General features: G+C 47.2%; 5 protein-coding genes across 7 annotated transcripts in view; 1 reads left to right on the top strand and 4 right to left on the bottom strand.

Annotated features, from left to right (window-relative positions):
* Positions 1–26,280: 26,280 nt before the first annotated feature.
* Positions 26,281–53,293, top strand: LOC148812642 (uncharacterized). The gene is made up of 10 exons (XM_088908535.1): positions 26,281–42,732; positions 43,366–43,430; positions 43,517–43,659; positions 44,451–47,797; positions 48,394–48,458; positions 48,559–48,701; positions 49,113–49,897; positions 51,019–51,083; positions 51,182–51,336; positions 52,195–53,293. The coding sequence occupies exons 1-10, from the start codon at positions 26,341–26,343 to the stop codon at positions 52,377–52,379; spliced, it is 21,345 nt and encodes a 7,114-aa protein (XP_088764661.1). The 5' UTR covers positions 26,281–26,340; the 3' UTR covers positions 52,380–53,293.
* Positions 53,294–55,755: 2,462 nt separating this feature from the next.
* On the bottom strand, positions 55,756–75,995 carry LOC148812641 (uncharacterized). The gene is made up of 13 exons (XM_088908530.1): positions 75,957–75,995; positions 71,684–72,091; positions 71,371–71,528; positions 70,028–70,080; positions 66,068–66,088; positions 65,326–65,598; positions 63,758–64,042; positions 61,828–62,124; positions 59,125–59,388; positions 58,503–58,639; positions 57,869–57,967; positions 57,631–57,714; positions 55,756–57,205 (listed from the first exon to the last, which is right to left on the bottom strand). Exons 1-13 carry the CDS (start codon positions 75,993–75,995, stop codon positions 57,101–57,103), a joined length of 2,223 nt encoding a protein of 740 aa, XP_088764656.1. The 3' UTR covers positions 55,756–57,100.
* Positions 75,566–83,708, bottom strand: LOC148812640 (uncharacterized). Of its 2 annotated transcripts, none has more exons than XM_088908583.1 (7): positions 83,561–83,708; positions 80,515–80,566; positions 80,027–80,191; positions 78,798–79,285; positions 78,301–78,365; positions 77,901–78,049; positions 75,566–76,729 (listed from the first exon to the last, which is right to left on the bottom strand). In XM_088908583.1, the coding sequence occupies exons 2-7, from the start codon at positions 80,555–80,557 to the stop codon at positions 76,557–76,559; spliced, it is 1,083 nt and encodes a 360-aa protein (XP_088764709.1). In that variant the 5' UTR covers positions 80,558–80,566; positions 83,561–83,708; the 3' UTR covers positions 75,566–76,556. The 2 variants fall into 2 exon arrangements, with proteins under 2 accessions (XP_088764709.1, XP_088764710.1); XM_088908584.1 differs by having other exon boundaries at positions 80,027–80,188; positions 83,561–83,697.
* Positions 83,709–95,121: 11,413 nt separating this feature from the next.
* Positions 95,122–107,136, bottom strand: LOC148812639 (interferon-induced very large GTPase 1-like). Of its 2 annotated transcripts, none has more exons than XM_088908540.1 (3): positions 107,054–107,136; positions 104,312–104,388; positions 95,122–101,897 (listed from the first exon to the last, which is right to left on the bottom strand). In XM_088908540.1, exons 2-3 carry the CDS (start codon positions 104,351–104,353, stop codon positions 96,474–96,476), a joined length of 5,466 nt encoding a protein of 1,821 aa, XP_088764666.1. In that variant the 5' UTR covers positions 104,354–104,388; positions 107,054–107,136; the 3' UTR covers positions 95,122–96,473. The 2 variants fall into 2 exon arrangements, with proteins under 2 accessions (XP_088764666.1, XP_088764667.1); XM_088908541.1 differs by having other exon boundaries at positions 104,312–104,391; positions 107,054–107,134.
* Positions 107,137–139,183: 32,047 nt separating this feature from the next.
* LOC148812638 (interferon-induced very large GTPase 1-like) overlaps positions 139,184–144,179 on the bottom strand; it is a 5,098-nt gene continuing 102 nt past the window's right edge. The window contains exon 1 of the mRNA XM_088908548.1: positions 139,184–144,179. This exon is cut by the window's right edge and continues 102 nt beyond it. Coding sequence (XP_088764674.1) covers positions 139,479–144,179 — 4,701 coding nt within the window. The 3' untranslated portion in view covers positions 139,184–139,478.

Raw genomic sequence — 144,179 nt, 5'->3', positions numbered from 1 at the left:
ATTCACTGTGGTATAAAGTGAGATATTCAGTGTGGTATAAAGTGAGATATTCAGTGTGGTATAAAGTGAGATACTGAGATATTCACTGTGGTATAAAGTGAGATATTCACTGTGGTATAAAGTGAGATATTCACTGTGGTATAAAGTGAGATACTGAGATATTCAGTGTGGTATAAAGTGAGATATTCAGTGTGGTATAAAGTGAGATACTAAGATATTCACTGTGGTATAAAGTGAGATATTCAGTGTGGTATAAAGTGAGATATTCACTGTGGTATAAAGTGAGATATTCAGTGTGGTATAAAGTGAGATATTGAGATATTCAGTGTGGTATAAAGTGAGATATTCAGTGTGGTATAAAGTGAGATATTCACTGTGGTATAAAGTGAGATATTGAGATATTCAGTGTGGTATAAAGTGAGATATTCACTGTGGTATAAAGTGAGATATTGAGATATTCACTGTGGTATAAAGTGAGATATTCAGTGTGGTATAAAGTGAGATATTGAGATATTCAGTGTGGTATAAAGTGAGATATTCAGTGTGGTATAAAGTGAGATATTCACTGTGGTATAAAGTGAGATATTGAGATATTCAGTGTGGTATAAAGTGAGATATTCACTGTGGTATAAAGTGAAATATTCAGTGTGGTATAAAGTGAGATACTGAGATATTCACTGTGGTATAAAGTGAGATATTCAGTGTGGTATAAAGTGAGATATTCAGTGTGGTATAAAGTGAGATATTGAGATATTCAGTGTGGTATAAAGTGAGATATTCAGTGTGGTATAAAGTGAGATATTCAGTGTGGTATAAAGTGAGATATTGAGATATTCAGTGTGGTATAAAGTGAGATATTCAGTGTGGTATAAAGTGAGATATTGAGATATGCAGTGTGGTAAAAAGTGAGATATTCAGTGTGGTATAAAGTGAGATATTGAGATATTCAGTGTGGTATAAAGTGAGATACTGAGATATTCAGTGTGGTATAAAGTGAGATACTCAGTGTGGTATAAAGTGAGATATTGAGATATTCAGTGTGGTATAAAGTGAGATATTCACTGTGGTATAAAGTGAGATATTGAGATATTCAGTGTGGTATAAAGTGAGATATTCAGTGTGGTATAAAGTGAGATATTGAGATATTCAGTGTGGTATAAAGTGAGATATTCAGTGTGGTATAAAGTGAGATACTGAGATATTCACTGTGGTATAAAGTGAGATATTTACTGTGGTATAAAGTGAGATATTCAGTGTGGTATAAAGTGAGATATTGAGATATTCAGTGTGGTATAAAGTGAGATATTCAGTGTGGTATAAAGTGAGATATTGAGATATTCAGTGTGGTATAAAGTGATATATTCACTGTGGTATAAAGTGAGATATTCAGTGTGGTATAAAGTGAGATATTGAGATATTCAGTGTGGTATAAAGTGAGATATTGAGATATTCAGTGTGGTATAAAGTGAGATATTCAGTGTGGTATAAAGTGAGATATTGAGATATTCAGTGTGGTATATTCAGTGTGGTATAAAGTGAGATACTGAGATATTCAGCGTGGTATAAAGTGAGATATTCAGCGTGGTATAAAGTGAGATATTGAGATATTCAGTGTGGTATAAAGTGAGATATTGAGATATTCACTGTGGTATAAAGTGAGATATTCAGTGTGGTATAAAGTGAGATATTGAGGTATTCACTGTGGTATAAAGTGAGATATTGAGATATTCACTGTGGTATAAAGTGAGATATTCAGTGTGGTATAAAGTGAGATATTCAGTGTGGTATAAAGTGAGATATTGAGGTATTCACTGTGGTATAAAGTGAGATATTGAGATATTCACTGTGGTATAAAGTGAGATATTCAGTGTGGTATAAAGTGAGATATTGAGATATTCAGTGTGGTATAAAGTGAGATATTGAGATATTCACTGTGGTATAAAGTGAGATATTCAGTGTGGTATAAAGTGAGATATTCACTGTGGTATAAAGTGAGATATTCAGTGTGGTTTAAATTGAGATATTCAGTGTGGTATAAAGTGAGATACTGAGATATTCAGCGTGGTATAAAGTGAGATATTGAGATATTCACTGTGGTATAAAGTGAAATATTCAGTGTGGTATAAAGTGAGATATTGAGATATTCACTGTGGTATAAAGTGAGATATTCAGTGTGGTATAAAGTGAGATATTGAGATATTCACTGTGGTATAAAGTGAGATATTCAGTGTGGTTTAAAGTGAGATATTGAGATATTCACTGTGGTATAAAGTGAGATATTCACTGTGGTATAAAGTGAGATACTGAGATATTCAGTGTGATATAAAGTGAGATATTCAGTGTGGTATAAAGTGAGATATTGAGATATTCAGTGTGGTATAAAGTGAGATATTCAGTGGTATAAAGTGAGATATTGAGATATTCACTGTGGTATAAAGTGAGATATTCAGTGTGGTTTAAAGTGAGATATTGAGATATTCAGTGTGGTGTAAAGTGAGACATTCAGTGTGGTATAAAGTGAGATATTGAGATATTCAGTGTGGTATAAAGTGAGATATTGAGATATTCAGTGTGGTATACTCCCTGTGGTATAAAGTGAGATATTGAGATATTCAGTGTGGTATAAAGTGAGATATTCAGTGTGGTATAAAGTGAGATATTGAGATATTCAGTGTGATATAAAGTGAGATATTCACTGTGGTATAAAGTGAGATATTGAGATATTCACTGTGGTATAAAGTGAGATATTCAGTGTGGTATAAAGTGAGATATTGAGATATTCAGTGTGATATAAAGTGAGATATTCAGTGTGGTATAAAGTGAGATATTGAGATATTCAGTGTGGTATAAAGTGAGATATTCAGTGTGGTATAAAGTGAGATATTGAGATATTCACTGTGGTATAAAGTGAGATATTCAGTGTGGCATAAAGTGAGATATTGAGATATTCAGTGTGGTATAAAGTGAGATATTGAGATATTCAGTGTGGTACATTCAATGTGGTATAAAGTGAGATATTGAGATATTCAGTGTGGTATAATGTGTGATGTTCAGTGTGGTATAAAGTGAGATATTGAGATATTCAGTGTGGTATAAAGTGAGATATTCAGTGTGGTATAAAGTGAGATATTGAGATATTCACTGTGGTATAAAGTGAGATATTCAGTGTGGCATAAAGTGAGATATTGAGATATTCAGTGTGGTATAAAGTGATATATTCAGTGTTGTATAAAGTGAGATATTGAGATATTCACTGTGGTATAAAGTGAGATATTCAGTGTGGTATAAAGTGAGATATTGAGATATTCAGTGTGGTATAAAGTGAGATATTGAGATATTCAGTGTGGTATAAAGTGAGATATTCAGTGTGGTATAAAGTGAGATATTGAGATATTCACTGTGGTATAAAGTGAGATATTGAGATATTCAGTGTGGTATAAAGTGAGATATTCAGTGTGGTATAAAGTGAGATATTGAGATATTCAGTGTGGTATAAAGTGAGATATTCAGTGTGGTTTAAAGTGAGATATTGAGATATTCAGTGTGGTATAAAGTGAGATATTCAGTGTGGTATAAAGTGAGATATTGAGATATTCAGTGTGGTATAAAGTGAGATATTCAGTGTGGTATAAAGTGAGATATTGAGATATTCAGTGTGATATAAAGTGAGATATTCACTGTGGTATAAAGTGAGATATTCAGTGTGGTATAAAGTGAGATATTGAGATATTCAGTGTGATATAAAGTGAGATATTCAGTGTGGTATAAAGTGAGATATTGAGATATTCAGTGTGGTATAAAGTGAGATATTCAGTGTGGCATAAAGTGAGATATTGAGATATTCAGTGTGGTATATTCAGTGTGGTATAAAGTGAGATATTGAGATATTCAGTGTGGTATAATGTGTGATGTTCAGTGTGGTATAAAGTGAGATATTGAGATATTCAGTGTGGTATAAAGTGAGATATTCAGTATCACAGTGAATATCTCACTTTATACCACAGTGAATATCTCACTTTATACCACACTGAATATCTCAATATCTCACTTTATACCACACTGAATATCTCACTTTATACCACAGTGAATATCTCACTTTATACCACACTGAATATCTCACTTTATACCACAGTGAATATCTTAGTATCTCACTTTATACCACACTGAATATCTCACTTTATACCACACTGAATATCTCAGTATCTCACTTTATACCACAGTGAATATCTCACTTTATACCACAGTGAATATCTCACTTTATACCACAGTGAATATCTCAGTATCTCACTTTATACCACACTGAATATCTCACTTTATACCACAGTGAATATCTCACTTTATACCACACTGAATATCTCAATATCTCACTTTATACCACAGTGAATATCTCACTTTATACCACAGTGAATATCTCAGTATCTCACTTTATACCACACTGAATATCTCACTTTATACCACAGTGAATATCTCAATATCTCACTTTATACCACACTGAATATCTCACTTTATACCACAGTGAATATCTCACTTTATACCACAGTGAATATCTCAGTATCTCACTTTATACCACACTGAATATCTCACTTTATACCACACTGAATATCTCACTTTATACCACACTGAATATCTCAATATCTCACTTTAAACCACACTGAATATCTCACTTTATACCACACTGAATATCTCAATATCTCACTTTATACCACACTGAATATCTCAATATCTCACTTTATACCACAGTGAATATCTCAATATCTCACTTTATACCACACTGAATATCTCACTTTATACCACACTGAATATCTCAATATCTCACTTTATACCACACTGAATATCTCACTTTATACCACAGTGAATATCTCAATATCTCACTTTAAACCACACTGAATATCTCACTTTATACCACAGTGAATATCTCAATATCTCACTTTATACCACTGAATATCTCACTTTATACCACACTGAATATCTCAATATCTCACTTTATACCACACTGAATATCTCACTTTATATCACACTGAATATCTCAGTATCTCACTTTATACCACAGTGAATATCTCACTTTATACCACAGTGAATATCTCAATATCTCACTTTAAACCACACTGAATATCTCACTTTATACCACAGTGAATATCTCAATATCTCACTTTATACCACACTGAATATCTCACTTTATACCACAGTGAATATCTCAATATCTCACTTTATACCACACTGAATATTTCACTTTATACCACAGTGAATATCTCAATATCTCACTTTATACCACGCTGAATATCTCAGTATCTCACTTTATACCACACTGAATATCTCAATTTAAACCACACTGAATATCTCACTTTATACCACACTGAATATCTCACTTTATACCACAGTGAATATCTCAATATCTCACTTTATACCACACTGAATATCTCAATATCTCACTTTATACCACACTGAATATCTCACTTTATACCACAGTGAATACCTCAATATCTCACTTTATACCACACTGAATATCTCACTTTATACCACACTGAATATCTCACTTTATACCACAGTGAATATCTCAATATCTCACTTTACATATTCAGTGTGGTATAAAGTGAGATATTCAGTGTGGTATAAAGTGAGATATTGAGATATTCAGTGTGATATAAAGTGAGATATTCACTGTGGTATAAAGTGAGATATTGAGATATTCAGTGTGATATAAAGTGAGATATTCAGTGTGGTATAAAGTGAGATATTCAGTGTGGTATAAAGTGAGATATTGAGATATTCACTGTGGTATAAAGTGAGATATTGAGATATTCACTGTGGTATAAAGTGAGATATTCAGCGTGGTATAAAGTGAGATACTGAGATATTCAGTGTGGTATAAAGTGAGATATTGAGATATTCACTGTGGTATAAAGTGAGATATTCACTGTGGTATAAAGTGAGATACTGAGATATTCACTGTGGTATAAAGTGAGATATTCACTGTGGTATAAAGTGAGATATTCAGTGTGGTATAAAGTGAGATATTGAGATATGCAGTGTGATATAAAGTGAGATATTCACTGTGGTATAACGTGAGATATTGAGATATTCAGTGTGGTATAAAGTGAGATATTCAGTGTGGTATAAAGTGAGATATTGAGATATTCAGTGTGGTATTAAGTGAGATATTCAGGGAGAAGGCACTCAGGGCTTTCTACGCAATAAGAAAGAGGCTCTTCAACATCAACCCACCAACAAGAATCTGGCTCCAAATACTTGAAAGTGTAATCCAACCCATTGCCCTATACGGCAGTGAAGTGTGGGGTCCCCTCACAGACCAGGATTACACCCAATGGGACAAACACCCCACAGAAACTCTGCACATGGAGATCTGTAGAAACATCCTCCGTGTGCAGAGAAGAACTCCTAACAACGGGTGCAGGGCCGAATTAGGCCAGTACCCACTATTGATAAACATACAGAAAAGAATATTCAAGTATTGGCTACACCTAAAAAACAGTGACCAAAATTCCTACCACCACAAAGCCCTGCTGAGCCAAGAGCTGAGCCCAAAACAGAGCCCCCTGAGCCAGCTGGTCCTGAGGCTCACTGACCTGAGCCACACCGACACTAACCAGCCTCAGGACAGCACTGCTAGAGCACCACAACCCAGACTCAACCACATCACAGCACAGATCAAACAGCAATATCTCACACACTGGGACACACACACACAAACACAACATAAACTGGAATGTTACAGAACCTTAAACAGACAATACACACTAGCTGAATATTTGACCAAAATAAAAAATAACAAACAGAAACAGACCCTGACGAAGTACAGGCTCAGTGACCACAACCTGGCCATAGAAACTGGGCGACACAGGCAGACCTGGCTGTCCAGAGAGGACAGGCTGTGCTCCCACTGCCAGCGGGGAGAAATAGAGACAGAGGTGCACTTCCTACTGCACTGTGACAGATACTCTGGGATTAGAGAAACATTCTTCCCTAAATTCAGAAATCTAATCCCAGAGTTCCCACACCTGCCAGAATCACAACGGGTCCCAATCCTACTGGGAGAGGGAGGAGGGAACTCAGTTGAACTGGCAGCCCAGTATGTGATCTCCTGTCACAGCCTGAGGAACAGTGAGTCTGTCTCCCAATAATGCTCCAGCCGCCTACAGAATATGTCAATATTGTATAATATGTCTTTGTTGTAAATGTCTGTAATATGTCTGTAGATTTTATTTTACTTCTATTTTTGTTTTGTTTCATGTAAATATCATTACTTTCATTTGCTTTGGCAACACTGATTGTACCCATCGGTCATGCTAATAAAGCACCTTGAATTGAATTGAATTGAAATATTCAGTGTGGTTTAAAGTGAGATATTGAGATATTCAGTGTGGTGTAAAGTGAGACATTCAGTGTGGTATAAAGTGAGATATTGAGATATTCAGTGTGGTATAAAGTGAGATATTGAGATATTCAGTGTGGTATACTCCCTGTGGTATAAAGTGAGATATTGAGATATTCAGTGTGGTATAAAGTGAGATATTCACTGTGGTATAAAGTGAGATATTGAGATATTCAGTGTGATATAAAGTGAGATATTCACTGTGGTATAAAGTGAGATATTGAGATATTCACTGTGGTATAAAGTGAGATATTCAGTGTGGTATAAAGTGAGATATTGAGATATTCAGTGTGATATAAAGTGAGATATTCAGTGTGGTATAAAGTGAGATATTGAGATATTCAGTGTGGTATAAAGTGAGATATTCAGTGTGGTATAAAGTGAGATATTGAGATATTCACTGTGGTATAAAGTGAGATATTCAGTGTGGCATAAAGTGAGATATTGAGATATTCAGTGTGGTATAAAGTGAGATATTGAGATATTCAGTGTGGTATATTCAGTGTGGTATAAAGTGAGATATTGAGATATTCAGTGTGGTATAATGTGTGATGTTCAGTGTGGTATAAAGTGAGATATTGAGATATTCAGTGTGGTATAAAGTGAGATATTCAGTGTGGTATAAAGTGAGATATTCAGTGTGGTATAAAGTGAGATATTGAGATATTCACTGTGGTATAAAGTGAGATATTGAGATATTCACTGTGGTATAAAGTGAGATATTCAGCGTGGTATAAAGTGAGATACTGAGATATTCAGTGTGGTATAAAGTGAGATATTGAGATATTCACTGTGGTATAAAGTGAGATATTCACTGTGGTATAAAGTGAGATACTGAGATATTCACTGTGGTATAAAGTGAGATATTCACTGTGGTATAAAGTGAGATATTCAGTGTGGTATAAAGTGAGATATTGAGATATGCAGTGTGATATAAAGTGAGATATTCACTGTGGTATAACGTGAGATATTGAGATATTCAGTGTGGTATAAAGTGAGATATTCAGTGTGGTATGAAGTGAGATATTGAGATATTCAGTGTGGTATTAAGTGAGATATTCAGTGTGGTTTAAAGTGAGATATTGAGATATTCAGTGTGGTGTAAAGTGAGACATTCAGTGTGGTATAAAGTGAGATATTGAGATATTCAGTGTGGTATAAAGTGAGATATTGAGATATTCAGTGTGGTATACTCCCTGTGGTATAAAGTGAGATATTGAGATATTCAGTGTGGTATAAAGTGAGATATTCAGTGTGGTATAAAGTGAGATATTGAGATATTCAGTGTGGTATAAAGTGAGATATTCAGTGTGGTATAAAGTGAGATATTCAGTGTGGCATAAAGTGAGATATTGAGATATTCAGTGTGGTATAAAGTGAGATATTGAGATATTCAGTGTGGTATATTCAATGTGGTATAAAGTGAAATATTGAGATATTCAGTGTGGTATAATGTGTGATGTTCAGTGTGGTATAAAGTGAGATATTGAGATATTCAGTGTGGTATAAAGTGAGATATTCAGTGTGGTATAAAGTGAGATATTGAGATATTCACTGTGGTATAAAGTGAGATATTCAGTGTGGCATAAAGTGAGATATTGAGATATTCAGTGTGGTATAAAGTGATATATTCAGTGTTGTATAAAGTGAGATATTGAGATATTCACTGTGGTATAAAGTGAGATATTCAGTGTGGTATAAAGTGAGATATTGAGATATTCAGTGTGGTATAAAGTGAGATATTCAGTGTGGTATAAAGTGAGATATTGAGATATTCACTGTGGTATAAAGTGAGATATTGAGATATTCAGTGTGGTATAAAGTGAGATATTCAGTGTGGTATAAAGTGAGATATTGAGATATTCAGTGTGGTATAAAGTGAGATATTCAGTGTGGTATAAAGTGAGATATTGAGATATTCAGTGTGATATAAGGTGAGATATTCACTGTGGTATAAAGTGAGATATTGAGATATTCAGTGTGATATAAAGTGAGATATTCAGTGTGGTATAAAGTGAGATATTCAGTGTGGTATAAAGTGAGATATTGAGATATTCACTGTGGCATAAAGTGAGATATTGAGATATTCAGTGTGGTATAAAGTGATATATTCAGTGTTGTATAAAGTGAGATATTGAGATATTCAGTGTGGTATAAAGTGAGATATTCAGTGTGGTATAAAGTGAGATATTGAGATATTCACTGTGGTATAAAGTGAGATATTCAGTGTGGCATAAAGTGAGATATTGAGATATTCAGTGTGGTATAAAGTGAGATATTGAGATATTCAGTGTGGTATATTCAGTGTGGTATAAAGTGAGATATTGAGATATTCAGTGTGGTATAATGTGTGATGTTCAGTGTGGTATAAAGTGAGATATTGAGATATTCAGTGTGGTATAAAGTGAGATATTCAGATATTCAGTGTGGTATAAAGTGAGATATTCAGTGTGGTATAAAGTGAGATATTCAGTGTGGTATAAAGTGAGATATTGAGATATTCACTGTGGTATAAAGTGAGATATTGAGATATTCACTGTGGTATAAAGTGAGATATTCAGCGTGGTATAAAGTGAGATACTGAGATATTCAGTGTGGTATAAAGTGAGATATTGAGATATTCACTGTGGTATAAAGTGAGATATTCACTGTGGTATAAAGTGAGATACTGAGATATTCACTGTGGTATAAAGTGAGATATTCACTGTGGTATAAAGTGAGATATTCAGTGTGGTATAAAGTGAGATATTGAGATATGCAGTGTGATATAAAGTGAGATATTCACTGTGGTATAACGTGAGATATTGAGATATTCAGTGTGGTATAAAGTGAGATATTCAGTGTGGTATAAAGTGAGATATTGAGATATTCAGTGTGGTATTAAGTGAGATATTCAGTGTGGTTTAAAGTGAGATATTGAGATATTCAGTGTGGTGTAAAGTGAGACATTCAGTGTGGTATAAAGTGAGATATTGAGATATTCAGTGTGGTATAAAGTGAGATATTGAGATATTCAGTGTGGTATACTCCCTGTGGTATAAAGTGAGATATTGAGATATTCAGTGTGGTATAAAGTGAGATATTCAGTGTGGTATAAAGTGAGATATTGAGATATTCAGTGTGGTATAAAGTGAGATATTCAGTGTGGTATAAAGTGAGATATTGAGATATTCACTGTGGTATAAAGTGAGATATTCAGTGTGGCATAAAGTGAGATATTGAGATATTCAGTGTGGTATAAAGTGAGATATTGAGATATTCAGTGTGGTATATTCAATGTGGTATAAAGTGAAATATTGAGATATTCAGTGTGGTATAATGTGTGATGTTCAGTGTGGTATAAAGTGAGATATTGAGATATTCAGTGTGGTATAAAGTGAGATATTCAGTGTGGTATAAAGTGAGATATTGAGATATTCACTGTGGTATAAAGTGAGATATTCAGTGTGGCATAAAGTGAGATATTGAGATATTCAGTGTGGTATAAAGTGATATATTCAGTGTTGTATAAAGTGAGATACTGAGATATTCACTGTGGTATAAAGTGAGATATTCAGTGTGGTATAAAGTGAGATATTGAGATATTCAGTGTGGTATAAAGTGAGATATTCAGTGTGGTATAAAGTGAGATATTGAGATATTCACTGTGGTATAAAGTGAGATATTGAGATATTCAGTGTGGTATAAAGTGAGATATTCAGTGTGGTATAAAGTGAGATATTGAGATATTCAGTGTGATATAAGGTGAGATATTCAGTGTGGTATAAAGTGAGATATTGAGATATTCAGTGTGATATAAGGTGAGATATTCACTGTGGTATAAAGTGAGATATTGAGATATTCAGTGTGATATAAAGTGAGATATTCAGTGTGGTATAAAGTGAGATATTCAGTGTGGTATAAAGTGAGATATTGAGATATTCACTGTGGTATAAAGTGAGATATTGAGATATTCACTGTGGTATAAAGTGAGATATTCAGCGTGGTATAAAGTGAGATAATGAGATATTCACTGTGGTATAAAGTGAGATATTCACTGTGGTATAAAGTGAGATATTCAGTGTGGTATAAAGTGAGATATTGAGATATGCAGTGTGATATAAAGTGAGATATTCACTGTGGTATAACGTGAGATATTGAGATATTCAGTGTGGTATAAAGTGAGATATTCAGTGTGGTATAAAGTGAGATATTGAGATATTCAGTGTGGTATAAAGTGAGATATTCACTGTGGTATAAAGTGAGATATTGAGATATTCAGTGTGGTATACTCCCTGTGGTATAAAGTGAGATATTGAGATATTCAGTGTGGTATAAAGTGAGATATTCAGTGTGGTATAAAGTGAGATATTGAGATATTCACTGTGGTATAAAGTGAGATATTCAGTGTGGTATAAAGTGAGATATTGAGATATTCAGTGTGATATAAAGTGAGATATTCAGTGTGGTATAAAGTGAGATATTGAGATATTCAGTGTGGTATAAAGTGAGATATTCAGTGTGGTATAAAGTGAGATATTGAGATATTCACTGTGGTATAAAGTGAGATATTCAGTGTGGCATAAAGTGAGATATTGAGATATTCAGTGTGGTATAAAGTGAGATATTGAGATATTCAGTGTGGTATATTCAATGTGGTATAAAGTGAGATATTGAGATATTCAGTGTGGTATAATGTGTGATGTTCAGTGTGGTATAAAGTGAGATATTGAGATATTCAGTGTGGTATAAAGTGAGATATTCAGTGTGGTATAAAGTGAGATATTGAGATATTCACTGTGGTATAAAGTGAGATATTCAGTGTGGCATAAAGTGAGATATTGAGATATTCAGTGTGGTATAAAGTGATATATTCAGTGTTGTATAAAGTGAGATATTGAGATATTCACTGTGGTATAAAGTGAGATATTCAGTGTGGTATAAAGTGAGATATTGAGATATTCACTGTGGTATAAAGTGAGATATTCAGTGTGGTATAAAGTGAGATATTGAGATATTCACTGTGGTATAAAGTGAGATATTGAGATATTCAGTGTGGTATAAAGTGAGATATTCAGTGTGGTATAAAGTGAGATATTGAGATATTCAGTGTGGTATAAAGTGAGATATTCAGTGTGGTTTAAAGTGAGATATTGAGATATTCAGTGTGGTATAAAGTGAGATATTCAGTGTGGTATAAAGTGAGATATTGAGATATTCAGTGTGGTATAAAGTGAGATATTCAGTGTGGTATAAAGTGAGATATTGAGATATTCAGTGTGATATAAGGTGAGATATTCACTGTGGTATAAAGTGAGATATTGAGATATTCAGTGTGATATAAAGTGAGATATTCAGTGTGGTATAAAGTGAGATATTGAGATATTCACTGTGGTATAAAGTGAGATATTGAGATATTCACTGTGGTATAAAGTGAGATATTCAGCGTGGTATAAAGTGAGATACTGAGATATTCAGTGTGGTATAAAGTGAGATATTGAGATATTCACTGTGGTATAAAGTGAGATATTCACTGTGGTATAAAGTGAGATACTGAGATATTCACTGTGGTATAAAGTGAGATATTCACTGTGGTATAAAGTGAGATATTCACTGTGGTATAAAGTGAGATATTGAGATATGCAGTGTGATATAAAGTGAGATATTCACTGTGGTATAACGTGAGATATTGAGATATTCAGTGTGGTATAAAGTGAGATATTCAGTGTGGTATAAAGTGAGATATTGAGATATTCAGTGTGGTATTAAGTGAGATATTCAGTGTGGTTTAAAGTGAGATATTGAGATATTCAGTGTGGTGTAAAGTGAGACATTCAGTGTGGTATAAAGTGAGATATTGAGATATTCAGTGTGGTATAAAGTGAGATATTGAGATATTCAGTGTGGTATACTCCCTGTGGTATAAAGTGAGATATTGAGATATTCAGTGTGGTATAAAGTGAGATATTCAGTGTGGTATAAAGTGAGATATTGAGATATTCAGTGTGGTATAAAGTGAGATATTCAGTGTGGTATAAAGTGAGATATTGAGATATTCAGTGTGGTATAAAGTGATATATTCACTGTGGTATAAAGTGAGATATTGAGATATGCAGTGTGGTATAAAGTGAGATATTCACTGTGGTATAAAGTGAGATACTGAGATATTCACTGTGGTATAAAGTGAGATATTCAGTGTGGCATAAAGTGAGATATTGAGATATTCAGTGTGGTATAAAGTGAGATATTGAGATATTCAGTGTGGTATATTCAGTGTGGTGTGTGATGTTCAGTGTGGTATAAAGTGAGATATTGAGATATTCAGTGTGGTATAAAGTGAGATATTCAGTGTGGTATAAAGTGAGATATTGAGATATTCACTGTGGTATGAAGTGAGATATTCAGTGTGGCATAAAGTGAGATATTGAGATATTCAGTGTGGTATAAAGTGATATATTCAGTGTTGTATAAAGTGAGATATTGAGATATTCAGTGTGGTATAAAGTGAGATATTCAGTGTGGTATAAAGTGAGATATTGAGATATTCAGTGTGGTATAAAGTGAGATATTCAGTGTGGTATAAAGTGAGATATTGAGATATTCAGTGTGGTATAAAGTGAGATATTCAGTGTGGTATAAAGTGAGATATTGAGATATTCACTGTGGTATAAAGTGAGATATTCAGTGTGGTATAAAGTGAGATATTGAGATATTCAGTGTGGTATATTCCCTGTGGTATAAAGTGAGATATTGAGATATTCAGTGTGGCATAAAGTGAGATATTCAGTGTGGTATAAAGTGAGATATTGAGATATTCAGTATGGTATAAAGTGAGATATTCAGTGTGGTATAAAATGTGATATTCAGTGTGGTATAGAGTGAGATATTGAGATATTCACTGTGGTATAAAGTGAGATATTCAGTGTGGTATAAAGTGAGATATTGAGATATTCAGTGTGGTATAAAGTGAGATATTCAGTGTGGTATAAAGTGAGATACTGAGATATTCAGTGTGGTATAAAGTGAGATATTCACTGTGGTATAAAGTGAGATATTGAGATATTCAGTGTGGTATAAAATGAGATATTCAGTGTGGTATAAAGTGAGATACTGAGATATTCACTGTGGTATAAAGTGAGATATGCAGTGTGGTATAAAGTGAGATATTCAGTGTGGTATAAAGTGAGATACTGAGATATTCACTGTGGTATAAAGTGAGATATTCACTGTGGTATAAAGTGAGATAGTGAGATATTCACTGTGGTATAAAGTGAGATATTCAGTGTGGCATAAAGTGAGATATTGAGATATTCACTGTGGTATAAAGTGAGATATTGAGATATTCAGTGTGGTATAAAGTGAGATATTGAGATATTCAGTGTGGTATATTCAGTGTGGTAAAGAGTGAGATATTGAGATATTTAGTGTGGTATAAAGTGAGATATTCAGTGTGGCATAAAGTGAGATATACCCCCTCTCTGTGTACAGTAGAGCCTCCTGTCCTGACTGGAGGAGCTCACCCAGCTGTGTCTGGAGAGAAGCCAGGGTATCAGCTTGTTCCCCCCTCCCGCCCCTCTCTGTGTACAGTAGAGCCTCCTGTCCTGACTGGAGGAGCTCACCCAGCTGTGTCTGGAGAGAAGCCAGGGTATCGGCTTGTTCCCCCCTCCCGCCCCTCTCTGTGTACAGTAGAGCCCCTGTCCTCGTGTCCTGACTGGTACTCGAACACAGAAGTTAGAATAGTTTCATTCTGATTGCCAGTTCCTGGCAGCTGAAGACATAAAGGTCAAGCAGACAGAAAACAAAAGCTGTGTGAGTCATAAAATTGGGCTTTGTGAGTCACGGTATTTCAGCCTCACCCTGTAAATACCACAGAAATCAGCCTGAGGGCTGGACTCCCACACACACACACACACACACACACACACACACACACACACACACACACACACACACTGACACTGGTCCCCAGCCTCCGGGACACAACACACACACCCTGATACTGGTCCCCAGCCTCTGGAACACAACACACACACACTGACACTGGTCCCCAGCCTCTGGAACACAACACACACACTCCGACACTGGTCCCCAGCCTCTGGAACACAACACACACACACTGACACTGGTCCCCAGCCTCCGGAACACACACACACACACACACACACACACACACACACACACACACACACACACGCACTGGTCCCCAGCCTCCGGAACACAACACACACACACACACACACACACACACACACACACACACACACACACACACTGACAGTGGTCCCCAGCCTCTGGAACACAACACACACACTCCGACACTGGTCCCCAGCCTCTGGAACACAACACACACACTGACACTGGTCCCCAGCCTCCGGAACACAACACACACACACACACACACACAAACACACACACACACACACTGGTCCCCAGCCTCCGGAACACAACACACACACACACACTGACACTGGTCCCCAGCCTCCGGAACACAACACACACACTCCGACACTGGTCCCCAGCCTCCGGAACACAACACACACACTCCGACACTGGACCCCAGCCTCTGGAACACAACACACACACACACTGACACTGGTTCCCAGCCTCCGGAACACAACACACACACACACTGACACTGGTCCCCAGCCTCTGGAACACAACACACACACACACTGACACTGGTCCCCAGCCTCCGGAACACAACACACACACACACTGACACTGGTCCCCAGCCTCTGGAACACAACACACACACACTGACACTGGTCCCCAGCCTCTGGAACACAACACACACACACACTGACAGTGGTCCCCAGCCTCTGGAACACAACACACACACACTGACACTGGTCCCCAGCCTCTGGAACACAACACACACACTGACACTGGTCCCCAGCCTCCGGAACAGAACACACACACACTGACACTGGTCCCCAGCCTCTGGAACACAACACACACACACACACACACACTGGTCCCCAGCCTCTGGAACACAACACACACACACACTGACACTGGTCCCCAGCCTCCGGAACACAACACACACACACTGACACTGGTCCCCAGCCTCCGGAACACAACACACACACACACTGACACTGGTCCCCAGCCTCTGGAACACAACACACACACACTGACACTGGTCCCCAGCCTCCGGAACACAACACACACACACACACACACACACACACACACACACACACTGACACTGGTCCCCAGCCTCCGGAACACAACACACACACACACACTGACACTGGTCCACAGGCGCTGGAACACAACACACACACACACACTGACACTGGTCCCCAGCCTCTGGAACACAACACACACACACTGACACTGGTCCCCAGCCTCCGGAACACAACACACACACACACACACACACACACACACACACACACACTGACACTGGTCCCCAGCCTCCGGAACACAACACACACACACACACTGACACTGGTCCACAGGCTCTGGAATACACCACACACACTCTGTCAAAACAGTCTCTGGACTCGTTCCTCTCTGACCACGAGACACAGAACAGACACCGACACACACACACACCCCACAACTACACAGACACAGACACAGACACACACACACTCCACAACTACACACACCCCACAACTACACAGACACCGACACTCACACACACCCCACAACTACACAGACACAGACACACACACCCCCAACTACACACACCCCACAACTACACAGACACACCCCACAACTACACAGACACAGACACACACACCCCACAACTACACAGACACAGACACATACACACACACCCCACAACTACACAGACACAGACACACACACCCCACAAGTACACAAAGACAGACACCCCGCAATTACACAGACACAGACAGAGACACCCCATAATTAAAGACTGTATTGGGATACAGTAGTGTGTGTGTACAGGTGTAGGGGGGTACAGTAGTGTGTGTGTGTGTGTGTGTGTGTGTGTGTGTGTGTGTGTGTGTGTGTGTGTACAGGTGTAGTGGGGTACAGTAGTGTGTGTGTGTGCGCGCGTAGGTGTAGTGGGGTACAGTAGTGTGTGTGTGTAGAGGTGTAAGGAGGTACAGTAGTGTGTGTGTATACAGGTGTAGTGGGGTACAGCAGTGTGTGTGTACAGGTGTAGTGGGGTACAGGAGTGTGTGTGTGTGTGTGTGTGTACAGGTGTAGTGGGGTACAGCAGTGTGTGTGTACAGGTGTAAGGAGGTACAGTAGTGTGTGTGTACAGGTGTAGGGGGGTACAGTAGTGTGTGTGTGTGTGTGTGTGTGTGTGTGTGTACAGGTGTAGTGGGGTACAGTAGTGTGTGTGTGTGCGCGCGTAGGTGTAGTGGGGTACAGTAGTGTGTGTGTGTAGAGGTGTAAGGAGGTACAGTAGTGTGTGTGTATACAGGTGTAGTGGGGTACAGCAGTGTGTGTGTACAGGTGTAGTGGGGTACAGGAGTGTGTGTGTGTGTGTGTGTGTACAGGTGTAGTGGGGTACAGCAGTGTGTGTGTACAGGTGTAAGGAGGTACAGTAGTGTGTGTGTACAGGTGTAGAGGGGTACAGTAGTGTGTGTGTGTACAGGTGTAGGGGGGTACAGTAGTGTGTGTGTACAGGTGTAGGGGGTACAGTACTGTGTGTGTACAGGTGTAAGGAGGTACAGTACGGTGTGAGTACAGGTGTAAGGAGGTACAGTAGTGTGTGTGTACAGGTGTAGAGGGGTACAGTAGTGTGTGTGTGTACAGGTGTAGGGAGGTACAGTAGTGTGTGTGTACAGGTGTAAGGAGGTACAGTTATCGTGTGTGTGTACAGGTGTAGAGGGGTACAGTAGGGTGTGTGTACAGGTGTAAGGAGGTACAGTAGTGTGTGTGTACAGGTGTAGGGGGGTACAGTAGTGTGTGTGTACAGGTGTAAGGAGGTACAGTAGTGTGTGTACAGGTGTAGAGGGGTACAGTAGTGTGTGTGTACAGGTGTAGAGGGGTACAGTAGGGTGTGTGCGTGCAGGTGTAGTAGTGTGTGTGTGTACAGGTGTAAGGAGGTACAGTAGGGTGTGTGTGTACAGGTGTAAGGAGGTACAGTAGTGTGTGTGTACAGGTGTAAGGAGGTACAGTAGTGTGTGTGTACAGGTGTAGGGAGGTACAGTAGTGTGTGTGTGTACAGGTGTAAGGAGGTACAGTAGTGTGTGTGTGTACAGGTGTAGGGGGTACAGCAGTGTGTGTGTACAGGTGTAGAGGGGTACAGTAGTGTGTGTGTGTACATGTGTAAGGAGGTACAGTAGTGTGTGTGTACAGGTGTGGGGGGTACAGGAGTGTGTGTGTACAGGTGTAGGGGGGTACAGTAGGGTGTGTGTGTACAGGTGTAGGGGGTACAGCAGTGTGTGTGTACAGGTGTAGGAGGTACAGTAGTGTGTGTGTGTACAGGTGTAAGGAGGTACAGTAGTGTGTGTGTACAGGTGTAGTGGGGTACAGTAGTGTGTGTGTACAGGTGTAAGGAGGTACAGTAGTGTGTGTGTACAGGTGTAAGGAGGTACAGTAGTGTGTGTACAGGTGTAGAGGGGTACAGTAGGGTGTGTGTACAGGTGTAAGGAGGTACAGTAGTGTGTGTACAGGTGTAGGGGGTACAGCAGTGTGTGTGTGTGTACAGGTGTAAGGAGGTACAGTAGTGTGTGTGTACAGGTGTAGTGGGGTACAGTAGTGTGTGTGTACAGGTGTAAGGAGGTACAGTAGGGTGTGTGTGTACAGGTGTAGGAGGTACAGTAGTGTGTGTGTACAGGTGTAGGAGGGTACAGTAGGGTGTGTGTGTACAGGTGTAGGGGGTACAGCAGTGTGTGTGTACAGGTGTAGGAGGTACAGTAGTGTGTGTGTGTGTACAGGTGTAAGGAGGTACAGTAGTGTGTGTGTACAGGTGTAGTGGGGTACAGTAGTGTGTGTGTACAGGTGTAAGGAGGTACAGTAGGGTGTGTGTGTACATGTGTAAAGGAGGTACAGTAGGGTGTGTGTAGAGGTGTAAGGAGGTACAGTAGTGTGTGTGTACAGGTGTAGAGGGGTAAAGTAGGGTGTGTGTGTACAGGTGTAGTGAGGTACAGTAGTGTGTGTGTGTACAGGTGTAGTGGGGTACAGCAGTGTGTGTGTACAGGTGTAGAGGGGTACAGTAGGGTGTGTGTAGAGGTGTAAGGAGGTACAGTAGGGTGTGTGTGTACAGGTGTAAGGAGGTACAGTTATCGTGTGTGTGTACAGGTGTAGGGGGGTACAGTAGGGTGTCTGTGTACAGGTGTAGGGGGGTACAGCAGTGTGTGTGTACAGGTGTAGTGGGGTACAGCAGTGTGTGTGTACAGGTGTAGGAGGTACAGCAGTGTGTGTGTACAGGTGTAGTGGGGTACAGCAGTGTGTGTACAGGTGTAAGGATGTACAGTAGTGTGTGTGTGTACAGGTGTAGAAGGGTACAGTAGGGTGTGTGTACAGGTGTAGAGGGGTACAATAGGGTGTGTGTGTACATGTGTAAGGAGGTACAGTAGGGTGTGTGTACAGGTGTAAGGAGGTACAGTAGTGTGTGTACAGGTGTAGAGGGGTACAGTAGGGTGTGTGTACAGGTGTAAGGAGGTACAGTAGTGTGTGTACAGGTGTAGAGGGGTACAGTAGGGTGTGTGTACAGGTTTAAGGAGGTACAGTAGTGTGTGTGTATAGGTGTAAGGAGGTACAGTAGTGTGTGTGTGTACAGGTGTAGGGGGGTACAGCAGTGTGTGTGTACAGGTGTAGGAGGTACAGTAGTGTGTGTACAGGTGTAAAGAGGTACAGTAGGGTGTGTATACAGGTGTAAGGAGGTACAGTAGTGTGTGTACAGGTGTAGAGGGGTACAGTAGGGTGTGTGTGTACAGGTGTAAGGAGGTACAGTAGTGTGTGTGTACAGGTGTAAGGAGATACAGTAGTGTGTGTGTGTACAGGTGTAAGGAGGTACAGTAGTGTGTGTGTGTACAGGTGTAGAGGGGTACAGTAGTGTGTGTGTACAGGTGTAAGGAGGTACAGTAGTGTGTGCGTGTACAGGTGTAGAGGGGTACAGTAGTGTGTGTGTACAGGTGTAGGAGGTACAATAGTGTGTGTGTACAGGTATACAGGTGTAGGAGTTACAGTAGTGTGTATGTGTACAGGTGTAGTAGTGTGTGTGTACAGGTGTAGGGGGGTACAGTAGGGTGTGTGTGTACAGGTGTAGGGGGTACAGTAGTGTGTGTGTACAGGTGTAGGAGGTACAGTAGTGTGTGTGTACAGGTGTAAGGAGGTACAGTAGGGTGTGTGTGTATAGGTGTAAGGAGGTACAGTAGTGTGTGTGTACAGGTGTAAGGAGGTACAGTAGTGTGTGTGTACAGGTGTAAGGAGGTACAGTAGTGTGTGTTTACAGGTGTAGGGGTGTACAGTAGTGTGTGTGTGTACAGGTGTAGTGGGGTACAGTAGTGTGTGTGTACAGGTGTAAGGAGGTACAGTAGGGTGTGTGTGTGTACAGGTGTAAGGAGGTACAGTAGGGTGTGTGTACAGGTGTAGAGGGGTACAATAGGGTGTGTGTGTACATGTGTAAGGAGGTACAGTAGGGTGTGTGTACAGGTGTAAGGAGGTACAGTAGTGTGTGTACAGGTGTAGAGGGGTACAGTAGGGTGTGTGTACAGGTGTAAGGAGGTACAGTAGTGTGTGTACAGGTGTAGAGGGGTACAGTAGGGTGTGTGTACAGGTTTAAGGAGGTACAGTAGTGTGTGTGTACAGGTGTAAGGAGGTACAGTAGTGTGTGTGTGTACAGGTGTAGGGGGGTACAGCAGTGTGTGTGTACAGGTGTAGGAGGTACAGTAGTGTGTGTACAGGTGTAAGGAGGTACAGTAGTGTGTGTACAGGTGTAGAGGGGTACAGTAGGGTGTGTGTGTACAGGTGTAAGGAGGTACAGTAGTGTGTGTGTGTACAGGTGTAGAGGGGTACAGTAGTGTGTGTGTACAGGTGTAAGGAGGTACAGTAGTGTGTGTGTACAGGTGTAGGAGGTACAGTAGTGTGTGCGTGTACAGGTGTAGAGGGGTACAGTAGTGTGTGTGTACAGGTGTAGGAGGTACAATAGTGTGTGTGTGTACAGGTGTAAGGAGGTACAGTAGTGTGTGTGTACAGGTGTACAGGTGTAGGAGTTACAGTAGTGTGTATGTGTACAGGTGTAGTAGTGTGTGTGTGTACAGGTGTAGGGGGGTACAGTAGGGTGTGTGTGTACAGGTGTAGGGGGGTACAGTAGGGTGTGTGTACAGGTGTAGGAGGTACAGTAGGGTGTGTGTGTACAGGTGTAGGAGGTACAGTAGTGTGTGTGTACAGGTGTAAGGAGGTACAGTAGGGTGTGTGTGTATAGGTGTAAGGAGGTACAGTAGTGTGTGTGTACAGGTGTAGGAGGTACAGTAGGGTGTGTGTGTACAGGTGTAGAGGGGTACAGTAGGGTGTGTGTGTACAGGTGTAGAGGGGTACAGTAGTGTGTGTGTACAGGTGTAGGAGGTACAGTAGGGTGTGTGTGTACAGGTGTAGAGGGGTACAGTAGTGTGTGTGTACAGGTGTAGGAGGTACAGTAGTGTGTGTGTGTGTACAGGTGTAAGGAGGTACAGTAGTGTGTGTGTACAGGTGTAGAGGGGTACAGTAGGGTGTGTGTGTACAGGTGTAAGGAGTTACAGTAGTGTGTATGTGTACAGGTGTAGGAGGTACAGTAGTGTGTGTGTACAGGTGGAAGGAGGTATAGTTATCATGTGTGGCTGTGGTTAAGTGCTGAGAATTGATATTGACTCTTCAGACTCTCCCCGATTCTTCCTGTCAAACCTGTATCTGTAGGAATTCGATGTGGATTCCAGAGCACTGCTGATTTGTGGCCGAACCACATACCTCCTCTTATCTGGTCCATTTAAGGTCCGCGCGATGCGATGATATCGCAGGAAAGGGTGGGGCTCTTCAGAGAGCGTCAGGGGGTTTGGGGGTAATGCCTACAGCTCGCTGCACGGGTGTTTATTTTGGAATGTGAGAGCTGTCGGTCTGGTCTGTACCCAGGTTATAAGAGCTGGGAGACGCAGGACCAGACAGAGACAGATCACAGGTGAGACAGTGCAGGTGGATCAGCCCTCTGGAATAACAGGACACCTCTAGCTGGACCAGACCAGACCAGAACTCGCAGGACTCCTACTGCCCCAGGTGAGTCCAGACCTGTGAACTCCCAGCAGAGAGAGACACAGGAGGACAGAGACCCCACACTCTCTGTGTCTGCTCAGGGTGAAACAGCACAGTATACTGTAGTTTACTACAGTGTGCTCCAGTAGTGTACTGTAATTTACTGCAGTGTGCTCCAGTACAGTATACTGTAGTTCACTGCAGCGTGATACAGTACAGTATACTGTAGTTTACTGCAGTGTGCTCCAGTAGTGTACACTGTAGTTTACTGCAGTGTGCTCCAGTAGTGTACACTGTAGTTTACTGCAGCGTGATACAGTACAGTATAGTGTAGTTTACTGCAGTGTGCTCCAGTACAGTATACTGTAGTTCACTGCAGCGTGATACAGTACAGTATACTGTAGTTTACTGCAGTGTGCTCCAGTAGGGTACTGTAATTTACTGCAGTGTGCTCCAGTACAGTATACTGTAGTTCACTGCAGTGTGATACAGTACAGTATACTGTAGTTTACTGCATTACAATACATAGATTATAGTATAATCATACAGATTATATCATAGTTTACCATATTGTTGTATTGTATACCGTAACTTACCACAGTGTTTTATACAGTAGTATATCATACTCCAGTAAACTATTAATACTGTAATAGTAATCTGAACGATAGGATAATATATTCAAAACAGAGAAGAGTCTGTCGGAATTGTAGAATAATATTTTTATAACAGATTGTGGTTAACTCCTCATGATGACTAGTGTACTGCAGTAGAGTGTAGAACAGTGTGGTAATATCTTAATAATAATACAGCATATATAACAGAGATAAATCTGTCTGAACTATGCTAATATCACAAAATATAGTTATAGAATATATTTATAACAGAGATGACTGTGCCTGAACTATGTAATTATATATTTATAACAGAGATGACTCCCTTTGAACTATGTACAAATGTATCTATAACAGATAAGAGTCTATCAGAAACATAAGCAGAGCCTACTCTGCTTGAACTACCTAATAATGCATTCCTAACACAAATGAGACGATCTGGCACATAAAATAACATATGTATAACAGAGATGACTCTGGCTGAACTATGAAATAGGATTTTTAGGAGATGAATGAGTCTGAACTATAGTGTATTTCTAACAGAGATGAGCCTGAGTGAAGTGTAATATGGAAATATATTTATAATAGATAAGACTGTTGGTAATACAATAATATCTTGGAACATAGATGACTGAGCATTGTTGCACAAAGCTAAGGTATGCGTAAACGTGATCTGACAACTTCCTGTCGTTAAACTCTGTTTATACTGCATTTATACTGCATTTTGAACTCTTCCAGGTCGTCACCATGGGGACGATGGTGGGACCTGTCCTGATTCTCCTGCTGGCCAGTGAGTAACTCATTCCGAGCAACGGCACTGACAAGTTATCAAGAAATCAGTCATCATTACCAGTAACCCTGCCCAGAGACGAGCACGGGCAATGCTGCGTGCTGGTACTCATGCTCAGAAATTATTGCTTGTGAAAACAGAATAAATACTCTTTTACATCGGCAAACCCGTCACATGATTATTACGATCGACTGTACAGTATGTCATGTGTCATGTGTAACAAATTAAACCTCACTATCTCTTCTCCCATAGCAACAGCAGTGGCACAAACAACCTCAGCAACTACTGAGACTCCTACTGCGACAACCGAACCTCCCACAACAACAACAGAACCTCCCACGACAACAACCGAACCTCCCACGACAACAACCACACCCCCGACTACAACCACACCCCCCACAACAACTGAACCTCCCACTACAACAACCACACCTCCCACGACAACAACTGAGCTTCCCACTACAACAACCACACCTCCCACGACAACAACTGAGCCTCCCACTACAACAACCACACCTCCCACTACAACTGAGCCTCCCACTACAACAACCACACCTCCCACTACAACAACTGAGCTTCCCACTACAACAACCACACCTCCCACGACAACAACTGAGCTTCCCACTACAACAACCACACCTCCCACGACAACAACTGAGCCTCCCACTACAACAACCACACCTCCCACTACAACAACTGAGCCTCCCACTACAACAACCACACCTCCCACGACAACAACTGAGCTTCCCACTACAACAACCACACCTCCCACGACAACAACTGAGCCTCCCACTACAACAACCACACCTCCCACTACAACAACTGAACCTCCCACTACAACAACTGAGCTTCCCACTACAAAAACCACACCTCCCACGACAACAACTGAGCCTCCCACTACAACAACCACACCTCCCACTACAACTGAACCACCCACTACAACAACCACACCTCCCACTACAACAACCACACCTCCCACAACAACTGAGCCTCCCACTACAACAACCGAGCCTCCCACTACAATAACCACACCTCCCACGACAACAACCGAGCCTCCCACTACAACAACCACACCTCCCACGACAACAACTGAGCCTCCCACTACAACAACCACACCTCCCACGACAACAACTGAGCTTCCCACTACAACAACCACACCTCCCACGACAACAACTGAGCCTCCCACTACAACAACCACACCTCCCACGACAACTGAGCCACCCACAACAACAACCACACCTCCCACTACAACAACCACACCTCCCACAACAACTGAGCCTCCCACTACAACAACCGAGCCTCCCACTACAACAACCACACCTCCCACGACAACAACTGAGCCTCCCACTACAACAACCACACCTTCCACGACAACAACTGAGCCTCCCACTACAACCACACCTCCCACAACAACCACACCTCCCACTACAACAACCACACCTCCCACAACAACTGAGCCTCCCACGACAACTACCACACCTCCCACTACCACCACACCCCCCACTACAACAACCACACCCCCCACAACAACCACACCTCCCACTACAACCACACCTCCCACGACAACAACCACACCTCCCACAACAACAACTGAGCCTCCCACTACAACAACCACACCTCCCACGACAACAACTCAGCCTCCCACTACAACAACCACACCTCCCACTACAACTGAGCCACCCACTACAACAACCACACCTCCCACTACAACCACACCTCCGACTACAACCACACCCCCCACGACAACAACCACACCCCCCACAACAACTGAACCTCCCACTACAACAACCACACCTCCCACGACAACAACTGAGCCTCCCACTACAACAACCACACCTCCCACGACAACAACTGAGCCTCCCACTACAACAACCACACCTCCGACGACAACAACTGAGCCTCCCACTACAACAACCACACCTCCCACGACAACAACCGAGCCTCCCACTACAACAACCACACCTCCCACAACAACGGAGCCTCCCACTACAACAACCACACCTCCCACAACAACAACTGAGCCTCCCACTACAACCACACCTCCCACGACAACAACTGAGTCTCCCACGACAACAACCACACCTCCCACGACAACAACTGAGCCTCCCACGACAACAACTGAGCCTCCCACGACAACAACTGAGCCTCCCACTACAACAACCACACCTCCCACTACAACTGAGCCACCCACTACAACAACCACACCCCCCACGACAACAACTGAGCCTCCCACTACAACAACCACACCTCCCACGACAACAACTCAGCCTCCCACTACAACAACCACACCTCCCACTACAACAACCACGCCACCCACTACAACTGAGCCACCCACTACAACTACCACACCTCCCACTACAACCACACCTCCCACGACAACAACTGAACCTCCCACTACAACAACCACAACTCCCATGACAACAACCGAGCCTCCCACTACAACAACCACACCTCCCACAACAACAAGTGAGCCTCCCACTACAACAACTGAGCCTCCCACGACAACAACCACACCTCCCACGACAACAACCACACCTCTGACTACAACCACACCCCCCACAACAACAACCACACCCCCCACGACAACTGAACCTCCCACTACAACAACCACACCTCCCACGACAACAACTGAGCCTCCCACTACAACAACCACAACTCCCACAACAACTGAGCCTCCCACTACAACAACCACACCCCCCACAACAACAACCACACCTCCCACTACAACCACACCTCCCACAACAACAACTGAGCCTCCCACTACAACAACCACACCTCCCACGACGACAACTCAGCCTCCCACTACAACAACCACACCTCCCACTACAACTGACCCACCCACTACAACTACCACACCTCCCACTACAACCACACCTCCCACGACAACAACAGAACCTCCCACGACAACAACCACACCTCTGACTACAACAACACCCCCAACAACTGAACCTCCCACTACAACAACCACACCTCCCACGACAACAACCGAGCCTCCCACGACAACAACCAGTCCTCCCACTACAACCACACCTCCCACGACAACAACTCAGCCTCCCACGACAACAACTGAGCCTCCCACTACAACCACAACTCCCACAACAACAACCGAGCCTCCCACAACAACCACATCTCCCACAACAACAACCGAGCCTCCCACTACAACAACCACACCTCCCACTACAACAACCACACCTCCCACTACAACTGAGCCACCAACTACAACTACCACACCTCCCACTACAACCACACCCCCCACGACAACAACCACACCCCCCACAACAACTGAACCTCCCACTACAACAACCACACCTCCCACGACAACAACTGAGCCTCCCACTACAACAACCACACCTCCCACGACAACAACTGAGCCTCCCACTACAACAACCACACCTCCCACGACAACAACTGAGCCTCCCACTACAACAACCACACCTCCCACGACAACAACCGAGCCTCCCACTACAACAACCACACCTCCCACAACAACTGAGCCTCCCACTACAACAACCACACCTCCCACAACAACTGAGCCTCCCACTACAACCACACCTCCCACGACAACAACTGAGCCTCCCACGACAACAACCACACCTCCCACGACAACAACTGAGCCTCCCACGACAACAACTGAGCCTCCCACGACAACAACTCATCCTCCCACTACAACAACCACACCTCCCACTACAACTGAGCCACCCACTACAACAACCACACCCCCCACGACAACAACTGAGCCTCCCACTACAACAACCACACCTCCCACGACGACAACTCAGCCTCCCACTACAACAACCACACCTCCCACTACAACAACCACGCCACCCACTACAACTGAGCCACCCACTACAACTACCACACCTCCCACTACAACCACACCTCCCACGACAACAACTGAACCTCCCACTACAACAACCACAACTCCCATGACAACAACCGAGCCTCCCACTACAACAACCACACCTCCCACAACAACAAGTGAGCCTCCCACTACAACAAGTGAGCCTCCCACGACAACAACCACACCTCCCACGACAACAACCACACCTCTGACTACAACCACACCCCCCACAACAACAACCACACCCCCCACGACAACTGAACCTCCCACTACAACAACCACACCTCCCACGACAACAACTGAGCCTCCCACTACAACAACCACAACTCCCACAACAACTGAGCCTCCCACTACAACAACCACACCCCCCACAACAACAACCACACCTCCCACTACAACCACACCTCCCACAACAACAACTGAGCCTCCCACTACAACAACCACACCTCCCACGACGACAACTCAGCCTCCCACTACAACAACCACACCACCCACTACAACTGACACGCCCACTACAACTACCACACCTCCCACTACAACCACACCTCCCACGACAACAACAGAACCTCCCACGACAACAACCACACCTCTGACTACAACAACACCCCCAACAACTGAACCTCCCACTACAACACCCACACCTCCCACGACAACAACCGAGCCTCCCACGACAACAACCAGTCCTCCCACTACAACCACACCTCCCACGACAACAACTCAGCCTCCCACGACAACAACTGAGCCTCCCACTACAACCACAACTCCCACAACAACAACCGAGCCTCCCACTACAACAACCACACCTCCCACAACAACAACCGAGCCTCCCACTACAACAACCACACCTCCCACTACAACAACCACACCTCCCACTACAACTGAGCCACCCACTACAACTACCACACCTCCCACTACAACCACATCTCCCACGACAACAACAGAACCTACCACGACAACAACCACACCTCCGACTACAACCACACCCCCCACAACAACTGAACCTCCCACTACAACAACCACACCTCCCACGACAACAACTGAGCCTCCCACTACAACAACCACACCTCCGACGACAACAACTGAGCCTCCCACTACAACAACCACACCTCCCACGACAACAACTCAGCCTCCCACTACAACAACCACACCTCCCACTACAACTGAGCCACCAACTACAACAACCACACCTCCCACTACAACCACACCTCCCACGACAACAACTGAGCCTCCCACTACAACAACCACAACTCCCACTACAACCACACCTCCCACGACAACAACAGAACCTCCCACGACAACAACCACACCTCCGACTACAACCACACCCCCCACGACAACAACCACACCCCCCACAACAACTGAACCTCCCACTACAACAACCACACCTCCCACGACAACAACTGAGCCTCCCACTACAACAACCACACCTCCGACGACAACAACTGAGCCTCCCACTACATCAACCACACCTCCCACGACAACAACTGAGCCTCCCACGACAACAACCACACCTCCCACGACAACAACTGAGCGTCCCACTACAACAACCACACCTCCCACGACAACAACTCATCCTCCCACTACAACAACCACACCTCCCACTACAACTGAGCCACCCACTACAACAACCACACCCCCCACGACAACAACTGAGCCTCCCACTACAACAACCACACCTCCCACGACAACAACTCATCCTCCCACTACAACAACCACACCTCCCACGACAACAACTGAGCCTCCCACTACAACAACCACACCTCCCACGACAACAACTCATCCTCCCACTACAACAACCACACCTCCCACTACAACTGAGCCACCCACTACAACAACCACACCCCCCACGACAACAACTCAGCCTCCCACTACAACAACCACACCTCCCACTACAACCACACCTCCCACGACAACAACAGAACCTCCCACGACAACAACCACACCTCTGACTACAACCACACCCCCCACGACAACAACCACACCCCCCACAACAACTGAACCTCCCACTACAACAACCACACCTCCCACGACAACAACTGAGTCTCCCACTACAACAACCACACCTCCGACGACAACAACTGAGCCTCCCACTACATCAACCACACCTCCCACGACAACAACTGAGCCTCCCACGACAACAACCACACCTCCCACGACAACAACTGAGCCTCCCACTACAACAACCACACCTCCCACTACAACTGAGCCACCCACTACAACAACCACACCCCCCACGACAACAACTGAGCCTCCCACTACAACAACCACACCTCCCACGACAACAACTCAGCCTCCCACTACAACAACCACACCTCCCACAACAACAACTGAGCCTCCCACTACATCAACCACACCTCCCACGACAACAACTGAGCCTCCCACGACAACAACCACACCTCCCACGACAACAACTCATCCTCCCACTACAACAACCACACCTCCCACTACAACTGAGCCACCCACTACAACAACCACACCCCCCACGACAACAACTGAGCCTCCCACTACAACAACCACACCTCCCACGACAACAACTCAGCCTCCCACTACAACAACCACACCTCTCACTACAACAACCATGCCACCCACTACAACTGAGCCACCCACTACAACTACCACACCTCCCACTACAACCACACCTCCCACGACAACAACTGAACCTCCCACTACAACAACCACAACTCCCACGACAACAACCGAGCCTCCCACTACAACAACCACACCTCCCACAACAACAATTGAGCCTCCCACTACAACAACTGAGTCTCCCACGACAACAACTGAGCCTCCCACGACAACAACCGAGCCTCCCACGACAACAACCGAGCCTCCCACGACAACAACCACAACTCCCACAACAACTGAGCCTCCCACTACAACAACCACACCCCCCACAACAACAACCACACCTCCCACTACAACCACACCTCCCACAACAACAACTGAGCCTCCCACTACAACAACCACACCTCCCATGACGACAACTCAGCCTCCCACTACAACAACCACACCTCCCACTACAACTGAGCCACCCACTACAACTACCACAACTTCCACTACAACCACACCTCCCACGACAACAACAGAACCTCCAACGACAACAACTACACCTCTGACTACAACAACACCCCCAACAACTGAACCTCCCACTACAACAACCACACCTCCCACGACAACAACCGAGCCTCCCACTACAACCACACCTCCCACGACAACAACTGAGCCTCCCACTACAACCACAACTCCCACAACAACAACTGAGCCTCCCACTACAACCACACCTCCCACGACAACAACTGAGCCTCCCACTACAACAACCACACCTCCCACAACAACCACTGAGCCTCACACTACAACAACCACACCTCCCACTACAACTGAGCCACCCACTACAACTACCACACCTCCCACTACAACCACACCTTCCACGACAACAACTGAGCCTCCCACTACAACCACAACTCCCACGACAACAACCGAGCCTCCCACTACAACAACCACACCTCCCACAACAACAACCACACCAACCAGTACAACTGAGCCTCCCACTACAACAACCACACCTCCCACTACAACTGAGCCACCCACTACAACAACCACACCTCCCACGACGACAACTCAGCCTCCGACTACAACAACCACACCTCCCACTACAACTGAGCCACCCACTACAACTACCACACCTCCCACTACAACCAAACCTCCCACGACAACAACAGAACCTCCCACGACAACAACCACACCTCTGACTACAACAACACCCGCAACAACTGAACCTCCCACTACAACAACCACACCTCCCACGACAACAACCGAGCCTCCCACGACAACCACACCTCCCACGACAACAACTCAGCCTCCCACTACAACAACCACACCTCCCACGACAACAACTGAGCCTCCCACTACAACCACAGCTCCCACAACAACAACCGAGCCTCCCACTACAACAACCACACCTCCCACTACAACTGAGCCACCCACTACAACTACCACACCTCCCACTACCACACCTCCCACTACAACAACCACACCTCCCACGACAACAACCACACCTCCGACTACAACCACACCCCCCACTACAACAACCACACCTCCCACGTCAACAACCACACCTCCCACGACAACTGAGCCACCCACTACAACTACCTCACCTCCCACTACAACTGAGCCACCCACTACAACTACCACACCTCCCACGACAACAACTGAGCCTCCCACTACAACAACCACAACTCCCACGACAACAACTGAGCCACCCACTACAACAACCACAACTCCCACTACAACAACTGAGCCTCCCACGACAACAACTGAGCCTCCCACGACAACAACCACACCTCCCACGACAACAACTGAGCCTCCCACTACAACAACCACACCTCCCACAACAACAACTGAACCTCCCACTACAACAACCACACCTCCCACGACAACAACTGAGCCTCCCACTACAAGAACCACACCTCCCACGACAACTACCACACCTCCCACGACAACAACCACACCTCCCACTACAACAACTGAGTCTCCCACGACAACAACTGAGCCTCCAACTACAGCAACCACACCTCCCACTACAACAACTACACCTCCCACTACAACTGAGCCACCCACTACAACAACCACACCTCCCACGACAACAACTCAGCCTCCAACTACAGCAACCACACCTCCCACTACAACAACTACACCTCCCACTACAACTGAGCCACCCACTACAACTACCACACCTCCCACTACAACTACCACATCTCCCACAACAACAACAGAACCTCCCACGACAACAACCACACCTCCGACTACAACCACACCCCCCACTACAACAACCACACCCCCCACAACAACGACACCTCCCACTACAACAACCACACCTCCCACAACAACAACTGAGCTTCCCACTACAACAACCACACCTCCCACAACAACCACAGCTCCCACTACAACAACCGAGTCTCCCACTACAACAACCGAGCCTCCCACGACAACAACTGAGCCTCCCACTACAACAACCACACCTCCCACAACAACAACTGAACCTCCCACTACAACAACCACACCTCCCACTACAACTGAGCCACCCACTACAACTACCACACCTCCCACTACCACACCTCCCACTACAACCACACCTTCCACGACAACAACTGAGCCTCCCACTACAACCACAACTCCCACGACAACAACCGAGCCTCCCACTACAACAACCACACCTCCCACGACAACAACCACACCTCCCACTACAACTGAGCCTCCCACTACAACAACCACACCTCCCACTACAACAACCACACCTCCCACTACAACTGAGCCACCCACTACAACAACCACACCTCCCACAACAACAACTGAGCCTCCCACTACAACAACCACACCTCCCACGACGACAACTCAGCCTCCCACTACAACAACCACACCTCCCACTACAACTGAGCCACCCACTACAACTACCACACCTCCCACTACAACTAAACCTCCCACGACAACAACAGAACCTCCCACGACAACAACCACACCTCTGACTACAACAACACCCCCAACAACTGAACCTCCCACTACAACAACCACACCTCCCACGACAACAACCGAGCTTCCCACTACAACCACACCTCCCACGACAACAACTCAGCCTCCCACTACAACAACCACACCTCCCACGACAACAACTGAGCCTCCCACTACAACCACACCTCCCACGACAACTGAGCCACCCACTACAACTACCACACCTCCCACGACAACCACACCTCCCACGACAACAACTGAGCCTCCCACTACAACAACCACAACTCCCACGACAACAACTGAGCCACCCACTACAACAACCACACCTCCCACTACAACAACTGAGCCTCCCACTACAACAACACCTCCCACTACAACAACCACACCTCCCACGACAACAACCGAGGCTCCCACTACAACAACCACACCTCCCACGACAACAACTGAGCCTCCCACTACAACAACCACACCTCCCACGACAACTACCACACCTCCCACGACAACAACTCAGCCTCCCACGACAACAACTCAGCCTCCCACGACAACAACCACACCTCCCACGACAACAACTGAGCCTCCCACTACAACAACCACACCTCCCACGACAACAACTCATCCTCCCACTACAACAACCACACCTCCCACTACAACTGAGCCACCCACTACAACAACCACACCCCCCACGACAACAACCCAGCCTCCCACTACAACAACCACACATCCCACAACAACAACTGAGCCTCCCACTACATCAACCACACCTCCCACGACAACAACTGAGCCTCCCACGACAACAACCACACCTCCCACGACAACAACTGAGCCTCCCACTACAACAACCACACCTCCCACGACAACAACTCATCCTCCCACTACAACAACCACACCTCCCACTACAACTGAGCCACCCACTACAACAACCACACCCCCCACGACAACAACTCAGCCTCCCACTACAACAACCACACCTCCCACTACAACCACACCTCCCACGACAACAACAGAACCTCCCACGACAACAACCACACCTCTGACTACAACCACACCCCCCACGACAACAACCACACCCCCCACAACAACTGAACCTCCCACTACAACAACCACACCTCCCACGACAACAACTGAGTCTCCCACTACAACAACCACACCTCCGACGACAACAACTGAGCCTCCCACTACATCAACCACACCTCCCACGACAACAACTGAGCCTCCCACGACAACAACCACACCTCCCACGACAACAACTGAGCCTCCCACTACAACAACCACACCTCCCACTACAACTGAGCCACCCACTACAACAACCACACCCCCCACGACAACAACTGAGCCTCCCACTACAACAACCACACCTCCCACGACAACAACTCAGCCTCCCACTACAACAACCACACCTCCCACAACAACAACTGAGCCTCCCACTACATCAACCACACCTCCCATGACAACAACTGAGCCTCCCACGACAACAACCACACCTCCCACGACAACAACTGAGCCTCCCACTACAACAACCACACCTCCCACGACAACAACTCATCCTCCCACTACAACAACCACACCTCCCACTACAACTGAGCCACCCACTACAACAACCACACCCCCCACGACAACAACTGAGCCTCCCACTACAACAACCACACCTCCCACGACAACAACTCAGCCTCCCACTACAACAACCACACCTCTCACTACAACAACCATGCCACCCACTACAACTGAGCCACCCACTACAACTACCACACCTCCCACTACAACCACACCTCCCACGACAACAACTGAACCTCCCACTACAACAACCACAACTCCCACGACAACAACTCATCCTCCCACTACAACAACCACACCTCCCACGACAACAACTCATCCTCCCACTACAACAACCACACCTCCCACTACAACTGAGCCACCCACTACAACAACCACACCCCCCACGACAACAACTGAGCCTCCCACTACAACAACCACACCTCCCACGACAACAACTCAGCCTCCCACTACAACAACCACACCTCTCACTACAACAACCATGCCACCCACTACAACTGAGCCACCCACTACAACTACCACACCTCCCACTACAACCACACCTCCCACGACAACAACTGAACCTCCCACTACAACAACCACAACTCCCATGACAACAACCGAGCCTCCCACTACAACAACCACACCTCCCACAACAACAACTGAGCCTCCCACTACAACAACTGAGTCTCCCACGACAACAACTGAGCCTCCCACTACAACAACCACACCTCCCACGACAACAACCGAGCCTCCCACGACAACAACCGAGCCTCCCACGACAACAACCACAACTCCCACAACAACTGAGCCTCCCACTACAACAACCACACCCCCCACAACAACAACCACACCTCCCACTACAACCACACCTCCCACAACAACAACTGAGCCTCCCACTACAACAACCACACCTCCCACGACGACAACTCAGCCTCCCACTACAACAACCACACCTCCCACTACAACTGAGCCACCCACTACAACTACCACACCTTCCACTACAACCACACCTCCCACGACAACAACAGAACCTCCAACGACAACCACAACTCCCACGACAACAACCGAGCCTCCCACTACAACAACCACACCTCCCACAACAACAACCACACCAACCAGTACAACTGAGCCTCCCACTACAACAACCACACCTCCCACTACAACAACCACACCTCCCACTACAACTGAGCCACCCACTACAACAACCACACCTCCCACGACGACAACTCAGCCTCCCACTACAACAACCACACCTCCCACTACAACTGAGCCACCCACTACAACTACCACACCTCCCACTACAACCAAACCTCCCACGACAACAACAGAACCTCCCACGACAACAACCACACCTCTGACTACAACAACACCCGCAACAACTGAACCTCCCACTACAACAACCACACCTCCCACGACAACAACCGAGCCTCCCACGACAACCACACCTCCCACGACAACAACTCAGCCTCCCACTACAACAACCACACCTCCCACGACAACAACTGAGCCTCCCACTACAACCACAACTCCCACAACAACAACCGAGCCTCCCACTACAACAACCACACCTCCCACTACAACTGAGCCACCCACTACAACTACCACACCTCCCACTACCACACCTCCCACTACAACAACCACACCTCCCACGACAACAACCACACCTCCGACTACAACCACACCCCCCACTACAACAACCACACCTCCCACGTCAACAACCACACCTCCCACGACAACTGAGCCACCCACTACAACTACCTCACCTCCCACTACAACTGAGCCACCCACTACAACTACCACACCTCCCACGACAACAACTGAGCCTCCCACTACAACAACCACAACTCCCACGACAACAACTGAGCCACCCACTACAACAACCACACCTCCCACTACAACAACTGAGCCTCCCACGACAACAACTGAGCCTCCCACGACAACAACCACACCTCCCACGACAACAACTGAGCCTCCCACTACAACAACCACACCTCCCACAACAACAACTGAACCTCCCACTACAACAACCACACCTCCCACGACAACAACTGAGCCTCCCACTACAAGAACCACACCTCCCACGACAACTACCACACCTCCCACGACAACAACCACACCTCCCACTACAACAACTGAGTCTCCCACGACAACAACTGAGCCTCCCACGACAACAACCACACCTCCCACAACTGAGCCTCCCACTACAACAACCACACCTCCCACGACAACAACTCAGCCTCCAACTACAGCAACCACACCTCCCACTACAACAACCACACCTCCCACTACAACTGAGCCACCCACTACAACTACCACACCTCCCACTACAACTACCACATCTCCCACAACAACAACAGAACCTCCCACGACAACAACCACACCTCCGACTACAACCACACCCCCCACTACAACAACCACACCCCCCACAACAACGACACCTCCCACTACAACAACCACACCTCCCACAACAACAACTGAGCCACCCACTACAACTACCACACCTCCCACTACCACACCTCCCACTACAACCACACCTTCCACGACAACAACTGAGCCTCCCACTACAACCACAACTCCCACGACAACAACCGAGCCTCCCACTACAACAACCACACCTCCCACGACAACAACCACACCTCCCACTACAACTGAGCCTCCCACTACAACAACCACACCTCCCACTACAACAACCACACCTCCCACTACAACTGAGCCACCCACTACAACAACCACACCTCCCACAACAACAACTGAGCCTCCCACTACAACAACCACACCTCCCACGACGACAACTCAGCCTCCCACTACAACAACCACACCTCCCACTACAACTGAGCCACCCACTACAACTACCACACCTCCCACTACAACTAAACCTCCCACGACAACAACAGAACCTCCCACGACAACAACCACACCTCTGACTACAACAACACCCCCAACAACTGAACCTCCCACTACAACAACCACACCTCCCACGACAACAACACCTCCCACGACAACAACTCAGCCTCCCACTACAACAACCACACCTCCCACGACAACAACTGAGCCTCCCACTACAACCACACCTCCCACGACAACTGAGCCACCCACTACAACTACCACACCTCCCACGACAACCACACCTCCCACGACAACAACCGAGGCTCCCACTACAACAACCACACCTCCCACGACAACAACTGAGCCTCCCACTACAACAACCACACCTCCCACGACAACTACCACACCTCCCACGACAACAACTCAGCCTCCCACGACAACAACTCAGCCTCCCACTACAACCACACCTCCCACGACAACAACTGAGCCTCCCACTACAACCACAACTCCCACGACAACAACCGAGCCTCCCACTACAACAACCACACCTCCCACTACAACAACTGAGCCTCCCACGACAACAACTGAGCCTCCCACGACAACAACCGAGCCTCCCACAACAACAACCACACCTCCCACTACAACTGAGCCACCCACTACAACTACCACACCTCCCACTACAACTACCACACCTCCCACAACAACAACAGAACCTCCCACGACAACAACCACACCTCCGACTACAACCACACCCCCCACTACAACAACCACACCTCCCACAACAACAACCACACCTCCCACAACAACAACTGAGCTTCCCACTACAACAACCACACCTCCCACAACAACCACAGCTCCCACTACAACCACAGCTTCCACTACAACAACTGAGCCTCCCACTACAACAACCACACCTCCCACAACAACAACTGAACCTCCCACTACAACTGAGCCACCCACTACAACTACCACACCTCCCACTACAACACCTCCCACTACAACAACCACACCTCCCACGACAACAACTGAGCCTCCCACTACAACAACCACACCTCCAACGACAACAACTGAGCCTCCCACTACAACAACACCACCTCCCACTACAACAACCACACCTCCCACTACAACTGAGCCACCCACTACAACTACCACACCTCCCACTACAACCACACCTCCCACGACAACAACACCTCCCACTACAACAACCACACCACCCACGACAACCGAGCCTCCCACTACAACAACCACACCTCCCACGACAACAATTGAGCCTCCCACTACAACAACTACACCTCCCACAACAACAACTGAGCCTCCCACTACAACAACCATACCTCCCACGACAATAACTGAGCCTCCCACTACAACAACCACACCTCCCACTACAACTGAGCCACCCACTACAACTACCACACCTCCCACGACAACTGAGCCTCCCACTACAACCACACCTCCCACGACAACAACCACGCCTCCCACTACAACAACCACACCTCCCACGACAACAACTGAGCCTCCCACTACAACAACCACACCTCCCACGAGAACAACTGAGCCTCCCACTACAACAACCACACCTCGCACTACAACTACCACACCTCCCACTACAACCACACCTCCCACGACAACAACAGAACCTCCCACGACAACAACCACAACTCCGACTACAACCACACCTCCCACGACAACAACCACACCCCCCACAACAACTGAACCTCCCACTACAACAACCACACCTCCCACGACAACAACTGAGCCTCCCACGACAACAACCACACCTCCCACAACAACAACTGAGCCTCCCACGACAACAACCACACCTCCCACGACAACAACAGAACCTCCCACGACAACAACCACACCTCCGACTACAACCACACCCCCCACAACAACCACACCCCCCACAACAACTGAACCTCCAACTACAACAACCACACCTCCCACGACAACAACTGAGCCGCCCACTACAACAACCGAGCCTTCCACTACAACTGAGCCTCCCACTACAACAACCACACCTCCCACAACAACTGAGCCTCCCACTACAACAACCACATCTCCCACGACAACAACCACACCTCCCACGACAACAACTGAGCCTCCCACTACAACAACCACGCCTCCCACTACAACTGAGCCTCCCACTACAACAACCACACCTCCCACTACAACTGAGCCACCAACTACAACTACCACACCTCCCACTACAACCACACCTCCCACGACAACAACTGAGCCTCCCACTACGACAACCACAACTCCCACGACAACAACCACAACTCCCACGACAACAACCACACCTCCCACTACAACTGAGCCTCCCACTACAACAACCACACCTCCCACAACAACAACTGAGCCTCCCACTACAACAACCACACCTCCTACAACAACTGAGCCTCCCACTACAACAACCACACCTCCCACTACAACTGAGCCACCCACTACAACTACCACACCTCCCACTACAACAACAGAACCTCCCACGACAACAACCACACCTCTGACTACAACCACACCCCCCACAACAACAACCACACCCCCCACAACAACTGAGCCTCCCACTACAACCACCACACCGCCCACGACAACAACTGAGCCTCCCACTACAACAACCACACCTCCCACAACAACTGAGCCTCCCACTAGAACAACCACACCTCCCACAACAACAACTGAGCCTCCCACTACAACAACCACACCTCCCACAACAACTGAGCCTCCCACTACAACTACCACACCTCCCACTACAACTGAGCCACCCACTACAACTACCACACCTCCCACTACAACTGAGCCACCCACTACAACTACCACACCTCCCACGACAACAACTGAACCTCCCACTACAACAACCACACCACCCACGACAACAACTGAGCCTCCCACTACAACAACTGAGCCTCCCACGACCACAACCACACCTCCCACGACAACAACTGAGCCTCCCACTACAACTACCACACCTCCCACTACAACTGAGCCACCCACTACAACTACCACACCTCCCACTACAACCACACCTCCCACGACAACAACACCTCCCACTACAACAACCACACCTTCCACAACAACCACACCTCCCACAACAACAACCACACCTCCCACTACAACAACCACACCTCCCACAACAACAACTGAGCCTCCCACGACCACAACCACACCTCCCACGACAACAACTGAGCCTCCCACTACAACAACCACACCTCCCACTACAACAACTGAGCCTCCCACTACAACAACCACACCTCCCACTACAACAACTGAGCCTCTCACTACAACAACTGAGCCTCCCACTACAACTACCACACCTCCCACTACAACTGAGCCACCCACTACAACTACCACACCTCCCACTACAACCACACCTCCCACGACAACAACAACACCTCCCACTACAACAACCACACCTCCCACGACAACAACTGAGCCTCCCACTACAACAACCACACCTCCCACTACAACAACTGAGCCTCCCACTACAACAACCACACCTCCCACTACAACAACCACACCTCCCACTACAACAACTGAGCCTCCCACTACAACAACTGAGCCTCCCACGACAACAACTGAACCTCCCACTACAACAACCACATCTCCCACGACAACAACTGAACCTCCCACTACAACAACAGAGCCTCCCACTACAACTACCACACCTCCCACGACAACAACAGAACCTCCCACTACAACAACAGAACCTCCCACGACAACAACCACACCTCCCACAACAACCACACCTCCCACGACAACAACTGAGCCTCCCACTACAACTACCACACCTCCCACTACAACTGAGCCTCCCACTACAACAACCACACCTCCCACTACAACAACCACACCTCCCACGACAACAACCACACCTCCCACTACAACAACCACACCTCCCACGACAACAACTGAGCTTCCCACTACAACAACCACACCTCCCACTACAACTGAGCCTCCCACTACAACAACCACACCTCCCACGACAACAACTGAGCCTCCCACGACAACAACCACACCTCCCACGACAACCACACCTCCCACGACAACATCCAAGCCTCCCACGACAACAACCGAGACTCCTACCACAACAACCACACCTCCCACAACTGAGCCTCCCACGACAAGAACCACACCTCCCACAACAACCACACCTGCCACGACAACCACACCTCCCACAACAACTGAGCCTCCCACTTCAACTACCACAGCTCCGACTACAACCACTTCTCCCACGACAACTGAGCCTCCCACTACAACAACCACAACTCCCACTACAACTGAGCTTCCCACAACAACCACACCTCCAACAACAACTGAGCCTCCCACGACAACAACCGAGCCTCCCACTACTACAACCACACCTCCCACTACAACAACCGAGCCCCAAATTACAACAACCACACCTCCCACGACAACAACCGAGCCTCCCAGGACAACAACCACACCTTCCACTACAACAACCGAGCCTCCAATTACAACAACCACACCTCCCACGACAACTGAGCCTCCCACGACAACAACCACGCCTCCCACGACAACAACCACGCCTCCCACGACAACTGAGCCCTCCACGACAACAACCACAGCTCCCACGACAACAACAACCACACCTCCCACGACAACAACCGAGCCTCCAATTACAACAACCACACCTCCCACGACAACTGAGCCTCCCAGTACAACAACCACGCCTCCCACGACAACAACCACGCCTCCCACGACAACAACCACAGCTCCCACTACAACAACCACACCTCCCACGACAACAACTGAGCCTCCCACGACAACATCCAGGCCTCCCACGACAACAACCGAGACTCCTACCACAACAACCACACCTCCCACAACTGAGCCTCCCACGACAAGAACCACACCTCCCACGACAACAACTGAGCCTCCCACGACAACCACACCTCCCACGACAACAACTGAGCCTCCCACGACAACAACTGAGCCTCCCACAACTACTACAGCTGGCATTACAACTTCCTCTGTGCTGGAGATCTCCCGTGCTGTCATGTTCAGCATCGATGAACTTTTCTCCCAAGATCTGAAGAACCCGTCCAGCAGCCTTTACAAACAGATGAAGGCTAATATAACCAGTGAGGTATGTACGTCTGTGTTTCCCTGCTCGCTTGCTTGTGGCGGAACGGACTGAGTGAGATAGTGCTGATGAGCTAGTAGGAGATGGGAGCACTACAACCTCCCACTACAAGAACAACGCCTCCCACATCAACAACAATCACAACAACACCTCCCACAGCTCTCCTCCTTCTCGCTGTATGTCTACATCTGCCTGGACTTCCCTCTGCACGTCTCTCTCGCACACCTGCCTCCTCCCCTTCGCCACTCTTGCAGCTGCTCCCTGGCTCATTCCCTGTGGATGGGTCAGACCCAGGCGCCTCTGACACAGGCGCTGCTCGGGCGCCGTGGCTGAAATGCGGCGATAACGTGTCGCGTGCGTCTGACGCGATGCCTCTCCCGCAGGGCGCTTGTCCTGCAGGGGTCTCAGAGGGGCTGTGCCTGCACCGCTAGCGTTATCTTCACAACGGCGGGCGAGACGCTCGAAGGGATTGAGCTGCGTCTCCCGTCCCAGAGATCCACCGGCTCTGCCCCTCTCTCTCTCTCCCGGGGTCCCCCCGGACTGCGGGGGGCAAGGGGCAGTCTCTGAAGGTGGAGTACAGATGGCTCACTGCCTCCCCAGCATGTTCCTTGTGCTGACTCTCCTGTCTCCCCACAGACGGAGCATGTTCTCCGGGCCGCGTTCGGGCGGCCCTTCCTGCGCTCCGAGGTGATCGGGTTCAGGTGAGTGTCGCCCCCCTCCCCTCCCCTCCCTCCCTCCCTCCACGAGCACTGCTCTCACCAGCACCCCTCGCTCTCGCCCCCTGCAGGTCGGGCTCGGTCATCGTCGACCTGGACGCCGTGTTCACAGTCCCGGCGCCCACGACGGCGGAGGTGGTCAGGGCCCTGAACACGTCGGCGCAGAGCAACGCGTTCAGCTTCCCCGTCCTCCCCGGCTCCGTTCTGCCCCGAGGTGAGGTGTACACTGCTCTGCGCTCCTGTGGGAACTGAGCTGGATCTGGGCTTGGGGCTGCGAGATCGGGGCACGACGCTGTGCCTCTGTGCTCTGCGCTCCTGGGGGAACTGAGCTGGATCTGGGCTCGGGGCTGCGAGATCGGGGCCCGGCGCTGTGCCTCTGTGCTCTGCGCTCCTGGGGGAACTGAGCTGGATCCGGGCTCGGGGCTGCGAGATCGGGGCCCGGCGCTGTGCCTCTGTGCCCTGCGCTCCTGGGGGAACTGAGCTGGATCCGGGCTCGGGGCTGCGAGATCGGGGCCCGGCGCTGTGCCTCTGTGCCCTGCGCTCCTGGGGGAACTGAGCTGGATCCGGGCTCGGGGCTGCGAGATCGGGGCCCGACTCTGTGCCTCTGTGCTCTGCGCTCCTGTGGGAACTGAGCTGGATCTGGGCTCGGGGCTGCGAGATCGGGGCACGACGCTGTGCCTCTGTGCTCTGCGCTCCTGTGGGAACTGAGCTGGATCTGGGCTCGGGGCTGCGAGATCGGGGCACGACGCTGTGCCTCTGTGCTCTGCGCTCCTGTGGGAACTGAGCTGGATCTGGGCTCGGGGCTGCGAGATCGGGGCCCGGCGCTGTGCCTCTGTGCTCTGCGCTCCTGGGGGAACTGAGCTGGATCTGGGCTCGGGGCTGTGAGATCTTGTAAAGGCTCAGACCAGAGCCTTCCTCTTCTGGGTATCAGTACTTTAGACTTGTGGGCTAAAAACCAAGTGACATTACAATCTTGTCTTTCATCTTTCTCTTTCTCCCTTACAGCACTGTTTTCTACAGAAGCTCCCACTACAACTACAAACACTGCTACAACAACCGAGCCTCCCACAACAACAACCGAGCCTCCTACAACTACACCTCCCACGACAACAACTACACCTCCTGCTTCCACAACAATCACAACAACACCTCCCACTACAACTGAGCCACCCACTACAACTACCACACCTCCCACTACAACCACACCTCCCACGACAACAACCGAGCCTCCCACTACAACAACCACACCTCCCACGACAAGTGAGCCTCCCACTACAACAACCACACCACCCACAACAAGTGAGCCTCCCACTACAACAACCACACCTCCTACAACAACTGAGCCTCCCACTACAACAACCACACCTCCTACAACAACTGAGCCTCCCACTACAACAACCACACCTCCCACGATAACAACCGAACCTCCCACGACAACCACAACAACCGAGACACCCACAACAACAGAGCTTCCCACGACAACAACCACACCTCCCACGACAACTGAGCCTCCCACGACAACAACCACACCTCCCACTACAAGCACACCTCCCACGACAACTGAGCCTCCCACGACAACTACCACACCTCCGACTACAACTGAGCCTCCCACAACAACCGAGCCTCCGACTACAACCACACCTCCCACGACAACAACCGAGCCTCCCACGACAACAACCGAGCCTCCCACGACAACCACAACAACCGAGACACCCACAACAACAGAGCTTCCCACGACAACAACCACACCTCCCACAACAACAACCACACCTCCCACGACAACTGAGCCTCCCACTACAACAACCACACCTCCCACTACAAGCACACCTCCCACGACAACTGAGCCTCCCACGACAACTACCACACCTCCGACTACAACTGAGCCTCCCACAACAACCACACCTCCCACGACAACAACCGAGCCTCCCACGACAACAACCACACCTTCCACTACAACAACCGAGCCTCCAATTACAACAACCACACCTCCCACGACAACTGAGCCTCCCACGACAACAACCACGCCTCCCACGACAACTGAGCCTCCCACGACAACAACCACGCCTCCCACGACAACTGAGCCTCCCACGACAACTGAGCCTCCCACGACAACAACCACGCCTCCCACGACAACTGAGCCTCCCACGACAACAACCACATCTCCCACGACAACAACTGAGCCTCCGACTACAACAACCACATCTTCCACGACAACAACTATGCCTCCCACGACAACAACCACATCTCTCACTACAACTGAGCCTATCACGACAACAACCACACCTCCCACTACAACAACTGAGCTTCCCACTACAACAACCACACCTCCCACTACAACTGAGCCTCCCACGACAACAACCACATCTCCCACGACGACAACAACTGAGCCTCCCACAACAACCACACCTCCCACGACAACAACCGAGCCTCCCACGACAACAACCACACCTTCCACTACAACAACCGAGCCTCCAATTACAACAACCACACCTCCCACGACAACTGAGCCTCCCACGACAACAACCACACCTCCCACGACAACAACCGAGCCTTCCACTACAACAACCACACCCCCGACTACAACTGAGCCACCCACTACAACTACCACACCTCCCACTACAACTACCACACCTCCCACGACGACAACTGAGCCTCCCACAACAACCACACCCCCGACTACAACTGAGCCACCCACTACAACTACCACACCTCCCACAACAACAACTGAGCCTCCTACTACAACAACCACACCCCCCACTACAACAACTGAGCCTCCCACTACAACTACCACACCTCCCACTACAACCACACCTCCCACTACAACCACACCTCCCACTACAACTGAGCCTCCCACGACAACAACCACATCTCCCACGACAACAACAACCACACCTCCCATGACAACAACCGAGCCTCCCACGACAACAACCACACCTCCCACAACAACAACCGAGCCTCCAACGACAACCTCATCTCCCACTACAATCTCACCTCCCACAACAACTGAGCCTCCCACAACAACCACACCTCTCACGACAACAACTGAGCCTCCCAGAACCACACCTCCCACAACAACAACCACAACTCCCACGACAACAACCACACCTACCACGACAACCACAACAACCGAGCCTCCCACGACAACTGAGCCTCCCACTACAACAACCACACCTCCCACTACAACTGAGCCTCCCACGACAACTGAGCCTCCCACGACAACAACCACACCTCCCACTACAACTGAGCCTCCCACTACAACCACACCTCCCACAACAACAACCGAGCCTCCCACTACAACAACTGAGCCTCCCACTACAACAACCACACCTCCCACGACAACAACCACACCCCCCACTACAACAACCACACCTCCCACTACAACAACTCAGCCACCCACTACAACAACCACACCCCCCACAACAACTGAGCCTCCCACTACAACAACCACACCTCCCACTACAACTGAGCCTCCCACGACAACTGAGCCTCCCACGACAACAACCACACCTCCCACTACAACTGATTCTCCCACTACAACCACACCTCCCACGACAACAACCGAGCCTCCCACTACAACAACCGAGCCTCCCACTACAACAACCACACCCCCCACTACAACAACTGAGCCTCCCACTACAACAACCACACCTCCCACGACAACAACTGAGCCACCCACTACAACAACCACACCTCCCACTACAACAACTCAGCCTCCCACTACAACAACCACACCTCCCACTACAACTGAGCCACCCACTACAACAACCACACCCCCCACAACAACTGAGCCTCCCACTACAACTACCACACCTCCCACTACAACAACCACACCTCCCACAACAACAACTGAGCCACCCACTACAACTACCACACCTGCCACTACAACAACCACACCTCCCACGACAACAACTGAGCCTCCCACGACAACAACCACACCTCCCACGACAACAACTGAGCCTCCCACTACAACAACCACACCCCCCACTACAACAACCACACCTCCCACTACAACCACACCTCCCACGACAACAACCACACCTCCCACGACAACAACTGAGCCTCCCAGTACAACAACCGAGCCTCCCACTACAACCACACCTCCCACGACAACGACCGAGCCTCCCACAAAAACAACCACACCTCCCACGACAACAACTGAGCCTCCCACGACAACCACACCTCCCACGACAACAACTGAGCCTCCCACAACTACTACAGCTGGCATTACAACTTCCTCTGTGCTGGAGATCTCCCGTGCTGTCATGTTCAGCATCGATGAACTTTTCTCCCAAGATCTGAAGAACCCGTCCAGCAGCCTTTACAAACAGATGAAGGCTAATATAACCAGTGAGGTATGTACGTCTGTGTTTCCCTGCTCGCTTGCTTGTGGCGGAACGGACTGAGTGAGATAGTGCTGATGAGCTAGTAGGAAACGGGAGCGACGGGTCCCATGACAGCTCTCACTGAACAGCTCTCCTCCTTCCCGCCGTATGTCTACATCTGCCTGGACTTCCCTCTGCACGTCTCTCTCGCACCCCTGCCTCCTCCCCTTCGCCACTCTTGCAGCTGCTCCCTGGCTCATTCCCTGTGGATGGGTCAGACCCAGGCGCCTCTGACACAGGCGCTGCTCGGGCGCCGTGGCTGAAATGCGGCGATAACGTGTCGCGTGCGTCTCACGCGATGCCTCTCCCGCAGGGCGCTTGTCCTGCAGGGGTCTCAGAGGGGCTGTGCCTGCACCGCTAGCGTTATCTTCACAACGGCGGGCGAGACGCTCGAAGGGATTGAGCTGCGTCTCCCGTCCCAGAGATCCACCGGCTCTGCCCCTCTCTCTCTCTCCCGGGGTCCCCCCGGACTGCGGGGGGCAAGGGGCAGTCTCTGAAGATGGAGTACAGATGGCTCACTGCCTCCCCAGCATGTTCCTTGTGCTGACTCTCCTGTCTCCCCACAGACGGAGCACGTTCTCCGGGCCGCGTTCGGGCGGCCCTTCCTGCGCTCCGAGTTGATCGGGTTCAGGTGAGTGTCGCCCCCCTCCCCTCCCCTCCCCTCCCCTCCCTCCCTCCCTCCCTCCACGAGCACTGCTCTCACCAGCACCCCTCGCTCTCGCCCCCTGCAGGTCGGGCTCGGTCATCGTCGACCTGGACGCCGTGTTCACAGTCCCGGCGCCCACGACGGCGGAGGTGGTCAGGGCCCTGAACACGTCGGCGCAGAGCAACGCGTTCAGCTTCCCCGTCCTCCCCGGCTCCGTTCTGCCCCGAGGTGAGGTGTACACTGCTCTGCGCTCCTGTGGGAACTGAGCTGGATCTGGGCTTGGGGCTGCGAGATCGGGGCCCGGCGCTGTGCCTCTGTGCTCTGCGCTCCTGGGGGAACTGAGCTGGATCTGGGCTCGGGGCTGCGAGATCGGGGCCCGGCGCTGTGCCTCTGTGCTCTGCGCTCCTGGGGGAACTGAGCTGGATCCGGGCTCGGGGCTGCGAGATCGGGGCCCGGCGCTGTGCCTCTGTGCTCTGCGCTCCTGGGGGAACTGAGCTGGATCTGGGCTCGGGGCTGTGAGATCTTGTAAAGGCTCAGACCAGAGCCTTCCTCTTCTGGGTATCAGTACTTTAGACTTGTGGGCTAAAAACCAAGTGACATTACAATCTTGTCTTTCATCTTTCTCTTTCTCCCTTACAGCACTGTTTTCTACAGAAGCTCCCACTACAACTACAAACACTGCTACAACAACCGAGCCTCCCACAACAACAACCGAGCCTCCTACAACTACACCTCCCACGACAACAACTACACCTCCTGCTTCCACAACAATCACAACAACACCTCCCACTACAACCACAACACCTCTCGCATCCACAACAACCACAACAACACCTCTCACCACAACAACAACAATCCCAACAACACCTCCCACTACAACACCTCCTTTTACAACAACTACAGCTCCTACTTTAACGACACCTCCCACTTCCACAACAACCACAACAACACCTCCCACTACAACAACTACACCTCCCACAACTACAACTGAGCCTCCCACTTCCACAACAACCAAAACACCAACAGCTCCCACTACAACACCTCCCACATCAACAACAATCAAACCAACACCTCCTACTACAACTACACCTCCCACAACTACAACTGAGCCTCCCACTACAACTACACCTCCCACTTCCACAACAACCAAAACACCAACACCTCCCACTACAAGAACAACAACAACAACAACAACACCTCCCACATCAACCACCACCACCACAACAACAAGAACAACAACAACGACAACGACTACACCTTCAACTAGAGCAACAACCACCACAGCTCTGACTGGGGCGACGATCCCAGTCACATACACAGCCATCATTCAGCTCTTCTGCAGCCTGGACAAAACTTTCACAGACGACCTGCTGGACAGCCTGTCAGCAGCATTCAGAGCGCTGGCAGCGCAGGTGGAGAGAGAGGTGGGTCGGGTTCACACCATGGGACTCTGAGCCGGCTGCAGATCAGTCCACTCCGGGTTTTCCCAGCTGCAGGATAGGGTTAGTCCAGCCCAGAATCCTGCAGCCGGGTCTTGCCGTGACTCTGTCCGGTTTCTGGACAAAGGGGGAGGGACAGAATTCCGACAACAAGAGAGAGGCAGGCAGGATCTTCCCAGCAGGGATCCTGATGGATCCTCAGTGTGGGATCGGCTGAGGACTGTACCTCACCAGCCCACCAGGGGGAGCTCCTGCACACAGACAGTCACATGACAGGGCTGCAGGACTGTACCTCACCAGCCCACCAGGGGGAGCTCCTGCACACAGACACAGTCACATGACAGGACCGCAGGACTGTACCTCACCAGCCCACCAGGGGGAGCTCCTGCACACAGACACAGTCACATGACAGGACCGCAGGACTGTACCTCACCAGACCACCAGGGGGAGCTCCTGCACACAGACACAGTCACATGACAGGACCGCAGGACTGTACCTCACCAGCCCACCAGGGGGAGCTCCTGCACACAGACAGTCACATGACAGGACCGCAGGACTGTACCTCACCAGTCCAGCAGGGGGAGCTCCTGCACACAGACACAGTCACATGACAGGACCGCAGGACTGTACCTCACCAGCCCACCAGGGGGAACTCCTGCACACAGACACAGTCACATGACAGGACCGCAGGACTGTACCTCACCAGCCCACCAGGGGGAGCTCCTGCACACAGACAGTCACATGACAGGACTGCAGGACTGTACCTCACCAGCCCACCAGGGGGAGCTCCTGCACACAGACAGTCACATGACAGGACTGCAGGACTGTACCTCACCAGCCCACCAGGGGGAGCTCCTGCACACAGACACAGTCACATGACAGGACCGCAGGACTGTACCTCACCAGCCCACCAGGGGGAGCTCCTGCACATAGATACAGTCACATGACAGGACCGCAGGACTGTACCTCACCAGCCCACCAGGGGGAGCTCCTGCACATAGACACAGTCACATGACAGGACTGCAGGACTGTAATAATAATGGGTCTCAATCGTGTTCTGCATCTGTACTTCTAGGAAATGTCTAACTGTCGTTTTTCACTTGCAGTTTGATGAAGTTTACAGGAGGAGGTATCCAGACACCTACAGAGGATACAAAGTGAAAAAGTTTGGGTGAGTCTGGGGGTCATATCTGCGGTTTCTCTCGGTGTCAGAGCGTCTCTGGGGGCTGTGTCCCGCCTGAGTTGACACCTCTGTCTCCGTCCCTGCAGGAAGGGATCCATCACTGTGGACGGGGAGCTGAGTTTCTCAAACACCACGATCGTTCCAGCCAGCAGTGAAGTCGTCGAGGTTCTGAGGACAGCGGTTACAAGCAACAGCACTACGTTCCTCACGCTTCTGAACACCACCACCATCAGCGTGACACGTAAGTCCCTGTGTGCGAGTTCGGCTCTGTGTCTGGGGAAGAACCAGCCTGCACTGGGGGTCTCGTAGGACGTCCTGTAGGACTGTCTGTTCCCTTCCCCCTGGAGCCCCAGGCCTCAGCTCAGATCATCAGGTCTGGGGGGGGCTTGTTAAAGAGGGGGCAGTTCTCTCACCAGGCAGGAAGAGCTGCCCCAGTATCACAGCGAGCTCCGGCCCTGCCCTGCTCCCTAGCTCGGAGCCTCAGCACTGAGGAGAGACTCAGGGAGGGACGAGTCCCTGGGCAGGCCAGGAGGACACAGCTCCTTGTCAGCCCAGGTGTCCAGCTGTTGTTAGAGAGGTATAGCTCCACTGACAGAGGGAAGAGGCAGCGTTTCTCGAGAAGAGTATGGGTGTCACCCCGGTGTCCTGGCCAAATTACCACCCTGGTCTTTACCCATCATGGCCTCCTAATAACCCCCCTCTCTGAACTGGCTCCATCACTCTGCTCTCCTCCCCACTGAGAGCTGGTGTGTGGGGAGCGGACTGGAGCATCATCCAGGTGGGGCTGCACACTGGTGGCGGTAGTGGGATCCCCAGGACCTGTAAAGAGCTGCACACTGGTGGCGGTAGTGGGATCCCCAGGACCTGTAAAGAGCTGCACACTGGTGGCGGCAGTGGGATCCCCAGGACCTGTAAAGAGCTGCACACTGGTGGTGGCAGTGGGATCCCCAGGACCTGTAAAGAGCTGCACACTGGTGGCGGTAGTGGGATCCCCAGGACATGTAAAGAGCTCTGAGTGGAGAGTCCAGAAAAGAGCTATAGAAGTGTGAGGAGTTATTATTATTATTAGCTCACCAGGATCCTTGTCTTTCTCTCACAGTGAAGGAGGTGATACCCCCCACCACTGTGCCCACCAGCTCAACAACATCCAGAACAACAAAATCCGGAGCCGCGCCCCTCCTTCACCCCGTCTCCAGCGCGGTGTTCTGGGTGGTCACTGTCGCCCCTGCTGTGCTGCTGGTCAGCCTGACGGAGGGGCTGTTTCCTCTGAGGGTCTTCGCCTGACCCAAGACTGGACTCTTCAGCGCCGTGTCCTGAGTCTGTGCTCTTCAGTGCTGTGTCCTGAGTCTGTTGTGTCCTGAGTCTGTGCTCTTCAGCGCTGTGTCCTGAGTCTGTTGTGTCCTGACTCTGTGCTCTTCAGTGCTGTGTCCTGAGTCTGTTGTGTCCTGAGTCTGTGCTCTTCAGCGCTGTGTCCTGAGTCTGTTGTGTCCTGACTCTGTGCTCTTCAGCGCTGTGTCCTGAGTCTGTTGTGTCCTGACTCTGTGCTCTTCAGCGCTGTGTCCTGAGTCTGTTGTGTCCTGACTCTGTGCTCTTCAGCGCTGTGTCCTGAGTCTGTTGTGTCCTGACTCTGTGCTCTTCAGCGCTGTGTCCTGAGTCTGTTGTGTCCTGACTCTGTGCTCTTCAGCGCTGTGTCCTGAGTCTGTTGTGTCCTGACTCTGTGCTCTTCAGCGCTGTGTCCTGACTCTGTGCTGGATCTCCTGCCTGAGGTGAGAGTGAGAGTGGATGAACTGGCCCTTTCTGTGCTCAGTGACTGTGCTCAGAGCTGTGCTGCTCTGCGTGGTGTGATGAGGTCACCTGTGCCGAGGGAGACCCCTGAGGTCCAGAAGAGCTTCACAGACAGGTCTCCAGGACTCTCTCTGTGTCTCTGCCTGTTTCTCTCTCCACCGCTCGGATGGAGGTCCGAGCTCCGTGTCTGTCTGGGTGGAGTCTGCATGTTCCTCCAGTCCTCCAGCGTGGAGGAACAGGGAACACAAGGGATTCTTGATCCTGCACTCTCTTTGTGTGTCATATATATATATACAGTAATATCTGTATAATACTGTTTCAATGTCTCAATAAACTTATTCTCGGCTGTTATTTATAGATATATAACTGGCTTGTGCTATTGTCCTGACAATAAAGTCTATTTTGAATATGCACAGCGCTGTCTGGTGTGATTGAACTGAAGACAAGTGTTTCAGTGAGTTATAATGATAATTATAATAACAGTAATACCCTCTATGTCCTGAAGCCCCACAGTCATTCAGTGTAAACCCGTCGATACCTAAGCGCTTTGTACTATTAATGCTGGACGTGCATTATTTCACATCACCGAAACCACAAGCCCTTTACAGAAAAGCTTGTATCAGGCGGACAGTGTAAAAACTGTTTTTCACAAAACCGCATCGGACCCTCCACGGGGCCACGCGTGTGCTGTCCCCGGCGTGGTCGTGCACGTCCGCGGGGGGAATCGATATCCACCTTTCATTTTTCATCGTTTTTTACCAACAAACCCACAAAACCATCTTATCACTCGAAAAAGGACAACCGGAGCTTTAAAAAAAAACGGTTTTTTTTAAAAAAAAAACCCAAGACAATCGATCACAAAGTCACTTTCTATCTGATGAGGCACTTCCAAACCTCCAATATGCATCGATAAGGCAAATCAATAAGCCAGCAAAACTAGACCGCAAAAGCAAAAACCAGCAAAATATATATATATATATCTCCCATGTTTTTACCTTATTCTGAAGCTGATATATATCCACAGCCCCCAGACCTGCTCCTCTCCACACCTGCACGCTATCGACTCTGTAGTACATGTTTGAAGCAGGAATAAGGCGATCTGATTGGTCAACAGCGCCGTCATTCACTGTGTTTCCAGCCATTCGGAGCCCTGAGGGGGTGAGACTTCCTCTAGAAGCCTCGGGCTGTGTTCCGCCCGCCTTTCAGCTGTCAATCATTGACTCAGAAGGGGTAATCGATCGGTTTCTTGTCAGTTTCTTAGTTTCTCCTTTTTTTCACACCAGACGGCAACTCTGAGGTTTTGTTTCGCTGCCTAACAGCAGATAAAGGCTCTCTAGCAGTGTCTAAAGGTTTTTATTGTTATTATTGTTAGACGTGAAATTTCATTCCAGGTCCAGTCTTCACAAAACAGGATGTAGAATTTTTTCTAATTGATCCATTTGTCCCAGATTGTTATCCAAGCTAGTAGTCACCTAGGACAAGGTCTTCACATCATTCCCAGGACGTTCCCTGACCTAGAAGTGACAATTCTGACCTCTGAAGACCAAAACAACATTGCCGCCTGCTGTTTTTTCCATACGTTAAGACATACCAGAAAAGTGACTGTCCACCCTCAAAGCCAAGGGGGTTAGGTTCAGTTTAAGACCTGAACCGGGCTCCTGCTGTGTTCTGCTGCAGAGATATACCAAACTGTTTAAGGGCAGGAAATTCCAGGCGGACATGTGTCACTGGGAGTAAATACGTCATCTTCCTTTGTACAAAACACACGCCTCCCCTTTAAGGGCGCTCCGGCTCTTTCATTTCTGACTTCATTTTGTGCACCTGCCCCCTGTCCCAGCCCACCTTAAAAGCCAGATGCGTCCGGGACGTTTAATAATAATAATTATAATAATAATAATTGCTTACACTTATATAGCGTTTTTCTGGACACTCCACTCAAAGTGCTTTACAGCTCATGGGGATCCCACTACCGCCACCAGTGTGCAGCTCTTTACAGGTCATGGGGATCCCACTACCCCCACCAGTGTGCAGCTCTTTACAGGTCCTGGGGATCCCACTACCGCCACCAGTGTGCAGCTCTTTACAGGTCAAGGGGATCCCACTACCGCCACCAGTGTGCAGCCCCACCTGGGTGATGCTCCAGTCCTCTCCCCACACACCAGCTCTCAGTGGGGAGGAGAGCAGAGTGATGAAGCCAGTTCAGAGAGGGGGGTTATTAGGAGGCCATGATGGGTAAAGACCAGGGGGTTAATTTGGCCAGAGACACCGGGGTAACACCCCTACTCTTCTGAGAGACACCCTGGGATTGTTAGTGACCACAGAGAGTCAGGACCTCGGTTTGACGTCTCATCCGCAGGACGGCGCCTGTTTACAGTCCAGTGTCCCCGTCACTATACTGGGGCATCAGGACCCACACAGACCGCAGGGTGAGAGCGCCCCCTGCTGGCCCCACTCACACCTCTCCCAGCAGCAGCCTCAGTGTTTTCCCAGGAGTCTCCCCTCCAGGTACTGGCCAGGCTCACCCCTGCTGGGCTCCAGTGGGGGGGCCAGCTGGGAGCTGCAGGGTGACAGGGCTGCTGGCAACCTGCATCGCCCGGTCCCCCGGTGTTTTCCTCACTCCTCCCCGCATTGTGTCCGTTACAGTTCCCATGTATGACAGAACTTTCCTCCGTCGATTGTCGGAGCTCTGCGTCAGAAACGTCCTGCCTCGACTGCCTGCAGGGTGAGGCTGAAGTGGTCCGATGAATATTGCATCCAATATTCCGAGTTTTAACACGGTCTCACTTTCCCACATAGTCCCACTGGCCTTCAGACTATAATAATAATAATGCCAATACTCATTGTCATAATCATCTTTATTGTATATAGCGCCTTTACAAGTGGCTTTTCGAGGCGTGATACAGCAGGAAATAAAGCACACAGCAGAACAAACACCGTGTCAACAGGAGTCTGGGATACAGGAGGAGTCAGGGGTCAAGAGACGGGACCGGACTCGCCCAGCTCAGACCCACACCACTCGTCGAAGGGCTCGTTTTAAAGGAAGCCCCTCTGGCCGGGCTAGAGACCCCCACACGTAATGTTTCTGGAGAAAAAGAGAAGACAGGAAACACGCCGGTTTCTGACCAGCCCCCTCTGTCGCCGTTATAATATCATTCCGAAAAGAGCTCCGGCGCCACCCGGAGTGCCACTCCGCAGCCACGTCTCAAGGAAACTCGCGTTCCCCACCGTTCTCTCCCTCCAACAACAGGCTACACTTTCTGATGTCCTGCCCAACGCTGTCAGGTCCCTTTACACACCTCAACAGATCCCTCCTCTCACGCCCGAAACGTGTCTCTTTTCCAGCAGGGAATAAGAGCTCTCCCTGATCCTGGGCAGCCTTACCGGCTCTGTGACGTCATCGGGACAGTACGGTGACATCATCTTGAGGATATCATAATACACAGCGGGCGGCATCATCTTGAGGATATCATAATACACAGCAGGTGACATAAGGTTAATCATAAAGGACGACGATATGAGAGTAGATGCGACGCTGATAATACTGGCACAGGGCATGACCTCGCGCTACGTGCTGACTCCCATCAGGGAAAAGACTGAGGTCAGCTGGCACCAAGACCACAAGACACAAAGACAGCTTCCCCCCACCCCCCAGGCAGTGACTCTCAATAATCACCCCTGTTAAATCACTTAAAAGTTGTGTGATTAAAACTGAATATTGGTTACTTCATTTACAACCACGGCATTACGTGCATGAATGATAATATAATCTGTATGTGGTTATTTAATATGGACGGTTTAATGATCATTTATAAATATGTATAGATGGATGGGGTTATCACAGGTAGGTAGAGTCCTGACACGTGCAGGAAGTGCAGTGTGTGTTTTTCCTCTGTTTGCTGAGATGCAGTTCGTGTTTTGTGTGTCTGTGTATACGGGGTGTGTTTGTGTGCGATTAGTGTGTGAGCCACCCACCAAGTCCCCTTCCTTGTGACAACTTATTCAGCCAATAAAGCGATCAATTGATCAATCTAAATTGGACAGTGTGCGACGCTGAAACTCGACAGCGATATCGCCAGATTGTCATCGTGACGTCACGGGATGATGTGTGATGTCATCGTGTGATGTCATCGCGCCGACAGAACGATGATGCTCCGGGATGTGACCCGCCACCGGGGAGGGGCGGCGCTGGGCCAAGCCGGGCCGGTTCCGGGTGGATCCGCTCAGGAGCCCAGCTTGTCGGAGGTGAAGACGCTGGCGGAGTCCGGGAGCCCATCGGAGAGGGGGAAATGGGCGCAGGGCTCGTCAGCCTGGAGGGGGAGGACGTCCTGGGGGAGGAGGAGGAGAGGCGGTGTGAGGGATCCCAGCAAGGGGCGCTGTTGACACACTGTTGACTCCCGATCCACCCCGTACAGTCCACCCTGTACAGTCCAAAGAGCCGCGCGGACCCCCGCTCCGCCCCGACTACACTCCAGAGAGCCGCGCGGACCCCCGCTCCGCCCCGACTACGCTCCAGAGAGCCGCGCGGACCCCCGCTCCGCCCCGACTACGCTCCAGAGAGCCGCGCGGACCCCCGCTCCGCCCCGACTACGCTCCAGAGAGCCGTGCGGACCCCCGATCTGCCCCGACTACGCTCCAGAGAGCCGTACGGACCCCCGATCCGCCCCGACTATGGTACAGAGCCATACGGACCCCCGATCCGCTCCGACTATGCTCCAGAGAGCCGTACAGACTCTTAGTCTGTCTCAGGTACCTGTTTGTCCTCTGGTCTGGGGATCTTCTCTGACGAGGCGCTGGGAGACGGGACCTGATCGTCATCAGTCACACTGGGGTGCACCTGAACCACAGTTAGAACCATTCAGATCAGAGAACTATTTAACAAGACCGGATCAGAACCACTGGACCAGCTGTCCTCCTGGTGTAACCGGACCGGACCTGAACCGACTGCCTTCACTCTGTGGGTCGGCTCCTCCTCAGAGAGTCCACAGTACCTTTCTCTCCTCTCGTCTGGGTCTCCTCTCTGCGGGTCGGCTCTCCCGGTCCTGTCCAGAACACAGCATGGCGTCGTCGTCCACGAGGCTGGCCGGCTCCTGACGGGAAACACACAGCTGTCAGCTACAGCACAGCATCTGCTGGTGAAACTGGACCGGAACCACCGGACCGGCTGTCCTCCTGGTCTAACAGGACCGGACCTGACCCGGCTGTCCTCCTGGTGTAACAGGACCGGACCTGAACCACCAGACCGGCTGTCCTCCTGGTGTAACAGGACCGGACCTGAACCACCGGACCAGCTGTCCTCCTGGTCTAACAGGACCAGACCTGAACCACCAGACCGGCTGTCCTCCTGGTGTAACAGGACCGGACCTGAACCACCAGACCGGCTGTCCTCCTGGTCTAACAGGACCGGACCTGACCTGGCTGTCCTCCTGGTGTAACAGGACCGGACCTGAACCACCAGACCGGCTGTCCTCCTGGTGTAACAGGACCGGACCTGACCCGGCTGTCCTCCTGGTGTAACAGGACCGGACCTGAACCACCAGACCGACTGTCCTCCTGGTCTAACAGGACCGGACCTGACCCGGATGTCCTCCCAGTGAACCCAGCCCGCCGCGGTTCCCCACACACCTGTCCCGGCTGCTCCCTGGCCCGGCGGGCCTCCCCGCAGCTCATCCGCAGGAAGGTGACGATGGAGGCGCAGACCACGACGGCGGCCACGGTGGCGAAGGTGATGAGCACGATGGAGTATGGCGGCAGGTCGAAGGCTGTGGGGGGGGGGGCAGGAAGTCTGGTTAGCCCCGCCTCTGGGGGGGAGGGGCTGGGCCGCGTCGCCCCTAGCAACGGCGCGCTATTGGCCCGGCGGGATGAGTGAGTGACGCTGGAGCGGTCAGGTGGGAACATCCACTGGCATGCACTGGTGATGGGCAATCAAGAAAGTTTTTAATTGATGTACGTTTAGTTGTCTGTTAGAGTTACGGTCAGGTGTCTTTTGGGGAAATAAAGTTTCATTGGATCAAGAAAAGAGATATGATCGGCCAACCCACAGAATGACAAACAAGCAAACAGTAAACGCTAGAGGCACTGCTGTACACAGAGGGGGGTGGGAGGGGGGAACAAGCCGATACCCTGGCTTCTCTCCAGACACAGCTGGACGAGCTCCTCCAGTCAGGACAGGGGCTCTACTGTACACAGAGAGGGGTGGGAGAGGGGAACAAGCTGCCGATGGGGGTGAAGGAGGAGTCGAACTCACGCTCCACCTCCAGGCTCAGGCTGTGGAGGACGTTGCCCCCCAGGTCTCGCACCTCGTAGACGCCCTGGTCTCTCGGGGTGACGCGGGCCAGCGTGAGCGTGTCGGGGCTCAGGGCGAGGCGCCCCGCGTACTGCCGGTCCACGACGGCCCCGTCCTGGGCCAGCAGCCTGGGGGCGCCCCCCGGCCTCGGCCGGAAGAGGAGGGAGACCCCGGCCGGGAGGGTGAGGGAGTCCTTGTAGCCCAGGCGCGCCCGCCGGCGGGTCCCTGCTCGGGGCGAGACACGGCAGCCCGTGTTACCGCGGTTACGGAGTCGCCGCATGACCGAAGCCAGCGCGTCTTTCTTTGGAACGAGAAGGCATGAGACGATCCCTGTGCCTGAGGGAGACCCTTAAAAAGATACATATTTATAAATAAAAATATACGAATAGATATACTGCCGTGTCAGTGGCATTATTAGGTGACACTTCCGACGAATGTCCACTAGGTGGCGAGACGTGTACACCAGTCTAATGAGGCTGAAACAGTTGTGTTCAGAAGCTCAGTTTGGGCTGCAAATTCAAACACATCCAGAGGCCTAGAGAGCACTTAGTGACCCTGAGCTCAGCAGCCCCACAATGCCCTGGGACAGACATCCTTGGCTACTGGACTTGACGTCTTCCGCTCGGTGGAACTTCATGTTTGTCAAGACCTGACTTGAGTTTTCAAATGTTAGCTTTAGCGTCTTCTCCTGGCGCTGTCTTTCAAACGTATCTCTCGCTGCCCCTCCTGTCAGCAGCTCCGGCTCCCTGCCGCCTCCTGCTGGCCCCTCGCCCTCACTGCGGATTCCCGGTGGAGTCCGAGCCTGGCTCTGGGGTTTACAGGGTGAGGTGGTGGTTCAGATCTGCAGCCTGACCTCACACTCGGGCTCCTGCACGTCCCCTGCTGCTGACCTCCTGGAAATCTCCCTCTTCTTCTGCGCCCACCTTCACCTGCATCTCCGTACCATCTCTGACGTTCCGGGCCCCTTCAGCCGAACCCGAGCCCGAGTCACTGCTTAGACCTACACCAGCTGTCACAGGTGTGGAGCGTGGTGTTGGGAGCTTCAAAGCTGTCGTCGTCGGATGTCCTCCCAGGGCCACTAGCACGTTCCCTCACTGACCTTTGTAACCTTGGTCAACAGGTGAGGGGTCCACCGGGCCTATAACTCTAGGGACGGGGGGCAAAACTTTGTCATTCCCGAACGCACCCGGCACAGATCTGCTCAGTTAAGCAAGGGGGGGACAAAAGACCAGGCGACGATTCCTTTAAGAAACGCGGGTCCACCTTTAAGACGGACGGCAAGGGCTTCGTACCCGTTGCACTGTTTCAATAAAGTTTTCATTGGATCGAGAAATAACCGGCCGACCCGCAGGATGACAGACGAGCAAACGCTAAGCGCTGGAGGCGCTGCCGTGCACAGAGAGGGGCGGGAGGGGGGAACGAGCTGCCCAGCCCTGTTGCTGAAGCCGATGCTGGGGCCAAGGCCATCGAACGACAGGAAGAAACTCCGGGGACCCTCGGTATCGGAGAATACGTGCGACAGAGCCACAGGTCTGGGGAACCGGCCACTAACTGCCCCCTGATACACACGCCGAGCTCTCAAGGCAGCTAGGAGGACAGATTTCGGGGTTGTCAGTCTGGCCTCTTAACTGGTTTCTTTGCAGCAGGTCTCCCTGGTAGGCCAGCGTCACGCACAGATGGCCAAGAACAACCCAGGTCTCAAGGGGGCGTACTCAAACTTGTGACTGGTGCCGTACACGGTGTGTTATTGTAATGTACATGATACATAATGACATCCGTCTTCTCCCGAATTGACTACTGTAATGCTCTACTCACTGGGGTATCAAAATCTACTCTGAACAAACTGCAGTATGTCCAAACCTCAGCAGCCAGGATCCCGACTAGCTCTAGTGCAAGAGACCACACCACTCCTGTCCTGGAGTCCCTGCACTGGCATCCAGTTAAATTCTGTGTGGACTTTAAAATCCTCACGCTCACCTGTAAGGCCCTGGGTGGCTTGGCACCTCAGTACCTGTCTGAACTATTATCGCTCTACTCTCCACCTTGCAACGTTCGCTCTGCTAATTCTCCTCTCCTTACTGTCCCCCAAGCCCCTCTACACTCTTGGGGTGACAGGGGCTTCTCCTTTTCTGCCCCCAAGCTCTGGAACTCTCTGCCCAAGGATATCAGAGAGTCACCTTCTCTAAACTCCTTCAGATCCAGACTCCAAACCCTGTTCTTCAGAAAAGCCTTTACTGAACTGGTTCCATTCTTCACCCCTCTGCTCTTAGTACCACCATCCACAGTCTCCTCTGTGTATTGTAATTGTGTTTTATCTTGTGTATTCCTCTTATTTATTGTTGTCATCGTTCTGTAAAGCGTTTTGAGAAGCCACCTTTAAAGGCGCTATATAAAATAATTTATTATTATATTATTACAATGTAATATACATTACATAATGTATATACATATATGTATATATATGTGTACATATACCGGAGCATCACCCAGGTGGGGCTGCACATTGGTGGTAGTAGTGGGATTCCCCATTACCTGTAAAGCGCTATATGAGTGTAAGGAATAATTATTATTATATATATTATAATCATATATAATACTTGCTATGATATTATTATAAGTATTATTACCGAGAGGAGTGGGAGGCAGGCGGTCAGCAGGACTTACCCTTGAGCGACAGGCAGGTGGCTCTCAGCAGGTAGCCCTGGGCGTCCCTCAGCCTGAACTGGCCCTGGTCCTGGAAGGTGAGGTTGTGGAGCGTCAGGCTCCTGCTGCCCAGCGAGAGGCGCTCTCCGAATTCGCCGAACAGGGGCGGGCCGGGACCCCCCCGGCGGTCCAGCAGGACCCGGGCTGGGCGCTGACTGGCCTGCAAGGGCTCGAACTCCAGCAGCACCGCCGGCCAGTCCTGCTCCAGGGGGATGAGCAGCTGTCCCCTGTAGGACAGAGATATCCGCTCGGAGCACCCTGGAGCAGAAGGGGACACACACACAGTTCATGAGCACAGAGATACAGTAGACACACACACACTGACAGTGACAGTGACAGTGATGATGATGAGAGATAGTGACGGTGATGATAGTGATGAAGATGTTAGTGACATTGATAATGATGATTGTGATGGTGATGATGATGATAGTGGCAGTGATGATGGTCAGTGATGATGACGGTGATGATGATGAGAGATAGTGACGGCGATGATAGTGATGAAGATGATGATGATAGTGGCAGTGATGATAGTGATGATGACGGTGATGATGATGAGAGATAGTGACGGCGATGATAGTGATGAAGATGATGATGATAGTGACAGTGATGATCATGAGTGATAGTGATGATGACGGTGATGATGATGAGAAATAGTGACGGTGATGATAGTGGCAGTGATGACGGTGATGATGATGAGAAATAGTGACGGTGATGATAGTGATGAAGATGATAGTGACATTGATAATGATTGTGATGGTGATGATGATGATAGTGGCAGTGATGATGGTCAGTGATGATGACGGTGATGATGATGAGAGATAGTGATGGCGATGATAGTGATGAAGATGATAGTGACATTGATAATGATGATTGTGACGGTGATGATGATGATAGTGGCAGTGATGATGACGGTGATGATGATGAGAGATAGTGACGGCGATGATAGTGATGAAGATGATGATGATAGTGGCAGTGATGATAGTGATGATGACGGTGATGATGATGAGAGATAGTGACGGCGATGATAGTGATGAAGATGATAGTGACATTGATAATGATGATAGTGACGGTGATGATGATGATAGTGGCAGTGATGATAGTCAGTGATGATGACGGTGATGATGATGAGAGAGTGACGGCGATGATAGTGATGAAGATGATAGTGACATTGATAATGATGATTGTGACGGTGATGATGATGATAGTGGCAGTGATGATAGTCAGTGATGATGACGGTGATGATGAGAAATAGTGACGGTGATGATAGTGATGAAGATGATGATGATGAGAAATAGTGATGAAGATGATAGTGACTGATGATGATTGTGATAGATTTGGTGATGATGATGATGATAGTGACAGTGATGATGTTGCTAGTGATGAAGATGTTAGTGACAGTGATGATGATGAGAGATAGTGACGGTGATGATAGTGATGAAGATGTTAGTGACGATGATTATGACGGTGATGATAATGATGATAGTAATGATGATGGTGATGAAGATGAATGATAGTGACGGTGATGATGACGGTGATGATGAGTGACAGTGACGGTGATGATAGTGATGAAATTGATAGTGACATTGATAATGATGATTGTGACGGTGATGATGATGATAGTGGCAGTGATGATAGTCAGTGATGATGACGGTGATGATGATGAGAGTGACGGCGATGATAGTGATGAAGATGATAGTGACATTGATAATGATGATTGTGACGGTGATGATGATGATAGTGGCAGTGATGATAGTCAGTGATGACGACGGTGATGGTGATGATAGTGATGAAGATGATAGTGACAGTGATGATGATGACAGTGATGGCGATGATAGCGATGAAGATGACGGCGATGATAGCGAAGGCAACGCTGACGGCGGTCTGGTCTCACCTCTCAGCACCAGACAGACCCTGTCCAGCTCTCTGCCCTCCCAGTCGCGCACGATGTAGACCCCCTGGTCCCCGGCCGTCACGGCGTGCAGACTCCAGTGCCGGCTGCCCATGGAGACGCGCGCGCGGTAGCGCGGGTCCGGCGTCTGGCTGCGGTTCAGCAGCACCAGGGTCTCGTTCCCTCCGGACGGCAGGGGCTCGAACTCCAGGAGCAGCCTGGAGACGTCCTCTCTCAGCGCGAGCTCCAGGGAGCCTCCGGTCTGCACCAGGTGCTCGGCGAAGCAGTCTGACACGGCAGAGGGAAGAGAGAGGGGGGGGTCGTCTTGCAGCATTCCTGTCTCTCTCTCTCAGCCTGTCTGTCTCTCCAGGCTCTTACCTCTCACCGTCACGGTGATGTTGTGGGTGTGCTGTGCCTGTCTCTCTCTCTCTCTCTCAGCCTGTCTGTCTCTCCAGGCTCTTACCTCTCACCGTCACGGTGATGTTGTGGGTGTGCTGTGCCTGTCTCTCTCTCTCTCAGCCTGTCTGTCTCTCCAGGCTCTTACCTCTCACCGTCACGGTGATGTTGTGGGTGTGCTGTGCCTGTCTCTCTCTCTCTCTCTCACCTGTCTGTCTCTCCAGGCTCTTACCTCTCACCATCACGGTGATGTTGTGGGTGTGCTGTGCCTGTCTCTCTCTCTCTCTCTCTCTCTCTCAGCCTGTCTGTCTCTCCCGGCTCTTACCTCTCACCATCACGGTGATGTTGTGGGTGTGCTGTGCCTGTCTCTCTCTCTCTCTCTCAGCCTGTCTGTCTCTCCAGGCTCTTACCTCTCACCATCACGGTGATGTTGTGGGTGTGCTGTGCCTGTCTCTCTCTCTCTCTCTCACCTGTCTGTCTCTCCCGGCTCTTACCTCTCACCATCACGGTGATGTTGTGGGTGTGCTGTGCCTGTCTCTCTCTCTCTCAGCCTGTCTGTCTCTCCAGGCTCTTACCTCTCACCATCACGGTGATGTTGTGGGTGTGCTGTGCCTGTCTCTCTCTCTCTCTCTCTCTCTCTCAGCCTGTCTGTCTCTCCCGGCTCTTACCTCTCACCATCACGGTGATGTTGTGGGTGTGCTGTGCCTGTCTCTCTCTCTCTCTCTCAGCCTGTCTGTCTCTCCAGGCTCTTACCTCTCACCATCACGGTGATGTTGTGGGTGTGCTGTGCCTGTCTCTCTCTCTCTCTCTCACCTGTCTGTCTCTCCCGGCTCTTACCTCTCACCATCACGGTGATGTTGTGGGTGTGCTGTGCCTGTCTCTCTCTCTCTCAGCCTGTCTGTCTCTCCAGGCTCTTACCTCTCACCGTCACGGTGATGTTGTGGGTGTGCTGTGCCTGTCTCTCTCTCTCTCTCTCAGCCTGTCTGTCTCCAGGCTCTTACCTCTCACTGTCACGGTGATGTTGTGGGTGTGCTGTGCCTGTCTCTCTCTCTCTCTCTCTCAGCGTGTCTGTCTCTCCAGGCTCTTACCTCTCACCATCACGGTGATGTTGTGGGTGTGCTGTGCCTGTCTCTCTCTCTCTCTCTCTCAGCCTGTCTGTCTCTCCAGGCTCTTACCTCTCACCATCACGGTGATGTTGCCGATGTACCAGGACTGCCTCAGCCTCACCAGGTAGACCCCACTGTCGGCCGCGGTGACGTTTCTCAGGACCAGCAGGCCGGACTCGTTGTGGAAGAGACACCTGGGCTCCAGGACGCGCCCCTCCGCCATCAGGACCCTGGAGGAGTCTGGGTCGGTCCCGGGCTGGAACAGCACCTCGGCCGACTGGTTCGTGGGCACTGGGATGTAGAGGTCTTCACCGAGGAGAAGAGTCTTCGTCTCCTCCGTCCCTGGAAGAAGAAACAGACAGGAAGAGCAGAGCTCACAGACCGTCTGGCCTGGCTTGCTTGCTCGTTAGAAGCTCGTTGATCGGAGGACCAGGGTATCAGCAGCTTGTTCCCTCCTCCCACCTCCCTCGGTGTACAGTAGGGCCTCCTGTCCTGACTGGAGGAGCTCATCCAGCTGTACACAGAGAGGGGTGGGAGGGGGGAACATGCTGATACCCTGGCTTCTGTCCAGACACAGCTGGGTGAGCTCCTCCAGTCAGGACAGGAGGCTCTACTGTACACAGAGAGGGGCGGGAGGGGGGAACAAGCCGATACCCTGGCTTCTCTCCAGACACAGCTGGGTGAGCTCCTCCAGTCAGGACAGGAGGCTCTACTGTACACAGAGAGGGGCAGGAGGGGGGAACAAGCTGCCCAGCCCTGTTGCTGAAGCTGATCCAGGAGCAGCAGAGACAGTGTGAGTCTGGAGTCTTACCGGACTGAGCTGACGACTGACCTGGAGAGAGAGAGAGAGGAGAGAGACAGGCCATTACCCAGAGCTGTCATGAGCTCATCGCCGCTGTGGGGAGAGAATGGAGAGTCACTGACTCTCTCCCCCCCCTGCAGGAAATCTCAAGGCTCAATCACGCCCTCCGACCGTGATCCAGTCAGCTTGTCTGCGCACAGGCTACTCACTGTGTCTCTGGGGCGTGATCAGTCTCTGTACGTGCGTGTCTCTGTCTCTCTGTCTCTCTTTACTGCCAGTGTGTGTGTGTCCTCTCTGCTGACTGACACTGGCACAGCTGTGATCAGGACAGGCTGAGGGACACTGGGACACAGCTGTGATCAGGACAGGCTGAGGGACACTGTGACACAGCTGTGATCAGGACAGGCTGAGGGACACTGGGACACAGCTGTGATCAGGACAGACTGACACTGACACAGCTGTGATCAGGACAGACTGAGAGACACTGGGACACAGCTGTGATCAGGACAGGCTGAGGGACACTGTGACACAGCTGTGATCAGGACAGACTGACACTGACACAGCTGTGATCAGGACAGGCTGAGAGACACTGGGACACAGCTGTGATCAGGACAGGCTGAGGGACACTGGGACACAGCTGTGATCAGGACAGACTGAGAGACACTGGGACACAGCTGTGATCAGGACAGACTGAGAGACACTGGGACACAGCTGTGATCAGGACAGACTGAGAGACACTTGGACACAGCTGTGATCAGGACAGGCTGAGAGACACTGGGATACAGCTGTGATCAGGACAGACTGGGAGACACTGGGACACAGCTGTGATCAGGACAGACTGACACTGACACAGCTGTGATCAGGACAGACTGAGAGACACTTGGACACAGCTGTGATCAGGACAGGCTGAGAGACACTGGGATACAGCTGTGATCAGGACAGACTGGGAGACACTGGGACACAGCTGTGATCAGGACAGACTGACACTGACACAGCTGTGATCAGGACAGACTGAGAGACACTGGGACACAGCTGTGATCAGGACAGGCTGAGGGACACTGTGACACAGCTGTGATCAGGACAGACTGACACTGACACAGCTGTGATCAGGACAGGCTGAGAGACACTGGGACACAGCTGTGATCAGGACAGGCTGAGAGACACTGGGACACAGCTGTGATCAGGACAGGCTGAGGGACACTGGGACACAGCTGTGATCAGGACAGACTGAGAGACACTGGGACACAGCTGTGATCAGGACAGACTGAGAGACACTGGGACACAGCTGTGATCAGGACAGGCTGAGAGACACTGGGATACAGCTGTGATCAGGACAGACTGGGAGACACTGGGACACAGCTGTGATCAGGACAGGCTGAGGGACACTGGGACACAGCTGTGATCAGGACAGGCTGAGAGACACTGGGACACAGCTGTGATCAGGACAGACTGACACTGACACAGCTGTGATCAGGACAGACTGAGAGACACTGGGACACAGCTGTGATCAGGACAGGCTGAGGGACACTGTGACACAGCTGTGATCAGGACAGACTGACACTGACACAGCTGTGATCAGGACAGGCTGAGAGACACTGGGACACAGCTGTGATCAGGACAGGCTGAGAGACACTGGGACACAGCTGTGATCAGGACAGGCTGAGGGACACTGGGACACAGCTGTGATCAGGACAGACTGAGAGACACTGGGACACAGCTGTGATCAGGACAGACTGAGAGACACTGGGACACAGCTGTGATCAGGACAGGCTGAGAGACACTGGGATACAGCTGTGATCAGGACAGACTGGGAGACACTGGGACACAGCTGTGATCAGGACAGGCTGAGGGACACTGGGACACAGCTGTGATCAGGACAGGCTGAGAGACACTGGGACACAGCTGTGATCAGGACAGACTGAGAGACACTGGGACACAGCTGTGATCAGGACAGACTGAGAGACACTGGGACACAGCTGTGATCAGGACAGACTGACACTGACACAGCTGTGATCAGGACAGGCTGAGAGACACTGGGACACAGCTGTGATCAGGACAGACTGACACTGGGACACAGCTGTGATCAGGACAGGCTGAGAGACACTGGTACACAGCTGTGATCAGGACAGGCTGAGAGACACTGGGACACAGCTGTGATCAGGACAGACTGACACTGACACAGCTGTGATCAGGACAGGCTGAGAGACACTGGGACACAGCTGTGATCAGGACAGGCTGGGAGACACTGGGACACAGCTGTGATCAGGACAGACTGAGAGACACTGGGACACAGCTGTGTTCAGGACAGGCTGAGAGACACTGGGACACAGCTGTGATCAGGACAGACTGAGAGACACTGGGACACAGCTGTGATCAGGACAGGCTGAGGGACACTGGGACACAGCTGTGATCAGGACAGGCTGAGGGACACTGGGACACAGCTGTGATCAGGACAGGCTGGGAGACGCTGGGACACAGCTGTGATCAGGACAGGCTGAGGGACACTGGGACACAGCTGTGATCAGGACAGGCTGAGAGACACTGGGACACAGCTGTGATCAGGACAGACTGAGAGACACTGGGACACAGCTGTGATCAGGACAGGCTGAGGGACACTGGGACACAGCTGTGATCAGGACAGACTGAGAGACACTGGGACACAGCTGTGATCAGGACAGACTGACACTGACACAGCTGTGATCAGGACAGGCTGAGAGACACTGGGACACAGCTGTGATCAGGACAGACTGACACTGGGACACAGCTGTGATCAGGACAGGCTGAGAGACACTGGTACACAGCTGTGCTCAGGACAGGCTGAGAGACACTGGGACACAGCTGTGATCAGGACAGACTGACACTGACACAGCTGTGATCAGGACAGGCTGAGAGACACTGGGACACAGCTGTGATCAGGACAGGTTGGGAGACACTGGGACACAGCTGTGATCAGGACAGACTGAGAGACACTGGGACACAGCTGTGTTCAGGACAGGCTGAGGGACACTGGGACACAGCTGTGATCAGGACAGGCTGGGAGACACTGGGACACAGCTGTGATCAGGACAGGCTGAGGGACACTGGGACACAGCTGTGATCAGGACAGGCTGACACTGACACAGCTGTGATCAGGACAGACTGAGAGACACTGGGACACAGCTGTGATCAGGACAGACTGACACTGACACAGCTGTGATCAGGACAGGCTGAGAGACACTGGGACACAGCTGTGATCAGGACAGACTGACACTGGGACACAGCTGTGATCAGGACAGGCTGAGAGACACTGGGACACAGCTGTGATCAGGACAGACTGACACTGACACAGCTGTGATCAGGACAGGCTGAGAGACACTGGGACACAGTTGTGATCAGGACAGGCTGGGAGACACTGGGACACAGCTGTGTTCAGGACAGGCTGAGAGACACTGACACAGCTGTGATCAGGACAGGCTGAGAGACACTGGGACACAGCTGTGATCAGGACAGGCTGGGAGACACTGGGACACAGCTGTGATCAGGAAAGACTGACACTGTGACACAGCTGTGATCAGGACAGGCTGAGAGACACTGGGACACAGCTGTGATCAGGACAGGCTGAGAGACACTGGGACACAGCTGTGATCAGGACAGACTGAGAGACACTGGGACACAGCTGTGTTCAGGACAGGCTGAGAGACACTGGGACACAGCTGTGATCAGGAAAGACTGACACTGTGACACAGCTGTGATCAGGACAGGCTGAGAGACACTGGGACACAGCTGTGATCAGGACAGACTGACACTGACACAGCTGTGATCAGGACAGGCTGAGAGACACTGGGACACAGCTGTGATCAGGACAGACTGAGAGACACTGGGACACCACTGTGATCAGGACAGGCTGGGAGACACTGGGACACAGGCTGACTCTAAGACACAGAGACATCAGCGAGTCATTAGCAGAGGAAAGGATTCTAAAACACTCACCAGCCCACAGCGCAGCAGAGAGCAGGACCCAGCCCATGATCAACATCAGACCCCTGGGGACAGCAGGAATAATTCATCAGCCATCTGGATAATTCATGCAGGTTTCCATGAGCCCTAATGGCTTTCTAATGACATAATTGCTGCTCTGTCTCATTTAGCCAAACCACTCACATCTCGTTTGTAAGTGGACTGTGGAGAAACCACTGAGCTGTGTCAGCAGAGAGAGGAAAGTCCACACCCTGAGAGAGTCTGCAGTGAGAACAGGGTGAAAACACGGGACAGCGCAGTAAAATACACTGAGATCAGGGTAAAACACAGGACAGCGCAGTTAGATCAGGGTAAAAACACAGTACAGCCCAGTGAGATCAGGGTAAAAACACAGAACAGCCCAGTGAGATCACGGTAAAAACACAGGACAGCGCAGTAAAATACACTGAGATCAGGGTAAAAACACAGTACAGCCCAGTGAGATCAGAGTAAAAACACAGGACAGCGCAGTGAGATCAGGGTAAGAACACAGGACAGTGCAGTAAAATACACTGAGATCAGGGTAAGAACACAGGACAGCCCAGTGAGATCAGGGTAAAAACACAGGACAGTGCAGTAAAATACACTGAGATCAGGGTAAAACATAGGACAGCGCAGTGAGATCAGGGTAAAAACACAGGACAGTGCAGTAAAATACACTGAGATCAGGGTAAAACACAGGACAGCGCAGTGAGATCAGGGTAAAAACACAGGACAGTGCAGTGAGATCAGGGTAAAAACACAGGACAGTGCAGTAAAATACACTGAGATCAGGGTAAAAACACAGGACAGCCCAGTGAGATCAGGGTAAAAACACAGGACAGTGCAGTGAGATCAGGGTAAAAACACAGGACAGCGCAGTAAAATACACTGTGATCAGGGTAAAAACACAGTAAAGCGCAGTACAGCCCAGAGAGATAAGGGTAAAAACACAGGACAGCGCAGTGAGATCAGGGTAAGAACACAGTACAGCCCAGTGAGATCAGGGTAAAAACACAGGACAGTGCAGTAGAGCCCAGCGAGATCAGGGTAAAAACACAGGACAGTGCAGTACAGCCCAGTGAGATCAGGGTAAAAACACAGTACAGTGCAGTAAAATACACTGAGATCAGGGTAAAAACACAGTAAAGCGCAGTACAGCCCAGAGAGATCAGGGTAAGAACACAGTACAGCCCAGTGGGATCAGGGTAAAAACACAGTAAAGCCCAGTGAGATCACGGTAAAAGTCCCTACAACCCCGAGGCACTTACTGTACTTTACAGCGCACTGGGGCTCAACCCAGGCAGTCTCGGCACCAGCTCGGTCCGTCGGCTCACCTGTTGCGGTGGGACTCCGCCCGCCCCGGGCTCGGGTTCGAGCCGCTCGGAGCCGGGCAGCGGTACCGGTTCGCCGCGCTCGGGCGTCCGCGCATCTCCGTGGGCGTCTCCCCCACTCCGGTCTCCGCGCGTGGGTTTTTTTGTATTTTTATCGCAACAGAGATTTAACGACAAGAAAAGAGAAGGGGTGGAGAGGAGGGAGAATCCACGCCCCACTCGAGAGTCCTCTGTCGGAGTTCACGCCACTCGGGAGCAACTTCGCGAGTGTCCTGCGCCTCCGCGACCCGTCCAGCTGAAACACAAACACGCTCACACACAGGCTCGGCGCTCGGGAATCTCCGGAGGCGCTCGGGCTTCTCCGTGACCGCGGCGGGCGGGGACGGAGAGAGAGAGAGACGCGCCGGCGCTCGGGAATCTCCGGAGGCGCTCGGGAATCTCCGTGACCGCGGCGGGCGGGGACGGGGAGAGAGAGAGACGCGCCGGCGCTCGGGAATCTCCGGAGGCGCTCGGGAATCTCCGTGAACGCGGCGGGCGGGGACGGGGAGAGAGAGAGACGCGCCGGCGCTCGGGAATCTCCGGAGGCGCTCGGGCTTCTCCGTGTGACTCCGTGGGAGTCGGTGATCTCCAAGAGGGAGAGAGAGACGCGCAGGGGAGGGGTCGCGGGCTCGCCTCCCGGAGGGGGCACAGCGCGTCGGAGCAGGCAGGGGGGACGGCGAGTCTGCTGTCGTGCGCCGAGCGCGAGCCGCTGAGACCTGCTGGGCGTGACTGCGGTCTCCTACCTGCTGAGATCTGTCACTGATAGCTATTATTGCTGGGGCCCTTGGATGGGCGAGAGGAATTTGTGTCAGAACAGAAACGACGATCAGAGACGCCGCCCAACCCGTAGGCACGAGTACGAAACCCGCCACAACCTCCTTCAGGGCGAGACGGGTTTCAGCTGAGAGGAGGCGATCAGTTCCCCCCTCCCGCCCCTCTCTGTGTACAGTAGAGCCTCCTGTCCTGACTGGAGGAGCTTACCCAGCTGTGTCTGGAGAGAAGCCAGGGTCTCGGCTTGCTCCCCCCTCCCGCCCCTCTCTGTGTACAGCACAGCTGGCGTGTGGTGAGTGTAGTGGTGCATCATCCAGGTGGGGATCCCCATGACCTGTAAAGCAGTTTGAGTGGAGAGTCCAGAAAAGTGCTATAGAAGTGTAAATATTATTATTATTTTATTATGAACGGCAGTGACAGGGTGACGCTGCTGTCCAAGTCTGTGTTGTGTTAAATTACCTGTGATGCAAGAGCACCACCTGGTGGCTGCCGTGTGAACTGACTTTGAGTTTATTGTCAATATTGTTTACCAGAGCTGGGGAGCCAGCTTGGATCAGACATGGCCCAGTGATACCAGACACCCCCCTCTCGCACGAGGGTGCTGCAAAACGTTCAGACACAAAGTCAGCTCCCGACTCCGTCTGGCGGTGTCTGTGGAAACTGGGAACACCTGCACAGCCCCAGGAGCAGCAGTGTCTCCTCGGATCTCAAAGACCAGCACTGATCGTTCGACATGAACAGGAACACCACTGAACTACCACACTGCCTTTCACAGAAGCAGGAAACAGACGTCAGTGTGTATCACACTGGGGGTCTGTAGTTTATGTCACATTAATGATCTCAGTTGAGATCACACTGTTTATCTCACACCTCACTTATCACTTGTCAAAATTAATGGATCCTTTGGAACAGCACAGACCTGACAAATGTGTTCCAGTCCTGCAGATCCACATTCTCCAGCTTGATATATGAACACCTGTCAAGAAAGGTTCCTTCTCAGCTACACAAGGATCTGGACTGAGTCCCAGACGTCACTGCCTGCCGCTGAGCGCTCAGACGTCAGAAGAAACCTCACACAAGAGAGAAGCTTCTAGAGCTAGGCAGCTTGCTCCCCCCTCCCACCCCTCTCTGTGTACAGTAGAGCCTCCTGTCCTGACTAGAGGAGCTCACCCAGCTGTGTCTGGGGAGAAGTCAGTTGTTTTACAGGACATTGTACTTTAGTAGTGTATACTGCGTTGTGTTACAGGACACTATAGTATTGTATATTATACAACATTATACTATTGTGTATACTATTGTATACTATTGCAACAGAGCTCGCTGTATCGCCTGCAAGTACACATCCACCACCACACTCATTCAAGGCCCCTCAGGACACTTCCGCATCACCCAGACAGCATCTTGTACCTCCAGCAACCTTATTTACTGTATCTCTTGCAGTAAATGCCCAGTTTCTCTGTACATTGGAGAAACAGGAAGGAGACTCGGAGACCGCTTCAGAGAACACGTCAGGGCTGTGAAGATTAAAAATCTCTCCAAGCCCATTGTTTCTCATTTCACCTCTGACGGCCACGACCACTCTCATCTCTCCGTCTGTGTTCTCAAAGACGGTTTTCCGAACTCATACATCAGAAAGACCACCGAAACTAAAATTATTCTGCAGCTAGGATCACACATTCTCCCTTCCCTTAATGACAGACTAATGTTCTTTTAAATTTTCTCCATTCATTGGAAGTTTCATTTCACACCTCTTGATTGGCCTCTCTTTCTGTCCCCTGCTCCCGCCTCTCACTCCTCCTCCCTCCCAACCTTTGTTCTCCCACTACTTTACCTTTGCCTACTGCCCTGTCTCTCTCACACCTGAAGAAGGCTCCACGGCCGAAACGTTGTGTTCTCTTTCTTCTTCTTTTTCAGCATGGAATAAACCTGTTACTTGTTCTATTGTATACTATGTTGTGTTACAGGACAGTATACTGTAGCAGTGTATACTGCGTTGTGTTACAGTACACTACAGTAGTGTATACTATTCTAGTAGTGTACACTAGACTGTAAACTAAACTGGCCCATCATCCAGTTGGGGCTGCACACTGGTGCTGGGAGTGGGATCTAGTGCTGGGCGATAATTCGATAACGATAATTATCGCGATATAATTTTCCGCGATATATTTTTAACAAAAGTTCGATAAATATTCAATATATATGTTTATGCTTTGCGCAAAATGCTGTCGCAGACTGGGCAGCTGACGTGGTGGTGTTGACCCACACGGTGGCGGCTGACCGGACTGTAGTAAGAGTGGAGACATGAGCGACACTGAAGCGAATGTAGTGCTGCCAACGACCAGCTCGAAGGACGATGACGTCGTCGACAGAACAGGTCATTCAACTTCGGTCATTTGGAGATATTTCGGCTTTTTACGATCAGACACAAAACAGAGCACTTTAAACATTGCAGTCTGAGCCATCTTCTACAGTATGTGTGTTTGATCACACTGCAGTATTTAATTTTTCTATTAAGATATTTATTTTGTAAATTTTACTCATGCATATTTTGACGTAAAAAAGACCTGAATACTCTCTACCTCAGATTTGTTTAATGTTTCTGCTGTTTGGCAAGTGTTTGTTGTGTTCTTAAAATAAAGAGTTGTTTAATTTACCAATTAACTGTCTGGTTTCTTCAACTTTCACTCAGGAGAACAAATCTGCCTTTAAACTTGAAAGAAATAATGATTTGACATTTATCGTGATAATTATCGATATCGACTGATAAAAATAATTTTATCGTGATAATGTTTTTGCCCATATCGCTCAGCCCTAGTGGGATCCCCATGACCTGTAAAGAGCTGCACACTGGTGGTGGTAGTGGGATCCCCAGGACCTGTAAAGAGCTGCACACTGTTGGTGGTAGTGGGATCCCCAGGACCTGTAAAGAGCTGCACACTGGTGGTGGTAGTGGGATCCCCATGACCTGTAAAGAGCTGCACACTGGTGGCGGTAGTGGGATCCCCAGGACCTGTAAAGAGCTGCACACTGGTGGCGGTAGTGGGATCCCCATGACTTTGTAAAGAGCTGCACACTGGTGGCGGTAGTGGGATCCCCAGGACCTGTAAAGAGCTGCACACTGGTGGCCGTAGTGGGATCCCCAGGACCTGTAAAGAGCTGCACACTGGTGGCGGTAGTGGGATCCCCATCACCTGTCAAGAGCTGCACACTGGTGGCGGCAGTGGGATCCCCATGACCTGTCAAGAGCTCTGAGTGGAGATTCCAGGAAAGAGCTATAGAAGTGTAAGGAGTTAATTATTATTATTTTTATGAATTAGATTTATGGTGGCACACCGTTTCATTTGACACTGCAGGAGAGTTTCGGAAAGAGAAGAAACATCAAGGCCAGTTGTTCTGAGCAACTTTATTCAGATACTGTACATGTAGAAAACAACAGCTTCACCCAGGGAGTGACGACAGCCCGAATAATGAGAAACTTTGTTCTATATAGCGCCCCTACAAGTGGCTTCTCGAAGCACTTTCACAGAACCACCCCCAAAAAAACACCGGCTTGATTTTAGAAGGGGGCTAAATAGTTAAATCGATGGCAGTTAAAAGTTTTGCATGAAAATATTCCAGCTCTCCCGCTGTTGCAGAAACTAACAGAAAAATGCAGTGAAAATATGTGGATTCCTTCTGACCTGAAACACAGTCTGAAACATGCAGACTCCACCCAGACCTGTGCTCACTGTCCACCTGTCTGTGTGCAGGACTGCTGCACAGAAATCCGGGAATCACACCTGGACCTCAGGGGCTTTCCTCAGCACCGGGGGCCCCATCACACCACACAGAGCAGCACAGACACTGAGCACAGTCACTGAGCACAGAAAGGGCCAGTTCATCCACACTCACTCTCACCTCAGGCAGGAGATCCAGCACAGAGTCAGGACACAGCGCTGAAGAGCACAGAGTGAGGACAGCACAGAGTCAGGACACAGCACTGAAGAGCACAGAGTCAGGATAGAACAGAGTCAGGACACAGCGCTGAAGAGCCCAGAGTCAGGACACAACAGAGTCAGGACACAGCGCTGAAGAGCCCAGAGTCAGGACAGAACAGACTCAGGACACAGCGCTGAAGAGCACAGACTCAGGACAGCACAGAGTCAGGACACAGCGCTGAAGAGCACAGAGTGAGGACAGCACAGAGTCAGGACACAGCGCTGAAGAGCACAGAGTCAGGATAGAACAGAGTCAGGACACAGCGCTGAAGAGCCCAGAGTCAGGACAGCACAGACTCAGGACACAGCACTGAAGAGCACAGAGGCAGGACACAGCACTGAAGAGCACAGACTCAGGACAGCACAAACTCAGGACACAGCACTGAAGAGTCCAGTCCTGGGTCAGGCGAAGACTCTCAGAGGAAACAGCCCCTCCGTCAGGCTGACCAGCAGCACAGCAGGGGCGACAGTGACCACCCAGAACACCGCGCTGGAGACGGGGTGAAGGAGGGGCGCGGCTCCGGATTTTGTTGTTGAGCTGGTGGGCACAGTGGTGGGGCTGATCACCTGCTTCACTGTGAGAGAAAGACAAGGATCCTGGTGAGCTCTCTGAGCGAACACAGATCTCTACTGCACACACAGCTGCTGATTTACTCTCAAAATAATAATAATAATAACTCTTTACACTTCTATAGCTCTAATTAAAAAAAATATAATAATACACGTCTATAGCTCTAATTAAAAATAATAATAATACACTTCTATAGCTCTTTTCTGGACACTCCACTCAGAGTTCTTTACGGGTCATAGGGATCCCACTACCGCCACCAGTGTGCAGCTCTTTACAGGTCCTGGGGATCCCACTACTACCACCAGTGTGCAGCCCCACCTGGGTGATGCTCCAGTCCTCTCCCCACACACCAGCTCTCAGTGGGGAGGAGAGCAGAGTGATGAAGCCAGTTCAGAGAGGGGGGTTATTAGGAGGCCATGATGGGTAAAGACCAGGGGGGTAATTTGGCCAGGACACCGGGGTAACACCCCTTCTCTTCTCAAGAGACACCCTGGGATTGTTAATGACCACAGAGAGTCAGGACCTCGGTTTGACGTCTCATCCGCAGGACGGCGCCTGTTTACAGTCCAGTGTCCCCGTCACTATACTGGGGCATCAGGACCCACACAGACCGCAGGGTGAGAGCGCCCCCTGCTGGCCCCACTAACACGTCTTCCAGCAGCAGCCTCAGTGTTTTCCCAACAGTCTCCCCTCCAGGTACGGGCCAGGCTCACACCTGCTGGGCTCCAGTGGTGCTGCCAGCTGGGAGCTGCAGGGTGATATTACTGCTGGTTTCTAGAAGAACTAGTTCCTCACTCTCAGAGAAACGCTGCCTCTTCCCTCTGTCAGTGGAGCTATACCTCTCTGACAACAGCTGGACACCTGGGCTGACAAGGAGCTGTGTCCTCCTGGCCTGCCCAGGGACTCGTCCCTCCCTGAGTCTCTCCTCAGTGCTGAGGCTCCAAGCTGGAGAGCAGGGCAGGGCCGGAGCTCACTGTGATACTGGGGCAGCTCTTCCTGCCCAGTGAGAGAACTGTCCCCTCTTTAACAAGCCCCTCCCAGACCTGATGATCTGAGCTGAGGCCTGGGGCTCCAGGGGGAAGTGAACAGACAGTCCTACAGGACGTCCTACAAGACCCCTAATGCAGGCTGGTTCTTCTCCAGGCACAGAGCCGAATTTGCACACAGGGACTTACGGTTCACGCTGATGGTGTTGGTGTTCACAGGCAGAGTCACGTCACCGTTCTGCACAGCTGTCCTGAGGACCTGAGTGACATCAGCATTAGAGGGAATGGTGGATGTGTTTGTGAAGCTCAGCTCTCCACTTTGAACGACTGATCCTGCCCTGCAGGGAGAGATGGATACAGACAATTCCAGAGAGAGAGAGAGAGAGAGAGAGAGGGAGGGGTTAATACAGACACACTGACTGGACACTCCAGTACATTAACACTGCACTGAGAGAGAGAGGGGTTCATGCAGACACACTGACTGGACACTCCAGTACATGAACACTGCACTGAGAGAGGGAGGGGTTCATGCAGACACACTGACTGGACACTGAGAAAATTAATGCAAGAAATGTGTAACAAAACTCACCAAAATCTTTTGACTTTGTACCCTCTGAAAGAGGTTGGATATCTTTTCAGGTATGTAGCATTAAACTGCAAATAGAAAAGGTGACCCCATCACAGATGTAATCAGGAACAACAGTTCAGAGCAGAGACAGTGGGATTTTAGTATCTTTTGTTTTTAACCTCCTGCCCTCGGAGACACGCTCCGTATCGCCCCCTGGTGGTCTGGTGAGGTACAGTCCTGCGGTCCTGTCATGTGACTGTGTCTGTGTGCAGGAGCTCCCCCTGGTGGGCTGGTGAGGTACAGTCCTGTGGTCCTGTCATGTGACTGTGTCTGTGTGCAGTAGCTCCCCCTGGTGGGCTGGTGAGGTACAGTCCTGGGGTCCTGTCATGTGACTGTGTCTGTGTGCAGTAGCTCCCCCTGCTGGGTGGAAGAGGTATTGTAACTCTTTCCTGCACAACAGCAACTCTAGACTCTTCTTCTGTCCTGACAAGGACCAGTCGTCTGTCAAATGGACCCACCTGTGCCTCCAGCTTCCCCGACAGGTTTTGGAACCCTGCGGAGCTGCTGTTCAAGAGATCGTTTGTGAAGTCCTGGTTCAGGCTGCAGTTCAGCTCCATCAGGATGGCGGACGTCACTGGGACAGGAGCCCCTGTGGTGGTTGAAGTTACAGCTGTTGTGTTGGATGCTGGGGCCGCGGTTGTGTTGGACGCTGGGGTCGCAGTTGTGTTGGACGCTGAGGTGGCGATTGTGTTGGACCCTGGGGTCATTGTTGTGCTGGACGCTGAGGTCACGGTTGTGTTGGATGCTGGGGTCGCAGTTGTGCTGGACGCTGAGGTGGCGATTGTGTTGGACGCTGGGGTCATTGTTGTGCTGGACGCTGAGGTCACAGTTGTGTTGGATGCTGGGGTCGCAGTTGTGCTGGACGCTGAGGTGGCGATTGTGTTGGACGCTGAGGTGGCGATTGTGTTGGACGCTGGGGTCACAGTTGTGCTGGATGCTGGGGCAGCTGTTGTACAGATTACACCAGTGTGAGAGAGAGTGCACTCTCAGAGAGATTACACCAGTGTGAGAGTGTGCGCACTCTCAGAGAGATTACACCAGTGTGAGAGAGTGCGCACACTCACAGATTACACCAGTGTGAGAGAGTGTGCACTCTCAGAGATATTAAACTAGTGTGAGAGTGTGCACTCTCAGAGAGATTACACCAGTGTGCGAGAGTGTGCACACTCACAGATTACACCAGTGTGAGAGAGTGTGCACTCTCACAGATTAAACCAGTGTGAGAGTGTGCACTCTCACAGATTACACAAGTGTGAGAGAGTGTGCACTCTCAGAGATATTAAACTAGTGTGAGAGTGTGCACTCTCAGAGAGATTACAGCAGTGTGAGAGAGTGTGCTCTCAGAGAGATTACACCAGTGTGAGAGAGTGCGCACACTCACAGATTACACCAGTGTGAGAGAGTGTGCACTCTCAGAGATATTAAACTAGTGTGAGAGTGTGCACTCTCAGAGAGATTACACCAGTGTGCGAGAGTGTGCACACTCACAGATTACACCAGTGTGAGAGAGTGTGCACTCTCACAGATTAAACCAGTGTGAGAGAGTGTGCACTCTCACAGATTAAACCAGTGTGAGAGAGTGTGCACTCTCACAGATTACACCAGTGTGAGAGAGTGCGCACTCTCACAGATTAAACCAGTGTGCGAGAGTGTGTTGTTGTTGTAGCTAATGTTGCTGCAGTCGAACCTGTTGCTGTTGAAGAGGTAGGAGCTGCTGTTGAAGCTGTCGAAGACCCTGCAGTGGAACCTGTTGCTGTTGCTGCAGTGGAACTTGTTGCTGTTGTCGCAGGGGAACTTGTTGCTGTTGCTGTCGTAGTCATATTTGCTCCTTCTGACTGACCTCGGGCGGCTGCTGTGGGGGCAGAGAACAGTTTGATCTGATTCTTTACCCTCGACAGGGGCAAATGGTTGGACAGGTTGCAAACGAGAGGGGTCTTTCCTGAGACGCGAGAACAAAGCACAGCTCAACAGAGGCAGGACTGAACTTCTGATTGGTGTCTAATCAGAAGCAGGGCAGAACTCTGCCTGCCCCACAGGTGTGTCAGACTTCCCTACGGGCTCTGAGAGCAGTGGAGACCTCTAGGCTCTGCTGCAGAGTTTGATCGCTGCTCTGGTCCTGATTGGACTGGCACACATGACTGATCACAGCGTCATCACTGCGAGAGAGATACTCACTGGCGAGCAGGAGAATCAGGACCGATCCTACAATCGTCCTCATGGCGATGACCTGCAAGAGATTCAGACAGAACCGTCTCTGTTAGAAATATATTATTATAATAATAGAGTCCAGACTCATCACTGTTAGAAATACATTATTATAACAGTCCAGACAAACATTATCATATTGTTCAGAGTCAGTCTCTCTTTTAACATATTGTATTACTACAGACGTGTCTCTATTATAAATATATTATTGTATTATAATCCAGAAATATCATATTATAATATATGATATTATATATTATAATATAAAACAGTCCAGACACACTCATCTGAGTAAGAACTATTTTATTAAGACACTCATCTGTTATAAATTTATTAGTATGCAGTTCAGACAGAAACATCTCTGTTCTATATTACAAAGTTCATGCAAATTTATCTCATTAATTTCTTCTTATTATTTTTCAGATGGATTAATCTCTTTTATGTATAATTTTCATTCAGACAGACTAAGCAGTCACCCGTGTGGAAAATAAATGCGTTTTTATTACTTGATTACATGTTATTTATGTTATGTTATTACACGTTACTGTTATTGCTATTGTGTTACTGTCTATTGTCTTATCTTCTGTCCTATTTATATACTGCACCTGAGTGACTAATGAGAAACACTTTTCATTATACTATGCACCTGTGTAAGTATAATGACAATAAAGTTGAATTGAATGTGCTGGGAAATAAATTCAGTCAAATACATTTAGCAGTGGAGTCGTGAAAATGGACAGACGCTGGACCAGTTAGAAAGACACCAGTTTCTTTCAGTTAGAAAGAAGAAGGTTTTGACTGCTCGTGATACGATGCACATACGATAAAACAATTAAAGAAAGCTTAACCGCGATTTAATTAGCGGCTCCGTCACCGACCCGCACGAAGGACAGAAACGGGGACGGACTCCACGACAAGATGGCGGACCCCGCCCGGACTACATTCCCCACAAGCCAGCGGGCGCGGCGGAAGACGCCCTCTCCGCCTTTCCGCTTTCCCCTGTCATCTGACCGTATGGCGCAAGGCGATTGGTCAGAAGGAAGTTTAAAAACCAGGAAGCGAGAGGCTGCTGGTTTGGGTCGGTTTCTAGGGTGTAGTGTGCCAGAGTGCGTCAGTCAAGTCGTGTTTTTTGGCTCAGCTGCGTGGGGGCCCGCCCTGTGACTGCGCCTCGGGCGGTTTCTCTTGCCATGATATTTGCAAGTATGAAAATCCGCCCTGAAGTCATGCCAGGGAGCTACTGAGCAGTGACACGCCGTTCAGGTGGTATCGGGAGAAACTGCTGCGCCTTAATGACTCAAAACAGGAGCCACTGCTGTACACAGAGGGGGGTGGGAGGGGGGAACAAGCTGCCCAGCCCTGCTGTTGAAGCCAATACCCTGGTTCCAGACACAGCTGGATGAGCTCCTCCAGTCAGGACAGGAGGCTCTACTGTACACAGAGGGAGGTGGGAGGGGGGAACAAGCCGATACCCTGGTTCCTCTCCAGACACAGCTGGGTGAGCTCCTCCAGTCAGGACAGGAGGCTCTACTGTACACAGAGGGAGGTGGGAGGGGGGAACAAGCTGATACCCTGGCTTCTCTCCAGACACAGCTGGGTGAGCTCCTCCAGTCAGGACAGGGGGCTCTACTGTACACAGAGGGAGGTGGGAGAGGGGAACAAGCCGATACCCTGGCTTCTCTCCAGACACAGCTGGGTGAGCTCCTCCAGTCAGGACAGGAGGCTCTGCTGTACACAGAGAGCGGGCTGAGAACTAGTCAACTTTGTGGAATGTTTCCATGTCAGTGAAGCCAGAGAGGTGCGCCAGGCTCTCCAGGCCGAGGCGGGGCTCGTCAACACGGGCTGGGATCCAAACGAGCTTCAGGTGACCAGACTCCCTACCTCATGTGCTCTGTGCGGTTTCTGTCCGTGGCCAAACCTGTTCTGACTCCGAGGCAGGTCGGCGGGTTTGAGTCGGGGGGGGGGGAGGGAACGGGACTGACGCACAAGCGTCGCCCAGGGACGGAGAGTAGTTTCGCCCACGGGCATTCAGGCGTTGGGCTCCTCTGCTGCCCGGCAAAGAATGACTGTGCTCCTCCGCTGTAGGGTATTCTAATCCACAGTGGGGAAGAGGGCCTTGGCTGTATAGCGCTTTTCTGGACTCTCCACTCAGAGCTCTTTACAGGTCCTGGGGATCCCACTACTGCCACCAGTGTGCAGCCCCACCTGGATGATGCTCCAGTCCTCTCCCCACACACCAGCTCTCAGTGGGGAGGAGAGCAGAGTGATGAAGCCAGTTCAGAGAGGGGGGTTATTAGGAGGCCATGATGGGTAAAGGCCAGGGGGTTAATTTGGCCAGAGAAACCGGGGTGACACCCCTACTCTTCTCCAGAGACACCCTGGGATTGTTAATGACCACAGAGAGTCAGGACCTCGGTTTGACGTCTCATCCACAGGACGGCGCCTGTTAACAGTCTAGTGTACACTACTAGAATAGTATACACTACTATAGTGTACTGTAACACAATGCAGTATACACTGCTACACTATACCGTACTGTATCATGGTGCAGTAAACTACACTATACCGTACTGTATCACGGTGCAGTAAACTACAGTATACTGTCCTGTAGCACACTGCAGTACACTACACTATACCGTACTCTATCACACTGCAGTAAACTACAGTATACCGTACTGTAGCACGCTGCAGTAAACTACACTATACTGTACTGGAGCACACTGCAGTAAACTACTACAGTGTACTGTACTGGAGCACGCTGCAGTAAACTACAGTATACCGTACTCTATCACACTGCAGTAAACTACAGTATACCGTACTCTAGCACGCTGCAGTAAACTACACTATACTGTACTGGAGCACACTGCAGTAAACTACAGTATACTGTACTGGAGCACACTGCAGTAAACTACAGTATACTGTGCTGTTTCACCCTGAGCAGACACAGAGAGTGTGGGGTCTCTGTCCTCCTGTGTCTCTCTCTCAGCTCCCAGCTGGGAGTTCACAGGTCTGGACTCACCTGGGGCAGCAGGAGTCCTGGGAGTTCTGATCTGGTCTGGTCTGGTCCAGCTGGAGGTGTCCTGTTATTCCAGAGGGCTGATCCACCTGCACTGTCTCACCTGTGATCTGTCTCTGTCTGGTCCTGCGTCTCCCAGCTCTTATAACCTGGGTTCAGACCGGACCCACAGCCCTCGAGAGTCACGCCCTCGGAGCAGCTGGAGCACACAGCTATGTTGTTTGGTGACAATCCTGGGACAGCGCTGGATTCCTCCTGGGACATTTCTGGATTTTCAGGTTCAGCAAGGAGCAGGAGAGCGTGACTGAGACAACACCCCTCCTTCCTCAACACTAGAGCTATACACTGCTGTAGCCCAGTACACCTGTACACACACACTGCTGTACCCCCCTACACCTGTACACACACACTACTGTACCCCACTACACCTGCACACACACACTACTGTACCTCCTTACACCTGTACACACATTGTACAGAAATATGTACAGTGGTGGCTATATGTACACGTCCAGTAGCTCTAGAGCAGGAGACCACATCACTCCTGTCCTGGAGTCCCTGCCCTGGCTGCCAGTCAGGTGTCAGAATCCTCCTGCTCTGCGTGGCTCGGCCCCTCCGGCCCCATCTGAGTCACTGTCGCCCTGCTCCCCCCCTCCAAGCCTCCCTTCCTCTGACTCTGGGCTCCTGTCTGTCTACACTCTGGGGGTGACGGGGCCGTCTCCTCCTGCTGGAACTCGGAGAGCGTCTCCTGCCCATCCAGACTCCAGCCCTTCCTCTGCAGTGCTGGACCAGCTCTGTCCGTTGTTGTGAAGCCACTCTGGAAGGCGCTACATGAAAATAAGGTTATTTTATTTATTAAATAAAGTGTTATTATGTCTTGGAGCTGTTCGGTGTGATGCAAGACGAAATAGGTAGTGAGATGTGAACACACACACACACACACACACAACTAACTCTAACACACGTGAACACACACGCACGTGAACACACACACACTAACCCTAACCCTAACACACACGTGAACACACACACACTCCTGTACCCCCCTGCACCTGCACACACATTGTACAGAAATATGTACACTAGTGTTTTGAATAATAAGACTGTTTCTATGAGTTTGTTGTCCTTTCCTGCGGACCAGCGTGGATATTTCAGGGGGGTCCGGGTCACGTCGACTTGTGAATGAGCTCGTGAGAATTCGTCCGATGTGCTGTTGGGGGTCTGCGGAGTTTTTGGTCGGGGGTGAAGAAATTCATCTGGTTCCCACTCCTCTGTCCTGAACTCTCCCATACATCGTGTATACTGGGTCTCTTATCTACTCTATCTCACTTTATATCACAAAATGTCACTCGACACTATATATTGGAGGTAAATATTTAGTGCTAAAACATTCCCACTGGTGACTGTGTGTGTGTATATATACTGAGATATTCAGTGGGATATATAGACATACAGTGATGTAAAATTTAGTTTTTTTGAGTAATTTGAATATCTCACTTGTTCTGTATTGCTTTGAATATTGCGGTGTACTTTGTTAAACTGAAATATTTGGCGATGTGTACAATGAAGCTCTCAGAGATTCAGTGAGATGGCACCGAAATGCTTGGTGAGACATGAATGAGCTGTTTTGTGTGATGTAAAGATATTCAGTGCTTGACATCTGACCCTCATGAGAAACACGTTGTCAGACCCTCACTCTTCCAGCTCAGGAATGTCGCCCGTCCACATCCTGTGGCTGAAAAGCTGGACCACCCCCTGACACCCTGCTGGCTGGGTTTTTTAAACCCACACTGAGCAAACTCCAGTCTGCCCAGAATCCACACCAGCTCAAGTGCAGGAGACCACATCACTCCTGTCCTGGAGTCCCTGCCCTGGCTGCCAGTCAGGTGTCAGAATCCTCCTGCTCTGCGTGGCTCGGCCCCTCCGGCCCTGTCTGAGTCACTGACGCCCTGCTCCCCCCCTCCCAGCCTCCCTTCCTCTGACTCTGGGCTCCTGTCTGTCGACACTCTGGGGGTGACAGGGCCTTCTCCTCCTGCTGGAACTGTCGGAGAGAGTCTCCTGCCCATCCAGACTCCAGCCCTTCCTCTGACTCTGGGCTCCTGTCTGTCTACACTCTGGGGGTGACGGGGCCGTCTCCTCCTGCTGGAGCTATCGGAGAGCGTCTCCTGCCCAGCCAGACTCCAGCCCTTACTCTGCAGGAGGGCTGGTGTTGAATCATCTCTATCCGTTGTTGTGAAGCCACTTTGGAAGGTGCTACCTGAAAATAAAGTTGTTTTATTTATTTTAGTTATTTATTTATTAAATAAAGTGTTATGATGTCTTGGGGCTGTTCGGTGCGATGCAAGATGAAATACGCTGTGAAATGTGAACACACACACACACTAACCCTAACACACACTTGAACACAAAACACTAACCCTAACACACATGTGAACCCTAACACACACACACACTAACCCTAACCCATTTGGCGAAAGACCCTTTGTTTACGATCCATGAGCCACTAACAATGTTCGAACGCGGAAGAACTGTTCCAGTAAATAAACCACACCTGAGCCAGACTCTGGCAGGAGTCAGCGGGTCTGAGGTCGGGCCATCAGGCTGTCGGATGGCTTTGGTGATGTGTGTGCGGTGAAGAACCGGGAAGCGACAACTTTTACTGGAAAATCACAAGCCAGGGGGAAGAACAACAGGACCAGACTGTTCCCCCCTCCCGCCCCTCTCTGTGTACAGTAGAGCCCCCCTGTCCTGACTGGAGGAGCTCGTCCAGCTGTGTCTGGAGAGAAGCCAGGGTATCAGGCTAGTTCCCTGGTGCTACGACCTGTAACAGGACCCAGAGGAGTGCTGTGCTCGGAATCTCCCTGGCCCTTCCCTTTGCCTCTGTATATTTACAGCCCTGGTCAGACAGGTCTGGCGAGCTGAGAAAGAATTTGGCTGCAAACACACAGATCGTGTTATTGAAACACACAGAACACTTCTTCCTCGTCAGGCATCTAGATCGGAGAGCAGCCCCCAGAGAACACGCGTGACCCCGCCTCTCTGAGTCTGGGGGAACGGGGGCACAGAGTTCAGTGCCCACTGTCTGTGTGGAGTCTGCATGTTCTCCTGCATCTGTTTACAGGCTTGCTGCTGGGGGGGTTAATTGGCTCCTGGGAAAATTGGCCCTGGTGTGAGAGTGTGTGTGTGTGTGTTCACATCTCATGGCCTATTTCGTCTTGCATGGCACCGAACAGCTCCAAGACATAATAACACTTTATTTAATAAATAAAATAACCTTATTTTCATGTAGCGCCTTCCAGAGTGGCTTTACAACAACGGACAGAGCTGGTCCAGCACTGCAGAGGAAGGGCTGGAGTCTGGATGGGCAGGAGACTCTCTCCGATAGCTCCAGCAGGAGGAGATGGCCCCGTCACCCCCAGAATGTAGACAGACAGGAGCCCAGAGTCAGAGGAAGGGAGGCTGGGAGGTGGGGAGCAGGGCAACAGTGACTCAGATGGGGCCGGAGGGGCCGAGCCACGCAGAGCAGGAGGATTCTGACACCTGACTGGCAGCCAGGGCAGGGACTCCAGGACAGGAGTGATGTGGTCTCCTGCACTCGAGCTGGTGTGGATTCTGGACAGACTGGAGTTTGCTCAGTGTGGGTTTGGAAACCCCAGCCAGGAGGGTGTCAGGGGAAGTTCCTGAGCTGGAAGAGTGAGGGTCTGAGAACATGTTTCTCATGAGGGTCAGATGTCAAGCACTGAATATCTTTACATCACACAAAACAGCTCATTCATGTCTCACCAAGCGTTTCGGTGCTATCTCACTGTATCTCTGAAAACCTCATTGATCCTGCGGGATACAGACAGCGCTGACACATGGACACGGGCTCCCACCCGGAAATCACCAGGGCTCTACACAAAGAGGGGCGGGTGTCTGGAACAGGCTCGGCCGGCGGAGGGATTTTCGCGCGTGGCGCCAGAGCCCTGAGCCGCAGCCTGGCAAGAGCCCCCCCGCCCCCCACAGTGCCGAACCGGACGAGCGCGACGGCAGAGGCGCGGAGGCCGGAGGTCAATCTCCGTCGCGGGTCTACGTCAGGAGTCACGAGCCGCAGAGCGGGAATTACTGCAGAGCGTTTCCTGGTTGCACAAGCGTCCCCTGTGCTGACGGCGATCGATCAATCATTAATCGGTCTTCGCAGTTCAGTCATTCCTCACATAGTTCTGCCCAGGCTGGAGCAGCGATAAGAAAGCTCAGTCAGCTCACAGCGGCCGAGGGGAATTCAGACTCCCCTGAGGGGACTGAGAGTGCAGCAGCTGAGTATTAAAGTCACAGGGGTGTGTAGTTGTTGTGTGTGTGTAGTTGTTGTAGTTGGAAGTGGGCAGTGGCTGTGGGAGGTGTAGTTGTTGTAGATGAGACTGTAGTTGTTGTAGATGAGACTGTAGTTGTTGTAGTGGGAGGTGTAGCTGTTGTAGATTAGACTGTAGTTGTTGTAGTGGGAGGTGTAGTTGTTGAAGATGAGACTGTAGTTGTTGTGGTGGGAGGTGTAGATGTTGTAGATGAGACTGTAGTTATAGTAGTGGGAGGTGTGGCTGTTGTAGATGAGACTGTAGTTGTTGTAGTGGGAGGTGTAGCTGTTGTAGATTAGACTGTAGTTGTTGTAGTGGGAGGTGTAGTTATTGTAGATGAGACTGTAGTTGTTGTAGTGGGAGGTGTAGTTGTTGTACATGAGACTGTAGTTGTTGTAGATGAGACTGTAGTTATTGTAGTGGGAGGTGTAGCTGTTGTAGATTAGACTGTAGTTGTTGTAGTGGGAGGTGTAGTTGTTGTAGATGAGACTATAGTTGTTGTGGTGGGAGGTGTAGATGTTGTAGATTAGACTGTAGTTGTTGTAGTGGGAGGTGTAGTTGTTGTAGATGAGACTGTAGTTATTATAGTGGGAGGTGTAATTGTTGTAGATGAGACTATAGCTGTTGTGGTGGGAGGTGTAGTTGTTGTAGATGAGACTGTAGTTGTTGTAGATGAGACTGTAGTTATTGTAGTGGGAGGTGTAGCTGTTGTAGATTAGACTGTAGTTGTTGTAGTGGGAGGTGTAGTTGTTGAAGATGAGACTATAGTTGTGGTGGGAGGTGTGGCTGTTGTAGATGAGACTGTAGTTATTGTAGTGGGAGGTGTAGCTGTTGTAGATTAGACTGTAGTTGTTGTAGTGGGAGGTGTAGTTGTTGTAGATGAGACTGTAGTTATAGTAGCGGGAGGTGTGGCTGTTGTAGATGAGACTGTAGTTATTGTAGTGGGAGGTGTAGCTGTTGTAGATTAGACTGTAGTTGTTGTAGTGGGAGGTGTAGTTGTTGTAGATTAGACTGTAGTTATTGTAGTGGGAGGTGTGGTTGTTGTGCGTGAGGTTGTGCTTGTGCTTGTGACAGGTGTAGTTGTTGTAGGTGGGGTTGTAGTTGTTGCCAGACCATTGTCTTTGTAGTCAAAGGTGCAGCGGTTGTAGCTCGAGGTCCTGGGGTTGTAGCTCGAGGGTCTGGGGTTGTAGCTCGAGGTCCTGGGGTTGTAGCTCGAGGTCCTGGGGTTGTAGCTTGAGGTTCTGGGGTTGTAGCTCGAGGTCCTGGGGTTGTAGCTCAAGTCCTGGGGTTGTAGCTCGAGGTCCTGGGGTTGTAGCTCGAGGTCCTGGGGTTGTAGCTCGAGGTTCACCAGTTGTAGTTTGAGGGTCTGGGGTTGTAGCTCAAGGGTCTGGGGTTGTAGCTCGAGGGTCTGGGGTTGTAGCTCGAGGTTCACCAGTTGTAGTTTGAGGTTCTGGGGTTGTAGTTTGAGGTTCACCAGTTGTAGCTCGAGGTTCAGTGGTTGTAGTTCAGAGCTGTGTTTCCGGGTGTCTGACCCGTCGCTGCTATTCTGTGTAAAGACTCTGTGTTTTTATTTCACCCTGACACTCTTACATCTCACCTGTTCAGATATCATCTGTAGCTTTTTGAACAAAGTCCTCTTTACAAGCGTCAGTGCCAACGGTGGTGGAGTCCCAGTGACACCTAGTGGCCAGATACGGCTATTGTTCTGCCCCAAGAACTGCTGTACATACGGTACCAGTCTGTAAGCCCTCCTGGTTCACTGCCAGTCAGGCACACTGGATATAGATGAACCTACTCAGGAGCAGCAGCATCAGTACAGATCTGGTCTTGGTTCTTACACTGGGAGCCAGAAGAGTTCAGAGAGGTTTGTCTGTATCGTGATTTATAGTGTGTATTCTACATTACCTAGAATATCCTTGTGTTGTGTTTTTTAGAGTTATGCTCTGCGAGGAAACTCCATTTTCCATTTTAGCACCCAAACACGCTCACTCACACAGTCACATCACAAACTCACACACTCACATCACACACTCTCACAAAGACACATACACTCACATCACAAACACACACATAGACACTCACTCACACAGAAACACACTCATCACAAACACACACATACACACACACACACCCTGGATAGGACAGCAGTCCATCACAGGACACACACATAAATTCACCATCCCAGCATGCAACAGGCATCACAGCGCGGGAGATGGTTTCTAATGCCACGTTACAATTTCCTGAGGGGCAAAGGAGCAAATGAAGGCTGTGCCCCCCAAAGGAGGGGTTGCGGGTTCGAGCCCACACCTGTTTCTGTTCAGCTGCTCAGGTGAGACAGTGGTCAGTATAATTCTGGTTGGTGGCAATGTGGTCAGTATAACTGTGATAAGTAGCATTGTTGTCAGTAAAATTATGGTCAGTCATGCTGTGGTCAGTATAGTTGTGTTCAGTCGCACTGCAGTCAGTATAGTTGGATCAGTAGCACTGCAGTCAGTCTCGCTGCAGTCAGTATAGTTGTGGTCAGTCGCACTGTGGTCAGTATAGTTGTGGTCAGTCACACTGTGTTAAGTCGCACTATGTTCAGTCACACTGTGGTCAGTATAGTTGTGGTCAGTCACACTGTAGTCAGTCACACTGTGGTTGGTCATACTGTGTTCAGTCACACTATGGGTTTAGTATAGTTGTGGTCAGTAGCACTGTGGTCAGTATAGTTGTGGTCAGTCGCACTGTGTTCAGTCGCACTGCGGTCAGTATAGCTGTGGTCAGTCGCACTGTGTTCAGTCGCACTGCGGTCAGTATAGCTGTGGTCAGTCACACTGCGGTCAGTATAGCTGTGGTCAGTCGCACTGCAGTCAGTATAGCTGTGGTCAGTCGCACTGTGTTCAGTTGCACTGCGGTCAGTATAGCTGTGGTCAGTCGCACTGAGTTCAGTTGCACTGCGGTCAGTATCAAGATCATATTGCCCGTCCTCTGAAAGGTTGACTCCTGACTGACGAGCACGTCACTGCTAACCTGCTGGACCCGTTCCTGCCCCAGGCGTGCTCTAATATTCCAGCTGACGAGCGACGCATATCCGCACGACAATACCATCTGCGATACGATCTGAAATTTCCAGGGAAGTGCCTCCGAGATGATAACCCGTTCCTATTTCTAGCCCAGGGCGTGTGAGAAATCAGTGTATACAATGTCTGGACTCCAGGTGTGTGTGTGTGTATATACACAGTGTCTGGACTCCAGGTGTGTGTGTATATATATATACACAGGTGTGTGTGTGTATATATACATACAGTGTCTAGACTCCAGGTGTGTGTGTGTGTATATATATACATACAGTGTCTGGACTCCAGGTGTGTGTGTGTGTGTGTGTGTGTGTGTGTGTGTGTGTGTATATATACATAGTGTCTGGACTCCAGGTGTGTGTGTGTATATATATATACAGTGTCTGGACTCCAGGTGTGTGTGTGTGTGTGTGTGTGTGTGTGTATACAGTGTCTGGACTCCAGGTGTGTGTGTGTGTGTGTGTATACAGTGTCTGGACTCCAGGTGTGTGTGTGTGTGTGTGTGTATATATATACAGTGTCTGGACTCCAGGTGTGTGTGTGTGTGTGTGTGTGTGTGTGTGTGTGATATATATACAGTGTCTGGACTCCAGGTGTGTGTGTGTGTGTGTATATATATACAGTGTCTGGACTCCAGGTGTGTGTGTGTGTGTATATATATATACAGTGTCTGGACTCCAGGTGTGTGTGTGTATATATATACAGTGTCTGGACTCCAGGTGTGTGTGTGTGTGTGTGTGTGTGTGTGTGTGTGTATATATACAGTGTCTGGACACCAGGTGTGTGTGTGTGTATATATACATACATACAGTGTCTGGACTCCAGGTGTGTGTGTGTGTGTATATATATATACACAGTGTCTGGACTCCAGGTGTGTGTGTATATATATATACAGTGTCTGGACTCCAGGTGTGTGTATATACACTGTCTGGACTCCAGGTGTGTGTGTGTGTATATATATACAGTGTCTGGACTCAGAGATTAACCAAGTGGGTTATTCAAGAAGTAAAAGAAATATTCCTACCCTCCAAGAAGAGAGCTATAGTAGTTTAAGGAGTTATCCTCTTAATGCTGGACGTGAGCGTAAATGCCACTTTTTCCGGAAAAACTTGCCTCAAAAGTTCCATCCAACTTCATTTTTTTATATCACCCAAACCACAAAACATTTACAGAAAACCTTTAATTAATCAAAGAGTGTAAAAACTGTTTTTCACAAAACCGATTTTAGAAATTGCCATTAGACCCTCCACAGGGCCACACGTGTGCTGTCCTCGGCGTGGTCGTGCACGTCAGCGGTGTGAATCAACATCTACCTTTCATTTTTAATCGTTTTTTATCAACAAAACCATGTTATCAACCGAAAAAGGACAACCGGACCTTTAAGAAAAACGTGTGTGTTTTTTAAATCCAAGACAATGGATCACAAAGTCACTTTCTATCTGATGAGGCACTTCCAAACTTCCAGTATGCATCGATAAGGCAATCAACAAGCCAGCAAAACAAGACCGCAAAAGCAAAAACCAGCAAAAAATATATATATATATCCCATGTTTTTACCTTATTCTGAAGCTGATATATATCCACAGTAGCCCAGACTAGCTTATCTCCACACCTGAATATTATTGACTCTGTAGTAAATGTTTGAAGCAGGGCCGCCAGAGATCAGGCGATCTGATTGGTCAAAAGCGCCGTCATTCATTGTGTTTTCAGCCATTCAGAGCCCCGAGGGGGCGAGACTTCCTCTAGAAGTTCAGGCTGCATTCCGCCTGCCTTTTATTTTTTTTTTATTTATGCTTAACAAAAGAACAAAAATGACAATACAAACGAGAGTACATATAACAATTCAAGACAAAAAGATCGTCAGGGGTACATACTACTACATACATTCAAGTTATGAAAAAAGATTAAACAAATTCAATAACAATAATGTCCGCACCGCTTTCATAGTTTTGCACTTCGAAAGAGTCTGCAAATACCCCCTTACATCCATTTTAAAATGCCCAGACAAAGGGTACTTTCCAGACCACTTCATTTTATGTTTATAATAACGTGCCATTATAATAATTAAATGTATTCAACAAAATCTTAATACTGTAACGCTTACGGGCGACAGGCACTGTGTAAGAGCCGGCGTACCAGAGCAGGTGACGTCACCGCCCTTCCCTGTGATAGCAGGACTACAGCTACTGGGCTGTGGAGAGATCTCTCTTTGGCTCACTGGGCTGGGTCACTGCTGAGTGATGTGGGAGTCCTGGGTTCGAGCCCCCTGACAGTGCGGGGCTGACCTGATGTGGCAAGGGCGCCCGCCTGAGCCGCCGCTGTATTACGATATTGTTTTCGATGGGGCTCAAACGTCACATAACACCTTTTTCCTAAAAACAAATATCAGTATTGGTTTCTGTTTTTTAATAGGAGTCTGCAACTTAGTCCAGAATTTTTTTTTTACCCTGGGACATAACCAAAACAACTTTCAGGGCTACTGTCACAAAAAAACAAACAAACGCGTTTGTCATCTACATTAGACTCGGGATGTCTGCTGTCCAGGACACATGTTCTGATCGTAAGCGTCTGGGAGCGATCAGAGGCGGAAACGCCGAGGAGAGGAGACGGGTGTCAGACGGACACGAACTTCTGCTGCCCCGCCATCGTAAGGCCACACCTCGGACTACAACGCTCCCATAGCCCTGAAACTATTCAGCATTTGTTTTGGTTATGTTCCAGGGTAAAAATGTTCTGGACTAAGTTGCAGAATTATATAAAAGAAGACACGAATATTGATATTTGTTTTGTTGAAAAAGATATCATGTTAAGTTTCAGCCCCAGTGAAAACAATATAAAAATTTATTTTGTAATAAATTTAATTATTATATTGGCACGTTATCACATACATAAAATGAAGTGGTCTGGGAGGTACCCTGTATTTGAGCATTTTAAAATGGAAGTTAAGGGGTATTTGCAGACTATTTCGAAATGCAAAAATATGAAAGCGGTGCGGACATTATTTTTACTTAATTTGTTTAATCTTTTTTCATAACTTGAATTGATGTAGTAGTATGTACCCCTGACGATATTTTTGTTTGGAATTGTTATATGTACTCTTGTTTGTATTGTAATGTTTGTTCTTTTGTTAAACATAAATAAAAATTAAAAAAAACGCTCCCTGGAAACAACTTCCGGTTCCGGTTCTCTGCGAATCTGTGAGTTTCCAGTTACAGCAATTATTATTATTATTATTATTATTATTATTAGTGTTGTTGTTGTTGTTGTTCGGTTATAACAGGGTGAAACTGAGCGCGCGCTGGAGCTGGAGCTGGTGTTTGAATTTGGCGGGCTCTGTTGCCCTGGTAACGGACTAACGGCTCGCCGCTGGCGGCAGGACGAGTTCGCGCTGTCGCCCGTCTTTAAAAGTGACAAAATGACACCAAATACCGGCTTATTGCATAAAATATCCCTGTGAAACTGTAAAACTGTCGATTAATCAGCTGTCGGACATGATGAACCCCAATGTTTACCTCAGTAAATTCACCTCAGAAGCTGATGGTCAGTACTGCATTACTCGGCTTGTTTTACAAGTATTTGACGTTGACGGATTTCTACATGAAAGTAAGTATTTTTTCTGTTTTTATTTGTTGATAATACTCATACACGGCGCAGGCTCGCTGTCCTGAGAGCGCTTGGATCTGTACGAGATGTTTTTGTCAAAGGTTACGTGAATCATATCTATACACCTGTGTATTATATACAGTTATAATAATTATATAATATTGTGTTACGTTCTGTCGTTAAAATGGCAAGATGACACCAAATACCGTCTTATTGGATAAAATATTCCTGTGAAACTGTTAAACTGTCGATTAATCAGCTGTCCGACATGATGAACCCGAATGTTTACCTCAGTAAATTCACCTCAGAAGCTGACGGTCAGTACTGTATTACTCCGCTTGTTTTACAAGTATGTGTACATGAAAGTATTTTTTTCCGTTTTTATTTGTTAATACTACTATTATACAGCGCAGACTCGCTGTCCTGTGGGAAAAAAAAATCTGAGAAGTCAGACAATACCTGATGATACCTTTGTCATACGATAGGTCTCTCCATCTAGTTGAACTCGCCCTGGAGTTTCACAATAGTGAACGGTGAGACAAGGATCTTCAAATCAAAACAATTACAGCAGGTCTGCAGACAGTGCACATCTTTAATTCAGACCATTAGTTTAGCAAAAGGAGTTACTATTGAGTTACAGCTGGATACAGACACACAAGGTTGTATTGTATTAGCAAAACACTCCACTATCATATCTGTAATACACAATATTGTGAAAAACAGCACAGCATTCGAATAGTCCACAACCTCAGAGGTGCTATCAGACAATCAATAATTGTTTTTTGATTGCTGTAATAACTGTTTAGTGTTTAGCTGGAGTAGCAGTACACATGCATATTGTATATTTTAATATAAGAATTGTGTATAGAGAGAAATGAAGCTGGAGAATCTCTATGTAGTTCCAGTTTCAAATCAATAAAGCGGAAGTCTTTTCAGAAATCAGGCTCTGTTAAAGCCCTTGAGGACTGTATCGTTATCCAGCCCTGCAGCAAACTTTGATTTCAAAGCAGAAAAATCTAAAAAAGCCAGTGACATACAGTACTAAACTAGTATTGCAGACAGAAGTAAATGTCGCATTATTAAGCATACAGAGAGGCCTCCTTGACGGTCTGAGAGTGTAGACTCTTCACATGACAGTTGTCACGGATGTTGGAATGACAAGGAGAGCAGTAGAGACCCTATGCGTAGCCGCAAAAGGGAGCGACACGGAGGTTAGCCCATGCTCAGGGGGGTCAGACGATGTTGAAAAGAAACCTATGTCCTCAGGCCACGGACAGGAGCGACCTGGTGCCAGACGGGTCTCAAGACATCTGTACCCTCAATGCTGAGCCAGGAGCAGAGCAGACACAGGAAGTAAATAGGCTACACAACAAGACACACCGGAAGACATGAATAATCACAGGGAACTAGGAACAGGGCTGAAGAGCAGCGCCCTCTAGGTGTACTGGGCTTGGCAACTGTGTCTCTATGGGTACCTCACTCTTTCCCTCTGTCGATCCGGGGAGCTCATAACCCCTCAGATCCGGGTCTTTTCAGGCCTCTCTCCAGTCCCTTGGGCTTGGACACTGACCAGTCTCGCCTGCGGCTGTGCACCGGACGACAAGCTTCAATTTTAAGTGTATTTGCTGAATAAATAAATAAAAAAAAAGAATTCCTTAATATTCCCGTGATCTGTGCATCTGTGGGTCCTGCCTCCTTTGTCCTTCTTCCCAAGTCATTGTGGTCTATTGTCTTGCTGATCCGTATTTCTTGACAGGAGCTCAACATTTCTTGGATATACTTAATTTTTCATTTCCTTTTTATACCACTGAAGTTATTGGTTATTTGTAAAGATAGTTTTGAGACACTGTGAGAAACGCAATACAGAAAGGTAAAGTTTGACATTTACAGTCATTGTACTTTTTTTTTCCTGTGGCAGATGTGAAGTTATTTCAGTTCCTTCAGTGCAGAGCTCTTTTCAATTGTTTTCCAGTCATTGGGAATTTCACCACAACCTTTAAATTTACGCTTTAATTTCTCCTCCAGCTGCGACCTGAAAGTACAGATGAACCATTTCCAGTAGGACTGTTCGCTCTTATCTGGGGTGATGCTCCACCTGCTGTAAGGTTCACCTGCTTCTCTGTAGGTCTTATAGGGAACAGTTTCAGTAGATTCCCGAGTAGGATAGAAACTCTTGTCACTGCTAACTGAGGTGGTACAAATATCAACATAAAATATATCTGTCCCACGGAAATGCCAGCCAGCCAGAGCAGAAGGACGATGAAACTGGACACTGTGATCAGAGTTATGACCAGGGATGGTGTTTGTGCAGATGGCCGTACAGAAGGGACACTGTTCCCAACAGCCACTGAGCGCCTCACACAGAATCTCATCAGGTCTGCGTCTGAACATCTTTAAGTCAAGGTCAGGTGTGCTGCTGCTTTCTTTCTGAAAATTTTCCAGTATCTCCTTAAGTGATCCGGCCATCGTTTCTCTGAGGAACTGCAGGTCTGTGATGTCTTCGTTTTCTATGTTTCTGAAGTCTTGTCTGGGGAGCACCATGTGATCACTGAGTGCTGCACAGAACTCATCCAGCCACAAGGTGGCGCCACCATGTCTCTCTCTCACAGCTGCAGTGACAGTAGTGTTCACTGTTAAAACCTGCTGTACTAGGTCACTCAGATTGGTATTTAACATCCTTCTCAGTTGATCACTGTTGTCTTCACAGTATCTCTCAACACGCTCCCTTATAAACCTCGCAAAATAATTCTTTGGATGGTTAATATATTCCATATAGGAGTCAAAGTCCACCTGCTCAGCGAGGTGTCTCAGAATGTGGTTCTCCAGGTTGGATCTGTTACCACTGAAAGCAGGGCAGTTAGATTTCATTTCATCTGTGATCTGGATACAGGTCTTATCGCACGCTGCCTGTTGGATCGCAGGTTTTAGCTCCTTGCACAGAAACTCTACAAAGAATGTGACAGATGTGGCTCCTTTACAAGAGTTCTTAAAAATCTGCAGGTACTGATCTCTCTTACTTTCAAGGTATGTAAGAGGATCGTTGGCTTTTCTGAAGGACTTGTGTAATTTCTCAAACTCTTCTACCGCGGAAAGACAGAGATGCACAGATAATTCAAATTCATACTCGTTTGTGAAGTTTATGTTTTGTGCCACTTTTTTGTATGTGGTTAATTCCTCTTTAATCAGATCTAAAATCTCGTGGATAAAGTTAACATTGAAATCAACGTTCTTCTTTTCTTTTTTCTTAATGTATCTTTTGACACTGATATTTATTTCGTGAAATATTTCATTTTCCTGAAATTCCCACTTTGTGATCTGAAAGGGCTTCAAAAAAAATTGCACTGTTCTACTCTTCCACAGGCGCTGGAGAAAGCTTGATTGAGTGTTGTTTTCATTGTCCTGGACTGTGTTGGTTTTATTGACAATCTTATTGGCAGCATCATGCTGTGTCTTGAAGACATCCAGGAGTGTGTTCTCCACTTCAACTCTTATATTCTTTACTTCCTCAGGGGGCTTTTCTGATGACACTTTTTCAACCCAGCTCTCCCAGAGTCTGTCAAACTCCTCCTCCACTTTCTTATCACTGAGCTTCTGCTTCTTCAGTCTGGACGCCAGGTCTCTGCTCATGTTAATCAGTTGTGCTTCGTATTCTGATTTCTTCCTGTCCAGCTCTGATTGGCATTTCTTCAGTCTGATCAGTTCATTGCTCTGCTTTCTGGTTTCTTCGATGAGCTCATTCCTCAGGCTTTCAAATCTTTTATCAACATTCACCTTCCACTTAATTAAGATCTCCTGGTATTTTTCCTCTTTAAAATACTTCTCGATTTCAGCTGTCAGTGGTTTGTAGACTTTCTCAAATTCTCTCATCAGATCTGACAATGTCACAGCCTGAACTTTATTATTGTTAATTTGGTTGCTCAGTCTGTTCTGTATCTCCAGGGCTCGTTTCCTCATCTTCCACGACCACTCTCCGTACTTGTCCTCCAGTTTACTGTAAACCAACATTTCCAGGGTGTTTCTGAAACTGAAGACAAAGTTCTCCGCCAGCAGGGCGTTCCAGAGATCTTTGATCCGTAATTTAAACTCGGACAGTGAGGGAAACTTCACTCCCGGCTGCCATCGAGCGACACTGAGGAGCTTCATCTTCAGCTCCTGGACGTTCTGGCTGTAGGAGGGGTTGGGAGGAGCCATCGGAGGGTCTCCTTCCAGAAGGTTCTTGAAGTAGAAAACCTGTGACTCCACATCGAACTGGATTATATCACTGAAGCCAGTAACTATACAGCCTTCCTCCCTGGCAGCAATGCGGGACAATTCATCCAGTTTTTCCTGAAGACATCTCCTTCCCTCCATATTCTTGCTGTTTGCTGAAGCTTCTGCAACATTCTGGTGCACAAAAATACAACTTGGTTTGATCTGAACAGACTTCATTCTCAGGAAGGCCTGGACACAGATCTGGAGAATGTCCTGCATTTCAGAGGGATTCTCCCCCATGATGTTGATCACGGTCATGTCGCCAATCCCGATAATAAACGTTGCCAATTCATTGTCGTGACTCAGTGTGGTTTTATTACTGAGCTCTGGTGACCGAAGCCCCTCTGTGTCCACCACCAGGACAAAGTCATACTGCAGCTGGGCTCTGACCTCCTCACTCACTCGCACTAACTGCATGAACGCTCCCCTGGTGCACCTGCCTGCACTCACTGTGAACTGCAGCCCGAACATCGTGTTCAGCAGAGTGGACTTTCCTGAGCTCTGGACTCCAAGTACAGAGAGGACAAACACCTTTCTGTCTCCAAGTCTCTCAGTGAGCTTGTCCAGGACGGCCTCAATCCACACCAGAGGCACATGGGCAGCATCTCCGTCCATCAGCTCCAGCGGATGTCCTGAAATCAGCATCTCTGCTCCAACAGCAGGAAGGACACTGACAAACTGTCTCTGATTATTTAGACCCTCTCTTGATTGAACAGCCTCATAGAGCTGAGCGGTTTCTCTCATGAGGTGTTGGAGTCCGAGAGTTGCAGCACTAATCTGTCCAGATATGGTGTTCAGGTCCTTCTGCAGTTTCATTTCCTGCTCCTTGTCCTTACTCTTGTCTTTCAGTCTCAGTTTTGTCCAAGTGGAGTGGTATTTCTCCTGAAGCTCACTCAGCGTGTCTGCAGTCAGTTCATCTAGATACATCCCCAGCCAGTGCAGCATGAACAGCTTGGTGTCGTGTGGATCTGCAGAAGTTAAACACTGCAGGAAAGATCTCATGAAGTCATGGAGAGGGAAAGCTCTCTTCAGCTGCTCACAACGGAGGGCTCTTTTCTCAGCTCTGATCTCGCTCAGCTGCTGTTCGATACTTTTGTTCGCTTTGCTGTTCAGACGATACTGTTCTTTGTCCTTCATGCACCACCTGTGCCACAGCTCCCCCTGCAGAGGCAACAGAGTCTCTTTCAGGGTTGATAATCTCTCCTCTTTCAACAGGTGCAGCAAAACCTGGGCCTTTTCCTTCCCTTCTGTACAGAATTCACTGTCTTCATCCACCCTGAACTGCTGTCGTCTCGCTGCCTGTAAGTATGTCTGGAGGCTGGAGGTCTTGTTCACAGTGGAGACGCAGTGTCTGATGTGTGAAATGATCTCATCAGTCAGATCACCTTCGCTCCTGTTCTTGGCTGCCAGTCTCACCTTGTTTGGATTGTTCCCTGGAGGGACTTTACTCTGTCCAGCAAACAGACAGATCAGGGGGGCAGGAGAGTTGAAAATAGCGTCAGCTGTCTTCTTCTCTTCTCCCTCCAGTGGAGACTCTGGGATCAGAAGCACATTGACAGTGCTGACCTCCTGGAGAAACTGCAGCTGCTCGGGGTGTTTGCTGGCGTCGCCGTGAAGGTTCAGGAAAGCCACACAGCTGTCGAACACGTCGTCCTTCCTGCCTCCTGGGCAGTACCAGGCGATCTCCACCACCCCGTCCATGAGCAGGCGGTGTGGGGAGCTGCCCCTGCAGTGCCGGTGGAAAAACACACTGTGTCTCTTGGGGCTGACGACGCTGTTCAGGATCTGGGATTTGGAGACGGAGGACGATCCCAGCCTGATGAAGGACACCGTTGGCACTGGAGCGTTGAACATGTCCCTGCAGTTGTGTTTCACAGAGCTGCTTCTCTCTGAGGGCTCCTTACTGCACCAGGACCTCTTGACCTGCCTCAGGGCCCACAGAGGGAGCTCCACTGCCCCAGTCTCGGGGCTGGGCACCAGGAGGGGTAAGGCGAACTGACAGGTGGAGAGCTTGGTGAAGAGGAACGCTCTCAGGAAGTCACCAGAGCAGTGGAACACAGCCATGTGGACGTCCATGGGGTGAATGTGCGACTCTTGATAGATGCCCTCTCCGTAAGAGTCTTCAGAAGTGCCATCGCAGGAAGTGGAACTCTGGAGTCCAAGACTGAAAAAGTCATCACTGCCTGTTGTGTCATCCGTTGACTTCTCTTTCATCAGACTGCTGCCAGCAGAGTCAGTCTTGTGATCTTTAAGGAACAAGGTCCTGTAACTGTAGTCCAACATCATGAGCTTGTAGAGATAGAGAGCTGTACTTTCGCTCTCATTTTGAGGTTGAGTGGTGCTGCATGACAGATGGCTGATAACGAGCACATTGGTTTTCTTCTGCCTACTGGGATATAAGTCTCTGAGCCCAAGTTTCTGCAGCAGGTTCAGAAAATCATTTTCTCCCCTTTTCTCTCTCAGTGAAGAACTCTGAGATTCCTTTCTTGCTAGTGATCCTTCTGATCCTTCTCTTGTTGGTGATCCTTCAGATTTCTCTCTCATGCAGGATCCCAGAGATTCCCTTTTCTCTGGTGATCTTTCAGATCCCTCTCTCATTGGTGATCCCTCAGTGTTTTTAGGAATGCATGATTCCTTGAATTCTTGTTTCTCTACTGATCCATCACATCCCACTCTCACTGAAGAGCCTTCAGATTCCATTGCTGTTAGGGATCTATCTGATTCTGCTTTGTCCGGGGATCTCACAGAGGCTTCTCTCACTGGCGATCCTACAGATTTCTCTCCCATGTAGGATTCCACAGATTCATTTTTCTCTGCTGATCCCTTGTATTCCTCTCTCATACTTGATCCCTCAGATTCCTCTCTCATACTTGATCCCTCAGATTTATCTCTCATACTTGATTCCTCTCTCATACTTGATCCCTCAGATTCCCTTTTCTGTGGTGATCGTTCAGATTGTTCTGCAAGTGATGTTTCCTCATCTAACACAGTTGACCCTCCAGTATGGCCTTTTACTGGCTCTTCTTTCAGTGCGTTTGTCTCATATTGTACTCTTTGTGAATTTTCTGTTTCGCCAGTGCTGTCATTGTTTCTCTCGTCCTAGGAAACGGTAGGTACAATTGAGAATTAGGATTATTTTCTAAAGCATAATGTAGATCCATCCATGCACAAAATCAGTAAGCAAGTGCAAATACATGCCCGTTCTTGCAAGATGCTATCCATTGATTAAGTTGGCCAGCTCTTATGTCTTGAAGCAGACAGAATTGCAAGTACAAACATTTCACTACAGACAGAACAACTGTCCATTTGCAAAAATAATTTGAAAAGATATAGGAGATTATTCATGTAATTGTGGACATTAACATCTGATTGAGATGGTGAAAGGGACAGACCCTTTTGTCTTAGATCTTAGAATGTGGAGAGTTTCCTCATGTACTGAAGAAGTACTGGACAAAGATTGATATTAATTGGTGGCATTATTATTATTATTATTTTATTATTAATCATAATAGTAATACAATTCATATAGCACCTTCAAAAGTATCTTCTCAAATCTTCTGATTAACAAAGATAGGAGATACTGTAACAAAATATTACAGAAAGCACATAGAAACACAAGGGATTACAAATGGCATAGAAAATGCAAGAGACCTATTAAATAAAATTTAATAAAAGCCTTTCTACGGAAGAGGAGTAGGGCGACAGAAGCTTGGACAGGGACTGAGGAGCCAAGCCATGCAGAGCCTTTTAGGTGAGCATGCGGATTTTAAAGTCCAGTCCGGTGCAAGGACTCCAGGAAAGGAGTGATGTAATCATTTGCGTTAGTCCTGGTCAGGATTCTGGCTGTCAAATTAACATATTGAAGTTGATCAGTGTGGATTTAGAAACCTCAGTCAGAAGAGCGTTACAGTAGTCAATGCGGAAGGAGATGAAAGTATTGGCCTCTTTTTCAGCGCCAGTGAGCAACAACATACAGTAGGATGTAGTCTGGCAAGTCTTCTGAGAGGGAAGAATGATGTTTTTACCCCTTTCTGCACATCAAATGTCAAAACCTGGATCGAATTTCACAAGCTCTCCAGTTTAGGTTGAAATTCAAGTACAGTGCCATCCACCGTCTTAGTTTACATGAAGCAATTTTGAGTCCAGGTTTTTATGTCAGAGTTGCAATCAGAAAAGGCAGACACAACTACTTAAGTGTAAGGTTAGTATGGATGTAGATTTGAGTATTGTCTGCATAGAAATGCCAATTCAGAATATGTTAGAAGTTGTCTTCAAATATATTGTTACAGCTGTAGGTGACTGGAAGTGTCCCTAAGAATCTAGATAAAGTGTGTAACACCTGGCTAGTGTCAGTATTTCCTGTTTCAATGCAGTCCGGGGTCTGTGATCAAACCACATCATAAAGTTTACCTTAGCAGCTATATCACACTGCAAGTCACAACCACTAACCCACTAAGTAGGTGTGAGCCAGGCCACCACCTTGATGGGAGACCTGCTGGAAGAGGTGTTAGTGGGACCAGTAGGGAGCGCTCACCCTGCGGTCTGTCTAAAAAAGGCACTGTCCTGCCTTTGGATGAGATGTAAAACTGAGGTCCTGACTCTCTGTGGTCATTCAAAATCCTAGGTGTTACCCTGGTGTCCTGGTCTTTACCCATCATGGCCTCCTAATACCCCCCCTCTCTGAACTGACTTCATTACTCTGCTCTCCTCCCCACTGAGAGCTGGTGTGTGGGGAGCGGACTGGAGCATCATCCAGGTGGGGCTGCACACTGGTGGTGGTAGTGGGATCCCCAGGACCTGTAAAGAGCTCTGAGTGGAGAGTCCAGAAAAGAGCTATAGACGTGTGAGCAATTATTATTATTTTATAAACTGACTCACAATCTATGTTGTGGATCTATCATCTTCTATTAATTAAGAATTAAATGTGAGGAATTATTATTATTACCTTAGTTAATTTAGGTTCTGGGTAAATGATTAAGTGTCAAGCAATAGTCCAGAAAGATGCCATATAAGAAGATGAAGGACAAGACAGAACAGAAGAGAGACTGGAGGAGACAGAACAAGAGAGAGAAGAGAGGAGACAGGAACATAAAGTGTGTGCCAGGCGAGAGGTCTTTGTCCAGACCAGACTGAAGCCAAGTATTTGAACCTGTTCTGCAGTTTATATATATATATTATATATTTTACAACAAGCTGACGGATTGAAACCCAGGCGCAGGGTTTCGGGTTTTTTTTGTGAGGATTTTGAGGCCCTGAGAAGGCTGAAGAGCAGGAAGGTGAGCTGGAACATCAGGCTGCCGATGTCAGAGCGCCGGATCGTACTGCCTTTAGCAGAATTCCTAATCGGTGGCGATATTGGCAGGTTAGGTTTGCTGCCTGATTGATAGACAGCTGGATGGACAAGCATCCCGATCTCATTCTCACACGGAAGGGCGAGCTGACATAGCAATATGTACACAGCATGTTTGTTGTTGTGTGTAAAGATATATATACAAGGTGTGATTGTCTGTTACCTTATGGCTTTGTTCATCCTTTCCTCCTGCTTCCTCATCCATGGCTGTCTGCTCTGGGCCTGTAGAGCCTTCAGTATCTGCTTACGAAACAAGAACAGCAGAATTCAAGCAAATGGTCATGTTTTAGTTGGTGTAGTACGGGTGTTTAGCCCACACATACGAGTGTCAAATGCAACTGAAGTTTGCAAAGAGGAAATATGTTGGTCCCTATGTGGCATTATCATAGATATAATTATATGCTGGTATTTAATGTTACATTGAGTAAAATAAAGTACTTTAATCATTTCCTTTAGCTGTTTATCACACCACGCATCAGTTCTGAATAATTTTAGCCCATTCTTCTTTACAAAACTGCTTTAACTTGGCGAAGTGTAAGAGCTGTGAATCGGGGACCCGCGCTGGACTGTCCCCTGAGCTTGTGGCCTCGCCTCTGATAAATTAGGGTTAGGTCAGTAGCGGTTTTCTCACTTTTCAGTTCAAATCGTAGCAAACGTGTAAACTGCCGTGGGCAGGGTTAACAACACTATACCGCTCGTTTGATCACCAGAGATGTATATTATTGCCAGCAGCTGTATCAGCCTGCAGCTCCCAGCTGGCAGCTCAGCAGGTGTGAGCCTGGCTAGTACCTGCGGGAGAGATCACCGGCCTCACAGAATCTCGCACTGCAGGACAGAACACGGAGAGAGAGTGTCTCATGGGATCTTTTATTTTATGTAGCGTCTTTACAAGCGGCTTCTCAACGCCTTTTACAGTAAGAAAGCACACGATGAGAGGAAAGGGCAGATTTGCACGATTACAATACGGGTTCGGAATCCGTAGGAAAACGGAGAGCGGTATTGCCAGGTCTTAATCCACTTCGGCCGTTTGAAGCCGAGCCTGCTCAACGTCAGTCAGCACTACGTGTGTGCAGGCGGGGACAGACGAGAGGAGATGCAGTTTCAGCCGCCTCCGAGAGGAGATCGTGTACATGTGTACTGAGCCGCGGGAGAGAAAGCAGCACTAACGCTCGTCATGTGACCCTGTTCGAAGTCCACTAGGGAGGAAGACGGGCTCAGCGCGACATTTGTGGGATACGGCCTGACAGCAGGGCACTCGCACCGGGTGGGACTCGTGACTCCAGGACGTTGCCCAGCGGGTCTTATGGGAATTGGAGTTCTTTAGCTGATGGCAGCGTCTGCGGGTCGACTGTCCGTTCCAGGACTCTAGCAGGGAAAGAGAACTCAATGGACCTGAGTTTTAATACAAATGTAAACGGAATGTTGCTTAATATTGTCGAACCCGAGCAAGCGCCGGCATACACATGCGCAGGACAGCAGACCCCCCCCCCTCCCTTTAAGTTCTTCGCCCAGGGCTCTGTCATTAGCTGAACTACTGCTTCTTCGCTTCCTCGCGCCAGTTTTCTTTTCCTCTGCGGTTTTGCACTTAATTATATTTTATTTTTTTTATTTGTTCTTTGCATCTACAGCTCGGCAGCCCTGAGTCCTGGGTTACTTTTATGTCTTTTTTTTCTTTCTGGCTCCCTTCTTCCCTTCTGTTGCGCTGGTGCCCGAGGCCTGCTTGTGAGCTCTCCTGGTCAGACCCGGCTCTTTTCACTGCGTCACTACAAATATTTTGTCATTTTGTTGTGCTTTTTTAAAAAATATTCTAGCTGAGGATGCAAGAGGGGGGAGTGTTATGCCTCGCAGAATGTCCAAGAAAACAGCTGTCCGGTGCAGATTACAACTACAGACATATCAGAAGCAAAGACAGTTTTGCGTAAAACACGAAAGAATTTGAACATTTGAAAAGAAAGTACTGCCCAGGTGATGGAGTTGAAGAAACGGTCAAGGAAGCAGCAGCAATAGCAGAGGAGTTTGCTATTGAACCCGTGTCTGCACCTCAATTCAAAGTCCTCAAAGTCCGGGCTGTGATCGTAGCTGCGAGTTGGACTGAGAAGCAGCTGTGTGGGACTAAAACACTCCAACAGGGCTAGAAACTCCTTCGCTAAACAGGAAGTGGGGAATCAAGGGGAACTGCAGTCCCAGTTTCTCCCAGACCGGTTATTAAATCTTCGTAGCAAAATTAATTCATTGCCAGAATCGCAACATTTCACAAATTCTGTATTAAGCACAAACTCGTGAGTGAAGTGTAAGGGCTGTAAATCACCATGTTGCTGCAAACCCCTGGGCTCACCGCAGGCGGGAGCGAGAGACGTTCCAGCGTGATCTGCATGCAGAGTTAACAAGTCAGTCTGGAAGTCCAGAGCCTGCTTGTTCGCACAATACCATACAGCTGCAACGCCTCGCCAGAAGTTGAATCGCTGGGCATACCTGGAAATGTCTATTCTGTGATGTAAACTGGAAGTTTTGACAAGTTTCTGTGTATATTTTAATTTCACTGGGGTCTGAAATGCGCTCATTAATGCGGATTCTTTCTAACCCCGAAATAAAAAAAGAGAGATGCAGTTCCCCTTTCAAGTCACCAAGAGTAAGGAACTAATTAAATCTGAAGCATGAAAGAGAAAGCAGATCTGCAAACTCACTTATGCCTGGGTTCTGTAAACCGTAGCAGTGATAGCAGAGTGTATAGACTGTATTGTTACAACAGTAGCCTACACAGTACTATTAATAGTGTAACTGTGAACCCAGCCCCAATACAAACAGGAGAAATGAAATGAAGGTTACAAAAGAAACTGATTTTATGAAACAGATTTAGCTCCTCTTACGCACGATTAAAGTCATGAAAAGATGAAGATGTTCTAACCTGGAGATCGCCCTGTGGGTCACAGCCGGCTGCTAGACTTGTTTTTCACTGGCCAGCAAGCAGCGGAGAAACGTCTCTTGTCTGTGGGAGGGATTCCAGGAAATCGCTTTACTTTCACTTTCGCTGACAACTCTTCTCTTACAAGGTTTCATTATGAGGCGAGCGGGGAAGATAAGTGGAAAAACAACATTTGCAGTGACAAAGTCCGGGCTGTGATCGTAGCTGCGAGTTGGACTGAGAAGCAGCTGTGTGGGACTAAAACACTCCAACAGGGCTAGAAACTCCTTCGCTAAACAGGAAGTGGGGAATCGAGGGGAACTGCAGTCCCAGTTTCTCACACCGGTTATTAAATCTTCTGTCATGGAAATATAACTATCAAGGAAGCCACAAGAGAGAGTTCTCACCTGAGTAAGGTCTTTATTTCAATATTGCAATATTGGGAGCCCTGCTGCCACTTCGCAATCAGAGACTCAATTTGTTACAAGCAGTACAGGGTTTTTATAAGACGTTGTGCTGTAAAAAAGCTCAGCGCTTTGTCCCTTCTAAAACTTCCCCTTTCCCTAAGACAAAACAGATTACATCATAGAGCGAGAGAAGAAGCACTAGATTTGTTATTGAAAGCTAATCAGTTACTTTCGGTTAATTCTAACGACCCAGACAGCATATATTGTTTTGGTACATTGTCTTCTAAAGTAACCTAAACAGTGTACTTTGTTGACGCACTGTTTTCTACTGTAGCACAGCAATTACATCCTTGAAATATATTATCTAAAAGCACCAATATATTTTTTTAAAACTCTCTACATTTTTAAGAATCAATTTACTCATTAGATTTCCACTTCAATTCCCTCCTTTTTATTCTTGAAAATGATTAAAAGTTAGATTCTTCATATGGACTCCCAGGAGGCTCCCATACTTCGGATTCTTGCGTTCTTATCAGAACATACTGATGCGCAAACATATTCATTACCATATTTCGAAGCATTGGAATAATACAAGTCGAACAGCAACACAAAAACAGGAAGACAAGTATCACAGCTACTATAATCGGTGTTAGTAACTTAAAGAAAAACATTCCCCCTGGCCCAAACAGTGATTCTAACCAGGAGAGAAATGGGTGGGGCTGTAGAATGAGGCATTAAAGCACATACATAACAAGATGCATTACATTTCTTTAACTTTACAGTATGATTTATAAGTTTATACCACAAATTACTCCTATCCCCCTCATTATCAGTTTCATTCAGCCAGTTTGTATACAAAGAGGCTTCGCGTTTAGATTCTTCCTCTTTCTGGGTGGTGACAGGCTTCCACATAAAAAGGAAAAAGGCTGTGCACATCAGTCCCAAGCATGTGATCCCCATCTATCCCTGTGGAGACATCACTCCTGCTCTTTGCTCAGTTCGTTTGTGACCTTTTTACAGTGGGAAGCATGAATTCAGGGCACCTGGCACGGCCCCCTCCACCTGAGCGAACACCACCTCTTTTTCCTGTCTTTCACCAGAATCCAGTCTCCTTATTCACGCATTAGTTCTTACAGCACAGGTAAATCCCTGTGGGCTGGAGCCCAGCATTTTTCTTAGGGTTTTTTTTACAAGATTGGTCAACAGCTGGGGAATAACTCTGGGAAAAATCTACACATTGTTCCACTGCCTCAGCTGTGCCGATTTGCAGAACAATTCTAGCTGAAGTTGTAAAATTTCTCTTTGGTCCGTTCCTGCAAAACATCTTATTATGAACAAACAAACCATAATAATAATTAGCATCTAGGGGAATCACTCCCAAGGGTAACCCCCCTTAAAACTATATTGTTCTACCCATCAGGTTCTGCCACTAGATAAGAGAACCTTTCCCATGAAATCATTTTTTGACCTTCATGATCCCTTCAGGGCGTACAATTAGCACAGAAGCAGCAGCTTTAGTCCACATGTTTTTCAAGCAGGATATTAACAGTATGATCATAACGAATAATACCAGACCCACAAATATGTATCGAACCAGAGACCCTCTCCAGGTTCCTAGCACAGACTGTAGCCATGCACCAATGCCCCAATTATCTGTATCATAATTATGATATATATTTTTCTTCATCATAGATGTGCTTTGCTAATTCATTCATTTGCTAATAATTGTCTAGAATACAAGTACTGTTTAGTCTTTGCTCACCTAAACAGCTGTCTATCACCCTAATAGAGAATGGCCTAAAACTGTGATTATAGCGAGGAGCATACAGTTATTTCCATTCTAATACATCTGAGTTACACTCAGACTAAAAGCAGAACTATTTACCCATGCCAATAAACCTAAATAATCACCTCTATCAAAGGGGATTACTCCCATGAGCATCTTTTATAGCAATACAATCCCAACATGAGCTCTGATTATTATTTGTGGCTGACTGATAAAGTATTGATTCCATATCCCCATTTATCAAAGTAAAACTCCTTACACTTAACAGGTACACTGTCGCCCCCCCTCAGGAAGCTCAACAAACACAGAAACAGTGACAATATAATAATTAATGTTCACTCAGTCTCTGGTACAGTGGTTCGGTGTCGGCGCAATGCGTAGATCCAGCGATCTCATCCTGTCACTCAGATGGCAGAGTCGGTAGTCAATTGCACTTGATATGGTCCTTCCCAGCAGGGTTGCAACATCTGGCAGGGTATATCTTCCTCACCCACACTCACTCGCCAGGTATCAGGTCATGTCTTCCCTCTACTGGAGGTCTCCAAGCGTCCAGCACCTGTTCATCAGCCCCGCGCACCACTTCAATTAACAACCTACAATACTACAATAGAGAATTAGCAAATTCAACAATCCATTAGCCAAATTCATCCCTCCAGGAAGTTTCGTTGATTGGCTTGTGATGATATCAAACAGGCTCTATTACATAGTTCTGTTTGATCCAGCCCGCATCCCATGGCGTTCCTTCAGTCTGATGTCTAGTCGATCTTTTAGACTTCTGTTCCTTCATTCCACTGTTCCAGCAGACTGAGGGTGATCTCAGTCCATCTCACCCCGAATAATGCAGCCACAGCCTGTCCCTTGATCATGATACAAGCGGTAGGTCAGTGCCCACCGAGGGCTTATCTCCATCATCAAGTGTTTGGTAGACACAGAGGCAGTGACAGCAACCCACTGGGAAAACAGATAATAAGAGCCAAGGTTTCCCTTTACAATTGTAAATTGTAAACATTTGCTACTGCATGAAAGGTTCCTCAGGAGCAGGCCTTTTGAGCTGTAGCACCTGCACCTGAACTGTAGTTGAGTTCCTTTGATAAGCATCACATTGAGATACCACATAAGTGGCTACTGCTTCAAACACGGTCCCCACCCAGGTTTGGGTAACCGGCACACCATTTGACTCACACCCAGGTGTCCGACAGAGTGCATTTGTCGAGCTACAAAGGGCATTAGGCTCTGAGGGCATGCAGGGCGTCCAGTGTGCTGGCAGCACCACACTCTTTTCTAACCATGTCCTTTTCTCTGCTTTAGAGGCCTCAGCCTGAATATCGTGTAGCTGTCCCCTTTTCACCAACAGAGGTTTCACAGGGGTCTCAGACTCCTGTTCTACAAGTACTGCTCACCTGACAGCTACATCTGCAAAGTTGTTCCCTCGAGTTACTGGAAAAATGTCTTTATTATGTGATTTACACTTTACCACAGCTACTTCAGTCAGCAGCTGCAAAGCTTCTAACAGTTCAGAGACAAACCCAGCATTCTTGACTGGAGTCCCTGCCATGTTGGGGAAATCCCTATTCCTTCACTGCCATCCAAAATTGTGGCATACACCAAATGTATATATACAGTCTATATAAATTGCTACAATTTTCCATTTAGCATATTTACAAGTTTCAATTAAATCTTTTCATTCGGTCTGCTGGTTCTACACCAGATTATTCACAGTTTATACAGCCAGGCAGATAGCCTGCACAACACATAAACACGGCCCCTTGGCCACCGCATCAAGGGGTCCTGAATAATAATAACCCACCAGACGATGCCTATCTCCATGCTCCTGCACCAGCACAGCAGCTCACAACCCATTTCTTTCACTTACAGACAGATTACATACAGATGATCCGTCTGAGGGAATCCAGTCCAGGGCCAGTGCCTGCAAGAAAGCTTGTTTCAAATCATTAAAAACGGTTTCTGCTGCAGGGGTCAAGGCAATTTTGTCTTTAGACTGCACTACCTCCCTTAAACCAATACGTCACTAGACAAGCTCGTTCTGAGAAGGCATTCACCCTGGCTTTATCATGTAGTTGGTTTTATACTCCTTTTTTTTTTCAAGATCCAGTACTTGGAGTAGCCCGGCCTTATGGATTCCCTCATTAGGTAAAACAATCACAATATCACATAACTCTATTGAGTTAGTTTACATAAATGCTATTTCATGCAGTAATTCCTTATAAATGCTGCAGTCTGGGCCTAAAATAGGTCTGGGGTGTCCCCCACCCACATCAGTAGTTGAAACTGTACATCTTTTCCCAAGCAGACTGTGACAGCTTATATTTGCTTTAAACACAACCCTTGCACCCCTTCTCCTGTAGCCTCCTGTTACCCGTTAGAAAACGTTATATCACATCTTTATGCTGTTTTAGTCTAAAAACAGGACAGCTGTGCTCCTGTGTCCCCCAGTTACTGCACACTGTAAGATTATTTCACTTTTATTTAAATCCTGAGATAAATTTAGGAAGGCTACAGAGGGGTTTACTAGATTAAAACTGTTAGTTTACACACGGCTCTCGTTTCAGCTTCTGACATGTTCTTTAATTGTGAAATCAAGCCTCTTTCTTACAATTTCTCCAAAAAAACACCTTTTTTTTAGTAACTGCACACCAGCTTATTAGTAGTTTTGTCTTTGGGGTTTTATATCTCGGTATAACATTAAAGTCGCACAATAATTTCAACAAACTGGCGGCTCCCTTTTCTCCTCCTTGGGAGTCTTTTTACCTCCCATTTGCAGCGCTCGCACTTCTGCATGCATGCTTCGCGAGTTATTAAATCAAATCTGTCTCCGCTGTCCGTAATATCAGGAAAGCATAGTTGTACATTCTTGGCAACATCAGGTTTTAACCCACTCAAGTAAATTTGTTTTATTACTGTGGAAGTATCTTCATTCACTTCCTTTTCATCGGCTAACCCCGAGTATACTATCCATAAAGCTATAAACCTTTCTGTAAAATCTGAAACATCCTCACTTCCTTCTGCTGACATGCTGTTACTTTTCTCTAATAGTCAATATTTCTAACAGTCAATATTTCTTTTAAGTTTCACTTTGGATTAATCAAACTTTTTTTTCTTCACACCAAACCATTTTCACGTCTCCCACGCGCCCCGCGGAATCCCCCAGTCGAGACAAACTGACGAACTATCACACATCGGGAACACGGACCAGGTTCCAAATCCTGGCTTTAAACACACAGTAGAATCGAGTTACCATTTTCGGCTCTTCTGCGAGTACAGTTCTAGTTACTACCTTCAGCCGCACTGCAGTCGTGTACCAGGATGCAACACCTGGATTTTTCCGCACGGGCAGGGCGAGACGCTACTCCTTCAGCAATCCCTCTTTTTCTACCCCACCTTCACAAAACAGGCATCTAAAACACATACATCATTAAATCATTTTTCTGTTGTACTCGTTTCAACTTCAGGAAAACCCTGAACCCACCACAGCAACATGGAGAGGACAAGGGACTTTTTAGAAAAGAGGAGTCCTTACCTCTTTTTAGAAGCGGCCGCCTAACTTCTCCTCTCCATGTCCGTGTGGTTTAATTTAGATGGATACTTCTTCATCATTTGGGTCATGTATCCGCCAATCTGCCTCCTCCTTTTTAGAGGACGTTGTAAACCTTTAGGAACAATATGATCTAGCAACAAGGTTATGTCACTGTAATTAGGCTTAAGACAATCGAGAACAAGGCTTGCCTTTCTTCTAAATTCTTTACGGTCATCAGGCAATTTAGGAAAAGACTTAACTAATGCAAATAATTCACTAGGAGACCAATGTCAATGTACATATGCTGGAGTTCCTTCTGGACCTGGAAAAGTGCACATTGGCATTTCACGAACAAGTGAAAAGGCTTTGGCTCCGGACCGCTTTCTAATTTCGGTGGAGACTTTTTCTTTCTAGTACGCATGGCCATGACTTAAGCTGCAGCTTGCTGTTCTTTAGTTTCAAGACTAGTCTTTTTTGAAGCTTCCCATTATTTCTGTGATTCCTCTTTCCATTACATAAGTTTTCCACTTCAATTTCTTTCCGTTCTTCTCCTTCTCTTCTAAGTTTCCCCTTCTTCAGGAAACTTCTTTTTCCTAATTCAACTTTCCTCTGTCCATTCTGATTCACTTACAAAGATCCTTCATAGTTATGGGCCCCTAATTATCATATATAAATTATGTGCAAGTTCCCTTACACCTATTACCCTAGCTTTACAGTTCATGAACATAAAAAATGTTTCTACTCTAACCCACCCAGTGGGCATTGATTCGTCGAATATACGTATATTTACGGCGAAAATACGGCTATACGTATATATCCGTCGCCTCGACGTGTAATCAACGTCGAATTGCAACCGTAAAATCGACGACATGAATAAACGCATATATAACGTCGAAAACACATCTAACACAGTGCCTGAGGCTTTTTACTGTATGTATCGTGTGTGCCGCAACTAGGAGTATACGGCACTCTGCACAGTGTACGAAGTAAATTATTTTCGCAGTAATTAATTTACACGTGTATAATAAATATAGTAAATATAATAAATTAATTTCATAAATTTTTAATAAATTCAAAAAACCTTCATTTAAAAACTGCATTTTGTGTTTACTCGTGTTATCTTTGTCTAATATTTCAATTTGTTTGATGATCTGAAACATTTCAGTGTGACAAACATGCAAAAAAATAAGAAATCAGGAAGGGGCAAACACTTTTTCACACCACTGTATATATTGAAAACAAATTGTTTAAATTATGTGTCAAGCACAGGCTGCGGCAGGGTTCTTCGGTGGTCAACATGGCCTGGAGACTTGAGCTCAATTCTGGACCTGAGGTGCTGTCTGTGTGGAGTTCGCATGTTCTCCCCAGGCTCAAAGACAGGCTCGTGGGCTCGTAGTCTGCCCCAGGTGTCCTGTCCAGGGTGTCCCCTGCCTTGCGCCTGCTGCATGCTGCATGCTGGGATAGACTCCAGCCTGCCTGCAGCCCCCGTACTGGAAAAAATCCAAGCCGAGCCCCTGGGTGCTCTGAGACATTTTTTCAGGTTCCTCTGAGGGGCTGTGGATCAGCAAATCACAGGCCACATCACCAACCTGGACAGGCCCTCCCGCCCGTGAAGAAAGACTTCCACATTCGATTGCGTATGGCAAGCTGTTCCCCCTTTTATTATGACAAACATTAAAGAAACAGTATAAACCGAGAAAAAACTAGACTCTATAAAAATATACTATAAAGTATAACTTCAGGGGCTGGAGCTGTCCTGCATTCAAATCTACTTGTTACTTGTTCTACTCTTCCTTAAAATTCCCCCCCAATTTCAAGTATTTCCCTTCTGACAAACTAGTGACGTTATCCAGCCCCAAAACGGAGGTCAAGCGCCGCAGGACCAAGACTGGCGAACCAACCAGCTCGGACTAGATTGAGCTCATCGCCAAATCTGTGTGCTGATTTGTCCCATCACACGCCTGAGGCACCCTGGCAATTTCGTGAAACAAGGTAAGAATCTCCTGTGAGCCCACCTGCACGCCCTGACATTCGACCCCCACCACTCTCTGTGTAAAGCACTGTCGTACAGCCCTGACACACAACCACCACCACTCTCTGTGTAAAGCACTGTCGTACATCCCTGACATCACACCCCCTCCACTCTCTGTGTAAAGCACTGTCGTACATCCCTGACATCAAACCCCCACCACTCTCTGTGTAAAGCACTGTCGTACATCCCTGACATCAAACCCCCACCACTCTCTGTGTAAAGCACTGTCGTCAGGCCCTGACATCACACCCTCACCACTTTCTGTGTAAAGCACTGTCATCAGGCCCTGACATCACACCCCCACCACTCTCTGTGTAAAGCACTGTCGTTTGACCATGATATCACTCCCCCACCTCTCTCTGTGTAAAGCACTGTCGTCAGGCCCTGACATCACACCCCCACCACTCTCTGTGTAAAGTACTCTCGTACGGCCCTGACGTCACACCCCCACCACTCTCTGTGTAAAGCACTGTCGTACATCAATGACGTCACACCCCCACCACTCTCTGTGTAAAGCAGTGTCGTATGGTCCTGACATCACACGCCCACCACTCTCTGTGTAAAGCACTGTCGTACTGCCCTGACATCACACCCCCACCACTCTCTGTGTAAAGCACTGTCGTACGGCCCTGATATCACACCCCCACCACTCTCTGTGTAAAGCACTGTCGTACATCAATGACGTCACACCCCCACCACTCTCTGTGTAAAGCACTGTCGTACAGCCCTGACATCACACCCCCACCACTCTCTGTGTAAAGCACTGTCGTACAGCCCTGACATCACACCCCCACCACTCTCTGTGTAAAGCACTGTCGTTTGACCATGATATCACTCCCCCACCTCTCTCTGTGTAAAGCACTGTCGTACGACCCTGACATCACACCCCCACCACTCTCTGTGTAAAGCACTGTCGTACAGCCCTGACATCACACCCCCACCACTCTCTGTGTAAAGCACTGTCGTACAGCCCTGACATCACACCCCCACCACTCTCTGTGTAAAGCACTGTCGTACAGCCCTGACATCACACCCCCACCACTCTCTGTGTAAAGCACTGTCGTACAGCCCTGACATCACACCCCCACCACTCTCTGTGTAAAGCACTGTCGTCAGGCCCTGACATCAAACCCCCACCACTCTCTGTGTAAAGTACTGTCGTACGGCCCTGACGTCACTCCCCCACCACTCTCTGTGTAAAGCACTGTCGTCAGGCCCTGACATCACAACCCCACCACTCTCTGTGTAAAGCACTGTCGTCAGGCCCTGACATCAAGCCCCCACCACTCTCTGTGTAAAGCACTGTCGTATGGAATCCTAAAAAACATATCTTCTTCTAAAACATTCCAAGAAGGCATGCATTCTGTAGACCTGTGTATCAGTGTTGATATTTTGTGCTCTTTTCACCAATTCCAGCCTTTCATTGTAGCCTTATTTTGTGGAGGGTCCAAGCCTGAATCAGTGGATGATTATGTGAGTGACTTTTTAGAGGAGTTAATGTTACTCACCAATAATGGCATTCACTTTGAAGATAGAGTATTTAATGTTACTGTGAAGGCTTTTATATGTGATGCCCCTGCACGCTCATATCTGAAATGCTGCAAAGGACACAATTCGTACTTTGGCTGCGAAAGATGCAAAATTAAAGGGAGCTGGGAGGGAAGAGCTGTTTTCACAGGGGAAGAGGCATGTAATGATCGTACAGATGAACAATTCAAGAACTTTGAGTACAAGGAACACCAACAAAGACTTTCTCCCTTAGCTGCTGCTGGAATTGGGGCGCATAAGCCAATTCTCCCTTGACTACCTGCATCTAGCTTGTCTTGGTGTTGGCAAAAGAATTCTTATTTTCTTAAAGCAAGGACCAGCTAAATGTCGACTGTCTGTCAGGCAGAGGAAAGAAATTTCTGAGAAATTGGGAATTCTTAGCGGAAAGATGCCTGGGGAATTTGCAAGACAGCCAAGATCCCTCTCAGAGCTTGACAGATGGAAGGCTACAGAGTTCCACCAGTTCCTTTTGTATACAGACCCCATTGTGCTTCGTAATGTTGTATCAAAGGAACTATACACCCATTTTCTGATGCTAACAGTTGCTCTTTCCATTATGTTGGACTCGGACGAAAGAAAGAGAAATGCCAATCTCAACTTTGCCCAAAAACTGCTTGATACCTTTGTTGACAATGCTCAGTATTTGTATGGACCAACATTTGTTGTATATAATGTGCACAGTTTGAGACATCTACATCAGGATGTGGTACAATTTAATTGTTCCTTAAATGATGTATCTGCATTCCCATTTGAAAACTTTTTACAGTCCTTGAAGAAACTAGTGCGGAACAGTCATAACCCTATGAATGAAGAAGGAATTGAATGAAGGAGAAGGAAAGAGTTCAGAGCAACTGTGAAGCATCTGGTTCACGGATGTATATTTCGTCAAGACAACAAGACTGTTGTTTCCTGTTGGATAATGAGGACTTTGCATTTGTGAAGGAGAAAAGAGCAGACAGAAGTCTTCTGTGTGATGTTGTACGACAGACTCAGACTTGTAACTTCTTCACTGAACCATGTGAGTCAAAACTGCTTAATATTGTATATGTTAATAGTCTGGAGGTGCATGCAAGGGAGAAATTCCTCTCTGTAAAAGAGCTGCACAGAAAAGTAGCGTGTCTCCCATATGGTGCTGGTTATGTCCTTTTCCCTCTTCTACATGGCATAGAACATAATCCTGTTCCATGAAGAAGTTGCAACTTTGATTCACACAGCATGCTGCTGTCTGCTCTTTTCTCATGGTTAAGTTTAAATTTTAAAGTTTGTGAGTTTGCATGTAGTGAATACCATCTAACTACAAATGTCTAAATAAAGCAGAATGTTTATTATTGAATTATGTGTTTTTATTGAGTATAATCATTATAAGCGAACACAAGTTTAGTAATCAGCACCACAATCTGAATTAAGACTCAAAATTAAAATATGTATGTCTGTTTCAGGTGATGTGGACACGCGCTGTTTGGATAGAGCAGGAGGGGGAGGTTGAGGGAGTCTTGCCCTCAAACTGGGTGGATGCCCGAAGAGAGTTTGTGTGGTGGCCGAATGATCCAAAGCAGGCCACAAAACTATACAAAGAGAAGGCCAACCCTAATAAAGATACTTGGGTTACCTTCAAGCTCGTTCAAGTTAAACATACATCAGGTATAGCTTTCTTTGAAAATAAGAGCAAATTCCTGTTCATTATTATAAATTCCGATTGAATATTTACAGTAACTGTCTATGTACATGTATTAGTGCAACAATACCTTTTTCATATTTGATCATATGTAATGTAAATATAATTATTTGTAGACAAGAAATCAGAGTGTGATCACTTTGATTTAACCACCTCTGTTACGGATGCTGAAGACGAGGAGGAGACACCCAATCCAAAACGCAAAAGTAAGAAGTAAGAAGGATGGTATGTAAAAGTAACAATCTCAATCTCAATAGCTATATTTTTAACCAGTTATTAATATCAACTGATGCCTCATTTAGCTTGTACCTTGTTATTGATTTTTTTTACAACCCTTTAAAATAAGTCATTTTGAAAGGTGTTCTGTATGAAAATGTTAAAAATCTTATCAGATTTGTTGATAATGGAAATTGCTAAGAATTTTGGTTAGCTTATTCTATGTTAAACTAATTTTCAGTATTATATTGAAATGTGATAATTTTCTATTATATTACAGACTTTGATTCTGATCCTGGTACTCCAAGTACGTCCATTTCTCTGCCTTCAAAGTTCCCAAAATAAAGGAAATTAATTTATTGTAAAAAGTTACAGATCAAGTTGATTAAATAATTTAATTTGATATGAAATATTTTACTGCCATATCTTTTCTGTTTAGAAAAGAAGAAGCCACCGAAGCTGCCAGTGCCACCCCCCAAACTGAGATTCTCTCCTAGGAAGAGAGTCTCCCAGAGCTCACTCAGCTGTTCAAGTTCGCTTAAAGGTAGGTTATTGGAATTAAAGTTAAAATGTTTTCTTAATGTCCTTAGAAGATAACCATCATCAATCATATTTAAAGACAAGTTAACACCATTCTTTATGTTATTGAAGCCCAACCATCAAAGGTGAGAACCTCCCCAAGGAAAAAAACGGTGCCGAGTTCTGGCTTCAACATTCCTGAAGTTATTACTACATTTTTTGCCTACATCTAATTACTCTATGAAATTGAGATGAAATTCACAAGTTATTTTTTTTTATTACGTCTGAGGTTATGTCACTGTACTTTCCTAAGTCTGGAGAACTGTCTACCATAAGCGAATTATATTCAAAGATTATTGGACTGGTGAACATTTTACGTCCATACTTAAATATTAAATTAATCTGCAATATTATATTAACAGCCCAGGTAGTCCAAAGTCTTCAACCGAACCCCAGAGTCACCATGCCTCCTCAGTACTTAGTACATTACTTGTATCATATTAATTAAATTATTAAATTTAAGAATAGTTTATGATCCCTCTGCAAATGATAGATTTGTTAAGTATGAGATTATTGTTAACTTTTTAATTTCTAGTATCAAACCAGGATTGGCCAGATGGCAGAAATGATCCTGGAAGACTGTCAAAAAGTATGTCTTTTTTATTGTATAAAGTAATAAATAAAACTACCCATATTATAGTTTTACACAGAATGTATTTTAATTATGTGTAGGCTCGTATACAATATAAAAATATGTTGTGTTTTACCACAATGCTACAAACGACACAAACATATTCAAAATTGAAGCTATGTTTTTAAAAAATACGCCAATGGAGTTTAATTGACATTGTTTATAGAATCCTAGTTCAATGACAGACTAAATGACTAAATTGAAATATTAAGTTGTGTGATAAAGTAAATGTTTTCCATAACTGAATTATTTTCAGAGTCTCCCAGGCAGAAGACCACGTCCAGACCAGAAGAGAAGAGAGAGAGATATCCTCCTTCAGAAGGAAGTACAGTTAAAATGAACTACAGATGTGGGAATTTTTACTTTTTAAGATTATAAATTGCATGTAGCACATTAGCAACACTACAGTAATGCTAATGTGACAATAGTGTAAGAAAATCCTAACCCAATTCCTTTTAAATGCTGATATAAAATTATTTCAGAGTTTCAGAAGCGGGTATTGGGCCTCCTGATAGAGATGAGGGATGAATTGAGGCGTTTGGGTAGGTCCACAGAACCGGTGGACTCCCAATTCCACATCAGGAGGCTGACCACGATGGAAGAGTTCTGTGCATACGAGCAAGCACTTGACAGCATGGACAATCAAAACCTGCTGGTATGATATTATATTCTCACTGTGGTGTAGAAAATATTCACTACTAATATTCTAGGTTTCAGATAGGTCATAATTTTATAGCCTACATCTGATTAATATGATCCATCTCTGGCATACGTTCATATTTTTAGTTTATAATGTATAATCTTGCTTATCCTTTAATGGCAAAATAAAGTGTTTTCATGTTCTGAAAAGTGACTACAATTTTTTTTTACTTTGAAAAATGGTCACTTTGTATTTTTAGACTGAGAAAATACTGCAAAAAAGTGCAGTTAATATGTGAAAATGTGTTTGTACCATTGAATGTGTAAATGGGTATGTCTGATTAGTTGATTAATGAAGATCTAGTAGTAAAAATAGCTTCTAATATTATTTCTAATATAATATTACTTCCAGATAAACCAACTTCAGAGAGTAGGTGGCAGTGATGTTAGAGAGAGTGTTTTCACAGACTCAAGTTATTGCTTATTGATTTTTAAAAATGTTTTTACATTACATTTTTATTTCGATCAAATTAACATATCCACAGAATTGAGCTTATAGATACCTATGTGTTAACCACTGAATGTGCAAGGTGTAAAACTGCAAAATTGTCTTTTAAAATATAAGGATTACAGTACTACATTTGTTCCTAAATATTTGAGTAAATAAATGTTGATTGGAAACTCACTTGAAAAAATGTCTAAACTCAGTGAGAATTTGGTTTTCAGACTTATGACAAATGAACTGATGACAGAATTCAGTTTCGCTGGCACAAACCGAAAAGATAACAAAAGAGTGGCCTGGGAGACACAAATCTTGATAGAGTAATTAAAGGTACTCCTATTCTATGTTGTACTTTCAAACTTTGGGTACTCTTTAATTAGGACAGACTTTATTGCTCAACTGCTATGATGCAAGCCACATTTTATACGTTTATTTCAGCTTTGAGCTTAGTAAACCTGAATGGTTCATTTTTGAGATTATACTAAAGAAGATATTAACCATCATTTATTTGAGTAGTAATATTATATAATTTTCTCCTAGCTGCGGTGCTGAAGTCCCACCCTACATCAACAGAAAAATAAATAAAGGAGCACGCAATGTGTTACTTGAAGAATGCATATGCAAGGCAGGGGGCCAGGAGATCTGGACACTGAAAATAATAGGTTTTTGGTCCTGTTAGGACAATTAGACAGGGTTTGCAAATGGTGGACAAAAATTGTCTTAACTTCCACTGTAATTTTTTTTTCTTAGAAATATAGAAGTTGTACATTTTAAAATTTATATTTGAATCAAAATGTGGTTTTGAGTTAGATAGTGTGTTAATGTAATTAGTTTGTGTTTGTCATTATTATACTGTATATTGATGTTACCAGAATTTGTAGCTGAAGTTTAAGACTAGTTGTGTTTTTTATGATTATTGCCCATATGTTGATTGTTGATTGATTGCATACAATGTATAATTTGAAATACATATGTTTCAGGTGTGAATGTGTATTTTCAGAATAAATTTCTAAACCAAATCATTGGCTTGGTTTACTAGTTTCTACACCTATAAAACCTATCTTTGATGTATAATAGACCTCTACCCATATACGTATAATAGACCTCTAAAGTTATCCGTATAATAGAACTCCAACCATTTACGTATAATGCACATCTAATCATAGACGTATAATTGATGTATAACAATAGACGTATATTAGAATTTCATTCTAGACGAATTGCGGACCACATTAAGACGTCTAAGGTATGCGTTTAATAGACGTATATTATACGTCCTTTGCCCACTGGGTTTAGATCGCAACGTGAAAAAAAGAACAAAAAACAATTGCTCACATCGTGTGACTTCCACGAGAGGAAGGGAAGATATCACTTAAAAAATCGGAACTGAATATTTGGATCCAGGGCCTCATACTTTTCAAATTATTAAAATAATTATTAAAATATCAGGTTGTGTTTCTGCAACATTTCATGCACAGTATGCCGTATTTAACAATAAAACAACAGCCACAATGAGGGCTTTATACAGTACGCAGTCTGGGGTATTTTCCCCTTTTATATTTTTGCCACTTTATATAGATAATAGAGATTATATATAAGCTCCCAAGGCACTCCCTATACCCAGTAAACAGAGGTCTAACCAGTCTCTCCGCAACAGGGATGATATCGTCATCAAACCAGCGGACAAAGGAGGCGCTGTTGTGGTGTGGCGTAAGGACCTATATATCTCTGAAGCCTCTAGACAACTAACTGACACTTCTGCCTACCTCCCTCTCCAACAGGACCCTACCACTGACTACCAAAAGGAAGTGGTATCCACCATTTCTCTTCTTATCAGCAGCAAGGAGCTCCCCCAGGAGGCAAACCGGCTCATCATGGAACATCCACAGGTATCTCAATTTTACCTCCTCCCCAAAATCCACAAACCAGACACCCCTGGACGCCCTATCGTATCAGCATGTAACTGTCCCACTACTTACATCTCAGCCTTTCTCGACAGCCTCATGAGACCGCTGGTTGAAGATCTTCCCTCATACATCAAAGACACCAACCACGCGCTCCAACTTTTTAATGATTTCCAATTTCAGGGTACCGAATGCTACATTTTTACTATGGACATCACATCTCTGTACACCGTCATTCCCCATAATGACGGCCTTACAGCCCTCAAGCACACACTGGACAAACGCACAGTGCTTGATCCACCCACCCACACCCTGGTACACCTTGCAGAATTGGTCCTCACACTGAACGCATTCTCTTTCAATAATCTTTTTTACCAACAGGTCAGTGGAGTTGCCATGGGCACCAGAATGGGACCCAGCTATGCCAACATTTTTGTCGGCTGGGTAGAAGAACGCTTCTTCGCTTCCTACACTGGCTATGTCCCTGACCTCTACAAACGATATATTGATGACTGCGTCGGTGCCGCCACATGCTCCAACGATCAGCTTGAGTTCTTCCTGCACCATTTCACCAACTTCCACCCGTCCCTCAAATATACGATTAACATATCTTCCACTACTCTTCCGTTTCTAGACATCCACTTGTCTATCAACTACCCCCGACTGTCCACTTCAGTTTATTACAAACCCACGGATTCACACAGCTACCTCCTGTACAGCTCATTTCACCCCAACCACACTAAAAACTCTCTTCCTTTTTCACAGTTCCTTAGGTTACGACGATTATGCAGCGACGACATCGACTTCGAGAACCAAGCCCTCGAAATGTACTCATTTTTCATCAACAGAGGATACCCCAGCAGTGTGATTGACAGGGCCCTTGCCCGAGCCAAAAACACCCCCCGGACCATCAACCCGATCAGGAACTCCCGCCGTAACAACCGCATTCCTCTGGTGCTTCCTTACCACCCTAACACACTTCCTATCCCCAGGACCATTAACCACAACTTTTCCATCCTACAGGATGATCCCTCCATTGGGGCCCTCTTTTCTGATCGCCCTATCATCTCATATCGCCGACCACCTAATCTGCGTAACCTCCTTGTTCACAGCTCCCTTGACCGCCCTCAACAACCATCCACACCAGGCACTTTCCCTTGCAACAGAGCTCGCTGTATCACCTGCAAATACACAGCCACCACCACACTCATTCAAGGCCCCTCAGGACAATTCCGGATCACCCAGACAGCATCCTGTACCTCCAGCAACCTTATTTACTGTATCTCTTGCAGTAAATGCCCAGCCATCTACATTGGAGAAACAGGAAGGAGACTCGGAGACCGTTTCAGAGAACACGTCAGGGCTGTAAAGATTAAAGATCTCTCCAAGCCCATTGTTTCTCATTTCACCTCTGACGGCCACGACCACTCTAATCTCTCCGTCTGTGTTCTCAAAGACGGTTTTCCAAACTCATACATCAGAAAGACCACCGAAACTAAAATTATTCTGCAGCTAGGATCACACCTTCTCCCTTCCCTTAACGACAGACTACTGTTCTTTTAAATTTTCTCCATTCATTGGAAGTTTCATTTCACACCTCTCTGCACCCATTCTGACTTCACACCTCTTGATTGGCCTCTCTTTCTGTCCCCTGCTCCCGCCTCTCACTCCTCCTCCCTCCCAACCTTTGTTCTCCCGCTACTTTACCTTTGCCTACTGCCCTGTCTCTCTCACACCTGAAGAAGGCTCCACGGCCGAAACGTTGTGTTCTCTTTCTTCTTTTTTTCAGCATGGAATAAACCTATTACTTGTTCCTAAACAGATGTGTGCTGTGTATGCCTTTGTAAGCATTTGTTTAAAACATAAGTTCACAATACGATACAAATACAGAAAGCACAAACTTAATAATACAACGATACAAAATCAATACCAAATCATAAAGCCAATTTAAGTACCTACAGTATCCTTTGAAAACAGTGACGTTTGTATCTACTTTTGAATTACAAAGCAGACAGAGCAGTCCCTTAATTCAAAGATCAGATCTTGCCCAAAACAAGACAATCAGACGTGAGCCGAATTTGGAACAAGAGCCTCTGCTTCGTCGTTTATTGATCAACGTCTGAGTGAAAAAGATTAGCTATTTTAACTCTTTGATTAAAGTACACAAAAGCACCTTCCTTCGAGCCGGAGTCTAACCAGCGACCTAAGGATTCCCCACTTTTCCACTACCGTCCTCCACTCGACCAACTGAGCTATCGAAGGGACGTTAGGTGCTGCTCTCTGGCACATACTGGCCTATGTAGTGTAATGCTCCTGGTGATTAAATTCCAGTTTGACATCAAGTTTCCAACTCGTTTTCTTAGTATGGTTACCTTGAATTTAAGCCACAAATGAGGATTCTACTGTATACACTTCCGGGGATATTAGAAAATGTTTGAAGGGGCATCAATCATTCCAGGCGGAAATTCACTCCTTTCTTTCTCGAGGCATCATATTAAACATTTATATTAAACATTTCATTTGGATCGAGAAGAGGATCACCATGAGAGACATAACAAACAGTTTCATTCTGTCTTTATAAGGAGCTGTATCACAGCTAATGCATGTAAAGCCTTCAGTATGTGATTGTGAGAGTTTAGTTATCCCGGGGAGTGAAGAGAACTGAAATGGAGTAAATTGACATTTAAATAGAGTGTAAATCTTCAAAGTGTTCTGTCACTTCACGATTCGTACAAGAGTCTACCAGTTGTGGTGTTTGAACCCACGAGAACATTTACCCAGTGGATTTGAAGTCTAACACCTCAACCACTCGGCCATCCTGCCAAGTGGTTGAGGTGTTAGACTTAGTGCACCTCAGTTGTTTAACATTTCAGTATGAATCGGATTTCAATATGAATCGGATTCAAACAATAAAAAAAATTAAACCAGCGCCCTGTCACAGAAACGTACCCTGCAACAAGCGGGGGTACTCAGCACTAAACTAACCAGGAGCGCTTGTCCGCAGCTGAGCGTGAGCTCTGATCACTCGCATTTCCAAAAACGTGTTCGCTTTCTCTCAGCTTTTTAAAGACGGTCATAGACGCTCAAGAAGTAATTCATGTCAGTTTGAAGTCTGTTTCTGTTGTCTCGGCTCTTGATGAAGAGCAGCCGTGCGTGGGAGACTCCCTCTCTGAAGAAGTAGCCGTCACCCTGCAAGGGAGAAGAGCCATCAACCACTGAGACAATTAACATTAAACACGTGAAATGCGAGATGTCGTGATTTTTTTTTCCCACTTAAGGCTTCTATCTTTTCTACTCTAACGAGAAAAACCTCTTTATTAGAAGTGAGATTTGAACAAACGTCTCCAGAGGAAACTGCGACCTGAACGCCTTAGACCACCAGCCATCTTGCCTGTGGTTCTAATAATGAATTATATATTTTCTTTCTTTCTCCTCGTTGTTAAAAAAAAAAGTGAAATCATGTAATTAGAGAAATGTCTCTAATAAACCAGCACGAGCAAATTTAAATTTTAGAGCAGCGCTCAATAAAAACGATCAGAACCCGAAAGCTCTTCTTATGCGGATCAATATATTCCGATGCCGGTGGTTCTGCAGAAGAAATAAGAAAAGCCGAACTCAAAGCACTGTGTTGCCATTACGGCTTCTCTGTCTGCAGCTGCTTTAAGATCTACTCACACTGTGTTACCATTTAGGCTACTTAGTTTTAAAAAAACTTATCGTCACCTTTTTGAACGTGATTATTAGACACCCGTTGAATCTCAACTTAGGTTTCTTGAGAGATCGTTCAGCGAGCGAGTAATAAAAAACTACTTCGCTTCCAACCTCTTCTGTCACTGTAAACTCGGACGTGATGTTCTGCAGATGCGCAGTGTGCCTTTCCTCTTGTATCCAAGAGTCCTCACTGTGTGAGCTCCTCACTGCCTGTCCTGTACGCTACTGTCATTTCAATTAGATTATCTATGTGGAGCGTAGTAACATGATCTACTTGAACATTTTCGGTTTGTGAAATGAAACACTAAAGAAAATACAAGTAATGGACATTTAAAATAACCACAGTACAGCTAGAAGAGTGAAGATAAAAGACGATTTAGTGACATTCACAATAGACTTAAGGACAGTACAACCGCCTGAACAGGGACTTGAACCCCGGACCCTCAGATTAAAAGTCTGATGCGCTACCGATTGAGCTATCCGGGCTCTAGAAAAACAAAAACACTGTAGGGATCCTCGTAAGTCACGTGTCTCTTCTTGTGCCGAAGCGCAGTCGTACCAGACCCGTCTGGAATGACCACTGACAGACTTTATCCAGAAGCGACGGCGCCACTCCCAGTAGAATGAGAGAGAAATACAGAACGACACGAGGAGTCAAGGGGCTCCCACAATTAATCCTTCCTCACATTACACATTTTTTCATCAACATTTTGACCTTTTCACAATCAGATTTTTTTCACATTTAATAAGATCTTTTAATCAACAACATTTAAGAAAGAAAACAAATGGAACATTTTTTGGAACAATAATAAAAACTTTCAATGCCTTGGTTGTATAAGTGTGCACACCCTTTATAAAGGGGGTAGCAACAGTGCTGAAATTTAACCAGTCACATTCCGGATCATGTACAAAGGTTATTTGCCTTCGCCACACATCAATTGTATTGATTCTGAGTAGTCCTAATTTCTATCAGCTGATCTCATATAACCAACCGATCTGGGAGAACGAATGTTCAAACTGCACAGCGGAACATGAAGAGAAATCAATCTGCTGATTGTCACCAAAGAATGTCGTTACAAATTATTCGCCGAGCTGTTTTGTGTATCCGGCCACCTCTTTCCTTCCTACTTTGCAGTGAGCACAATTCTTTCAGTTTCTTCTCTTGTATTTACTTTTCCTATTTTACTGTCCCTTTCCCCCATGTGGAGATGGATCCACAACCGAAACCGTTTTCACCCTGTGTTTCTGCAGCTCAAGTCTGTATGAGGAGAAGGAGACGTACAGCTCCAGTGGCGCAATCAGTCAGCGTGCGGTACTCATACAGCAGTGCACAGCGGAGTCATGCCGAGGTTGTGAGTCTGAACCTCACCTGGAGCAGTGTGGTCTGTGTCTTTAACTACTGAAAGCAAGTGACGAGTTTAGGTGCTGGAGATGAGGTTTAAATAAATTCGAAAGAAACAAGTAAAGGTTTGTTCTGTATCACACCCAAAGAAGGCTCCACTGCTGAAACGTTGTTTCCTGCTCGTTTCAGCATGGAATAAGTAGTTGCAAGAAAATCAGCCGCCTGAATAGGGACCCTGAGATGAAAAGTTCGATGTTCTACTGACTGGGCTATTCCTGTCTACTCAGTTTCTTTCTGAAACAGCGTTTTTCAAGAAATACTTACAATTTGTGAAATTTAAAATACAATCTTGCTTAAAAATGCTGATTATTTTTTCCGAAAAGCTGTAAATGAGAAAACCGACCCGTTGGAGTCTCTGTGGTACAATGGCTTATTGTGGTCAGGTCGGAACTAAAATGATAGTAATTTGCTGGTCAAGCACAACCAGGCATGTCTTTCTCACTGATCCAACATGAACATCATCTAGGGAAAAAGTGGAATGTAATGTTTAATACATTATTGACCTTATTGATAATTGGACTGAATACAAATGCTTTGGATGTATCGAATTACAGCATGTAAAAACCAAGTACCTGAGTCGATATCACCGGGCAATTTCCAATAATGACCAACAGCATCAACTTCAAGTAAAATAAGATTCACACATGGAGTTTTATTGTGGAATGGAGGGTGGGAGAATTCATTTATACTCCCGTTGCATCTAAAAATAAAATAAACTATTTTAAAAATATGACACAGATTTGATCAAGACACTTGTAATCACCTTAAAGAGTTATCATGAAGACATACGTCGGCGAGCTATCCACTGTTAATTGACAGGACTTTTGAAGAAACTGTACTCATACAACCAACATACAAATTACACATCTTAATAAACATGAAGGGAAATCCGTGTTGTGAATAACATAAAACTGTCACTACACTGTTTCCTCTCCCTGAAGACACTCCCAGCAGTGCGGAAGAGAGGAGAGGCAGGAGCAGCTCTGTGTCTCACTGGAGGAAAATTACAGATACAGATACAGACAGCAGGGCTGCAGGTGCTGCAGGGGCAAGAGAGATCAGATATTAACACTAAAAAAATCTCTTCAGTTCTAGACAAGTAATATAAATCAGTAATAATGTAAATCAGCATCAAGATAATCAATTATGTATATTTGGTCCTGTGATTCTTGCTCTCTGTGTCAGGCAGTGTCCAGTGACTGGTATCCTGCAGTGAGTCACAGACCAGTGTCTTCTGGTCCTGGTCAAGGACAGTGTGAGAAAAGCCTGTCCACAAGCTGGCAGTGAAGTCACTCAGGTCAGCACAGGAATACAGAGGCAAGGTGGACTGAATAAGAACTGGGTGTCCTGTAGCTGTAATCAGAGATCAAACATTTAAATGAAAAAGAAAGAAAAGCCCAGCAGTGGCTGTCCTCTTTGTACTGAGTCCCTCAGACTGTGAGTCTGTCCCTGGGCAGCTTCAGTCCACACAGATGTTCCAGCCCCTCCAGCTGTGGCCCCAGTGTCTCTCTGTGTGGAGCTGACTGTGAGACTGAGACTCTCTAACAGCACAGTGGAGCTGAACTGATACTGATACACTGATACACCCCCAGGCTGAACAGAGTGAGGACTCAGGTCACCTCCTCCTCCTTATTCTTATAAGTAGAAGTAGCAGTAGCAGTAGGAAGAGCAGTAAAATATTAACAGCAGGTATTAATAGTAATAAAAGGCAGCAGTAGTATCAGTAGCAGAAGTACTGTAGTTGTAGTAGCAGCAGTAGTATTAGTAGTTGTGCTGTATTTAAACTCTCCTGTTCAATATAGCAGAGCTCCTGTGTTACAGCCTCACCATAATAACTGCAACAGCAGAAACAGAAGAGCAGGAGTCAGTTTGAAAAAGCAATGATATGATGATTTCGTTTAAAAATCAGACCTTGTTAATACAGCCTAAAAGTGGTGATATAAAGCAGAGCTTCACTGGAGCTGCAGGTCAGGCTCTGCAGTGAGTCTGTGGTTTGTGCTCCTCTGAGCTCCTCCAGCACAGGAGACCAGGCTGTACTGTGAGGCTGTGGGTGTCAGTGTGATGAGTTAGCTGAGAGCTGAGCTGTACAGGGAGACACACAGGGAGTCCAGTGTTCAGATTTCCAGTGTTGTACAGAGTGACAGGTCCTCTCCTCAAACAGTGCTGTCAGTGTATCTCTCGGAGCTAAAAAGGAGGTGCTTTTCCTGTCAGAATGGAGGGTGACTCTCAGAGCTCCAGTGTCAGTATGAGGAGACGCTCTCAGACCTGACTGCTGCCAGACCCACTGAGCCTGAGTGGCCATGAGCCCTGAGCTCCTCAGCAGCTGAGAAAAGCCTCCTGTCTCCTGTGCTCACAGTGTGGTTGAACACCTGCACTGTCTTCCTGCTCCTTCTCCTCTCTCTCCCCCTTTCTGTCTCTCTCGCAGTGTGTGCTCTTATCTGTCCATGAAACATTGCTTGGCAAAGGAAAAGACTTCTCAGAGGCAGAATAAAACAAAAATATCTTTCTCCTCTCAGTCAGATTCACAGCTCAGACTCACACACAGAGCTCTGGGTCCCTCAGTACTTTACCCAAACTCCTGCCTCCTGAACAGACAGAAGCTCATCTCCTTCCTTCTCTTTATCCTGACAGTCCAGAACCAGAGGACATTCAGACAATCAGTGCTGCTACATGAATAATATCAGACAGAACAGCCTGGACTCAGGTCACATCTCCCCCTTTTCTCCTTCCTCACAGCCTCTTAGAGACAGAGCAGAGCTCCTGGTTCTCCTCTCTGTGAACTGGGCTCAGGGGTCACTGACCTGGCAGCTGTGGGCTCTGTTCCAGGTCAGAAGCAAGAAGCTTCTATTAACCCTTTCCAGGACCTCCATCCCCTCAGTATTACTGCCCTGATTCATTGTCTTTACTGTAAGTCAGGCTCCATCCCTCTGTCAGAAGTGTTTGACTGACAATTGAGCAATATGTGATTATCTCTTATTATTATTTTTACTGATTTAATGAACAACAGTATTGCCACTCTTATCAGTGTATTATGATCAGCAGCAGCAGACCGATGGTCGTGTCTACAATAGTGACCAGTTGACCAGTCTTTAGCTCTGAGCAGTGGGACTCAGATCGCACAGAAGACCTGTCTGTGTGTGATTCCACACCAGCCCTGGGATACAGCGTCTCCCACACGTCTCTCACAGAGAGTCTTATAAATACACAGTTAAACAGAGTCTGATAACAGTTATACAGTTAATTCAATCATCAAACGGGCTGAGGAACTGAGAGCTCCGGTGGAAATAAAACCAGGAGATGCACTTTAACCTCAAGGATCAGGAGTCTGGTCCTCCTGGCTTCTATTCTGTGGAGATTCGTGTAAAACGCTTAAAAGTGCTTATTACAGGGACTTGTGCTATTTCTCGTCTGCTCTACGGGAGTACGCTATACACATATTAGTCTGTGAAGTAAACTATTTTTTTTCCCGTTTAATGAGTTTAATTTCTCGGTTTGTCGCTCTCCTTCTCCAACTATTCCGAATCGCTTCTCCTCACAGCCCAGTAAGTTTTATTATTGGAGATGTTATATCTGTAAGAGCGCCGGACAGGAGTCTCCTCCAGCTCTGCTCTGTCAGGAAGAGCGCTGTGACGTCACAGACACCAGCCAGAGCGCCGGGATCAGAGAGCGAGACCGCGGGAGGCGCGCGGAGCGCACGGAGGAGAATTATAGATCACTTATCTATCGACAACCAATTAATCCAATTGTGTGTAGAATAATCGATTTACTGCACCGATTGGTGAGTACTGATTATTTTCCCGTTCTTGACCCTGTTTTAAATATCTAGAAAACAGTCAATACAGCCTGTATCGATCAATTACCATAGTGCGTTTAGGGTTACACTGTTCAATCCGAAATCAAATAATTATTATATAAATTGTTATTTAGAAATTGTATCCTAGAGCTAGAAAACTATATTCCAAGTTGATCAATTTGTGTAGGTAACAGTTTAAATGCATTTTCCCACTGTTTACAAATCATAAGTGTGGTAACCACGGCGACAGGGGCCACGTCACCGTGTCCGGCTAGGTCTCGACTTCGTCACAAAGAGCGGTTTGACGTCACGGACAGGAACTAATACTAATATTAGTATATTACTAGTATTCATGTTAATGTTAGTGATAATTATAGAGTTCCTGTCAGAGTATTTACACTAGTAGTCATGTTAGTTTTAGTGATAGCATTACTGTTATTATTAATATTCGTAGTGTAGTAGTTTGTGTAAGGTTTAGTGGTGGTGATGATGATAGTGTAAGTTTTAGTGATATTGGAATGTTTGTGGCATTTGTGTTAGTGTTAGTTATAGTGTATTTGTAGTTATGAGTATATGTGGAGTGTGTCTGTGAGTGTGGTGTTTGTGAGTGTGTTGGTGTGTTTCTGTAAGTATTTGTAGTGTCTATGTGAGTCTGTGAATGTGTGTGAGTGTGTGTATAAATGTGTGTGGTGTCTGTAAGTGTGTGTTGTGTCTATGTGTGTCTGTGAATGTGTGTCTGTGAGTGTGTGAAGTGTATGTGTATAAATGTGTGTGGTGTCAGTCAGTATGTGTAGTGTCTGTGTTTGTGAATGGGTGTGAGCATGTTGGTGTATATCTGTCAGAGTGTGTGTAGGTGTATTAGTAGTGTAGTAGTAGTTTGTGTCAGTTTTAGTGGTGATGATGATAGTGTAAGTCTTAGTGTTACTGTTGTACTGTTATTGGCTTTTGTTGTGTTAGTAATAGTGTATTTGTAGTTATGAGTGTATGTGGAGTGTGTGTAAGTGTATATCTGTCGGTGTGTGTGAATGTGTGTGTAGGTGGTCTTGGGCTCCCCTGCTGTGTCTGACAAAGGTGACCCATCAACAGGTGTTGAGGTCCAGAGTCGCTTGTGAATGGAACCACTTTCTAGAGTCTAGACCAACGTCCAGAGACCTGTGAGTGCTCTGTTTCTATCACTATTATTACTGTCACGCCCACCAGCCAGTGGAGATCATCTCGTAAAAGAACTCACCAGTACCAGCAGCGGGTTGATAATAACAAGCGCCGCCGCACGTGTTAATCCATCAGCACACGCTCCACCGTGTGGCGAGCAGCGCTATTTAAACCATCCTAACCCGCTTCCCGCTGCTCGGTATTGAGTTAACTCCCTGAGAGCTCCACCTGGTGATTCCTAAACCTTGTGTCACTCTGGATTTTGGATTAACCCCTTTTGCCTTTCAACGTCGTACCTCGCCTCTTGATTCGGATTGTTTGCCACCTGTGTCCGTCCTGGATGTCTACCTACCTTCTCCCTTCGCCCACGATCTCGCCTCTCAATTCGGATTGTTTGTTGCCGTGACTACCGGCTACTCCTGCGGCTGCACAGGATCCATACCTCCTCATTAGTGTTTCATTACAGGTGACTTGTACGAAATCGGCATCTGTGTGTTTAAAAACAGTGTCTTTAACTTCCTCACTGGTGAGAATATAGTGGAGAGATGCCGAGTGAAGTGGGAAAGAGTTGTGGGATGTGGCAACGGGATTCTTTTACTGGAAACTGAACTGTTGTTGACTGGTTATGGTGCTGAAAACATCTGTAATACAACAACAGGGCTGAAAACACTTTGTTCAGACTCAATAACTGTGTCAGTGATGTAGAACCTGCATCTTTCCAATGTGTTTATATCATTTATACTGTATCTACCTATTTATAGTTATATTTTATGTACCTATTTTAATAGTTAATAATTGCTAATTAGATAGAATTAATTTTAATGGAAAAAAACTAATGTATATAGTGTGATAGTATATGGAGTGTTGTTGTGTACAAATACTCTTTTACTACTGTTTTGCAAGGTGGCTCATTGGTCAGCAATGTTGCCTTGCAGTGCTGGGACCCTGTGTTAAATTCTGGACCTGGGTGCCATTTTTGCGTGGAGTTTGTATGTGCTCCCTGTGATTGCATGAAGTCTATAAACAACCTGGTAGGCTAATTGGTTTTTGGGAAATCAGGCCCTGGAGTGAACATGTCTGTGTTTGTGACTGGCACCCTGTCCAGGCTCTGTCTTGCCTTGCACCTGTTGCTTAATGAGATCAGTTCTGGCTCTGGCCGTGGATTAGAAAAAGCACTTCGAAAATGGATCGATATTCTTGTTTTATAGTGGCAAAAAGAGTATATTAAGTGGGCCATCAACCTGTTGTATAACTGAATGTCATTGTAGGAAGTGAGGTTAAAAATTCATTTTATAATGTCATTTTTCAATTCAATTCAACTTTATTGTCATTAAACTTACACAGGTGCATAGTATAATGAACAGTGTTTCTCATTAGTCACTCAGGAGCAGTATATAAATAGGACAGAAGATAAGACAATAGACAGTAACACAATAGTAATAACAGTAACATGTAATAACATAATATGTAATCAAAACTGTGCAAAATCCACAAACAGAGAAAATATAACAGGACAAAAACAGTGCAAAAATAGTATGGTGATTAATAAATATTACAACCAGTACAGTTTTACTGAGCTATTGAGGGGACAGTACAATTTCGGCTTACATGTGTGTGTGTAGTGATGTTGGAGTACAGTCCTTGTGAAGAAGTTAGAAGTTGTGAGGTAATATGATGGGAGGGAGTGGGGGCGTCACCGACTTGACAGCTCTGGGGAAGAAGCTATTTTGGAGTCTAGTTGTGTGCGACTGGAGTGACCGGAACCTTCTGCCAGATGGTAGGGGAACAATCAAGTTATGACCGGGGTGAGTGGGGTCAGACATGATTTTGGTGGCTTTTTTCAGACTCCTGGTGTTGTATATTTCCTGGATGGATGGTAAGACACTGCCGATGATGTGTTGGGCAGTTTTGACCACCCGCTGTAGTGCCTTGCGGTCAGATGCGGTGCAGTTGCCGTACCAGACTGTGATGCAGCTGGTCAGTGTGCTCTCCACCGTACATCTGTAGAAGCTGGTGAGGATCAGTGGGTGTACAGTGGTGTGAAAAAGTGTTTGCCCCCTTCCTGATTTCTTTTTTTTTTTGCATGTTTGTCACACTGAAATGGTTCAGATCATCAAACAAATTGAAATATTAGACAAAGATAACACAAGTAAACACAAAATGCAGTTTTTAAATGAAGGTTTTTATTATTAGGGGAAAAAAAATCCAAACCTACATGGCCCTGTGTGAAAAAGTGTACTATATCTCTACTGTCTCTGTATCTATAGATATATTCCCTAGATCTCTATTGTACCTGTATTTATTATTATTATTGATCTCTATTGTAGATTTGAAACCCCTCCCAGTAGCAGGACTGTATCTGTACTGTCTCAAGATCTGTACTGTATCTATATGTCTCCTGTACTCTATCTGTACTGTCTCTGTATCTGTAGATATATTCCCTAGATCTCTATTGTACCTGTATATATTATTATTATTATTATTATTATTATTATTGATCTCTATTGTAGATTTGAAACCCCTCCCAGTAGCAGGACTGTATCTGTACTGTCTCAAGATCTGTACTGTATCTATATGTCTCCTGTACTCTATCTGTACTGTCTCTGTATCTGTAGATATATTCCCTAGATCTCTATTGTACCTGTATATATTATTATTATTATTATTATTGATCTCTATTGTAGATTTGAAACCCCTCCCAGTAGCAGGACTGTATCTGTACTGTCTCAAGATCTGTACTGTATCTATATGTCTCCTGTACTCTATCTGTACTGTATCTGTAGATATATTCCCTAGATCTCTATTGTACCTGTATATATTATTATTATTGATCTATATTGTAGATTTGAAACCCCTCCCAGTAGCAGGACTGTATCTGTACTGTCTCAAGATCTGTACTGTATCTCTATGTCTCCTGTACTCTATCTGTACTGTCTCTGTATCTGTAGATATATTCCCTAGATCTCTATTGTACCTGTATATATTATTATTATTGATCTATATTGTAGATTTGAAACCCCTCCCAGTACCAGGATTTTGTGTCGCTGCGATTTTTCGTCTTGAGCATTTAAAACTGCAGCGCGCACAGTTTATTGTCATCAATAAAAACCTGCCACAGCCAGATAGCAGATTTGACATGTAAATTTCGTGGCGGTTTGTGATTTGATCTGAGGCGAGTTCTCTCTTCCAGAGAACAGAAGAATGCTCTCGGTGCAGAAGCACACAAGTGTACAATAGTTGACATTAAAGCGCCAGATTGTGTTTCTATGCCAGGAGCTGTTATTGGGGATCAGCTGGGCGTGAGTGTTGATGTACCGGAGCTCTCTGCTTGTGAGGAGCTGACAGGCGGGATACCTGCTGTATCTGCCGAGATGCTTGTGTACTACATTACCAACAATACCCGGAAGTGAGGGCGATCAAGTGAAGACACAAGAGTATTCATGTCCCTTCTCCGAGTCTCTTTATTAAACAGTACAAAAACGAGAGCGGTACACAACAGAGTATTTCAGCAGGAATTGATGGCGGCTTCTATCAATGACGATTTGAAGTTTGCACATTTGAGTTATTGTTATTATTATTACACGCCGACTCCTTCACGGGCTGGTTTGTATATCTCTGCTTCAGTATGGCATGGTTTGACTTTATTATTCTGTTAATAATGATTATCTTTTAAATCATAAAGGGGGTCTGGCTGATTACTGCACCTCACACCCTCTCTGCCCAGACGGGGGGGTGAGAACAGATGTAGAGCAGCAGATAGAAGAAATGTAACAGTTTAATTAGAATATATATTAATATATCAGGGAAGTTTCCTATTGTACAGAATTATTATTGATCATTAGTTTCAAGTGAATTTAATGTTCCAGATCTCTGTGTCAGAAAACATGATGGGAAGTGATTATTGTAAAATGTTTTTTATGTTTATGTTTCTGAGTTTGAAACGAGTCCCCTGCAGACACTGGTGTCTGTGGTTTTTGGGATGCAGCTGGGAAAGACAGGCACAGTCTCCATATTCTCACGCTGGTGATATTTCCCTGACCCGTGTGTGTGTCAGTAACAAGATGCCCTCTGTACAAGACAACAAGAAACTCCTCTGCACAATGTAGGTATTTCTTGTATGGGGGGCTGTTTTACCAATAAAATTGTCCACTTTCTGACTACTTTTTCTAATCCAGGATTGCAGGGGAGCCAGAGTCTGTCCTGACAAGCAATGTGTGTAAGACGACACACAAACACACACACCTTGGATGGGACGCCACACAGTCTCAGGGCACACACAAACACACACACACACTCACACCAGGGCCAATTTTCCCACAAGCCAATGAACTCACCAGCACGAGACTGGGACTGTTGGAGGAAACCCCAACACAAACATGCAAACTCCACACATACAGTCCCCTAGGAACTGTAGTCAGGCAGTGATGTTAACCACTGCACTACCCTGCCTCTAAGGGGTAGCAGGTATAAAAGGCTGAAAACAAGACTTAATATTGTGTGTATTTCTGTCCTCTGTAGAGCAGTTAGTTTAAAGCTCTGTGCTCTTTACTGTGTCAGCTGATAAAAACAGAACCATTGAGGTGTTGAAGTTGTATGGTATGGTTATTGTGCAAAAGTTATGTGGTACATGTTTGTTTATTTCATTTCAGGCTTTGTTGGAACACTTTAAGGTCTTTAAGTTGGGATCCTGAATACAGTGGTGGGTTTCATTGGTCTGGACCTGTAGTGTCGTTTAAGTGAAAGTGAAGAAAGTATTTAATTTCTTCTCTCACACTGCAGAATCGCTGAGTATAAAACAAGAGGGAGCTGTACTGGCAGATTAATCTGGTGTGATGTATTATTTTGTCAAACAACAAACAATTTCCAAATGAAGAAAACAACACAAGTGAAATGTCACTATGTTATTTATGCTTGTAAAAAGATACAGTTTGTCACATTTGATTGTGATTTCTTTATTAGATATTTTAGTTAGAAGCAGTAATTATCGCATTTGTCAGTACAGGAACAGAAGAAAGGTTTATCACCAATTGCCACCAAATTTAAATTACCATTTCAATGTATTGTGTTTCTATTGCAGTATCTCATTTTTTCCTATTTAAATCTATTTCCATTAATCACACACCAGAGGGCTTAAGAATTTATCAGCACAGTAAACATAAGAATGTACCTACAGAACTCAACCCCAGATGTAGAACAAGAGTAGATGCCATGATTTCCTGTGGATATAGACACACACCCACAGCTTCAAAATACAGCATGAAGTTCCTCAGCCAAACTCTGAATCACTTTTCACAAACAGCAAAACAAATGTCAGAATAAAGTTTAAAAATAAAACCAATTTCAGGTTAAAATAAAACACAATAGTTGCAGAAATCTGCAGTTACTCATTAACTGTTCAGTGCCTAAATGTCTGTTGAGTGAGAGCTTTCTGTGACATTCTAGTACTGAAATAATTTTACTGAAAGACAGTTCTCTTTTTGTTACCATATCTTACCCAGAGAGCTTCTCATCTGTTCATTAATAACCAGATTTGTTACAGAGGATCATGGTGATATGATATGAGGACCTGTAAGACTGACTTGAACAGTAGCTGAGCTCCTGAAAGAATCGATCCATAATCTCACTGAATCAGGTTGAACATCAGTGTCCCTGAATACCTAAATATTTACACAAAGTGTAAATGAAGCATGAAGTCATGCTTATTGGCACCCCCCATTAACTTCGTAAAGCCAGTCCTGTAACCCTGTCTGTAGATGGTTCTGTACTTGAGCTTCAATCAAAATTGAACAATCTTGGGGTGATATGCGATTCTGGCTTAACATTCGACCCACATGTGCAGCATTCTGTCAAAACATCTTTTTTTCACCTTAGAAATATCGCAAGACTACGCCCTATGCTATCATTAACTGTGGCTGAAAAGCTGATCAACACATTTGTGCTCTCTCGAATTGACTACTGTAATGCTCTACTCGCTGGGGTATCTAAATCTACTCTGAACAAATAGCAGTCTGTCCAAAATTCAGCAGCTAGAATCCTGACCAGGTCTAGTGCAAGTGTTCACATTACTCCTATCTTGGAGTCCTTGCACTGGCTTCTGGTCAAATTCCATGCAGACTTTAAAATCCTCCTGCTCACCTATATGGCTCGGCTTGGCACCTCAGTACCTGTCTGAGCTATTATCGCCCTACTCTCCACCTCGCAACCTTCGCTCTGCTAATTCTGCTCTCCTAACTGTCCCCCAAGCCCCTCTACACTCTTGGGGTGACAGGGGCTTCTCCTGTTCTGCCCCCAAGCTCTGTAACTCTCTCCCCGAGGATATGGGGGAGTCACCTTCTCTAAACTCCTTCAAATCCAGACTCCAAACCCTCTTCTTCAGAAAAGCCTTTACTTCACTGGTTCCATTCTTCACCCCTCTGCTCTTCTTAGTACCACCATCCACAGTCTCCTCTGTGTGTTGTAATTGTGTTTTATCTTGTGTAGTCTTCTTATTTATTGTTGTTGTCTTCTTATTTATTGTTGTTGTCATCTTGCACTTTGAGAAGCCACCTTTAATGGTACTATATAAAATAAGGTTTATTATTATTATTATTATTATTATTATTATTATTACACTGATGGGGGTTTACTGCTCATCTGTCAGGGCTGCCTCCTTTGCGCTTCTGTCCCAGTCTTCAGGGATTTTACCCAAATCTGTGAATTTAATCCAAATTCCCACTCGATCTTGATCCTAAAAGTACAGATGAACCATTTCCAGTAGAACTGTTTGATATCGGACTTAAATTTTCACTTCATTTTTACTCAGGTATCAGTTTATACAAAAGACAGTTTTTTAATCACCAAGAAACATTGTATAGGAAAAGTTAAACTTACACTAACTTTATTTTATTAATGGCACTTTTTTCTTTTAAAGATGTAGTTACTTCAGTTCCTTCAGTGCAGAGCTCTTTTCAATTGTTTTCCAGTCATTGGGAATTTCACCATGACCTTCAAATTTATACTTTAATTTCTCCTCCAGCTGTGACCTGAAAGTCCAGATGAACCATTTCCAGTAGGACAGTTCACTGTTATCTGGGGTGATGCTCCACCTGCTGTAAGGTTCACCTGCTTCTCTGTAGGTCTTATAAGGAACAGTTTCAGTAGATTTCCAAGTAGGATAGAAACTCTTGTCACTGCTGACTGAAGTGGTACAAAAATCAACAGAGAATTCATCAGTGCCACGGCGATGCCAGCCAGCCAGAGCTTTTGATCGGTGAAACTGGACACTGTGGTCAGTCTCATGGCCAGGGATGGTGTTTGTACAGATGGCTTTACAGAAGGGACACTGTTCCCAACACCCACTGAGCGCCTCACACAGAATCTCAGCAGGTCTGCGTCTGAACATCTTCAAGTCAAGGTCAGGTGTGCTGCTGCTCTCTTTCTGAAAATTTTCCAGTATCTCCTTAAGTGATCTGGCCATCGTTTCTCTGAGGAACTGCAGGTCTGTGATGTCTTCGTTTTCTATGTTTCTGAAGTCTTGTCTGGGGAGCACCATGTGATCACTGAGTGCCGCACTGAACTCATCCAGCCACAAGATGGCGCCACCATGTCTCTCTCTCACAGCTGCAGTGACAGTAGTGCTCACTGTTAAAACCTGCTGTACTAGGTCACTCAGATTGGTATTTAACATCCTTCTCAGTTGATCTCTGTTGTCTCTACAGTATCTCTCAACACACTCCCTGATAAACCTTTCAAAATAATCCTTTGGATGGTTAATATATTCCATATAGGAGTCAAAGTCCACCTGCTCAGCGAGGTGTCTCAGAATGTGGTTCTCCAGGTTGGATCTGTTACCACTGAAAGCAGGGCAGTTAGATTTCATTTCATGTGTGATCTGGATACAGGTCTTATCACATGCTGCCTGCTGGATCGCAGGTTTGAGGCATCTGCACAGAAAATCTACAAAGAATGTGACAGATGAGGCTCCTTTACAGAAGCTCATAAAACAGTTGAGGTACTGATCCCTCTTACTCTGGAGGTAAGTCAGAGGATTGTTGGCTTTCCTGAAGGCTGTGTGCATTTTCTTAAATCGCTCTACTGCTGTGGTGCACAGATAGACAGACAGTTCAAACTCGTACTCCTTTGTGAATATTGTTTGTCCTGTAAAGAACTGATTTACATAATCAGTTATTTTCTTTTTTATCTCTCCCAATATTTCATGGATGAAGTTGTCATTGAAACCCACTTTCTCCTCTTCTCTCCTGTTAATGTATTTATTAACAGCTCTCTGTATTTGCTGAGTGAGTTCATTCCCATGAGATTCCCACTCTGGGTCTTGAGAAGTAACTGTGTTCCATAAATATCTTGCCCAGCTTTGTTCGATGTGTTTTTTCCTATTGAACTGGAAGATCTCTCTTTTCACAATCTTGTTGATGACATCTCCCTGGTTCTTGAATTTCTCCAGCAGGATGTTTTCCACTATAGTTCTGATGTCCAGCTGTTCCTCAGGGGGCAGCTCTAAGGACACCTTGGTCACCCAGCTCTCCCAGAATCTGTCAAACTCCTCCTTCACATTCTCATCACTGAGCTTCTGCTCCTTCAGTCTGGACGCCAGGTCTTTGCTCATTTTAATCAGTTGTGCTTCGTATTCTGATTTCTTCCTGTCCAGCTCCGATCGGCATTTCTTCAGTCTGATCAGTTCGTTGCTCTGCTTTCTGGTTTCTTCGATGAGCTCATTCTTCAGGCTTTCAAATCTTTTATCAACATTCACCTTCCACTTAATTAAGATCTCCTGGTATTTTTCCTCTTTAAAATACTTCTCTATTTCAGCTGTCAGAGTTCTGTAGATCTCATGAAATTCTCTCCTCAGATCTGACAATGTCACAGCCTGAACTTTATTATTGTTAATTTGGTTGCTCAGTCTGTTCTGGATCTCCAGGGCTTGTTTCCTCATCTTCCACGACCACTCTCCATACTTGTCCTCCAGTTTACTGTAAACCAACATTTCCAGGGTGTTTCTGAAGCTGAAGACAAAGTTCTCCGCCAGCAGGGCGTTCCAGAGATCTTTGATCCGTAATTTAAACTCGGACAGTGAGGGAAACTTCACTCCCGGCTGCCATCGAGCGACACTGAGGAGCTTCGTCTTCAGCTCCTGGACGTTCTGGCTGTAGGAGGGGTTGGGAGGAGCCATCGGAGGGTCTCCTTCCAGAAGGTTCTTGAAGTAGAAAACCTGTGACTCCACATCGAACTGGATTATATCACTGAAGCCAGTAACTATACAGCCTTCCTCCCTGGCAGCAATGCGGGCCATTTCATCCAGTTTCTCCTGAAGACGCCTCCTTCCCTCCATATTCTTGTCATTCGCTGAAGCTTCTGCAACATTCTGGTGCACAAAAATACAACTTGGTTTGATCTGAACAGACTTCATTCTCAGGAAGGCCTGGACACAGATCTGGAGAATGTCCTGCATTTCAGAGGGATTCTCTCCCATGACGTTGATCACGGTCATGTCGCCAATCCCGATAATAAACGTTGCTAATTCATTGTCGTGACTCAGTGTGGTTTTATTACTGAGCTCTGGTGACCGAAGCCCCTCTGTGTCCACCACCAGGACAAAGTCATACTGCAGCTGGGCTCTGACCTCCTCACTCACTCGCACTAACTGCATGAACGCTCCCCTGGTGCACCTGCCTGCACTCACTGTGAACTGCAGCCCGAACATCGTGTTCAGCAGAGTGGACTTTCCTGAGCTCTGGACTCCAAGCACAGAGAGGACAAACACCTTTCTGTCTCCAAGTCTCTCAGTGAGCTTGTCCAGGACGGCCTCAATCCACACCAGAGGCACATGGGCAGCATCTCCGTCCATCAGCTCCAGCGGATGTCCTGAAATCAGCATCTCTGCTCCAACAGCAGGAAGGACACTGACAAACTGTCTCTGATTATTTAGACCCTCTCTTGATTGAACAGCCTCATAGAGCTGAGCGGTTTCTCTCATGAGGTGTTGGAGTCCGAGAGTTGCAGCACTAATCTGTTCAGATATTGTGTTCAGGTCCTTCTGCAGTTTCATTTCCTGCTCCTTGTCCTTACTCTTGTCTTTCAGTCTCAGTTTTGTCCAAGTGGAGTGGTATTTCTCCTGAAGCTCACTCAGCGTGTCTGCAGTCAGTTCATCTAGATACATCCCCAGCCAGTGCAGCATGAACAGCTTGGTGTCGTGTGAATCTGCAGAAGTTAAACACTCCAGGAAAGATCTCATGAAGCCACGGAGAGGGAAAGCTCTCTTCAGCTGTTCACGACGGAGGGCTCTTTTCTCAGCTCTGATCTCACTCCTCTGCTGTTCAATACTTTTGTTCGCTTTGCTGTTCAGATGATACTGTTCTTTGTCCTTCATGCACCACCTGTGCCACAGCTCCCCCTGCAGAGGCAACAGAGTCTCTTTCAGGGTTGATAATCTCTCCTCTTTCAACAGGTGCAGCAAAACCTGGGCCTTTTCCTTCCCTTCTGTACAGAATTCACTGTCTTCATCCACCCTGAACTGCTGTCGTCTTGCTGCCTGTAAGTATGTCTGCAGGCTGGAGGTCTTTTTCACAGTGGAGATACAGTGTTTAATGTTTGATATTATTTCTTTAGTTAGGTCTGCTTCACTCCTGTTCTTGGCTGCCAGTCTCACCTTGGTTGGATTGTTTCCTGGAGGGACTTTACTCTGTCCAGCAAACAGACAGATCAGGGGGGCAGGAGAGTTGAAAATAGCGTCAGCTGTCTTCTTCTCTTCTCCCTCCAGTGGAGACTCTGGGATCAGAAGCACATTGACAGTGCTGACCTCCTGGAGAAACTGCAGCTGCTCGGGGTGTTTGCTGGCGTCGCCGTGAAGGTTCAGGAAAGCCACACAGCTGTCGAACACGTCATCCTTCCTGCCTCCTGGGCAGTACCAGGCGATCTCCACCACCCCGTCCATGAGCAGGCGGTGTGGGGAGCTGCCCCTGCAGTGCCGGTGGAAAAACACACTGTGTCTCTTGGGGCTGACGACGCTGTTCAGGATCTGGGATTTGGAGACGGAGGACGATCCCAGCCTGATGAAGGACACCGTTGGCACTGGAGCGTTGAACATGTCCCTGCAGTTGTGTTTCACAGAGCTGCCTCTCTCTGAGGGCTCCTTACTGCACCAGGACCTCTTGACCTGCCTCAGGGCCCACAGAGGGAGCTCCACTGCCCCAGTCTCGGGGCTGGGCACCAGGAGGGGTAAGGCGAACTGACAGGTGGAGAGCTTGGTGAAGAGGTACTGCCTCAGGAAGTCATCAGAGCAGTGGAACACAGCCATGTGGACGTCCATGGGGTGAATGTGTGTCACTTTAGAAGATTCCTTGTAAGTGTTGTCACAGGGAGTGGAACTCTGGATGGCAGGACTGAAAAAGTCATCACTGCATATTTTGGTATCACTTGACTTTTGCTTTGGTTCAGTGGTCTCATGAACTTCAATAAACAAGGTCCAATAATTGTAGTCCAACATCATGAGCTTATAGAGATAGTGAAGGTACAGCTCGTTCTCTGTTTCTGGCTCAGTGGCACTGTATGACAAAGTATTGATAACAAGCACATTGGTCTTCATCAGTGTTCTGCAATGTGAATCCTTGAGCCCAAGTTTCTG

The sequence above is a fragment of the Atractosteus spatula genome (assembly GCF_055471065.1).
Source record: "Atractosteus spatula isolate fAtrSpa1 chromosome 10 unlocalized genomic scaffold, fAtrSpa1.hap1 SUPER_10_unloc_2, whole genome shotgun sequence".
NCBI lineage: Eukaryota > Metazoa > Chordata > Actinopteri > Semionotiformes > Lepisosteidae > Atractosteus > Atractosteus spatula.
Note: the sequence above shows the minus strand (reverse complement) of the source record. Positions and strands in the feature narration are given on the sequence as shown.

What these genes read in the sequence shown, in the direction of transcription:
- LOC148812641 (XM_088908530.1), bottom strand. Translation starts at nt 75,995, where the DNA reads ATGGGGCCCCCGGTGCTGAGGAAAGCCCCTGAGGTCCAG. An exon ending in TCAGTCGTCAGCTCAGTCCG is followed by an intron (nt 65,599 to 66,067) that starts GTAAGACTCCAG and finishes TTCTTCTTCCAG; the next exon opens with GGACGGAGGAGACGAAGACT. An exon ending in CACCTGCCTGTCGCTCAAGG is followed by an intron (nt 59,389 to 61,827) that starts GTAAGTCCTGCT and finishes CGCCCCGAGCAG; the next exon opens with GGACCCGCCGGCGGGCGCGC.
- LOC148812640 (XM_088908583.1), bottom strand. Translation starts at nt 80,557, where the DNA reads ATGAGGACGATTGTAGGATCGGTCCTGATTCTCCTGCTCGCCA. An exon ending in CGGGGAAGCTGGAGGCACAG is followed by an intron (nt 78,366 to 78,797) that starts GTGGGTCCATTT and finishes TTCTATTTGCAG; the next exon opens with TTTAATGCTACATACCTGAA. An exon ending in TACAAAGTCAAAAGATTTTG is followed by an intron (nt 78,050 to 78,300) that starts GTGAGTTTTGTT and finishes CTCTCCCTGCAG; the next exon opens with GGCAGGATCAGTCGTTCAAA.
- LOC148812639 (XM_088908540.1), bottom strand. Translation starts at nt 104,353, where the DNA reads ATGGATGAGGAAGCAGGAGGAAAGGATGAACAAAGCCATAAG. An exon ending in AGGATGAACAAAGCCATAAG is followed by an intron (nt 101,898 to 104,311) that starts GTAACAGACAAT and finishes ACCGTTTCCTAG; the next exon opens with GACGAGAGAAACAATGACAG.
- LOC148812642 (XM_088908535.1), top strand. Translation starts at nt 26,341, where the DNA reads ATGACAACAACCGAGCCTCCCACTACAACAACCACACCTCCCACAACA. An exon ending in AGGCTAATATAACCAGTGAG is followed by an intron (nt 47,798 to 48,393) that starts GTATGTACGTCT and finishes GTCTCCCCACAG; the next exon opens with ACGGAGCACGTTCTCCGGGC. An exon ending in CGGCTCCGTTCTGCCCCGAG is followed by an intron (nt 48,702 to 49,112) that starts GTGAGGTGTACA and finishes TCTCCCTTACAG; the next exon opens with CACTGTTTTCTACAGAAGCT.